General features: G+C 45.0%; 1 protein-coding gene across 6 annotated transcripts; it reads right to left on the bottom strand.

Moving 5' to 3' along the window:
* Window positions 1-30,019: 30,019 nt before the first annotated feature.
* On the bottom strand, window positions 30,020-105,922 carry VRK1 (VRK serine/threonine kinase 1). Of its 6 annotated transcripts, none has more exons than XM_027066578.2 (14): window positions 105,793-105,922; window positions 71,821-71,985; window positions 66,701-66,756; window positions 59,328-59,397; window positions 58,157-58,244; window positions 54,261-54,369; window positions 54,052-54,144; window positions 51,887-52,019; window positions 50,951-51,071; window positions 50,604-50,662; window positions 46,432-46,610; window positions 35,265-35,352; window positions 33,739-33,807; window positions 30,020-30,450 (listed from the first exon to the last, which is right to left on the bottom strand). In XM_027066578.2, exons 2-14 carry the CDS (start codon window positions 71,978-71,980, stop codon window positions 30,419-30,421), a joined length of 1,257 nt encoding a protein of 418 aa, XP_026922379.1. In that variant the 5' UTR covers window positions 71,981-71,985; window positions 105,793-105,922; the 3' UTR covers window positions 30,020-30,418. The 6 variants fall into 6 exon arrangements, with proteins under 6 accessions (XP_026922379.1, XP_053080894.1, XP_026922381.1 ...); XM_053224919.1 differs by lacking the exon at window positions 105,793-105,922 and adding an exon at window positions 73,475-74,170; XM_027066580.2 differs by lacking the exon at window positions 33,739-33,807.
* Between the last annotated feature and the right edge of the window lie 38,257 nt (window positions 105,923-144,179).

Below are 144,179 nucleotides of genomic sequence, written 5' to 3'. Positions count from 1 at the left end.
ACGATATTACATGAGGAGACAGCATGCACGCTAACCTCCAGAGTGTCTGACTTCTTGGAAAGGAAAACCAAAACAGAATTGGGTTAACTCTTTCCCCTGGGCCCATCCTCAGGACGCGCCGGGTCCCGAGTTCTTGCCGCTCACCTGCCGAACGAGAACGGGGCCCCACGGGGCTGCAGCGCAGGCTCAGTCTCTGTGGTCATCCCAAGCTTTGGGGCTCGTGGCCCGTGCATGCTTACGTGCAGGGTACACAGGGGTTTGGTGCTCTGGACCCGCGGCACCAGGTGTCGCCCCCATTGAAGAGAAGGCTTGCTCTGGCCCAGGAAGCAGTCGCAAGTGGTTACAGCAGGGGTGGTGGGCTCGGCACACGGGAGAGTCTGGGGTTGGGTGCAGAGGGTCATTTTCTGAGTGACCCTAGGAAAATCACTGATCCCCAGAGAGCCCCGGTGAGCCTCAGTGCTGTCTCTGCAGAGTCAGTGTCCTCTCCCAGGGCTGTGTGCGGCTTTCCATCTCTCCTGTCCTTGTGCTTGGCCACCTCTGAAGGACAGCACTCTCTTTTTTTTTTTTTTTTTTTTTAATTTTTTAGTGTTTATTTATTTTTGAGAGAGAGAGTGTGTGCGTAAGGGGTAGGGGGGCAGAGAGAGAGGGAGACGCAGAATCAGAAGCGGGCTCCAGGCTCCGAGCTGTTAGCACAGAGCCCAGTGCAGGGTGCAAACTCATGAACCGCAAGATTATGACCTGAGCCGAAGTCGGACGCTTAACCGACTGAGCCACCCAGGCACCCTGACAGTGCACTCTTTCTACATGAGAGTCACAGCTGTTCAGAAGAAGCAGAATCGTCCAACGTGGTCACTGTTTCCGGGACTTTACAGTTTGGGTAGGAAGAAAGGCAAGAAATACCTCCTATCCTCAAGGCACCATCCCAATTCTGCCTACTCCAGGAAGCCTTCCTGGTCCTTCCACCCCACTCTGTGCCCTGGGAGCAGGTGGTGAGCAGAGTCTCTCACATCATTATCTGTGGATCTGCATGCCTCTGTCATGCCCAAGCTCCCCTCTTTGTGCCTGGAAGTCCAGAGCCTAATTTCTACTCGAGGATGCTCAGAAAATACTACTGACTTAATGGAGACACCCAGGGGTACAGACAGAGGTAACTGCAAAGTAGCATCAGTCTCTGCACCTGCAAGGGGTCTCGTGAGCATGGTATGAGCACCCCCTCAAAACACAGGTCCTGGGAGAGCTGATTTAGAGGAAGGTGAGGTGCCCTGAAGGGCCAGGTCATGGCCAAATGGTCCTTTGGAAAGCTGAATGTCATCATTTCCACCTCACAGTGACAACCCATAATTAACCAGGCGTGCTGCCATTTCCAAAGAGCTCTGGGGACGGAAAGGAAAACTATATTTGAAATGTCTAAGCCTGCAAGGGGTTAATAGCTAGACGGTGCAAGAAACTCCTAGAGATCAATAAGAAAGAGAGCCGACCTAATCATAGAAAATCGGGCAAAAGGAAAGAACAGGCAACCGACAGAGGAAGAAACCAAAAAGGACCGACACCTTTGTGAAGAGATTCTGGAACGCACTGGTCATCAGACAAATGTTATTCAAAACAGAGACAGGGCGTTACACGTATTAGATGGGCAAAAATCAGAAAGCCGAGTCGTGCCACGTGTCGGCATGTGGGCTGTGACACCACTCGGTCAGATTACATGCCCCACGACTCAACAATCCTCCTTCTGGGTCTGGAGCCCCAAGGAATTCTCCCGCTGGCCCAGGAGGACCCATGAGGGCATAGCCAGACCGCATCTCCCCGAAGCCAAGCCTCACTCCACTGTGAGAAGCACCTGTTTTCTGCATCCTTCTAAGAAAGGGAAAATCACAGCCAATTCGTCAAATGGCAAAATGCTCCCTTCTGACTTAGGATTTTTGTGCTCATTGAAAGGGCTCTTTCAGACTTGCTTAGGCACAGCTCTTTTTTCAAAATCATCTTCCACTCTTAGGCTCACGGAACAGGGGAAACATAAGTGAAACAAACTGAGTAGGGTCGTCTCAGCTCTCCTTCCTGCCCGGGCCTGGCAATTACGCACCAGCTTTGGACTTGCTGTTGATGGTGCCCACTTTCCCCAAACCACGTCGCTCCACGGCATTCACCGTGAGTGGTTCTTAAAACAACGCACGGCCATCAGCCCCCATCAGCTACAGTCGCCCTGCACGGGTTCCAGTGCCCGTGCTGCGACGTCTGTGGGGGAGGAGCACGGGGAGGGGCAGGCAGTGGCAACGTGTCACAAACGACAACAGCAGGCACAAGGAGCCAGGCAACTTCAAGATGTGAAAGTAACCAGGGGCGCCCGGGTGGCTCAGTCAGTGAAACGTCCGACTCTTGATTTCCACTCAGGCCGTGATCTCAGTTTGTGGGATCGAGCCCCGCATCGAGGTATATGCTGAGCGTGGAGCCTGCTTGGGATGCTCTCTCCCTCTCTCTTTCTCTCTGCCCCTCCTCCATTCAATGACTGTCTCTCGAAAATAAACATTTTAAGAAACCTTTCAAAAAAAATTAAAAAAACAAGATGTTACAGTAACCAAAGACGTGCAATGTTGGGATCCCTGAGGCGTCCCCATCTGGAAACGACGGGAAAAACGAGGTGCAGACACCATGGGCAGCTACATGCCTAGAAGCATCGGGCACGGTGTGCATATGTGACCGCTTCTGTAACTCAAAGCAACGATGCTCGTTAAACTTACGGGAATGGGTGTCGATGCGGAGGGAGGGACAAAGAGAGAGAGGAGTGGGGAGGAAGTGGAGCAGCAGTCGCTACGTATGTAACACGAATTAAGAGTGAAAAAGCGAGAGGGGTCTTGAAAACAGAGAGGCCACCTGTTTAGCTCATGTAATTACATGTTCAGCTCTGAGCACGCCCAGGAGGCTCTGAGAAAGCGGGATGGAGCGCGGGGTCCAGGAGAGGGAGAATCCCCATTTACTGGGTCCCTGTCATGCATCCGGTACCCACTCGACCTCATAACCACCTGCCAAGGCAGGCGTGACTGCCCTTGCTTTACAGATGCAGACGCTGAGGCTCAGAGAGGGAGCGCTCTCGCCTGGGGACACACAGCTCGGAAGGACCAGGCTGAGACTCCGGAACTTAGTCTTGCCCCAATTTGCCTATTTCCCTGGGCACCCACAAAAGGCTCAGGCCAGGAGAGGGAGGCAGAAGAAATTCCAAGGACTTGGAGCCCAAGGCTGCACATTGGCAAGGAGAGGGTAAGGGGTGCACTTGGCAGAGAAGGAGGCAAATCCCTCCTCACACCTTGCAACCCCAGGGCTGTCAGATGGCATCGATCGCCAGGGGTAGAGGGGAATGGCCGAGGAGGGCTGCAGCCACACGGGCAGGCTCGGTGGACAGACCGACACAAGTGCCTTTGCCACATTCTTCTCTGCCTGGACCTCCAGGCGAGGCTCTGAGCATCCGTGCCTGAGCCCCTGGCCGTCCTTCCTTCCAGCCACCTAGGCACACTTGTGTGCCCGGGCCGGGGGCTGGGGGGGGAGTGATGGATGCCCCAAGGGATGGTTGTGACACACTGGGGTTAGTGTTAAATTACACACAGGTTGGAAGTCAGAGAGGCTTCTCGGAAGTGACCTTTGAGCGGGTCAGGGGAAGGGCTGCGGCTCAGCAAGGCGGAGAGGAGCACTTCCGTAGTGGAGAGCACAGGGCAAAGGCGAAAGTGCTGTGCCCTCCAGCGCCTGCCTCGCACATCTCATTCCACCCCGCAGCCGGCTCTGCCTGAGCTCTCCTGATGCCAGATCCCAGTCCCGGAGACCCAGAGACTCCAACTCACTGGGTGGGCCTAAGTCTAAAACCCCCCGCCCTCGCTGCTTTGTCACAACACGCTACAGAAAGTCAAGGCCGAATTCCTGCCTGGGTAAAACGGGCTGTCCAGAAGCGAAACAGGCTGGGAGAACCTCAATCCTCCCTCTGACGAGAGCTCGGAGGGCAGAGGTGAGGCCGGGGTGGGCAGGGGTTGGGTTCAAGGCTCTGACGAGGCCCCCTGCCCATCCCACAGGAAGTGCGGCCCACCTCCTCTCCTGGCCCTCCCCCACTAGACTCTCGCAGCCAGTGAGGGGGCGAGGTCCCAACTCCCGCCACGAAACTACAGGGCGGTCAGGCAGCTTGACTCGCCCTTGGCATTTCTCTCCCTCCAACATACTGTTTGTTCTGCCCCCGGCAGACTGTAGCCTCCACGAGGGTGGGGTGTCGGCCTGCTTTATTCTCTGCTGCACCCCCAGCACCCAGAAGGACGTTTGCAGAGCACAGGCCCCAGTAAAAGCTTTGCTGAATGAGCGAAATCAAGACCCGCACCAAGGATTGAAATGGCTTCCCTCCCGAGGCGCTAGAGCGGCCCCTGGCGACTCTGAGCACGGCTGCCACGTGCTCCGACCGCAGGGGAGCACCGGGGGGCACGACGGTTAGGAGCCAAGACTCGAGCCAGGCCACCAGGGTATGGCTCCCGTCTCCGCAACAGGCTGGCTGTGTAACCCTGTGCAAGAGCCACTTACCCTCAGCCCCCTCCTGTGCAAAATGGGGTGACAATAGGGTCTCCTTCATAGGGTTTTGTCAGGAGGGAAGGAGTTCACGCATGGGGTGTCTCACAACAGTGCCCGGCATGTGCCCTTCGCAACGTCAGTGTTAGGCATGTATCAGCTAGTTTGCGCTGTGTAACAAACCCACAAAAATCAGTGACTTAGAACGACGATCATTTAGGGGCGCCCAACTGGCTCAGCCAGTTAGTTAAGCATCCGACTCTGGATAAGGTCATGATCTCACGGGAGTTCCCAGCCCCACATCGGGCTCTCTGCTGTCAGCGCAGAGCCTGCTTTGGATCTTCTGTCTCCTCTCTGCCCCTCCCCCACTCACACAGGCTCGCTCGCTCTCTCTCGCTCTCTCGAAAATAAACATTTGTTTTTTTTTTTAAAAATGGCAATCACTTATCCGATCCGTGATTCTATCATCTGGCAGTTTGGGCTGACCTCCGCCACAAGGTTCTTCTGGTCGCGGCCGGGCTCACTCTTGCACGTGCTGGCAGGCAATGACCTCACTCACGCGGCAGGTAGTTAGGAGGATGTAGCTGGGGTCACAGGCATAGCTGGGCCGCGTGTCCCCCCTCCTCCAGCAGGCCAGCGCAGACCTGTTTGCATTTGGTGGTTGCCGCAGTGACCCCCAAAAGCAGAAAGAGAAAGGAAGCCCCGGCGTGCGAGTGCTTGCCACGTTTCTGCCCCCAGCAGTTTGCTGATACCCTACTGGCCACAACCTCCCACTCTGCCAACCCAGCTTCAAGGAGCACAGAAATCGACCCCACCTCTTGATGCGAGAAGAAATTTGTACCTATTTTTGTCACCAACTGCTGCTCTTGTGTTTTCAGAGGCGCTAAAGACATCTGAAGAGAATGTAGAAAGCCTCTGCCAACGGCCAGATCTGATGGGAGACCGAAGCCCTCCTGGGTACGAGAAATGGGAAACCAGCCTGTCCCATCCCTTCATCCTACTTCCGGCCCCCTGTGATGAAAGCCAGCTATTCTCGGTGGTAAGTGAGCTAATGCCAGAAATGCCATCTCAAATGGCCCTTGAACTTTTGACGATGCGGATGAGGGCCAGGCGTAGAGCAAGCACCATTTAAGGGGTGGCCAGAGCTCTCTCCCCGAGGCACCCTTCTGGGGGTGGCGGTCCCCACCCCTTCGCCGCCAGAATCCTGGTGGGAAAAGCCTGATCGCACTTGCTGCCTTCTCAAGCAATAATTTGAAATCAACGAATTCTGCTCAGACGTACTCCTCCCCCATGACTACTGAGCTCTAGACACGGGGAAACAGACATTTCTCAACCAAGCCCTCGATCAGTGATTACCATTATTGCATAATTGGGGACATCAGAAGCAACAGAGTGCCGCGGGCCGCCAGGCCCAAGCTTCTGCTCAAATGATACTCCAAGTTCAGCTGCTGGAAGACGGGGAAATGTGGCTAATTGAGACTAAAGACTGTTCTGCACAGCTTTCTAATTTTCCACGGTTAGTTCTTTTTTATTCTGCAGTGGTATCCTTTTGGTAATTGACTTTCAAATACTCCTTGTTACATATCGCACTTAAATGGGAGTATTTCTGGCAGGGCCGAGTTGCACGTCAGATCTAGAGGTGGATTTCATTAGAGGAACCAGCTCTACAGATCTAGGGCACCCCCCACAGTGCCTGCCACACATCAGTGCTCGAGAAACACAAGCCCGTGAGATACGCTGACACGATTATCAGTGTCGAGAAATCACGGTGTCATGAATGTGTGCATATGGCCATCATACACAGGATTACAGAATCCCCACATCTTTTCTCTTCATTTGGCAAGATCCTTTGGGTTTCGAAGGGCACGTGGTGAGTGAGGAAACAGGCTCGTCAAAGTTGTGGCGAGGTCGTCCACAAAGGTTTTAGTGCACATCCACTATATGCCAAGCATTGGAAATACAGACGCAAATATGGCAACTCTTGTCTTTAAGATGTTCACGGTGTGGGGGTGGGGGTGCAGGGAGGCAAAAAGCAAACAAACTGTAATCGTGCAGCGGGAAAGTCTACATAATAGACCTTTCCATAAATGTGAAATGAGGCATTGACGGGAGTAACTGTGTGGGGATTGAGGAGGAGACGATCAAGGTGAATCTTGAAGAATGTCTAGGGGCGCCTGGGTGGCGCAGTCGGTTGGGCGTCCGACTTCAGCCAGGTCATGATCTCGCGGTCCGTGAGTTCGAGCCCCGCGTCAGGCTCTGGGCTGATGGCTCGGAGCCTGGAGCCTGTTTCCGATTCTGTGTCTCCCTCTCTCTCTGCCCCTCCCCCGTTCATGCTCTGTCTCTCTCTGTCCCAAAAATAAATAAAAAAACGTTGAAAAAAAAAATTAAAAAAAAAAAAAAAAAAGAATGTCTAGGAGCCGGCCTGGTGGACAGGGGGCTAAGGCACCCCAGTTTGAGCAGCAAACAGCGCCTGTCACAGGGAAGGAGGACACTCTCCAGGACCCCGTGCCGAGGGCAGGGCAGAGTGCAGCCTGACTGCAAGCCCCTGGCCTTGACTCAACATCCATCATTTTTGTGCTTGTGGGATACCTAACCGCTTGGCAATACCTCCCTCTCTGTGCCTGCATAGGACCTTTTATGATGTCCCCTGGGAAGCCACACACTCATTTGATTGGGACTGTCACTGCTCCAACCTCATTTGGATTCTTATTTTGGAATTGCCACCGGAGCCCGTTTGTAAGTCATAAAATGCCTTTGTTTTTATAGTCATACATTGTTTTTGGGTTTCCCAGCGCTGTGACCCCTCAGCGCAACTGCCCGTCCCATTGCTAGGTCTGCCTCCAGAGCACCGGAACCATCTCCAAACACCCAATCTAGCCTCAAGGGTTGGTGATGGTCGCTGCACTGAGCATGTTCCAAGAAACCCACTCCTGTAGATAAGGTGCACCTCGTGTGCCGCTCTCTTCACCCCTGCGGGGGGAAGGAACCTCCGTCTGACCAGCCAGCTGCCAGGACAGGGGCCTGGCTACTCTGGGCGGGGGAGCTGGGGCCCGGAGGCCAAGGACTTGAGTATCCACAGGCAGCACCTGTCTTCTGTCTTCTATTTGGGCCAGTCCGCAATCCCACCACGAACCCCGAGATCTGGAATACAGAAGCCTCCACTTGTTTTGATAGACAACATACACATTAAGACACAAACAATGCGGAATGTTTCTTTCAAAACTTCTGATGACTAATCAAAAGCCACACCTCGTAGGCAGTCAATGCTAGGGAGGGTAGCAAAGCGTTTTCCGTTAAAAATGCTGGCAAAAGCCTTTCCGAGGGAGCAGGACTCTGAATCTGACCGATGACGGGAACCAAGCGCGCATTTCCAGACCAGCCTGCTAGTCGCAAGGTTCTCCTCCTTCAGAGCTTCATGTGCCTGTCTCCATGCACAGGGGCGCCTCCCCCCAGGCTGCTGTGAACCCCCGGCCCAGATCCATCACCTCAAGGAGGACCGGCGGTCCTACGACACCCACGTAGGCTCTCGGAATTACATGCTGTGAACTATTGAAAACAAAACCCCGGGAACGCACAGGGCGTCTGACAGAAGGACTGGCATTTCTGGGCTGGGGATTACAGATCGAAGCGACCTGGTGGGGTCTGTGGTTCCTGCTCCTGAGGGCGACCGGGGCAGTTGGCTGCCCGCTTTCCACGGGAGCTGGTGAGCAATGTGACGCCGTCACTCACCGAGAAAAGTTCACTTCCCAAAATACCACACGCTGCAGGTAAACGGAAGAAAGGTCAGAATGATGTAGGTGTGCGTGTTATAAACCACCTCGTACATAAAAATTGCCTAATTACAGGGAAGATATGGAAGAGCATCCATTACTCTGAGCAGCTAACCCCCAGGGCTGTGCACGAGGGGGAGCAAACCTCAGAGCTGGGGAGACCCATCAGACCTTGGTTTCCTCCAGCTGCACGGAAAGTAGCAAAATTCTTTAAGCTCCCACCCCCGCCACATTACTACATATAAAGCAATCTCTGTACAAATAGCATGAAAACGTCACTTATATTAGAATCTTTTGTATTCCTTTCATACTTAAGTAATGTGACCAATCATTGTTTTTTTACTCTTTGTCCTTGAATTTCATTATGAAAATTCAAAAGGTATAAATTTCACCCATTAGGTTTGGAAGCATACATACATAGTATGTTATTTGAATGAATTAAATTTTGTTGACTTCTGTCTATTTCAATCAGGTTTTGAAATAAGATGGGTGAACGTCACATCTGCCACCGTGTCCTCCCACACTGCGTGGTATCCAATCTCTCTGTGCCCCAAACTCTACAAATACGGGCTCTGTATTATTTAAGGTTCAAATGCCTTTGGAAGCAATATGATTACGATTCCCCTAAAATAACTTCATAATTCATTTATCCCACTAGAAATTAACCTGTTGGGTGTCCCTGATGTTCTAGGCATTAAGGATTAAGTCAGCAGACAATTATTGTTCCAGTATTTCTGTACACTTTTAAGAAAAAAGACAATCTATAGGTATTTAATTCTAAAAATAGCTGTTTAGGGGCACCTGGGTGGCTCAGTCGGTTAAGCATCCAACTTCGGCTCAGGTCATGATCTCGCAGCCCATGAGTTCGAGCCCCGTGTTGGGCACTGTGCTGACAGCTTGGAGCCTGGAGCCTGCTTCGGATTCTGTGTCTCCCTCTCTCTCTGCCCCTCCCCAACTCATGTGCACGTGCGTGCATGCGCTCTCTCTCTCTCTCTCAAAAATAAACATTAAAAAAAAATTTTTTAATAAAAATAGCTGTTTAATAGAGCTCAAACAGGAGGGATCTTTAAGCCAGGTTGGTGGGATCAGGGAAGGCTTCCTGGAGGAAACAAAACCAGACTCTTAAAGGATTAACAGGAATCAGTTAAGGGGAAAAGAGGACAAAAGGCTTTTGGAGCAGAGGCAGTTCTGGGTGCAAAGACACGGGGCTCAACAGAGCAGCTCATCCCAAGACCTGCATGCTGTTCCTTTAAGAGTCACTGCATCCGCAGGAACCAGAGTGGCAAGCCCTTTACTTCTAATTAGTTTTTCTGCACAATAACTAGAGCACCTTCCTGACTGAATCTTCCTTCTTTTCTCCCTCAGGGGATGACCGTGAATCGGTGCCGTAAGTCTATACTTCTTTAGAAGCCAGCCAGTGGTAGAGAGGATACATAAGCCAGGGTAACCGAGATTTCTAGAGAGATGGATGGGAATAGACACCTGAGGGCAGTGAGGCTCTCGGAGGAAGTCCTGAAGAAATGCAGAGTCACGGGCCACAGGAAGCAACTCTGACCATCACAGAGGAAACGGCAGACACGAAGCCCACGTGTGCAAAAGTGGTAGCTTCTGCACTCCTATCTCCCCGTATGCACGCGCACGCGCACACACACACACACACACACACACACACACGCATACACAAAACCAGAGGTCATCTGGGATGGCTCTTGGTCATTTATTCAGGCAGAAGGTTGACCAGACCAGCAACAGTGATTGCATGGCCTGGGGAAAAACAAACCCAGCAATAAGGGCAACTCGGTCCGAAAGGAATAGTTGCACAGCAGAGACCAAGTCGTATGCAGCCCAGGAACCCCCAGCCACAGAATCAAGGGTATCCCACACGTCCACTCAGGAAAGAGAGTGTCTATGGCTACGGGGGAGGAGATGACCTTGACCTCCTGAGGTCCTCCACAAACGCTGCTTCTCTGTGATGCCCACCTACGTAACATACGACGCAAATACCTTCCAGGGCTTTCCGTTCACTCGAATTCCGTAACCTTGCAGTAACTTTTAACTGTTTTCTTAATTTCTTGACTTCCCCATCTTTTTCCAAAGGGAAATGTACAACCAGAACTCTTTCCTAAAGTCAATTCACCCAAGGGAAACTCCTTATCAAATGCATTGATCACGCCAAAGCACTATTTCTGCCACTCAATCAATCTCTTCTAATGGTGAGCGAGAGTGAGGCCGGCTGCTCCGTGGATCACAGAAAAAGCTGAGGGCTCAAGGTCCAGTGCGAGGGGCTCACAGTCCCCGGCAGGGAAACAACATTTCACATAGGAGACGACAGCACAGAACAGAACACAGCCAAGAGCCTGCAACCCGGGCTGACCGGGAGATTTAGCTGCCAGACCCTTACTGAACGTTCACTCGATCACAGGTTCCTCCATCTATCTATCGCCCAGTGTTTGCCAAGCACCTTCCAGGTGCCTAAAAACGTGGCAGAAACAGGAGTGAACCAGAAGCCAGGTGTCTCCTAACAACAAAGGGCAAGAAGAGAGTCAAACGTGACTGCCGCCCGGGCTTGGAGCTTGCGAGGGCCGCACGTACGGTGCCATGGGCTTGTGGAGGAAGAAGCACACCCAGCCTCGCCCTCAGAGCCCCCTGCACAGCCCGAACCTAGCAGCAGGCTAATGTGGGAGCAGGCTCAGCCCTTCACCTGAGTGTGGGACGGCCCTGCGGGGCAGGGCCTCCCTCTGTGATGCCTCCACCGCAGCTGACCGGCTCCCCCCAACCCCGCCGGTCACCCTCACTGCCCCCCAGGCCTGGAACCTGCGGCCACCAGCTTGCAGCAGCCTCTCCCCAACTCGGCTGTCGGGGCAGGTCAGCCCCGGTGGGAGAATTTACACCATGGATGTTGGCAAACCATAAGTCAGGACTCTTCCCCACCAGGAAACTGTTATGAAACGTTGAGCAGCGTGCTGCTGGCCCAGGCATGCTTCGGCAAACATCCTAACTCAAGATTCCTCTCCATCTCAGGGTCTGTGTCTTGGGGACCCGATTTAAGGCACTAGCTGACCTTAGGTGGGGCCCCTCCTCTGGCCGGCCCTGCCTCCACCCCTGGGACGTGAGGTATTTCATCTAATCTCACCAAGCCTTAGTTTCTGTACCTCAAGTGAGAGGCTTGGCCTACATCTGTGAGTCTGGGACTGCGTTACAGTAGGCACTCAGGGTGTGTGTGAGGTCACGGAAAAGGTATCCCATCCCAGCAAGGCCCGAGACCTCAGCCCTAGGGTCCTCATCTATAAAATGGGGACAAGTCCCAGGTTGTCAGAAGGAATACATGAGGCCAGTGGACAAAAACCGGTGCCCAGCCTGGGACAGTCTCTTTGCAAATGAGTGCAGGGCTCCCGGACCATGTCCCCACGGGAGCAGGGTTCATTACTCACCCGGAACCTGGTGGCTCAAAACTGCGTCAGGTGACTGGATGAAGCATCCGGGGCCTGCTGTTAGCACAGAGGCACACAGCACGGGAACCATCCACACGTAAGGCGTCCGCTCACGTTATTCTCCTCTGATGCTGCCCGAAACGGAACACAATGGAGAATTCTATGAGCTAAATTAAACCGCATCTTTAGACCCGCTAGGCTGCTGGTTAGCACACCTGGAAGGGTCTGCCTTGGGTTTTGATGTCACGCTCTGGCTGCATAAGAGATTCGTTCTGGGGCGCCCGGGTGGCTCAGTCAGTTAAGTGTCCGACTTTGGCTCAGGTCACGATCTCATGGTTTGTGGGTTCGAGCCCCGTGTCGGGATCTGTGCTGACAGCTCAGAGCCTGGAGCCTGCTTCGGATGCTGTGTCCCCTTATCTCTCTCTCTCTCTGCCCCTCCCCTGCTCATGATCTTTCTCTGTCTGTCAAAAATAAATAAACATTGAAAACAATGTATATCCTTTAAAAGAAAACAACAAAGATTTGCTCTGGCCCATCTACCTTCACCCCGCTTCGGGCATTTGCTACCCCAGCTCTCTCCTCATGAAGGGGCGTCAGGATTTCCAGTAACCCAAGCCACGGAACCATGCCTTCTTGGAAGCAGATGAAAGCCATTTGTCTTTTGCATTCTGTAGTGCGCCTTCCCAATTCCCTAATCACCGTTCGTGAGGGCACTGGAGACGCTGCTTCCGCGGAGCGTGTTGGCGATGTGCTTTCCTGAGCCGTCCCTTATTATTTAAAACTCAGCAGCACTTGCGTTTTGGGGCAAGGGGTTTAGCGATCAGGAACAGGACACCCGGTTACATTTGGATTTCAGATAAATAATAATTTTTTTTTTTTTTTAGGATAAGCACGTCCCAGGAAATATTTGGGCATATTTATACTACAGAATTATTTGTTGTTTGTCCGAAATTCACGTTTGAACTGTGATTTACCTAGCAACCCGAATCTTAGCAAACTTTCAGAAATTCCAAAGAGTAAGAGAAATCTGAGACTCCACTCAAAGCGGTGTCAGCCAGTGTTATTTTGTGTCACAGATGTGCATCATGGTCAGCTGTCTTCCCTAACTAATCCGATCCCCGCGCAGTCTGAATCCCTGTAGCTGCCGGACGAGGCCCGTGCGTGAGAGGAGACGGGAGTACAGCAACACTCTAAGGACTTGAAATTGAACTTCCCAGCTTTGAAACATCCTCGATTTTGGAGGACTCGCTGAGCAGTGGGGAAAAGACAGAGGAAAAAGTCCCCCCACCCTCATAGACCACATGCATTGAATGCAGCTTGGGCCACCTGGAATGTCCCCTCACTGACCTCAGTTACTGCCCCATGAGTACTTCCTGCCAGTGCCCACCTTCTCCGCACTCTTCTGAGAAGGGCGGGGACGGGCTGGGGGGGCGCGGAACCTGAGTCAAGATTCGAACCTCTGCCCTTTCACAAGTTGGTTTATTGCTGGAATGAGGTGCCTTAGTGTCCAACCAAGAGCACAGGACAATGCCATACCTGAGAAGGTGAGGTGGGGAAGGAAGGGGGAGGGAGAGAGACAGAAATCGGAAACTGAGCAGGACAAGACTTGCTGTTGGCTGTAGATGAAGAATATCTGGTTTCCTCCTGTGTTTCTGGACCGAATGGCAGAAGAAAGGGGGGGGGGGGGGGTGGGTGGGTACAGATACAAGTTTCTACATTTCCGCTCTCATGGCCTACGCTTCGGCCCCCAAGGCTTGCACCCAGGGAGCTGCTGAGTGAAAAAGTCCTCACAGCCCATTTGTAACAATAAAACTAGAAGATCGCCCTCCATAAGCTACAAGGGAAGTCTCGTTACTGAACATTCATGCCCTTTAGGTCATGGCAATAATACATTGCCATTTTTAACTTGCTGTTGTCCTACGTGAAAGCCTCTGTTGGTCACCAAGTATTTCCACTTTTTTCCAGGGCAGCCTGGGTCCTAAAACCTGGAGAAGGACAAATCGCTGTGATTTTTTGAGCCCCTGGGATTCTAGGATGGCCTATCCCACACTGACAGAAGCAGGACTGCAAACACTCAGGGGTGCAGGGCCAGGTTGCAATGGCTGAGTATCAGGTTACTCACAGAGACTGCGGCCACAGCAGATAGCAGCAAACAGCGTGGCTCTCTGGACCCGGACAAAGTTTAGCTCATATCACATTGTACGTCTCGTAACTGTGACTTTGGGCATCCCTTGACCTCTCTAAGCATCAGATTCCCGGAAGGAAAATCATAGCACCCTGGTGACAGGATCATTACGAAGACTAAATGGGATAATGCATATACATAGAGCACGACGCCTAGGATGTAGTAAACACTCAATAAAAGTGAGTTAATATTAGTATGTTCTTATATTTACAATTTCAGGGTAGAGGGTCTAATAAGAAGAATCCCCACAACAGTAGATTTAGCAGTCTTAAATGGAAGCCTCCTAGGGTTGTTGGCTCTACGTGGATCTACGTAGCTCTCAGTCACCTCTGCCTTGGGCCAGCTCCCTTTAACTTCCGCCTCTTTAGGGCTGGTTCTGCTTCTCTGGTGACTCAGCAAAGTCTTACTCTTCTTCCATAGGACAGATTTTCAAGTATTTGCAGACACAGACCTTCTCCACCACACTCCAATGACCACTTCTGTCTTCTTCTCCAGACTAAATGGTCCCGGTTTTTCCAGTGTTTCTTCACGTGATGTGGCTCCTTAACCACTGTCCATCCCTCCCACCCTCACCTGGAAGCCCCTCGATCTGTCCAGGTCCAGGCAGAGGGGGGGCACCAGGATGTGCTCTACCGCGTGCAGAGTAGTGAGTCATACGGCGGTCTCCACGCGGCCATCCCCCTTCTGCTGACCTAGCCCAGCCCTGCAACCCAAGCCCCTCGCCCTTCCCCAGGGTCTGCTCCTGGGCCTTGTCTCCTCCATCCTGTTCTTGGGTAAGTGATATTTTTTCCCTTCATATAAATGCTTGGCAAATTAATTTCACTTCCCAATTCTCCTGTCTTCTAACCATTCATTCGACAAATGCCTAGCCCACATCAACCAGGTGCCAGACGCCGGGCTTAGTATTGCGGCTACAAAGACCAACACAAGATGCTCACAGGCAGCTGAGGGAGGCTAATCAGTCATCAAAACGACTGGGCAGACTCTTCTGACTCTTGGTATCATCCAAAGTGGAAACTGCTAGTCCTAGTACATTATTTCGTCTGTAAACATGATAAGCAGATTTTCGTCTTTACATAAAACAAGTAACATGTGGAGGGAAGGACTGAGAACATAGCAGGGCAGTGGGGGCTCCTCTAGGTGAGCTCCGTCAGCCAGCTACAACTCTGACAAAAGAGCGTCTATAGTTCCGTGCTTTTTCTAGCACCCTCCCTCTTCCTTGCTAAAATAAAGTTTTGTATTTTTTATTCCTCCTAAATGCTAGCAAAGTAAATACAGAAGGAAGAGAGGGAAGGAGGGACAAAAGGCAAAGAAAACTCTAAAACAAGAAAAGACAAAGACTACGTTAGCATCATCAATTTGAATGGCTAAATCCAGAATACGGTAGGACATTGACATTTGGAGATCTGCCCATCCCAGGTCTCCGACGTTTTTCACTTTCTCCATTACTCAAAAGATCACCAACAGTTTCTGCCACCGAACATCATGTACATTCTAACTGCTCGCTGCGGGGGCAACAGGTCAGTGGGCACCTGGATTCATCTGAAGGGTATTCCTTCCAGCTCCATACTTCTCTTCAGCTCAGAGCATCCCTTAAAAATTTTCCTCCACTGGGAAAACTGAAACAAATTAACACATAAATAGTTCCGCTCACCCTTTCATTGGAAAAGATATGCGGGTACCTAATAAGCAATTGTTAAGTAAGTGAACTTGAAGAGAGGATGGAGGGCGGGAACTGACCTAGGGGAGCAGAGGGCTTGACCCCGGATTCCTGGGGGGGGGGGGGGGCGGTGGAAAGAGGGGCAGGGCTAGAAGCAAGGGTGCTCATGGGGACCCTACTTTTCCGTCCCCACTCAGCACCGCCTAGCAGCTCTAAAAAATTTAAAAACATCTCTCAGCATGCTGAAGGCTAAAACAAAGGAAACTTCTCAAAAAAAAAAAAAAAAAACAGAACAAAAACTAGAAAAATAAAAGAGGCCTAAGAAAATAACTGCTAAGAGGTTCAGAAACAGAGTAATCAGAAAGGAGGAAACAAAGATACAAGGCAAGAACATTTCCCCAGAATGAGAAATAAAGTCCTCTGGTCTGAAAGGGCCACTGAGCCACGTCAAAGTCCAAGCCTCTTCACTGGCCACCTGCTCCCACGCTTGTTCCTCTCTGGCCCGTCCTCCCAGAGCAGCTGGGGTGGTCTTAAACAGGGTAAAGTGGAGCCTGTTACTTCTCTGCTTGTAACTTTCCTAGGGCTTCTCACTGCAAACAGGATGGAACCCTACCTCCCTTCCCCAGCCCTGAATGCGAAATACGGCTTCTGCGGAATTCTAGGACTTCACTGCCCCCCGCCCCCGCCACCCCCGCTTCCTCTGTCCACCTTTCTCCAGCCACACTCCACTCCCTGCTCCTCAAACCTGCTGAGCCCAGGACCTCTATGCTTGTTTATGCCTCCACCTGGAAATCTCTTCCCCTCGTGGGTTCCTCCTTGCCCTCCAGGCCTCAGCTCCAACACTGCCTCTTCACAGAGATTCTTCCCTGGGCCAGACACCCTCCAAAGTCATTTTTCTGTTGTGTATTCTTCATTGTATTTGTCATTATCTGAAATTATTGGGTTATTTTCCTATTTCTTATCTTCCCACCCCCCCCCCCCCCACACACACACACACACTGGGTTATAAGCTCCATAAAGGTGAAAATCTTGTCCATCTTATTCACTACAGAATCTCCAGGGTTTACGACAGTGCCTGGGACTAAGGAAGTGTTTGGTATTTGACAAATAATTGAGTTCCCAGTACAAGTGACAAAAAGCCTCACCAAGGTAAGGATAAAGAGAAGATCCTAAGAGCTTCAGAGAGCCAAGGTAATCAGAATGCATGAGACTTCCCCTCATCAACATTAAATGCCAGAAGACTGTGGTGCAACACTACAAAAATCTGAAGGTAAAGAATTTTCAACCTAGGTTTCTATACCTAGCCAAACTATCTATAAGGTGGGAAGGTAGACATTTTCAGGGGCACCTGGATGGCTCAGTCAGTTAAGCATCTGACTCTTGATTTCAGCTCAGGTCATGACCTCACAGCTTATGGGTTCAAGACTCATGTAGGGCTCCATGCTGGCACTGTGGTGCCTGCTTGGGATTCTCTCTCTCTGCCCCCTCCCATGATTGCTCTCTCTCTCAAAATAAATAAGCTTAAAGAAAAAAAAAAGATGACATTTTCAGAAATGCAAGGATTAAAAAGTTAATAGCCTCCCATGTATGTTTTTAAGAAAGCTTCTGGAGGATATATTAGTGGGAAGCAAGAGAAAAAATTAAGAAAAGCAGCTACAGAAATAAGAACAGGAGACAAAATACAGCAAAGTGGTAAAGAGGACCCAGTGGTATGGTGAGGGGAGCTCTGGGAGCCCAGGACTCACCGACATTCAATAGGAAGTCTCCAATTTAAAAAAGGAAAATTGATGGATTTTCTGATATGACTGAGCATAGAAAAGAAAAAAGCTAGTGATAGGTATTATAATGGATCCGATGGAATAACTATAAAGAATCAGAACTCTGTAGAAAAGTCTTAAAATAATAAAACAAAATCAGTGAGGTCCCTTTTAATTCCAGGAGAAACAAAGTTTTACAAGAAAAGGAAGTACCACAGTATATTGAAATAAACAACACCTACCTGGTCAAAATAATGTAAACACTGAATACCAATTTGTGTAAAAATATGTAGTTGTATTGAGAGGATGGAAGAGAGAAAAGAACGAGGATTTCATCTATCATAACAGGAACTCAGTACTTGAGTGTTAAAATTGATAGGGAGTTCATCAATGCCCCAAGATTCAAGATCAACACATACATTTAATTGCATTTTTTTATATTAACCATGAACACGTGGAAACCAAAATTAAAAACACAGCACCATTTACAATTGCTTCAAGAAGGAAAAATAGTTATACACTTAACAAAATAAGCAGAGGATCTGCATTCTGGAGCTTACAAAATACTGATGAAAAAAATCAAAGAAGACCTAAGTAAACGGAGAGACATACTATGTTCATAGATCAGAAGACTGGATATGCCAAAGATGGCAATTCTCCCAAGTTGATCTGTAGTTTTACTGTGATTTCTATCAAAATTCCACCAAGTTATTTTTGAGGATAGAAATGAGTTTATTCTAGAATTTATATAGAAAGGCAAAAGTTCTATAACTAAAACAGTCTTCAAAAAGAAGGACATGGAGTGCCTGGGTGGCTCAGCTGGTTAAGCGTCTGACTCTTGGTTTCTGCTCAGGTCACGATCTCAGTGTGTGGGCTCAAGCCCCGCACTGGGCTATATGCTGACAGCACAGAGCTTCCTTGGGATTCTCTCTCTCTCTCTCTCTCTCTCTCTCTCTCTGCCCTCCCCGACTCGCTCTCTTTCTCAAAATTATAAAACTTTTTAAAGGCCAAGGTGGGAAGAATCACTCTAACTAACATGAAGGCATACACACAGCTGCAAGAAATCAACAGCATGCTTCTGCAAAAGGATGGACGTACAGATCAACTGAACAGAAGATCCAGAAACGGATGCACCTATAAATACGTCCAACTAATCTTTGACAAAAGTGCAAAAGCAACTCAATGGAAAAAAGGTAGCCATTTTACAAACTTGTCCTGGAACAACTGGACGTCTCTAGGGAAAAAAAAGAAAAGAAAAAAAAATTGAACCTTGACTTAAAAGTCAGGCCTTATAATCGCTTAGCTGTTTGGCTAAGATCAAGTGTAAAAGTCAGGCCTTATACAAAAATTAACAAAATGGATGACAGATGAACACACAAAACACAAAACCATAAAACTCTTAGGAAAAATAGACCATCTTTTCGATCTAGGGCCTAGTTCTTAGGCTTAACACCAACAGCACAATCCATACAAGGCAAAAATCAATACATCAGAAAGGTGTTAAGGATGGAGTATTTGTGTCCCCCCATATCCATGTGGAACCCTACCTGGTATACAAATCTTGCAGGAGCTTCTAATTAACCCAGTGAAATGCATCGCACAACACCCAACGTGATGGTGCTAGGAGGTGGGGCTCGTGGGAGGAAATCAGGACTAAATGAAGTCAAGGGTGGGCCCTCATGAACTGGATTAGCGGAAGAGTCAGGAGAGAGCTTATTAACCACCCCACCCCCACCCTGCTCTCCACTATGTGAGTATACAAGAAGCCAGCAGTCGACAACCCAGAAGAGGGTCCTCAACAGAACCTGACTGCGCTAGCACTCTGATCTTGGACTTCCAGCCTCCAGAACTATGAGAAGTAAATTTCTATTGTTCATAGGCCACTCAAGTCTACTGCGTTTTTGTGACAGCAGCCTGAGACAGGACAATCGGGCTCTCTTCACAATTCAACCCTCTGGGCAAGGGACAGGGCGCATCTTCTCTAGGGAAACTGACCAGTCCGAGAGGAAAGACTAAAATAATGACACAGCAGCGTGTGGGGTTACCTCTTGGGCGTCACTTCACACCCACTCGTTCCAGCCCAAGCTGCAGTGACAGACTCTGCACAGGCTTCCACCAGCTCCGAGTGTAACCTGACAGACCCCCTTATTTCCATCTCTGGGATTTGCGTGGAATGTCTGCCAGGAACAGTGGGCATTCCACATATGCAACTCAGAACTGTGGGAAAGTGAGGACCCACGGAAAGGCTGTGAGATGCATTTCACTGGTTACTCAGAAGGTCCTGCAAGATTTAGGTGCCAGTCGCCCTTAGTTCGCAGCCAACTTGATGATGCATCCCTGTAAATGTGCTCCCTCCTTTCCCACTCCTCTCCCCAGGACATTTACAAATAAACCACCTGCACGCAAGCCTTTATCTCCGGCTCAGCTTTCGGAAGATCCCAGGTTAAGAGATGGGATTCTTTTAAAAACGTCCCATGCTACAGGGAAGCCAAAAAATGGCTGCTCCAAACCTCTCCCCATCACACAGACCCAGAACTCCCAATCACCTTTTAGTGGCTTATGTATGAACAGCTAACCAAGAAACACCGGACATTTAGGAAAAACATCTCAAATGAAAGACAAAGACCAAAACAGACAGACAGGAGTGGGAATGTAACTTGGAGAAAGAGAGACTATGTAGGGACAAGAAAGCTTCCAAATATTTTAATTAAAATCCTCAGACACAGAAGATCCCACATCCACGAACTAAGACCAGGATGACACTTCGAATAAAAGACATGAGGAGAACAAAGAGCTCCTGGAAATTAAAAACATGATAGCAGAAAAATTTAAAAACCAGAAGCATAGAAGAAAATACTGAAGAAATCTCCCAGGAAGTAGAGGGGAAAAAAGACAAAACAGACAAAGTGGGGGGGGGGGGGGGGCACGGGAGAAGGAAAAAGGACTGAGATCAGCCCGTGAGTCCCAACATCTGAATAAAAGAAGTTCCAGAAACAGAGGGCAGATAAGTGTGCTCAACAGCAATCTTGGAACCTAGAAGTCATCAGAGTGATGCCTTCAACGTATCGAAAGAAAATTATTTCCAGGCTGTAATTCTGTATGAGTCAAACTATGCGAGAGGAAGGGTAGAACAAAGACATTTATTTCAAAACAATTACCTCCCACACATCATCTTTCTCAAGCAACTAATGGAGGATGTACTCCTCCACCAGCAAGCAAGAGGATTACACTGGACCAAGAAAGGGGTGACCCCACACAGGAGATGCAGAGGAAGCCCCAGGGTGGGGGAGAAGGGGACCAGGAAGGCCATCGTGTGTACAGATGGGGCTGTGCAGACCTGTGCCCGAGGACCATGCTGGGCTCCAGAGCCAGAGCTACACGTCTCCAGCGTGAACAAGCAAAGCCGGTCACTTCTGTTGATGGATCATTGAGAGATCTTCAAAAGTAACGATGTAAAACTGAGACTGAATGAGACGAGAGATCCCCTCACATCACGAGTAGTTACGTTAAAATCTGGCATTGCGGGCGCCTGGGTGACTGAGTGGGTTATGTTTGTCTGACTCTGGATTTCTCAGGTCATGATCTCATGGTTTGTGAGTTTGAACTCTACATCACGGCCGATGCTACAAGCAAGATTCTTGGGATTTTCTCTCCCCCTCTCTCTGCCCCTCCCTGCTTCAAGCTGGCGCTCTCGAAACAAATAAAAAAAAATTTTTTTTGAATCTGGCATTTGGCCCCATACTTTGACTAGAGGTTTTATCCAATGAACTGCAACGCAGAAAATGTAAGAACTTTCCATCTCCCCAACCTCACCTCTCTCGACGCCCCCTCCCCGCCAAACACACACAGATATGCAGACTGTGGCTTTGGAAAGCTATCCAAACCCATAACAGCTATTATTTCTGGGGAAGGGAAACTGGCACTAGGGGGAAAGAAAGGGTCTTAATTTTTCTGTTATAGAGGGTTAATTTTTTTTAATTTGAGAGAGCAGATGTGCATGTGCACACGCACGAGTGGGGGAGCAGCAGAGAGGGAGAGAGAATCTCAAGCAGGCTCCACTGTGGAGACCAAAGCAGGGCTGGCTCTCACGACTGTGACATCATGACCTAGCCGAAATCAAGAGTCAGACACTTAACAGAGCCACCCAGACAACCCTCTTTCACAGCTTCACAGCTTTTAATGCAACAAATAAAACAGAATTCTTTTCTTTAAAAATTTTTTTAATGTTCATTTTTGAGAGACAGAGGGTGAACAGGGGAGGGGCAGAGAGAGAGGGAGACACAGAATCCGAAGCAGGCTCCAGGCTCCCAGCTGTCAGCACAGAGCCCGACGTGGGGCTCGAACTCACAGAACGATCACCACCTGAGCGGAAGTCGGATGCTTAACCAACCGAGCGCCCCAGGGGCCCCAAACGGGATTATTTTCTATCTAGATCCCCTGGAGGCCCGTGATCATCAATTTAAGACTTCACCTTTTTACTTTATCCCTATTGGTTTCTGTATCATGTGCCACGTACATGCATTACCTGTTCAAAAAGTGAGTATTTGCTAACAATTAGCTTAAAATGATGTTCGGGCGGGTGAGGTCTAACATACACTGCAGACATTCACTTAAAGCCCACAGAGTTCACCCATCAATAGCGAGAGGGCTCCCTGAAAAGCCACGGGAGAGCTGGCCCTGCCTTCAGTCTTCTATGGAAGAGGCCAGCAGACTCTGACCTTTTGGAGAGTTGGTGACCTCATCTGCAAAGCCAGTTCCATTTTTAGTAAAGGCCAATGAGTTCCATGTACATTTTTAACAGTATGCTAACTTCCTATAATTGAACGCTGGATAAAATGGCCTCTCTTGCCCTCTTCCATCAAAGTTTCTGGGAGAGAACAAAATCACCAGAGAGGGCCTCCCAGCATTTCTGGTCCTTTGCTAAGACAAGTGAAGCTTTTCACCTCTTTGTCAATGAGGGCACTTTCACTGATGGTGCCTCAGCCACAGAGCCAAAGGCTGAAAAAGCAAATCAGGACAAAAGGCCTTAAGCGAGCGTGGGCTACCAGACACATTTCAAACGGAAACGCAAGTCTAAGGAGCGGCTGGGCTTCACTAGAATCAGTCTGCCAGGTGGCCTTCGGTAGGGACGACAGCGCCATCAGAGCTGAAGGTTGACAGCAGTTCTGAGGGTGTTGGAGAAAGCCAATGAGAGTGGCCAGATGCGGGGAAATGACAAGTATTCCAACCCACTCACTGCTTTAAAGTTCTAAGGTTAAACCGCAATTCCCAACATCTTCTGAATAGGGAAACAGAGCCACTCTTTGGGGTTTTGTTTTTTTTAACACATGCTTTTGAAGCAGAAAAACTACCTGTTCATTTCAAAACAGGACAGTGGCCGCACAGGCGGCGTGGGGGCGGGGAAGCGTTTCCTCCGCACTTGGCTGAGTCAAGGTGACAGCCTCATCGGCCTGCTGGTTTCTCCCCACATCTTCCGGATTCAGAGATGAAATGTCAACTGGACACGCCCTGTACCAGTCTAATTTCTTTTGACAGCCTGCTTCACAAATTATACAGATTTCTGAAATTAAGTATCTTTGAACATGGAAAATAGACCCACTGCCCCAATCTGGAAGGAGGAAGAATCAATGGAGAAACGAAAATCCTGGTAAACTAATTTGCAAAGGGCGGGGGTGTTAGTGTTAGAAATGGTCTTCCGAACTTAAAAATAGTAACAATGGGGACTGTCAATTAGGCACCGGGCGCCGGGAGCCTATGTGCTGGCTCGGCTACATTTTTTCTTTTTTTTTTTTTTTTTTTTAATGCCTGGCAGAATGTTTTACAAACTAAACCCAGCAAGACTACAATTCTACCAGAAGGTGCCTCAGATGGTTTTGCTAATAATTTTGATCAGCTGAAATGGAGAAAAACATCACTTCAATTATTCGCTTTCAAAAACCGTCAATTTTAAGTTGGAATACACTAGATGCCCCTTTCTTCCCCCCTCTCTGCCGCTACCAACCAAATAAATCCCAACCCCAGAAGAACCCTCAGAAAAGGGAACCGGGTGTAAGCAGTGACATTTCTGAATACGTTAATGTAACAAAAATCTTGTCAGCGTTAATTTCTCAGTCACCTGGAAGTTCGGTCCAGCTTGCGTGTAACTTCGCTCAAGGAGAGTGAGTTCCTTTGGAGAACTCGGGGGAGGCTGGCGTTGCCGGGGCCACAAAGACGGGAGTGCGAACCGCCATACATTGGCTTCTGTTTTAATAGCCTTTTAACCAACTTTGTTAATGGACTGAATGCAATTTAGATATGGAACTTGGCTAAAACGTAGCTTCAATTGGCTATTAAAATTTAAGAGCCAACTAAGATAGCTAATTACAAAAAAAGCTCCAGTGATAATGCTAAGCAGAATTAGTAATAGCAAATGACAGTCTGTCTAGTCTTATTCCCATAGGGAAAGAAACTCTTAACTGAGAAGTCAACCAGACAATGTGCAGCAAACCTAATTGCATTACTGGTATTATGGCACACAAATCTGGCAGCTCACTGGGACAGAACACGGAGTAAAGTCTGTCAAACTCGAGTCAGAAAGCAACTGACCCTCTTTTACGGCCCCGTTACAGCAGATCCCGGGAAATTTTATTTTTATTCACAGTTGATGGGCAAGTGCTATTGCGCCGAGGAACGCTCCTGTCTACAACCGAGCAGGCACGGAGGCCAGGGGACGGAGAGGGAAAGAGGCCCTCCCAAAAAGCACGGCTCGAAAGGAAAAGATCCTTCACCTACACAGAAGGAGACGCAGACGTAGGTCTGAAAAAGACAACAATAAATATCTGACCGCTAAAAAGTTGAGCTGAGGGGAAAAAAATGTCCTACTTCTTTGCTTCATTACAGATACCCTCATTATGACATCAGTTGAAGTGCAGACTGGCTCTCCTGTGAAGATTTATCATGTGTGGTGGCCACTTTGAATCGGAGGTACTGGAGTCTTTAACATTCCCTAGTCAAGTGTCTCCCTGCTGTGCCTGTAAATGTCAGTCCAGTTTTTTCACGGCTGTACGCACAGATTAGAAACAGCGGGAGAGCTTGGGAGTATGACTACAATACCAGTAAGGACACTTGTCTTCGTGGCACTGCTCAAGTGATTCTTGGAATGTAGGACCCTGCTGTTTTCTAATATTTACACACAACTGGAGTCATCAAGAGCAGTAAATGCAGTCTAAAGGCAGCCTGCTTCTTTTGTTAGGGACTTTACATTCAAATAGGGATATCAACAATAACACCAAAATAAAAAAAATAAAAAAAAAATAAACCACCGTTTTTAGAAGTTTCATATTTCCCCCCAATTCTGCTGCTAAAAGACCAACCAGGTATTATCACGAGTGTTCACTTAGCTCGACCCTCGCTTCCAGACGTTTCTACGTGCATCATACAGTTCACTGGGAACAGCAGGTGTTTTGGATTCTTGACCTGGAATTGTGTTTTGGCAGGCCGTGGTTTCTCTGACCTCTAGAGGAACAGGCAGGGCCTTGGAAACCATTTTCCTGTAATTTCAGCCACCTTTGCTTTCCGAACACTTTGCATGGCCTGTTAAAGACCGATTGGGGGCTACGGCACCTGGAATATACAGACGACTTCTTTCCGAAACCTGGTTAGGAATCTGAAAAAACGGAAAACGCAAATCACTGCGACTACACGTGCATCTTAAGAAATGTCGAAATGATCCTTCCTTAAATTACAAAGCGTAGGGCAAATTACAGATCTTTGCCGTAAGCTTTGAAATCTCTGCCAAGGATTTCCGGGCTAGAAACCCGAAGGGCTGGGGTGGGTGGGTGGCTACTGCACAGGGACCAGACCACATACCTTTGCAACCACAGTGTTACATCAGGATATGCACAATACTTCTCCAGTCCAATGGACTCAAGCATTAGCACCAGAATGTTCTGGAAGAGTTCATGAAATAAATGAAGACAAAAGAACACAGCTTTTCTCCCCCCCACTTCGGGGATGAGGGTGAGGTCTTCTTAAGGATCTTGAAGCACATTTCTCTCTCTAGAAAAGTTCAAGAACTGTTACTCCCTTCTCTCCTCACCAGGCAACCCCAACAGAAACTTTCCCTGGGATGTACCGCCCTGGAACTTTCCAGTGTTTAGATGGCAGATGCGTCAGCTGCTTTACTCTGACATTTAAGTACTAGCACATACTGGACCCTTAGGAAGAAAGTTCGGGAAAGCGTGTAGGGGCATCACTCCCATCTGAGAAGTATACCAAAAAGGATCAGCATGAATGTCTATACTAAGATTTTTGTGTCAAGGTCAGAAAGAACACCGGATGCGGCAGTTTTTTTTCAGTTTTTAAACAAACAGTGGCCTCGCTGTTACCAGGTTTTTGTTTGTATAACTGTGATCACTTTTCACTCGCTTCGAAAAGATATCAGAAGCAGAAAAGACAACCTAGAGAAAAGCAAGAACAGGTTCGGACTACCGACCCCGCTCTTCCCCCTCCAAACTCTGGACTCGCATTTAGGACTCCTTCCCGCCTCCGCAGACCAGGCACAAAAGTTATCCTATAGATCATCTCCATTCATCCTTTTGATACTTCAGATTTCTAATGAGTGCTGCACTTTAAGTGAAAAAGAGGTCAAGAGTTTTTCAAAGATCATTTATGGTGGCTTCCAAATAAGACCGTAATTTGCTCAGTGCAGAAATTCTACAGGTTGATCTTGAGCCAAAACTACAAAAACTCAGGAATACGACTCACAAATCGCAAAACCCTACTGCCGTAATACAAGAACACTCACCACTCTATGAATAACACCTGCTTATTAATACAGTGGAAATGGTATGCATTTTATTTGCAAAATAACACCCAAGGAACAGAGTTGCCTAAACCACCTGGTCAGCGGTATCCTGCACAGGATCACCGATACGGTGTGTGAGGCGGTATTCATCCAAAGACCCTTTTCCAGGACCGATTCTTCAGCGTGCCTGGTCTTCCTTATACCATTGGAGCCTAACAAATGACGAACACAACACCTGTGGGACTTCAAAAGAAACCCAAACCCACAAAACCTTAGCTATGCCACCGTTATAATTATGAAAAATTATGTAGGCATGATAACAGCACTTAAAAAATAATGTAGTCAAAGAACAAGAGTTTGATGTTTGTAGTGTGAATTTTTTCCTTCACTCTGATTTCAGTTGATGTGGTTTGGGCAACAAATAACAATTAAGAAGTAAAACTGCATTAATTAAATCAGTGTGGTGCCGGCCTAAGGACAGACGGACAGATCAATGAAATCCAACAGTCCAGAAACAGACCCTGGTGTAATAACGTAATATATAATAAAACAGGCATCACGAACCAGGGCATGAGAGGCTGGGGAAGAGAGTTTATCTGACGAAGGTGCTGGAGCTACTGGTTAGCTATTTGGAAAGAAATTACATTGTGATCCTTAGCTCCTGGCATACAAACACCAAAATTAATTCCAATAGGTTGAAAAATATAGAAGCATTAAAACAAAAAGCCTAGAAAAATCCATGATAAATATTTCTGATTCAGGATGGGAAATATTTTAAAACAGTGGCAGAAATTACAATGAAAAGGATCAAAAGAGCAAAGCCATAAATGTTAAATTTCATAAAAATAAAAAATGCCACCCAACAAAAACAAACGGGAAAAAGTCAGCAACAAATATAACGAAGGGCTTAAGATTGTCGCTATACAAACAGTACGAACAAATACACCAGGGAGAAAACGGAGTGATCAGTTTACAAAAGCAAAATTTCTCAGGCTCACCAGCAATTAAAAAAAAAAAAAAAAAATTCACCTCATCAAAATATAAAAATTAGTAATACTGAAGGAGGACAAATCTAAGTCGTGCGCCCTGATTTAGTGGGCAAAGCACGGGCTGGTGGATTTTTGCAAAGCAACTTGGTAACATGCGTCGGTGACCTTCCATTTTCATGGTCTTCGACTCAGTGGTGCCCTTCCAAAAGTCGAAGGAAATATTCGGGATGTGGACAAAGGTTTCTGCCCAATTTGGTCAAGAATATTACTTAAATATCTCAATACTAAAAACAACTTAAATGTCCAATATTAGGGAAATGATCAGGAAAGTGTCATAAATCCACAAGAAAAAATATTATAGAAACATAAAAATTATATTCATGAAGTATCTGAAATGACATGGCAAGTATTTAATTCGAGCTTTAAAAAGCAATATGTGAAGTTTTATATAAAGCACAATACTTATTGAAGATAAAAATGCATAGAAAAGACTAGAAGAAAATGTGTCCAGACATTCACAGTGGTTGCCTGTGGGTGGGAGTCGTACGGCTAGTTTGTCGTTTAATATTTGTCCGTGTGTTCTAAATTTTCTACAGTGACCAGGTATCATTAATAAATTTTCATAATCACAAGAATAGTGCCAACAAAACGGAATTTTAAGGGATAATCAAGCACATACCGCTCAACTACATATAAACACACACACATAAAAAACATAATTTATTTATATTTCTACCACTGATTTATTGCTTCGCAACACAGGCCTTTATATGCACATTTAATTTAGTAATTCAAAAAAATAGTTGGGATTTATAGCTCTGGCCTATTAGCTTTTTATTTGTCTTAAGAGATCACTACTGGGGCGCCTGGGTGGCTCCGTCGGTTAAGCGTCCGACTTCGGCTCAGGTCACGATCTCACAGTCCGTGAGCTCGAACCCCGCGTCGGGCTCTGTGCTGACAGCTCAGAGCCTGGAGCCTGCTTCCGATTCTGTGTCTCCCTCTCTCTCTGACCTTCCCCCGTTCATGCTCTGTCTCTGTCTCAAAAATAAATAAACATTAAAAAAAATTTAAAAAAAAAAAAAAAGAGATCACTACTGAAGAAGACCTAGAAGCTATTTTACGTCAGGACTTAGTTGGTTATCGAAGATTTATCGGTTGCTTTCTAGAACACGCAGCACACACACTACCTCCACTGTGTGAGGGACAAGAGCTTGGCACAGGTGTGGAACTCTCAGCTCACTAACAACCTAGGAAAATGGCAGAAAAGGCAGGGCCACGAGGTGCTGGGAACACCTTTCGCAACACGGACGCTGGGTTATGAAGGAACCAAGGCTGGTGAAGTCCACCAAAACACGTGTTGGAAAGGAAAGAAAAATGAGACAAGATAAAAAGGGTAAATACAGAATTGAGAGAGGCAAGAAGAAAAAAAAAAAGGAAAACTCGGAACAACAAGGTTATTCAATCTTTTTTTTTTTCTTCCAAATAAAGGGAGCATAAGAAAAACCAAAGTCAGGCAGGAAAGAAGAAAGCAGAATAAGGAGATGCGGCCGATGGGTCCAACTGGCTACTATGGCTACTAGTTTTTAATTCCTGAAGCCCTGCCAACAGAGTAACATTCGAGAAAATGCCAGCACTTGCTAAAAACAATATGTGAAGAAATATTTGTTTTCTTAATATTTAACCAACAGGTTTTGCTATGTTTTTGTGTTCTGGAAAAGAAAAAAAAGGCTAAGGCATATACACAAAAACACACCACACACATTTGATCCTATTTTAAGCGTCAATGTGTTTGAAACAGAACTTGAGAGTTGATTTAGGTGTTACAAATAAACTTGGGACCGTAACACTGATGAGCACTAAAATCTGACATTCCACAGCAAACAGGAGGAGGCTCTGCCCAAAATCGAGCTCTCTATTCTGCAAAGACACACAGCTCGGGAACTTCAGGAGGTATTTAAAAGATTAGCTTGCAAGGGAAAGTCTGCAGATCTGTTCTGCGTTTCTCAACATCTGACCACTACAGTCATAAACGCTTCTCGCCACAACTGAACACCCACATCAGGGAGCCAAAGTTTTCAAATCTCAGTGCTGGTTCAGAGCTGCTCAGGGCTGTCTGACAATTTGGATCTGTCTGCGTTCCACCTGTACTATTATTTATTTAGTATTTTCTTCAAATCAACTCACTTTTTTAAAAACAAAAATACCTACTTTAGGCTGGTTTGTCCTAAGCAATAGAGAAATCACCAGTTTAATGTGCTATACTTACGTTCTGAATACACAGTAAAATAAATGTTTAATGCTTAAATATTTAAATAAAAGTTATGTGTATACAGCATCTAAAAATACTGGATGCACCATTAAGTGGTGAGGTGTACCACTCTTTAGAAAATACCGTCTAATTCCAAGTTCTGCAACAAAGCAAACTTTGAAATTGTTCATAAATGTTTAAGTCCCAAGCTTTTATTGCCAAGGCAACTACAAAAGGTCCAAATCTTAAAATTTCTGATCACCGCAACTCTCAACGCTTGGTTTACTGCACAGACATTATTTGCCACAAAAAAGACACTTACAAGAAAGATGGTCTCCTGTGAATGAATAAGCTTGCTTTGTCTGTTTGTCTGTTTGTTTCACAGGATTTCCTTAAAAGAAGCCAGGCGATAAATCTGATCATGCCCCCAACCTGCCAATTTGTCACCTGTTTTCTTCTCGTGCACCTTGCGTGCTGACTTGGTTGTCATGGAATCTAACTTTCAAATGTTTGTGTTTTATCTCACAGGCCTACTTACTACCCCACCTTTGCTTTCATAACCCTTTCCCTTCTTTGGTCCTCTTGTTTCATACAGCAGGTGCTCAATAAATGCCCGCGGAACTGAACAAAATCAATACAATCCAAATCTTACGGCCACGACAAATGGTGTATTTGTTATCACGCAAAGAGACTTTTATTTTAAGGCTGTTACTTCCTTCAAGGTAAGGACTTTGTCTAAGCACACTTACACACTCTGGGCAACGTACAATGATTTGAAAAGTACACAGCATGGTAGTTTTTGTCCTCTCTACTCCAGAACCTCAAACACACACAGCCTGGGATAGCTCCAAGAGTATAACCTAAAGATTTTAAATTTTATAAATTGGCCTTTAATAAATTGTACAAAGTATTTAATAAAAAAGTTCATATTTTTCAAAGACATAGGTACTTCATGGTTAGCCCTACCCTAAAAGACTCCCATGAAAATGAGACGTTGAAAATAGAAAAAGAGGAGAAAGCCAAACGAAAGGAAGAAAAGAAAAATCAGCTGACAGCATTTGATTTACTTCTGGACTCTCTTCCTGGCTTTCGAACCTTGAAGACAAAAAACAAAGAAATTCAAATCATTAACTTAACCAAACCTAAACATCAGAAATACATGCATTTTTATATACTTTTCCATATTTAAAAATCTAATTGACTATGATGATTTGTGGAGATGAAAGTCATACACAAAGGTACGGGTTAGTAGCCTGAAAATCTTAGGAAATTGTGTCCATTTTTTAATACTTGAAAAGATACGCCGACATCTTCCAGTACATTAGAACTCTCCCACTGGTAAAACATATCCAATCTACAAGGGCACTGAAATATTTCTCCCCCAAATTTTTATTGTGCAATTTAAAATACAGTAACTGCTAATGTAAGCTATAAGCAACAAGACAGGCATTCATTTCTTGGCAACGATGAACTAATGCATATTGTGAAAAGCAAAGAGTAAAACGATAAAATGTGTTGCCCTGTAAAGCCTGCTACCTACATACTCTGTGGGCAGGAGAGGCCTGGGCCATTCCAAAACCCGAAGGCTTTTCCACCAGGAATGAAATCGATCCCGACTGAGCAGCCTTCTAAAGAAGCCTCAGGCCTGACACCGGTCTAAGTACCTCATGACAGTTCCTACCCATCTACTCCTGAGCTGGGATAAATCGGTGATTCTTTACCGGAGGCAGAATTCTTTGCGGCAATCCACCTCACCGAGGAGACTCGGTTCCCACCTAGCACCCCCACTCCAGCTCCAAGGAGAGCACAGCAGTGGGAAGGATGCGTCTAAACCTGATCCCGGCTGCCTAGTGCCCGGCAAACCAAGTGCCTTCCCACTGGCTCGCGCCTCCCTCTGCCAGGAAACGAGCAGCGGCACCGGCTGAGGGGCGGCGGGTCGCCCATAATTAATCAATGAATGCAGTCAGCAACAGATCAATAACTTCTTTTCTGAAACGTACAAAACACCCTTTGAATCGAGGACAAGGTATTTACCACACGTCTTCTATTAAACAATTTCTAAAGGTTTTTTGTTCAGTTACTTATGCGGAAGATCCGTTTAAAGATCAGTGTTCTTTCACTTTTCCAAGTGCCAGTTTTTATTTAATCGCCATACACTTCAATTAGAGCAAACTTCAAATTTACGTGAGTATCTTTTTTTTTCCTGCCACTGTTAATACTTAGACTATATGGCTGGCTTGAACTTGTAAGCTTTTTCTTCAACTTTTCTGGTATATAAAAACTATCCCACGGTAGATTTTTCATTTTTTATTCAAGAATTTTGAGATTAATTTTGCACAGAAACGAAGACTGTTGTGACAGGGAGACGCTGGCATAATGGGACATCACAAAGGCAAGGTCAATAACCAGTACTGTAGTACATCTACTTTTCAATAAATTTTGGAATCTATCGTCATGTTACAGAGGACACTTAACAATAGTTATTACGATGTTCAAGGAGTATTATTCTCATTAACATCCTAATTTGTCACCTGACTCTTAAACACCACTGCTGCTGATTCCTTCAATGTAGATTTAAAATTTTCCACTGCAACTAGAAACACTACCACCACCTGGAATTTGTTACATAATCAGGATTCTGCAACATGGCGTCTTTGCTGCATGTATCAATTCAGTATTTTCCCTAACAATCAATTATGATTGTGGCAGAAACAGTATTTTTCCTCTCCTCATCTCTTTTAAAAATATACCCATTTTCATAATATATTCCCACTGGTAAAAGGTCCAGCTGTAAGACTAATGCATAAAATTTAATATGTGGAAAATGAAAAAATACAAGTTTGGGTACTCTTCTATGATTTTATTAATGCAGAAGTAAGAAACAAGTGGGGGGCTTCTTTGCCTTAAAATATCCCCCCTTTTTTTTTTTAACTCTATCACAGATACTCGAGAGGTAAACATAAATCCTGCTTGCCTCGGCTTCGTCAAGAATGGACTAAAACTCGAGGCACTTCACAAATACTACTAACAAGAGAAGAGACTGTGGAGTACTGTCCTTTCATGAACGGGAGGGACAAAGCACAGCAGCCATAAATATCATGGCTACATTAACTAATTTTTAGTACAATTCTGAAATACTGGCATGGTTTTGAAATGCCAGAATATGCATGGCTTTTTAAGGCTTATCATTTTGTGGGGGGAAAAATTACTTGCAGCAAATAACCAAATTTTCTCAATTGGTAAAAATTATGCCTTGCATAAAAATAAAAGGATTAGAGGCCTCTGTTCTTCTTGAAAACCACCCCATCAGCCCCTCTCTTTCTTTGAGAAAACCCACACAATACACATTTTGAAAGCTTTCAGAATGTGTTCTTACACAATAGACCCCCAACTAGTCAAAATGAGTTTAGGTGTATCAAGAAAATTATACACGTTTTTAAAACGGTCTAAATAGATATTAAAGGAAAGTTGCTCCCACTCTGCCAGGCACAGCATCCTGAAAGATCGCACAGTGAGAGAAATCTCTTACCATATTGTAAACCATAAATTGTGTTTGAAAATAAAATTGTTAATGAAGAAACTGACATTTCTAAAGCTGCTGTTTGAGGTAACCATTCTTGAAACACATTTATGACACAAAATCTTAAAAGCTCTAAAACACAAAAGTCACCGAATTGCATTACATATTTATTTAAAACAAAATCCAAACATAATAATGTGCCTCCTTCTTCAAGTTACTTTAAAATGATGAAATATAAATATATATTTTCATGAACGCTTGGCTTTTTTTTTTTTTTTTTTTTTGCCAGAAGCAATAACATTTTACCATCTCAGGTAATATTTCTCTCATTTGTGAATATTTAGACAGTAAAATACCTTACCTACCCCTATACTTTCGGGGAAAAGATGAATTGCAATGAGAAGCGAAAGAGCATTTAAGCATTAAGCTTAAGCATTAAGCAATGCAGAGTTTATAGGAATAAAGGAGAATCTGATTATTCTTTATCTCTTTTTTTTTAAATCAAAACAAAAAATCTGGATTGTTCTCCTTAAATTTGCAATGGGGTCCACACTCCTCTAAGGACTTTAAATCAAAAATTTTAGGTATAAAAAACATTGTTCCCGGGTACAGGCGAATTTAAAATCACTTCTGTATCTCATTAAGCCACGTTCAGGTCACGAACAACCCGCAGGCAGTCAAGAGGGGCCCGAGGTCTTCTCCACGCACAACTGAGTCCGCTTTGGTCTAAACGGGCACCAACCTTACTGTGACAGCGTAGGCCCTTTGCTCAGCTCATATTGCCCGTTTTGAAACTTAAGGGATTTTTGTATAAGAATATTGTTCTATCTTTATAAATGCTCCTCAATCTCCCCCCCACTCACTGTCATGGCTGCTGCTAGTCTCTGGCTGAGACAGGCTTCCACGCACGGCTCCTCGGGGCTCCTCACCTCCTAATAAAACACGGACAAGGGGCGCCTGGGTGGCTCAGTCGGTTAAGCGTCCGACTTCGGCTCGGGTCATGATCTCGTGGTCCGTGAGTTCAAGCCCCGCGTCGGGCTCTGTGCTGACAGCTCAGAGCCTGGAGCCTGTTTCGGATTCTGTGTCTCCCTCTCTCTCTGCCCCTCCCCTATTCACACTCTGTCTCTCTCTGTCTCAAAAATAAATAAACATTAAAAAAAAAAAAATTAAAAAAAAAAAAAAAACACGGACAAGACGGGAGGTGGGGAGGGTGGAAATGAGGAAATGGAAGTGGCTGCAGAAAAGAGAGAGGAACTTCTTCAAAACCTTTAGCCTCCAGGGTGAGGTTCTGTCCTCCCTCTCTGGATGCCCCCAGTATTCTCTGGGGTAAATTCAGATAAACCTAAGGACGTGTGCTCAATAAATACTACATAATAAAGACTATGTTAACAGAATCGGAGCAAAAAGGATTCTCTTTGAAAGTCGACTGTTTGCCGTCCACGAACATACACAGGTGACACTCTCAAAGGGAAGGTAGGACACATCCCTGGCTGGACTCAATAGGCCACTTGTGCTTTAACACAACTTTCACCAAAAAAAAAAAAAAAAAAAAAAAAAAAAAAGCCTTTATTAGAAATCCAGAAACGTTGTTTCAGGACCAACAAAAGGCAGAGAGATAGAAGTCTGGAAAAAGAAAAAAATGGTACCACTCCAGCACTGAATTTCTTCACCGAGTCCAACAAATCCCCTCTTGTGAAACCTGGACCAGGTGCCCCTTTTCCTGAGCCACCCACAGGTGCGCCGTTTTCGAAGCCGACCACACCGCAGCCCGCCCTCGCTGTGCCCTTTGCAGGCGCCACCTTCCTAACGCCAGCGCTGGCACCGCCCCGCACTGTGGGAGCCTTCGGCACCAGCCTACAAGCCACCTCGGAAATGATTGTAGACTTTGCTTTTTGCTTCAAGAGCTTTGAAAGGTGACGACCCGAGGCTCTAACTCCTTGCGTCCCAACTTGTCCAGAGAAACGAGGAGTTGGCACACTTTGCTGGGAGCACTCGGGTGGCTCAGGCAAGTGGGGCTTGGCAGCTGCAGTAAGCCCAGGAACTCCTCGCCCGGTCCGGACAGTCCGCTCACCCCGTTCCGCAGATCCATGTGCGGAAATGGAAGAGAGAGTTCTGGCTCCGGCACTTGAATGCTCCGTGTCGTGGGCTCCCTAGATGCAAAATGAGAGCACCTCCCGCCCCAACTTCATGATCACGATGGACAGCAAATAATACGGTGTATGTACAGAGGACACTGTGACCACACTCTACAAACACGAGCTCTTCTTGCACAGTATTTTATTAGACAACCAAAATGTTACGACCGTAAGTGAACCTCTTATTGAGTGGAAGGAAATGAAATCTGTGTTTACATAAGGAGAAAGCTAACAGGCAAGACTGTTCAACTTACGGGTTTGTGTGGCCTCTTCTGTCTGTGTATCTGAGCATTCCATATCTTCAACACTGGATTCTGTGCTCTCGATTCCTTTCTTTCGCTTCTTACGTGTAAAGATTTTTTAAGAGAGAGAGAGAGAAAGAGAGATGTGGTCTGATGGTCAAAGAAGTAAACACACGAACCTACCATAAAACCACCATATATGCAAATCTATCCAGGTGTGGGTGTATCAAAACAAGCAGAAGACCGTTCACAATGTCAGGGTGATGGCCGCCCCTAAGGGAAGGGGCTGGGGATGGCAGCCAGTGGGATGAAGAGAATCTTCAAGGATACACTTAGTCTAAATGTGAGCTGATCTGTTACCGCCACCTCTAATTTTTTATGCTTCTTCAGAATCATTTACCACTGAAAGCCTCACCATCGGGATCGATTATACAGAAACTCTCTCCTAAAGCAAAGCGTTTAACAAAACGGGTATCACCACTCGGGCCAACGATACTTATTCTCCCCGTTTCACAGTGTGTGTTGTGTCTGCGGTGGGGGAGCAGGGGGTAATCTCTCTACCTGATCAGTGGGAAAATCCACACCTTGTCCATATAGTATGGATCACTGGTTATATCCTACAAATCGGTGGTAAAAGTCTACTTTAATGACAAACTTCCAGTAAATGTATTCTTTTGGCACACTTTTTATTAAAAGGGTAGGAGGGCATAAACCTACCTGTAAAGGAGGAGTCTGAAGAGGAAGTACACGGCTCTCCTAAAACCTCAAAAGCAGGCTGGCTTTTCTACCCTTCCCTCGGGCCTTTCCAACTTTCTATTTATTTTTCTAGTTGAGGGTTACTTAAAAGTTAAGGCTCGTATTCTGCCACCGGCCCGTCTTCCCAAGTGTTCATTCAATTTCTTTTTATTATTTTCGATCACTTTTCTAACTAGTTCAGTCCTGTGTGAAGTTTTTAAATTACTCAACACGTCTACAAATGGAAGACCTTAGTAATAACTTTACAACTTTGTATTTCTCGTGTACCTTTATCCCAATTTAAATGTGTTAAAATCCAAATGACTACTCAAAGCTTCCCTCGGTTGCCTGGATTTCATTTAGGAAATCCTCTCATTTGTCCCTGATTTCAGATTCACAACGCGTCGGAACGTCCTGGCTTGTCTTTTGTAACAATGCACGTGAAGTTAAACTTCACCTGAGCATTTCCCTTGCCGCAGGCCATTCTGCACTCTGCTCTCTCGCCTGATGGCAACCGCGGGTTCCGTTCCACAGAGAACGACACGGGAAAAGCTCGACTCGACTCAAACTACATTATCTTAAAACCCCCGAATGGTCAGAACTGTTATTACGCACATATTACGAACAATCCCACTGTTTCAAAATATTCTTAAGGTGGCCGTGGAAAGATCGGGACTCACATATACCCACCACGTTCCTAAAGCAAACGCTTCACGTGCACAAAAAGAACTTGACGGCACCTTAAGAAACTTGAAAAGGCGTTCATTTAGCAGATCTGTATAGGGAGGTATTGCCTCTCAAAAATAGCTGTGAGAGTGGCTGTAACTTCATATAACTGATGAGAGAAGGGGAGAGTGCCTTACATCTTTCTTTTCCAAAGTGTTGCTTCATGATTACCATCTAAACCCTGCTGGGCTGAACAGATTGGTTCGATAATTACATACAATAACTGCAGTGGGCAGGTAACCCTCAGCTGGCACAGGGCAGCTCCCCTGTGAGAACTTCCATATGCAAACTGCACTGATGGAGTGCATTAGGTACATCTTTCCTGCCGGTGCACAGGCCTGATTAACGCCAGCCAAGACTCCAAGGTTAGCATGTCAGCAGATTTGTGATGCATTAGGCAGGAATAAACACAGACACTTTTGTTCGTTCGGACCAAAATTAAGGAGGAATATTTCACTACTATATTGCTTTCCATATGGGAAAGAATGCATTTTCCGATCTTGAGGGGGCAGTTTTTTAAATGCTCATTACAAAGGGGGCTATCCAATACATTCTAAAGAACCTAGTGTGTTCATCTTGTTTTCAAGCTTATTTAATAAAAAAAAAAAAAAAAAAAAAGAGCTTCCTTAATCTCCATGCAGGTAAATGACACAGGAATGAAAATCAGCCAGTATTCAAGCAAAAACAAACCACCCGTGTTGTAAGCATCATGCAGTAGGTAGAACACTGAATCTCCGGTGCGTATCTCCAGCCCAACTTTTCTGAGAACGTATTTAGTTTTGACAGAAAGGGCCAATGGTCTACAGGAAAAGACCAATTTAAAAAAACAAAACACAAACAAACAAACAAAAACCCTTCCAGTTTAATCGCATGTAAGTTAGTGTGTTATTTCTACAAGACAACGAGTAAAATTCCAAACAATTCGCTGGCAGCTTCTTTCTCCCGACTGTCTCCAAATGCTACATTTCATTATTTGTCAACATCCTGGGCTTCAGATAGTGTGTATTTTGGTTCTCTTTGAACAGAAAACGGCTTCACAAAGGCACCACACTAATCTCTGATTCTGTCATATTCCACACCAGGTCCCACAAAGTGCCTTTGCATTTATAAACGAAATCAAAATATTGTACGACACACAAGAATAACTTATAAACTCAGAACAGAGTTTTCTTTTAATTCAGCACAGCTAAAATATCTGCAGAAAATTAGGTTTATTTCAAAGGGCATTAGCGTATGTGTTACACATTGTATTTTTGAAGTGTTCAGATATGCTAGGCTAAAATTTAGTTAATTAGCAGCTTCTCACTTCCAGCTTAGAAACAGGGAGACAAATCAGCTAGATGCATTTGGACCGATAATTTACTAATAGTCTAAACACTGACTAGAGACCAGTCAGAGACTTAAAGCTGTTTTAACGGGGCAAAGAATTAAAATCTTCTGAGGCAAAAACCAAAGACCTGTTCATTCTCTGCTTCCCAGGTCAGAGACCAAAAGATCACCTCTAGACCCTTTCAACAGCCTCTGGGAAAAGCCAATCAGATGTCTGGCTATGGCAAAGGAGAGGAGGTGCCAGGCCTGTGGCTGGTTTTTCCTCCTCATTACAAAAATCACACATGTTTATTATAGAGACTTAGCATATACAGCCTTTGGAACCGTGCATGTGTCAATGAACAAAGAATTCTAAATACAAACAGGTGACTGTACTAATCAGTCCATCTTACTTTGTTCATTTGGTTAAGGCCACCTAAAGTCACCATGCGGATAGACACAGTTTATAAATTACTCCTCCATACGTTAACAGCAACCAGAAAAACAGGCTGTTACTCAACAGTAACTAAAAAAGATCGAATGGATCTTCTGTGAAGGTGAAGCAGACGCGACTGGGGGCTTCAGTTAAAATTCACGATGCAGACAAAACACTGAGGCTGGGGAGGGCACAAGGCCAAGGGAACTGTGGGGTGTTTCCCAGCTGGGTGTGGGGAAAGACCAGAACTCGGAGCTCTTTGTTTTTACAGGGTTTCCATCTCGGAGCTGTGCCGCCCCGCTCACCCTGGGCAGGAGGCGGCAACTCCCGGTTGCTTTGCCTCCACACTGACGTGTCCCTTCCTAAAGGGGTCAAGCCCACGGAGCGGTGCGCCTGGCGAAGCCCAGCGCTCTTCACCTGCGCGCTCTCGGTGAGCCCCGCGTGGCAATGTACGTGGACAGATGTGCGGGTCTGCACCTGTCCGGCAACCATCCACCTAGCGCTGTGACGATAAAGAGCTGACTTCCTATCGTACTCCAAACCCTTTGCAAACTGTGTCACGTTGTAGTGGACACCAAGCAAGTACAGATGTATTTTGAGGAAAAGCAGGAAAAGGTCAGACGTAATTGGAAAAAGAAGAAATGAAAAGAAAAGAAGTGGGTCGGGAAGCGAGTAAGGGACTTAAAAAGAGGGGCAGATTCATTTGAAGAATAATCTAAAGCTATTCTGCTAGAATGCATTAAAGTGATTTATTGTTTTAAAAAGAGTTCCAGTGATGAAGGCTGTCACAAGAATCGCGAACGTCACCATTTCCTTCTGCAGTAACTCCGGCCTCCGTGTTACTGGGGGCGGAGAACCCACCACACATCGACTGAGCACCTACTGTGTGCCCGCAACTGTTAACAGGCTTCGCTCTCAGGTTGAAAAAGACATGCTAACAAACAGATGAAAGCAAAAGACTAATTTCGGCTTTTAGAAAACCATTAAGCACACGCAAGTGAAATTTCTAAAACCGTACGTATGGAAGACCTATCAAATCACTGTAGGTCTATAAGTTGTCTCAAGTCCAACGTGACCCCCCGCGCACGGAATGCCATTCTATGAAGGAGCAATCCATACATATATGGGACACGTGCACTGCAGCAGGATCCTCACACAGAGAGTCGTGACACCGCGGCGATGCTTTCCAGGAAGCAACTTTACTTGTGCTGGCCCCGCTCGGGTGGGTTCGTACCTGAAGAACTGAGCCCCGAGCGCCACGAGGTGTAGATTTTCACACACTTTCACTTTTTTGTCTCTCACACACAGCAACACACAAACATGCAGTCTGATGGGGCGGTCTCACGTTACAAGGTCGTGAGGGATGTTGTCACGTACGCGTATAGCCAGGATGCCTTGAGGTTTTTGTTTTCAGGGTTTTTTTTCCCCCTCTCCTTAGGGAGGGGGCCCTACCACAACATGACTTCATTTTATTCGTTGTTGTTATTTGCTTCCATTTACGTGTCCCGTCTCCATGTTTAGTTATCTACTCTGGACGCAGGAAGAGGAAGTACAACTCCAGCAAATTTTGCCGATTTTAACAGGTCTGGGGGACTGGGTTTAACAAAAGAAAATGTTTCAATATAGGATTTCCCATGAGGAATGAAGGATTCCCTGTTATCAGCTGAAAATGAACTAATGGCACACAGTGTACAGAAACAAACAAAAAACCAAAAACTAAAATCTCCTGTGACCATAACATGGGAGACGGTCTGTAAGGAGCTGAGAGCGAAACACGCTTGGTTTACTCTTGTGGGGGGAGGACACAGATTCGGGTTATCTTGAAACGTTCACACACACACACACACACACACACACACACACACACACACGTTAAAAATATATGTTTTAAACACATAAGTGTTTAAAAATAAGGGGGGGAGGGATATTTGACGGACAATATTTCAACCTCCTTCCACCCAAACTCTAAAGAAATGAACACAAAGGACAGTTAAGAACTATTTCAGCAGCGGACAGTGACAGTGCCTCACACCATAACCTTTGGGAAGTGGTGGCCAAGAACAGTCAGACACTTCTAGAAAGCAACATGAGGCTCCTACCCAACGCTGAACCACACTGGAGAAAGATCATGAGAGAACACCATTCAGGAATCTTTTGACACTGACGTCCAATTTACAAAATATAAATAGGAAGCCTGGAAAGGAAGACTCGAACAGCCCCCGAAAGAGACCTTCCCTACTCCCACAGTGCCTCATCAAAAGCTGGACACGCAAGTCTGTTTCTCCCCTGGCTGAGAAGAAGCCTGGAGAAAGAGGGCAGAACAAGCACAGTCATTCAGGACTGTATTATTTTCAACAATAAACATGATTTACCAAAATAGATGACTAAAGAGAAAACAAGTAAATGAGAGCAAAAGCCATGGAGAAGAACCCCCAATGAGGCTTCTCTCACTGTGAATTTAGATTTTACCAAATGTTTGCCTCTTCTGGCTAGGAAGAGAATGGAACAACTACTGAGGACAGATGATTTGGCCCACTGTACCAGCTAAGCTCGGCTCTCCAGGTCCCCCCCAAGTATGAGCTGCAGGCAGAGAAAGTCCCTTTACAATACAGGGTATACCATATTCATGGAACAGAAAGGAATATTGTGAAGATGTCAATTGTTCCCAAAGTGATATGGTCAACGCATTCTCAATCAAAATCCCAGAAGCATTTTTGTAGAAATTACTAAACGGATTATAAAATTTATGTAAAGCGAAGGCACCAAGAATAGCTAAGACAAAGAGAAGAACAAAGTTGCAGGGCTTACACCACCAGATACCATTACGAAGCCAGTAGTTCAAACAGTGTGGCCAGGCAAAGATAAGTAGGCCAATGGTATAGAACAGGATCAAAACACAGATGTGCAGACCCAAACACATATGGTTTGAAAGCCTGCTACATGCTGTGGGGACATTATAGTCTTCAATAAATGGTCCAAATCAACGAATAATCCACAGGAGGTAAATAAACACGGACTCATACCACGCACAAAATCAGCTGCTGGTAAATCGTAGACCTAAATGCAAAAGATAAAATTTCTTGACAATGACTGAGTATCTTCATGATCTTGGTAGACAAAATGTTCCCAAAACAGAATACAAAAAGTACTAACCATAAACAAAAAGACTGATAAATTAGGCTTCATTAAAATGAAGGACTTCAGCCATCAAGAGATACCATAGTGACAGAATGAAAAGATAAACTACCAATTGTAAAAAACAAACAAACGAACAAACAAAAAATGTGTAATACACAGACTGCATATATACGAAGTAGGCAGGTCTGGCAAATCAAAAGAAAGCTGACAATCACCTCCCCTCCCCCCCCCCCACTTTTTCATGGACAAAAGATTTGAAATGCACTTCACAACAAAAGGACAATGGAGACTGACGGGCATAGGAAAAGGTGTTCCAAATCAATACTCTCAAGGAGACTAAATTAAAACCACAGAGAAATACCAGCACACATCTACCAAAATAGATAAAATTAAATACAAGGCAACAAATAGTGTTGGTGAGTGCTGGTGGGCAGCCTCTCACAGGCTGCTGGTGGGGAGCATCAAGTGGACAGCTGCTGTGGGAAACTGCCTGGCATCAGCACTGAAGCTACACGTTAAGTAAGCCCTCTACCCCGTAACTCCACTATGTATATACCCCGCTGGAAATCAATGTATTGCCTTTCCAAAAGAAGCTAAAAGAATGTTCTTAACCGGCATTCTTGCAAGTGCCAAAAACCGGAAACAGTGCACGCGTCCATCACTAGAAGGGATAAGTGAATTATGATGCAGTCATATAATGCAGCGCTCAGTACACAGTAACGAAAAATAAACGACTCCGGTTGCATGCGACAGCATGGAAATTCAGACATACAATGATATGATCGACACAAAAGGGTACATGTCGTATGGTGCCGTTACTGCGAATTTTCCTTAAAGGGCAAAAGCAATGTATGGTGTTGTAAGTCAAAATACTGGTTACTTTTTTTTTTTAATTTGTTAATCTGTATTTATTTTTGAGAGAGAGACAGAGTGCGAGTGGGGGAGGAACAGAGAGAGGGGGAGACACAGAATCCAAAACAGGCTCCAGGCTCCGAGCTGTCAGCACAGACAGAGCCTGACGCGGGGCTCGAACTCATGAACTGTGAGATCGTGACCTGAGCTGAAGTCGGCCGCTCAACCGAATGAGCCACCCAGGTGCCCCCTGGTTACTCTTAATGAAGGAATAATGGCTGAGAGGAAGGCATGAGAGAGGTTTCTGGGGTTCAAGTAATGATCCAGACCTCGATCTGGGGGATGTTTAAAGGTATATGTTCACTTTGTAAAGTTCAAATTCCACACTTATTTGTGCCATTTTTCTGTACATACATCACGATCTCACTTAAAAATATAGAACCCAAACAAAACCCAGACAAGTAAGACAAGATTAAACTACAGAGCTCAAGCAGCTAAGGAAAAGAATCATTAGTCAACACCGAATCCGCTGACCTAGAGAACTGTGGCTAAACCACCAAGTGAAACACAAAGAAATGTATCAACTTCAACAACCTAAATTTATGTAAAGAAAATACACTTTCTACTACGTAGCATGCTCAACCAGCTAGACAGACGTTCACCAAATTCAGAGGGTTTATCTGGGGCGATCTGACTGAAACTACGGGCTACGTGGTATAAATTTAATACTACGTGGGGGGCAGTCACCTCAAGAGACAGGAAGGTGGCCACCAGAGCGGAAAGCCTTTATTTACCCTTACTCAACTCTTTGCACCATGTTCCAGGCTGAGTGCCAGCAGGGATTCATTTCACCATGGTTAATGGTTTTTCAGAGAAACTCTAGAAAGGCCAACTAGCATAATATAACTTAAAAAAAAAAACTAGAATATATGGGAGTGGAAAGAAAGCTACGTACACGTCATTCACAGGAAACAAGAGTATATACTGTCTGCAAATTGCAGGGCCACATGCTAGGCCTACTCACTGAATCTCCAGGGATGAGACTCAAGAAATTCTGACGAGCAGCCCTGTTGTTGGCGTGGGCAAGCAACATAATCAAGGCCGTGCAAGAAAACAGCTAGTGAAGGCATTACCTTCCTTTTAACTTGCTGAGTTCCTTCCAGTAAATTAAGCTGTTCTGAACCCAGATGGGACAGGGAGGAATTCTTTAAGGATGGAACCACATGCTATTGGTCTTTATAGCCCCAGGGACCTAGCCTAGACCAGGCGCATAAATTAGACTTTTATATCGCTGAATGTTGGTTTAAGAGAACACAATGAATCCAGTAACTGCTGGAACTAGTGCCCGGTTCTCAAGTGTTCAGTTCTAATCAACAAGGAAAATCTTTGGCTGTGTACTTCCTAAAGGTAGAGCGGTACTTAGTTTTTTTCAGCTTCGGCTGTAGGTTATCCCCAAATCCTGTGCTTTAAATAAAACTCTCTGGCTACTCAGGCTGAAAACATTTTCAAGTGGGTAAATTCATACTTCACTCTAGTTTCCAAATGTGCTGCACCACAACCAAGCACGATTATAAAAAAAAAGGATAGAGACCTTGCTTCATTCTGCTGCAGATCAATTCTCGTAGGTTTCTGCCATAATGGACAACTCTTGGGAACAGAGAAATATACACTGAATTGATTAAACCTTTCCCTTTCCAAAAGAGAGTTGAGTGTCAAAAATACAAAGAACATATACTTTAAAAAAAGTTTTAAGAGATTATGACAAAGGGAAAGGAAAAAAATATATACTAATTACAAGGTTAAACATAATTTCTATGATTGAGCATCATAATTAGCTCTGAGCTTCCTAGTAGCCGGAGCAAAATAATGACATCTTGATTATATACCCTTTGCTAAAAAAGAGATGGACCATTAATTTGTCAAAGGAAAACTTGCCAGTCAGTGCAGCTCTGCCCTTATCTGCTCTAGATGTGGGCTATTTACAATTTATTTGAAGAAAACGTTCTCAGGCTTAAAAAAAAACAGTCTGGACCAACTCTTCTGCGTTACAAAAGGCCAACAAAGTTAACAACTCACCTACAGTAACATGGCTATCAAAGTGTTTCATGATCTCACCTAATCTTAACTGGTAATAACTTCTTTTTAACACAAAGAATAGCCCTGTGTCAGTGAGCTATGAGGGAAGGAGGGAAAAAGCAGGAAACTAATAGAGTGGGAAATCTAGTAACTCACTTGATACTCATTTTTGCCCTCTAAACGAAGCTTTCTTTCTGCAGACAGGGGTTGGCCCAGAGGGAAATCTCCGGCCTTCTGAACTACCCAAGGACACATGAGGACTGTGACGTCACAGACCCTGGTTCTGCGGAGCTATGAAGTCAGCCAAGCTGCAGAAACCACATTTTCTCCAGCACGGAAGTCCCAGCAATGGCGCCCTGCAGAGTAAGGGGCTGTGGCACTGGACTAGGTCTCACCACAATCGATCTTTAAGTTCCCAATCGGCAAAAATTTAGAAGAAAACACCACAGACGCTGGCTACGAATATTGCCGCACAGAAAGTCTGGCCTTGGCAGGCACGTGCAGAGTCCAAATCTGCTGCCTTACTGAACAATTCCACTCGGGCCGCCATTTTATCCCCTGCACTGCAAAGCCGGACGTGGCTTTCCGCACACTGGCCGACCACAAAAATGGGGAGATGCCATTAAGACAAAACTTCCAAAAGGAAAAAACATGTGTACGTAGATGCGGCGCATAATTTCGGATCCTGTGCTGAGACTACAAAGAGACCTAATGTTTGCCAAAAGCGTCAATTTCATGAGACAATTTCAAAATTCTTATCTCCTTTAGAAGTTAAAAAGAATTACAAAAATCTTCTAAGATGGTGTTCCTTATTTAAACCCTTTTTCTCACAGTTTGGAATAAGAAAGGAATGTACTGGAATTTACAGTCAACGACAGTAAAAACAGGCAACGCTACAAAAAAATATTTTTCTGCTAAAAGTACTTTCCCTTTTGTATTTAAAAGCAGCTAACGCATTTTACTCAATAATTTCAGACTGTAAGGGAAATCACTAAATTAGTCGATAATTTAATTATTAAAAATAACCCAGAAGTTGACGTATACCTGTCAAATCTAAAATTTTAAAGTGATACCAGGAGTGATTTACAGGCCAGCGCAAAAGTTCACCCATCAAGCCCATTGTTAATATCGCTCTCCGAAAAATTAAACCTCCTTATATGAAGATACATCGCTTTACATGACGACATTTCTGTAAACAACAAAATAACGTTCAAATGGTGGGGGCGCCTGGGTGGCTCAGTCAGTTAAGCGGCCGACTTTGGCTCAGGTCATGATCTCACGGTTCACGAGTTCGAGCCCCGCATCGGGCTCGGCACTGACAGCTCGGGGCCTGGAGCCTGCTTCGGATTCTGTGTCTCCCTCTCTCTCCGCCCCTCCCCTGCTCTCTCTCTCTCTCTTTCAAAAATAAACATGAAAAAATTATTTAAAAAAAACACAAAAAACAAAACAAATGGTGAACACTCCCCATCAGCAAACCAGGAAACTTTCAAACACTACTTTTCAAATAGTAATTTTCGAACCCCGACTTTCAAATGGTGCGCTGTGACCACACCAACAAACGAGGAAGAGCTAAGAGCCCAGAGCAACCCTGCCAGGTGGCCTGGGAGGTCAAAACCCCCCAAACCACGGGCTGAGTGGCCCATTCAAATCCCCCTGCCAGACATCAGTATCCCAAATCAGAATCTTGCTAGGAATTTACGAACTTGCCACGGGATAAAGAAACATCCGTTCATTTTTCTACAACCCTCTACATATTTTTCTGTCTTATATCACCTTATATGATGGTGATAAATACTTAATTGCCGAGCAGTCTGTTACAATTTTCTTTACTCATTTACTTTCCGAAAATTAGTATTTGCTGCAATTATCATCACAGGAAGCCAAAGGATCACTTATAACAAAATTCACCTTTGATACTGTTTTTGCTCTCAGGCCTCCGTTCTCCACAAGGCTGAGGTCCAGCTTGCCATCGTCCTTGCTGCCTATGGCTCTCAGTCCTTGCAGAAGAGTGTCTCGCAAGTTCTGATAAAGAGGTTTCTCGGCGTAGTCCAGTAATTTCACTGTTTCCATGTATTTAGCAATTTCATCTAAAAGAATGACAAGATTATTCTGTAATCTTTCAATCAAAATACGACGTACTTAGCTCTCACTTCTAAGAAAATAACTCACGGTTACAGTAAAATTAGACCACATATCGGTATCTGGTTAAAATACGTTTTTTACAATCATTTCTTCAATGGAAAGTACGCTTTCGAAGTCAGGAATCGTCAGGCGAGTCAAATAAAAAACTTATTTTGGGATGTAATGTGAAACACATTTTTGTCATCGTAAGGGACGAAAGATAAAAGACATACTAAAATCTAAACATGCACGGAAACAACCACCGTCGTCTTAAAGCTACAAAAACAGAACAGGAAAGGGCCTTGAACAGATCATGAAGTAACATGTACCTAAAGATCAGGAATATCACGGCCAATATCTTTTGCCGTGGAAGCCATCAGTCCCACAGAAGATAGCTGCATGCTTTGTCTGCGTACGTGAGAAATCAAACGTACCAAGAACAAGCTGAAGAAAGGAGAGGGAAGCAAGGCCTAGTTTCCCATAAAAGAGAAAAATCAGCTTCTGAACGACGAAAGGCTTCCTGTACACTGAGGCAGAAGTGCACTCCCAGAAAGAAATCTTACTAGTCAGGATCAACACTGCTCGGCACCAGAAATCATCCTGAGGCGATGGACTCGACGCTCCCCAACCTCTCCCTTCCAGCGCCCTCCAGGAAGCTTGTGCGCCCGCTGCCTCACACGCTGGCTCTTAGACCCCTACCTGCCCTCTCCAATCCCAACAGATCCAAACCCAAACTCCTGATCTGCCGCTAAGCCTGCTCTGCCGCCGTCCCCCACCCCCCCACCCCCGTTACTGAGAATGCCATCCTTCCAGCTCCTCAGGACAAAAACCTCTCCCCACACCCCACACCCAGAAAACCAAGAGATCTTGACAGTGCTACACACACATACACACACACACCTTCATTCATCCGAGTATTGACTGGCATTCACTATGGGGCAGGCACAATTCTAGATACTCGGGATACGTGAGGAAAACCGAAGTGAAAATCCCTCCCTTCAACTTTCTTAATCTGACAAAGGGGGTCTCTGGCAAACCTACGGCAAACCTCACTGGGCATGGTCACACAGGGAAATCTTTCCTTCCGAGAGGGGAAAATGTGAAGCATGTTCACGACTCCTGTTCAGTATAATAGCCATGTATGCTTTCAGTCAGGACACGAAGGCAAGAAAAGAAACAGGCATAAAGAGTGGAATGGTTTATTCACAAACACAACAGCATATGCAGAAAATCCTAAGGAATCTATAAAAAAAAAAAAAAAAACCTAGTGGGACTAATAGGTAAATTTATCAGGGTCACAGGATACAAGGTAAATATAAAAAAAATCGATTTCTATACACTAGCAACAAACAATTGGAAAAATAAGATTTTTAAAAAACTGATCACTTACAACGGCATCAAAAGCTGTCAAATACCTAGCAACATATACAGTGAAGGTGGGTGAGATTTTTGCAGAGAAAATTATAAAACAGTGAGATAAATTAAGTCGGACGAAATTAAGTGGAGGATACACCACATCTGTGGACCGGAAGATCCAATAGTAAAAAGATGTCAGTTAATCTGTAGAGTCAATGCCATACCACTCAAAATTCCAGCAAACTGGAAAGGGAGAGGATGTGTGTGGAATTGACAAGGTGATTCTAAAATGTACACAAAAGGTCAAGGATAGCAAAACACCAGAGTCAAATTTAAAGAACAGTAGTGCTGGAGGACTTAAACCACCAGATAATCAAGACTCAAGATAAGGTCAGATAGAGTAATTATGACAGTATGGCCCAAGAATAGACCAAAGACTAATAAAAAGAAAGGAGTCCAGAAACATCCACAGATCCACAGCTGATTTAAGACAAAGGCAGCACCATAGGGTAAGAGTGGTTTTATCAAGAAAAGCTACTGGGTCAACTGTTTACAAACACAGGGTGGGGAAGAAACCTGGCCTCTCCTCATATAATGCACAATAATCAATTACAGATGGAATATATAACTTTATGTGTAACTGGCAATCTCTAACTGCCAAAAAACTGGAAATAATCCAACATTAGAACAGATAAATGGTGGCATATAAATACAACAATTCTGTTAGAGATGAGAATGAATACATCACTGTTTCCCGTGCGACAACGGGGCCCCGGGAGGATCTAATGCACAGCACGGTGACTGTAGTTAACAACTGATACCATAGGGGCGCCTGTGTGGCTCAGTCGGTTGAGTGTCTGACTTCGGCTCAGGTCACGATCTCACGGTTCATGAGTCTGAGCCCTGCATCGGGCTCTGTGCTGACGGCTCAGAGCCTGGAGCCTGCTTCAGAGTCTGTGTCTCCCTCTCTCTCTGTCCCTCCCCTGATCATGCTCTGTCTCCCTCCCTCTCTCATTCTCTCTCTCTCTCTCTCTCTCAAAAAATAAAATAAAATAAAATAAAAAACACTTAAAAAAAATAAGAATTGGTACCATAGACTGGAAAGTGGCTGAGTGTAGATTTTGAGCAGTCTCACCACATACACAGACACACACACAGACACACACACAGTTAACTGAGGTGATGGAAGTGTTAATTATCTTTGATCTTGTTAATCATTCTACAATATAAATGTATATCAAATCACCACACTGTACACTTTAAATGTATACAATTATATTTGTCAATAAAGTTAAAAAGTAAGTAAGTAAAAACATTAAAAGAAAAAAAACCCGTGCAACAATGGGAGCGGATTTCACAAATACAATACTGAGTCAAAGAAACGACTCTACCAGAGATACAAGTTAATTTCATGAGGGCAGGGATTTTTACCTATGCTGTTCGCTCTATGACTCCATTTTTATACAGCTCGAAAATAAATCTTTGGGGTTGGAAGTTAGGCTAGTTATTTATTAGGCCAGAGAGGGGCTCGCGACTGGTAGGAGACACAAGGAGGGACTCCGAGAAGCCTACAACATTCCATTTCTTGTGTGGCTGGTAAGACTGCAATTTTAAATAGCCTGAGGTCAGGGTAGACTTCCCTGGAAAGGAGACAACTGAGTGAAGACTTGAAAAGACATCTAAAGACATCTAAGTATATGCAAAGTGACTGCCTCTCTCCCACTGCCTCTCTCCCAATCCCTGCTTGGATTCCTGTGGCAATCACCCAGCCTCAGCCTGCTCCAGCCGAGCCCTGCCTTGCCCCCTTAGCTGTCTATGCTCAGAACAGGAGCTAGACAGATTTCCCGTAAAGACAGACACTGATGTCATTCTTCTACTCTAAACCCTACACTCTTGCTCACAGTGAAAGGCAAAGCCCTTCTGATGGCCTAAAAGAATGCATTCCTCAAGTACAGCAGGTACTTCTGTTCCTTCTGCCTACAACCCTTCCCTGGGCTTCCTCTAGCAACCTCCCCATCTCAGACTGCTCAGATGTCACCTGCTTCGTAAGGCCACTCTGACCACTACATTTAAAATTTCAACCCTCCTCCCCAACTCGATTCCCCACCCTGTCCCCACACCTACCAATTCTATTCCCTGCTTTCTCTCTTCCCCCATAGTACTAACCATATGATCTACTGTAAAATACACTCTTGTGTTTACTGTCTCTCTCTCCCAACTACAGCATTAGCTTCATGAAGACAGGAATTTTTAGTTATTTTGTTCACTGGTATATCCCTAGTGCTTAGAATGGTCCCCGGCATACACTAAGGCCTCAATTAAAAAAAACAAAACAAAACAAAACAAAAACCAACCAGTTGAATTCATCAATGAAATTTGGCTCCTTTCCTGAAAGCACTGAATAATAATGTAAGCAAGCTCAGGTACCCACTCAGCCCACCTTTGGAAAGGGGACTGCCGTGTCCGGGATGACAAGAGGCCCCAGCACAATGGCTACACTCAGAAACGCCTAAGCTTTTACATCACAGCATCTTCCGTGGACATCACGGCTCTTCCTCCCAGAAAACAAAACCCCCATGAACATTTAAGAAGTCTTTTCCTACCTGGCTTATTTTTCTCAGGAAAACATTTGTCCATCAAACCTGCAATATTTTCTCGGTATCTGTTAAAAATTAAAGAATGAGTCATTGTTGGAAGCTGTATGCCATGGAAACTTATTAATATTTAATAACAGTAAATAGCACATTAAGCAGCACTGTGTTACATCCTAAATATGCTTACAGACATTCTTCTAAAACAAACTGAACAAAACACCAAATACACTTAATATTTAGCAAGTACTTTCTTATTTCCATACTAGTATCAGTTAAAACTATAGTTTCCATTGAGAAATCCTGACTTAAATACATCTACCTTATCATGATTTTACCCAAAATAAGTTTTCCTTTACCTAATTTTGGAATCTCTAACATAGTTAGGATCTTTCAAATTATCCTCCCAAGGAAGATGGCCACTAAGCCACTGGATCATGCAATAACCCAGTATTTCCAAATCACCACGTCTTGATGGGGCTACGAATACAAAAGAAGCAGCAGGTTAAGTATACCAAAATAACTTTAATGTATGATTTCAAATATATATAAAGCAGTAAGGTAAAACAGTCAATTGTACAGTCTTGTTTTTCATCAAAACTTATCACTGCATTTAATAAAATACTAAATAACTATCGGGCAGTATGAGAGAAATAATTTACCTCCAGCTAGCAATTTACTTTGAAATCCAAACCGGCAAACTCTAGAATTTCAAACTGAGACTGCTAGTCTAGGAAATAAATTATAAAGCGGTGACACATCTAATACTGCCCTTGGAAAACTTGAAGATCTTAAAACTGCTGTATATGAAGGGGCCCAGAGAACCGGGGGGGGGGGGGGGGGTTTCAGCTCCTCCCCAGTGCTGGGCGCGGAAAGAAGAAATGCCCGCTGTAGAAATAGGCCAACTTCGTAAGTGACAAAGTAAAGCTTGCCTGCTACAAAGTTGTGGCTGCACGAGGAACTTACAGATGTTTAGGCAGCGGGGGGCGGGGGGGAACACCCCACATTCGACTAAGCTAAATAAAACCAAAAAGAAACCGTCACCAAGCTGACGGAACCACCTTCACTGCTAAAGCTGAGGTGTTTTTGAAGGACAGAAGGAAAACGGGGGAAGACACGGGTGGCCCAGTTACACAACTGCAGGAGACCAGCCTCCTCCTGGGTCTTCCCCCACCCCACCTTGCCCCTTGGGGTCTTATTTATTTTATCTACTTATTTATGCAAAATTAAGAACCATGCAGGAGTTCAACCAAAATGCTGGCGGTGTATTTCTTGGTCAAGCGCTGCCGACATACCCACGCCGTTGTGCGCATCGATGCTGGTGAATTCGATCGTGCCATCGTGACATCTTTTGGGGTCTTCTTTGTATTCTTTGTGAATTCCTTCTGGGCAATACCGGTAAGCAAGGCCATAATCTACCAAGTACACCTATAAACGTCCGAGCACCAAGAAAAGTCAAAGCCAAAATGATTGCACACACACTCCTTTGTGGCCCAGAGACAAAATTCTGTCACTGGATTCATCCACAAGGCCACACCACTGCGCCCCAAACAAGCACGAGCCAATAGGCTAACATCAGCAAATACTTAATTCTGAGGGACTTTTTACTTCAAGAAAAACGTGAAATGACCGTGTCATTATAGTCCAGAGAACAGGAGCCCACGTTATACACACTTTTGGATAAGTATGTTATCCTTGTAATTAATCCTGTCTCCTCGACATGAGCAAAGCTTATATATTTTACACCTTTTCTTACACTTGGTCTAACACAGAACTGAGCACAGAGGAAACCATCGAACCTTTTGCTGCAATACAACTGCCCCACACCAGGTCTAAGACTGACTTAGATGACACTCGGTGCGGTAACGATCTTCTATATCTCTGCTCCTTCACTTACAAAATAATCAAATATCAATTCATTTCATAAAAACATTTCAGAGTACAATAATGACCTGAAGAACTTTTAGATGAGGCTCTTATCTGCATTTAAATATTACATATTAAAGTCAAGTTTCACAATTAAAACCGAATTTTAATACTACAGTGCACCTCTCTGTGGGCACGTACACGTGGGTCTGATGAGCATACAAAGCCAGTACATTCGGCTCTCTGCTACTCCACAGCCACATATCATATCTCTAATTGTGGGTAAGTGGCTCCCAAACGTAGGCATTTGATCACAAGAGGAAACTGAAGTAAAAATATGGGGACGGATCTAGCACATACATCTAACACCAGAAAAAGAATCCCATCCAAAGCATATGCCCGAAGGATAACAGAAGTGCAAAAATATTTTCCTATAAACAAAAGGCAGCATATTTTAGTTAACTGCAAACTGAAATAAGCTGCACTTTTATTTATTACACTGTACAAATCCAGTTCACTTCAATTAATGGAACCCTTATGGTTCAGGTTCTCAGCGATGTTTTGTTTGCTCGCTTGCTTTTAACCTTTTTAAAACATCTAACACAAGACGTCTGGGAATCCTGTGATCGCCCAGAAGAGTTCCCCAACAGCATGCTACGGCGTGGCGACTTCCCTCTGTTATACGTGTAGAGATCCCTGACCGCCACCGTCACGGAGACGGGGGACGGGATCAAATACCTGAGACGGTAGAAAATAAAGGGAAGGCCAAGGAAAACGGAAAAATTAAGCAAGGGGAAGTTAAAGACAGGTCCGAGAAAAAGAATACAGTGGAGTATCAACATACACACACGGAAAATATCCAGTCCTTGCTCACACGCTATCGGGAAGACGCGAGAACACACACGGGACAGATGATGTGCAGTGGCCCAACGATGTCGTGCCAACTAAACCTCACTTTAACCGAAATCGTGGCAACGGCTTCGGGAAAACCACGTAAAGCCCTCTACTGCAGCCAAACTGATCCAAATAAAGGTACAATAACATTAGCTTTTCTCTTTTCCTTAAAAAGTAAAACTTACAAAGTGAATTGTAAGAAACTAAAAAAATGCACATTTGAATTCCAAACACTAAGGGCATACAAATTTAGACAGCTAAGATATTTCTGTAAACCAATTGATTTGAATAATCAACATGTTAAAGACCAAATTTTCCAAGTAACAGAACACTTACATTTGATGGATTTCTTGAACAAAGGAAATAAAAAAAATGACAAAGCAGACAGGCAAACATAATTCATTGGTGCACTATATAATTTTAAGCTTCCACCCCCAAATAGCTATTTGAAATTCATTTTGTATCACAAGTGCTTCTTCTGAATACTATTTAGGACAAAATAGCCAACTTGATAAAGTGCCAACAAATCGCATCAAAAATGTAGAATGTTAACTAGATAAAAGTGTCAAGAAGAAATATTATTATTACCATATCTACTTCAAAAAGTAAAACTTCTGCACAGGTTCAAAAGTTCAAAGCAACCGTATCTGTTTTCAAACAACAGCTTTTAAATAGTAGAAATTAAAGTTAATAAAGCTACCTGGTCAGGATTCTTGTAGCTCAGAAGAAGGTTTGAGGCCTTGATGTCTCCGTGTACATACTCGTGCTCGTGAATGTACTCCAGAATATCCAGCTAAGAAAGCACCATATAGAATAAGTTAGTGCAGTACCCAACACCGACCAGCAGAGGACCGAGCTTCAACACAACTAGCCTTTACGGGATTAAAACAAGGAGTGTAGCTCACATACAATTCTTAAGCTCAGCTGCAAGACAGTTTTCCGAGAAAACCTTTTGGCATTTGCTTCGTATATTTTCTGAAGGTCACTCCCAAAGCGATCCATTATCATAAACCTGTAACTAAAGACAAACAGGGAAAGTCAATGAACGAAACGGAACTCCAGAAAACCTATCTTACAAGGACTCCCCTCCTTTCAGAGTAATTTCTTCAAGGCAATGTTCGGTAAGGAAGCAGAATGAAGAGGGAAGAGAGGAAAAAGAAGGAAAGAAAGAAAAACATTTGAAACAATTTCTTCCAACTAGAAATCTCCGGAGTGGGGAGTGCTTCGCCGTCTGCCTTTCACCTTGAAGGCCTCCTCCTGTCTCAGCCAGTAAGCTTCCCAAAGACACTATTCCCTGCAATAGTGTCTATAGCCCACAGACAGAGTCCAGCAGACTCATTCACAGTGAAGATAAAACAATCTGAGTAAGACTCAGTAAGATCACTGATTTTTCTCCTACTAAAGTTACCTTATACTTCTAGATAACAGCTTCTTGCCTGTGACTATCGTGTTTTTCTCTATTTTCAGGGCACATTTTAGCAACTAACTTCCTACTAAAATCAAGACTATCAGGAGACACCATAACAACGGCTAAATTCAATAAAACGGCATAAATGGCGTTAAAGGGCTGTACGTTAAATATCCAAAGGACGAGACTCAGGGAAGAACCACCGCCCGGGGGAAATGAGAAGATTTCTGGCTTTGCCACAAACCCCACCGTGTCACCCTGGCCAGGCCACACGACCTCTCCAAGCCCCGATTCCCACGGCGTCAAACGAGAGTGGGGCCTCAGGCTTCCCAAGGTCTTTTCTGGCACTCGAATTCTAACATTCAACAGCCTCCAGTGACACTTCGTGTGTGCCCACTGTGGGTGCAACACCCTGCTCCAGTAACACAGTGCACCTTGTGCTCTAAGGGTCAGCTTTTACCTTCATGAAGTCTCCCGATTCTGCCTCGTCCGGTTAAATCAATACAAACCAAGACCACACTCACAACGTACCTTCCAATGGGAATAAGATGAACGATGACCATGCCAACGACGGCCGGCGCTCATGGAAGCCTGGTCTGAGCAAGGCACTATTCTAAGTACTTCAGATGGACCAGTGCGTGCCAACCTAACTGATGCCTGGTAATCTGTCCTCCAGGAAAGGGGGGAGCCACGCTTTGACCTCTACGTGAAACATATCCAAATAAATAAATGTCAGTGGTACCCAAAAATCCCACTTATTTTTAGCTGAGAAGCCTATGACATATACCACATGTCCAGTTCAACAGAGAAGGAAAGCTAACATTAAAAGACAACAGGCCAAAATTACAAAAAAAAAAAAAAAAAAAATCGGGATTCTATCCACTTTTGAAGGGGAAGAGAATTGGAGATCATCTTGTCTAAGCATCTTTTGATAAATACATTAACGTCTACAGAGGTAAAGTGATTTGTCCGAAGTCATGTGATTAGTCAGAGGCAAAATGTATTCATTCGTGCAAGATTTTCCATGACAATGTGACCTCTAACTTAGTAAAGAAGGAACAGTAATGGGACTTCCTGGTTTCCTCTGTCCACGGGTTCGGAAAGTTGAGGAATGGGACCGGGACACACACACATTCATTTTTACGGTAAGTGATGTAATTAGTACAGAATTACTAATTAGTATAGCACGTGGGCAACACACCTCTGCAGACCGTCTAAACGAGGGCTAAAATACAACTTCATTCCACAGGAGACCCATGAAGACACCACTCTGAGCATATCTCTGTCTCCAGTCACAGGCCACTCCACGACCACCGTCAACAACCCCCCCTCACCGCCTCACTATTTCTAAATTACACGCGTCAACGGACATTCCCATCGCCCGTGTCATTTTATCCGAGTCCCCAGGGAAGTGCACGTTGATGGTTTCACCTTGCACAAGTTACTTAGAAACTACGCTCATGTGACTCCTCAGGGGTAGACGCAACCTTGCAGAAGGTGGCGAAGGTTCCCAGGCTGCCACGCTCCTCCTCCCTCCTCACCCGGGTTTTCATTACTGGGGTGAGGCTCTTTCTCTCTTGCGCACGCTCGCCCTGCTCCTTGTTAGACATCCATGGCCACCACGTGCCACAGAGCAGGCCGGAAACCACCCTCGACCCCATTCATGTTACTCTCCTGCTGGAGACACCAGCCTGCTCTCCGACGGTTTTCTACATCAGCAGTTCTTAACGTTTAAGGGAATGAAGACCCCTCTGAGAGTAAAAGCTAACACAGTATTTTAACATATATTCTAACTGCTTTATGTTACCCTTATTAAGTGGGTAGCTGTTATTCAATTTCACAGGGGAGGAAATGGAGGCCAGAAGGAATAACTTACCAGTCACACACATTTTAAGGAGCAAAACACAGGTTTGGAAACGCAACAGACTGGCTCCAGAATCCTTGCTCTATACGTGCTATTTCTACAGAAATTTTCACAAAAACTCTAGAGACCTGTCCCAGCAACACCGTATACAACAAAACGCTATCATTTCAGGAAGTTCGCACACTCCCTAAGAGATACGTGGATCCCAGGATAAGAACTTCCAAGTAAAACTCAGCACTGGCCGCCCACCCAACAACTACCTCTCCTCCCCATCCTTCCCAGCAGAGCACCCATTTGGTCCAGGCATTCCATCCTCTTCCACGTGGCCACGTGCTTCACCCTGCCAATCATGGCGATCACTCTGCCCTTGCCAGTGACCCGCTTAAGAATGAGCACTGATAGGGGACACCTGGGTGGCTCAGTCGGTTAAGCGCCCAACTTCAGCCCAGGTCATGATCTTGCGGTTCGTGGGTTCGAGCCCCGCGTCGGGCTCTGTGCTGACAGCTCACAGCCTGGAGCCTGCTTGGGATTCTGTGTCTCCCTCTCTCTCTGCCCCTCCCCGCCTCCCCGCCTCTCTCTCTCTCTCAAAAATAAACATTTAAAAAATCATAAAAACGTAAAAGAATGGGCACTGATATAACCCTGACCAAGAGAACATGAGAGAAAGGGAGATTTCCCCGCCATGAAAGCGAAACACACAACAAGCAATACCTCCTTCTGCTCTTGGCGGCTGTGTCTGCATGCGATGCCTAGAAATGGGGCAGCCACCCTGAGACCACACAATGGAGCATTAATACAGAACAAGTTCAAGGGCTTCCCCTTCGGGCCCAAGTGCAAGATAAAGGCAACTGGGCTCCTGATGATCACTGAAGGGAGCGGAGTCAAAGCTTCCCTTTGCGTGTAGCTGAAAGCACCATTACCAACCTACCCCCAGGTCCACAGTAAGCTGCCAGCCTTACTCTCTGAAGTTCCATTCACTCACTCAAATATTTCTGAAATGTCAATTATGCACCCAATTGGAGGTTTTCTCCAACTCAGCTGTGCTGACAACATCCTCTCCCTTCTTGGAACTCCTGAGACACGAACAAATCAGAGTCACACGGTTTAGCACACGGCTGCTATAATTGCTTCACACAAGTTTGTTTTTCTCACTGGCTAGGCTGAAATTTCATAAAGAGGAGGACGCTGCTGCGAGCAGACCGGACATCTAGTACGAAATACCGAACCGGAACCTGAAGGCTCCCTGTTGTCACATCAATGGCACGGAGTTTTTTGCTTGCTTGCTTGTTTACATGTCAGGGGAGAAAACGCACGGGGTTCATCTGCCCGGTTCCCACTCATCGGACGAGTTCCGGGCACTTGCTAGAGCTCCGCACAAACGCTCCAGACCACAGGTGACGCCGTGTTCCTCTCTGCCAAGTGTGTGCCACACGGCCCAGACGAAGGCCCAGCGGTACCTGCACGTGCTCGCTAAACAGTGAACAGCAAGTGCTTAGAACTGAGGGAAGAAAAACAGAACATGCATATGTTTACCTCTTTCCATTTTTATCATGTAGACCAGACCCCCAGTACTTAGGAACACCCAGGTACTTCAGTTTATGGGTACGAATCCACTTCTGAACTACAAGTTAGAAAAAAAAAAAAAAGCTTGTGATTTCACTTGTTTTATGTATTTTTTTAAATCATTAAAAGAACGTACTCACACATGCATTAAGATTGCACCTTTTTCCATAAAAAAAGGTGAACATTATGATCAGCAAATAACAAGTACCTTACAATCAAAGCATTTTTATTAACCCACCAAATTTTGTCATCCTGCTCTAAACATCATCTTTAAAATGAAAAATCTGGGGCACCTGGCTGGCCCAGTCGGTTAAGCACCTGACTTGATTTCGGCTCAGATCATAATCTCATGATCATAATCTCACGATCATGAGATTAACCCCCACGACGGGCTCCAGCCTGCGCGCCTGCTTAAAACCGTCTCTCTCCCTCTGCCCCTCCCCGGTCGCGCAGGCATGCACACCTGCACGCACGCTGTCTTTCACCGGGAAAAAAACTGAAAATCTGCAGGAGGCATTTAAAGAAAGAAAATCAAACCACAGCACTGCAGTTGTGGTCACCAACTCTAATTATGTAAATGTTTACTCTCTGCTCCAGAAAGACTAACATTTTACCCAATCTAGAAGTTGTTCACCTCATTCTAAAAGTCTTCAACCGGGATACCAAGCTGGAGGGGAGGAGAGGGGAGGGGAGGGGAGGGGAGGGGAGGGGAGGGGAGGGGAGGCTTGAAGAGGTCCCCCTCTCTTCCTTAACAGTCTCTTCAAGTTCAACAATTATAGCATCCTGCCTCCCTCCCAGGTTATGTTGTCTGCAGTTTAGAAAAAATACTCAAAAAGATTGGGAGATCCTTGAGTGATATACGTGAATTAGGATTATATCTCAATTTTTAACAATATTTCCTAAATCATATCATTTATTAACTTTATTCTACATATCAATTTAGGTGAAATCTTATCATAACAAACCCAGGAAGAAATCAGAATTCTCTCCTACAAATCTCATTAAAATGAAATTGATTCATGAAGTAAAAAATAAAAATTACAAGGCATCAAAATATAAGATCCAGTGCCCTGGTTTTGACCTAAAACAACAACCAGGGGTCATTTTAAGAGTGTAAGTAGATGTGTGCTGTACTCCTTACTTTGCTCTGGTTTGGCAGCTCGCTGGTAGAACTTCAGTTCAGTAAAGAGGGGTCCGTTGTCACTGGGCTCCTTAAAACAGAACGGGTAATTGACGCTAACAGTTGTTAACATCAGGGAGTTATTTTCAAAGAAACTTCAAAAAGGACTAAGTCGTTAGCATCAATGAAACTTCAAAAAGGACTAACACCAATTTTTCTTTCCAACGTAATTGTGAACTTAAGGTTGTAATAACTACGTTTAAGTCAAACTCCTTCGAAATGTTCTAGATATTCTAAGAGGCCATGAGTCTTCTATTTCTCTCAAGCTACACTTTTGACAGTGATAAAACGCTCAAAATCAGATACACAGCTCAGTCTTTGCAGAAGTTTATGAAAAATCTTTAAACTCATTTTCATCTTTATTAAGCTTTCTCTTAAAGCAATGATCAGCAACCATGTGAACTGTTTCACCAAGGGGCTACCAGATGCCTCTGAGATCTAATAAAATTTCAATACCCGACTTAACCAATCGGGCAAAATCCTACTCTTTTCCCTGTTTCTCACACAGTTGTATCTAGTTGTGACCTTGTCACAATGAGAATCTTCTGGAACTCCAGAGCGAGCAAGCACAGGCCGTTTAGCTGCATCCCTTCCTTTCTGACACCGATTCCCGTGTTTTTCAAACTAAGGAGCCCTACAATTTACTTCCCCTGTGATAATTCAAAGTCAAGAGGAAAACGGGGCTCAGTAAATCGTGTTCCACCAACTACACTGGACTACATTCATTTTACATTTTAAGGAATATTAACCGTGAAAATTATTTGTAAAGGGGTATACACACACACAAGTATGGACAAACAAGAAATATCAGCCTGTTGAGAGTTTTGCCTTGTGAAACAGCTTTAGAAGGGTAAAAACGGTCTTACAATTTTGTGGACTTTTTAAATAGTAAATTATGTCTGAACCAAAACTGGTTAGTATTTCACGTTTCATCATTTCTGTTGGGATTATCTTGTTTATCGAGAATCTGAGAACAATTTTTTAAAGCAGTGAAAATGTCACAGGAGGAAGCTAACTTTTCCAAATTAATTTTAGGGTCGCTTTTCTTTTAGGAAATATGGGAAAAAACTTATTTTGGACAGAACACCCGTATAGCTGGAGTTCAAGGGTCAGCAGAACATTAGAAGAAACGACGATGAGGCCCAAGCCTTTCAGGAATCCCCAGTTCAAGCCCCTATAGGAAGACTAGCCAACGTGCAGAGAGGCCAGGCCCAGTTAAGAATGAGCGAGCGCTCAACAGCAAACAGGCAGCATATAACTAACACCTGGCTCAGACACCGAAAATAAACTTGCCTTGTTCCAGGTAAGTAGACTCTTCGGGCCAGCCTTGGAACAGAGTGGTGCACAAGGATGTGGCATCTCGCCACCTTTTACGAAGGGGAAACTAACCAACATACAAGGTACGAGTCCAGATCCCGAACTTTTGGACTCAGTACCTCAAGTTTCGCCATGACCTGTGGCTCGTGTCTCGGCCTCAGCGCTTGCTGGACAGACGCCTGTGCACGCATATAGCCTACGGCCAAGAACGGGCCTTCAGCAGGAGCAGCAAACTCAGTGCAAGAAACGAAGGGAGAAATGGAAATTCGAGAGAAGAAATTCTGGTAAAGTTCCTCTCCAAAGGCTAACTTGTAGAACAGCTTATTAATATAATTCAGGTTTGAAAGGGGTTTTCCTAAGACAAATCCTGGCTTATTACCATCAGTATAAAATTCTGAGTTATTCAGTTTCAACCTATGGCATATCAAGTTTAATTTTCAAGCTTCCCTTCAGGCAATAATTTATTAAACTTATAATAATAAGAATCAACCCATATAAATCAGACTATTATAAGGAAAGCCCCACTACAACGAAGGCTCTTTGAGCTCATTTCATACTTTTTCTAATCCAATAAGAGTCCATTATAACAAAATAAAGGAGCTACTTTCTTGGCATTGCACTCTGCAGCCAAAGCTAGCTATTTCTGTTGAAGAAAATACCTTACTTAACTCATAACTAAAATTTTATTAACATATTTCAAATCTAAAATACTTTGCCAACTCTGTAATAGCCAAGATTTAGAAAAGAAATTGGGACTGACATTTTAACTAGAATATCACTGAACGTTTCTTTAAGACTTCTAAGTGTCAAAATGAAGAAGACAACAGAAAAAAACTTAAAATGTGATATATTTCAATGGCACCATCTAAAAGCAACTGGCTGCCATTTAAAAATGAAGCTGTATAAAGTTTCCCCTTCCTACCAAAAAATTATGGTATAGGAACTGAAAATTCAGGTCACTTCTCATACAGTCGGTGAGGGAAACGAAACATCAGTCTGTAAACTTCTTGCCAGGGAACTTCGAAAATACAGCTTTTATGTCAGTTCACCCTGGAAAGTGACTATGCTATAAAGAACTGTTAGGATACAAGACCCAAAAGTCCGGCCTCCCACTCAGTTCTGCCATCAGCTCCTGGACGCGACGGGAAGGGGGTGTGGAAAAGAAAACGAATTCATTATTAAAGTCTGTTAATAAGAAAACACAAAAGAGAACTCTTCCTCCTTGCTACCCACCGTCTTACCAGTTTACCATTCATCGCTGCACATCGTCTTTCCTGAGATAAAATACAGTGTCTCTCAGTTATCTAGAGGCAGAGGATACAAGTTCACCGTCGCTGGTGACCTGGCACCCCAACTCCAAGGCTGCGCCCGTAAGTCAGTAAGGAATTAGGCCCTAAACAGAACCAGAACGGCCATTGAGTAGGAGAGGGAATATATTTAAAATGTACCTGAACACCTATCTTGAATATGTGTGTCTTAACTGCATTTCAAGACCATGTGTAATTAAGACATCTGTGGGTTAACCATTTGACGCTCTTTCACACAGCAGACCCACGTATTAGCAGGGACCACATTTTCTGACAAGTCCTCCGCTCGGAGGCAGAGGCCCTCCCAGAAGCGCAGGATACCTGCCGCCTCTCCTGCATAAACGGATCCACAAAGGTCAACGGGGGTATGCACACAGGATGCCACTGAATATAATTAAGGTGTGCTGTGTGCCAGACTCTACCGGCGGTTCTCAACCTTAACGCGCAAAAGAATCCCCAGGGGAGCTTTGCTAAAAATACCAATAACAGGCCCTGCACCCAGAGGTTCTGAGTACACCGTACAACCAGAGCGAGAACCACTGTTTGACTTGATATGCCATTACGTTATGACGTCTAATTTCACATTAAAAATCAATTTGCCTTCGATTATTTCTTAAATAACAATTTGCTGAGGGTTGTTTCCCCCAAAGGTAACATATGTGCTTATTTTAGAAAATGTGGAAATACTTTGATATATTTTCTTCGCATATATATGACCATTTTATAAAACTGCCTCCACACTACACGTAGTATTGTATCTTTTTTTTTTAATACTTAATTATGAAATTTCCCCCAAAGAGTAGTACTTGTTCTTTGAAAACATGATTTTTAACAGCCCCTAATGTTTTAAGTGGCGAATGTTCATCAACAGGTGATTTTCATACTGGAAAGATCTGGTACTTATTTTATATGCTTCTGTTTGATGAACCATCTCAATTTTTAATGTTATACAGCTCTGAGAACAAAAGAGTTGCAGAACAGTAGTGGACAGAGCTACGGCCCACCACGTCACCAGGCGAAGGCAAATCGTGAAGAGGCCTGCTCAGAAAGAAACAGACGAGGGATGGGTGGCATCTAGAAATTAAAAGGTGGTTGGAAGTTACAGCTACAAAGTTTTCAAAAGAATAAAACAGGCATTTAAAAACGACACCAAGAAAACAAGTTTGCAACGAGGTCCTTATCATCAGACAACTTAAAATCCAGCCAGAGAGAGAAACCTACAAAAGTGAAAACCAACTGGCGGCATGAGAAGGATGTGAGCTTATGAAACCGCAAACTACAGGGAAACAGAATGAGTGCCTCTAGAGTTTGAAGGAGCTCAGAGAAGATGAGTATCCAGGAGGAAACCAGCAAGCCCTCTCTCTCCCTGAGAGAGGAAAGGGGAAGTCACTAATACCGTTTTGTTTGTGGCGTTCTTCCAGGATCACAGCCAAACTACCACACCGAACATGTTACGGAGATATTACATGCAAAAGAGAAATCAGCTGAATATTTATCACTGTCCTAATTACAAAGAGAAGGAGTAATACGGGCTAATGGGAACAGAACTAAATTAGGAGATAGGAGATGCAGAACGCTGAACTAGGTTTGATAACAAAAGGCTTTAAACTTAGAAATAAAGAGCAATTTACCACCTTATTAAGCAGCTAGGAAATGTTGCTCCTACCCATTTTTGCCATAACTCTGTGAGTAAAACACGTGGCGAAAGTGAAGTTACACTGAATACCAACTAAAAGTGCTTGGAATTGCCCGTAAGAAAGCAGAACAGCCTAATTCTAAAATAAACCGCAGCCTAAGGGCTGTCGGGCTACACGGAAGAGAGACCTGTCTACACACCCATCCCACCCCCAGGACGCGGCCCAGACAGCCGCCCTCCACGAGGTGGGGAGCACTGTGCGCACGTTGGCCCACGGCAGAGTGGTCACAGGGAACCACAGCACTGGAACCTCAAGATCAGGAGAAGTCCTAAGTGGACTTGCCCTCTTCGCACAATGTTAACTCTGTAAAGATCCTAAGAAGAAACTAGTCTTCCCCACAGATTTTAATTTTAACCTGTCGTGTCGGAGACAAATGCAGATAATATTCTGCACCTCCACACAAACAACCCGATTTAAAAATAAGAACATTCGCTCCCCTGCTACAGCAGCACACTGAGTATTTCAAAAGGAACGTGAGTGCACGAAAGCAGGAGAAAAATCCAAAATGAAAGGGCTTGCAGAAAAGGGAAATGACGGGACACACACCTGAAGCTGTCGACCTTACCTGCACTCCGGGCAGGACCGAGTAACCGGGACCCAGTTAGCTGCCCCCGGTCAACAAGTATCACTAACACACTGGACAGAAGAGGGAGTTACTATTTTCAGACATTAGGCAGAACGGGTAGTACCTCTGAAAGATGGGAAACAAACAGAACGAGCCCCAGGCAGCCCCAGCTTTCCTCACGGAGGCACCAGAGTAAAAAGGGGGCAACTCGGGGTTCTGAGGGGCCAGGAGGCCGATGACCCCGCCGCCAAAACCAAACCAGGAGATTGGACGTTTTTAAAATCTAGAAATATTAGAACAAAATTAAAGACCAACATCCCTCATGGACACAGACATAAAAACCCTTCACAAAATATCAGCAAATCGATTCCAGCATTATGTAAAAAGCGTGACATGTCATAACTAAGTGGAGTGTATGTTAAGAATAATAGTCCTACGCTCAAACGACCAATCGGTATCACTGCCACATTAACAGAACGAGGGAGAAAAAGCCTGGGATCCATCTCAGCCGATGCAGAGAAAGCATTCACAAAATAAACAGGCAAACCACAACCCGGGAGAAAATATTTACAACACATACATCTGGAAGGAGACTTGTGCCCAGAACAACTCTCTTACTGCTCAATCACAAAACGCAAAACAACCTAGATGTTAAAAAAAAAAAAAAAAAAAAAAAAAAAAGAAAGACCGAAGAGGCACTCCGAATGCCCAGGAAACACCATTACTTAGCAAAAGTGATCAAAATCTGCCACCTAGTAAAACTCGAAGACACGTATCACGGCTGCAAACCCGCCAACCCGACAAGCACACACACGGAGGAGGACGTGGGAGCGACCGGAACTCTCACTCGTGGCTGGTGGACATGTCAGATGGCAGAACCACTTTGGAAAATCCGTCTTATAAATGTGAACATGCACCTTCCCTGTAAACCACCGATTCTCCTTCTAGGTATTTATCCAAGAGAAATGAAAAACCTTGTACAAAAATCCTCAGAGAAGCTTTATTCATAATGGCCTAAAACTGGAAACAATCCAAATGTCTACCAACAGGAAATGGAAAGGAAAAAAAAAAGCTGTAATATGTGCACATAATGTAATATTCTGAGCAGTAAGACTGAACAAGGAACTACCAACAACATGAATAAGCAATATTAAACATTATGCTGAGCATAATAAGTCAGAAACAAAACAGTATATAGAGTACAGTATCATTTCTGTGACCTTTCAGACAATAATAACTTATCCACAGCAAAAGTAAAAAAAAAAAAACAAAAAAAACAAAAAAACCCCCCCCCCCACACAACCAAAATCTCAGATAAGTGGTTACCTCAAAGGGTACAGGAAGTAGGGGTTTGACCAGAAAAGGACACGAGAAATCTTTTTGGGGTGATGGAAATACTGTATTATTTTGAGAGGGGTGAGAGTTACACAGGTATATGCACTTGTCAAAAGTATTCAAATTATTTAGTATCTATGGCTTTCCTTGTAAAACTACGCCTGAATAAAAAAGTGTTAAAAACAATCACTAAAACAATTCAGGTCCAAAAGAGTTAATTCACAAGAGATCAAATCTACTCTTCACTGAAAAGAAAGTAAAATAAAACACACCAAACACAAATCTTCAGGATAATTCTGAGTTCTATAGCCTCTAGAAAAAAAGTAGGGGTGGGGAACTTATGTGGGTGATTTGCCTAAATAACAGACCCTGTTATCTCTTCCATTATTTAACAAAGACATGTTCTTCACACGGATTAAAAAACTCTAAGAGGAGTTACAACTGTAACTTTTACGCAGAAAGATGCATAATATATTCCTAATAACAAACAGTAGCTAAAATGCTCTTTAGCGCACCAATATATAAGTGGACCTGGCCACGCAAAGTATGCTTATACCAGATAAGATGCCGTCAACCTCTCCTCGTTACAAACTAATTTCAACACCAGTTTGGCAAAAACAAAGTCCCAAGTGATCACAATTATATAAATAATATAATTTACAAAAATGGAAGGGGAAGGGGAGAAACCTGGGAAAAGCAAAAACTGACCAAGTGGAAGCTGACAAGCAAATGCAAGATAAAATACGGTAAAATTTCATTAAACTAGTACAGTCTTATATGATATAAATAAAGCATCTCAACTATTGCAAACATAGCTAAAATAAACAGAATGAGCTGCGTATTTTTATTCCATGTCTGTATACCTCCATGCTTCCATTCATTTTCCACCAAATACCAGTATCACTCTAATTCCAAAGAGAGGAAACAGACGTTTGAATGCAAATTATTGCAAATTATAAAGCTACTTTTGTGTCTTATTAAATATTTATTAAGCACTGTTAAAAATATAGTACCTTACGGTTCAATTAATTCTAGTTATCAAAAAGGATGTTTTACAAAGTAAATACTATACCCATTCAACAAAGAAGAAAAGCAGCTAAAATCTTTTCTTACCACTTTTACAACACAGGGTGCATCACTGCCCACAGATTTCGAAGAATTCAGATCAGCTGTTTGAAAAAGTGACATATGTAATATCAGAACAAGAAGTAGCATCATTTTAATTAGCCTGTTAACTAACCCTTTGTTAATATTTAGGTCTGGATATCTAAAACCCCTTGATAGAATAAATTTCAGTTCCCAAATATGTGTCTCAGGATTATCATTACAGTACATCTCATCAATTTGAAGACTTTTTTTTCATGAGTTAACATGTCTGAAATTGAAATGCCTCTTATAATTGCTGGTATCTTCAAAATGATCATCAATTAAGTATGGAAAACTCTGAGTTAAAGATTTCTTTAATTCGAAAGTACTCATGGCCTTTGATATGCTAATGTAGGCTGTGAATTCCCAAGAGGACGGTAACTGATAAAATTTCTTAAATATACAAACCAGGGAATCCTTTTAAGAAGGGGCATTAAAAAAGAAAAAAAAAGGAAGAAAAGAGAGGAGCTAAAATCCCAAAAACCACTAGTTTTGGGGGAAAAAAAAAACAAAACTCCTCTAAACCAACAGCCAGGATGTTGGCACTAGAACTCTGAGCTGCCATCCGTAATAATCTTAATGTGGCTGCCATTTCATTTCCTGCAAATAGAGCAGCACAGGTGCCCTGGAATACTGCATCAGGAGTGTTAGGCTGCCCACATTCATTAAACAGATATTTCTGCCAAGGACCTCCTATATGCCAGTGTCTAGGAAAGCGATTCGGTAATGAACAGAAGGAAGTAATCGCTCTTCTCGTGAGGCTGACGTTTCAGTGGTAGGACACCAACAACTATTAAAATACCAAGTACGCTTGATGGTGTAAGTGCTACAGAGGGAAAATGAGGCAGGAACGGAAGGCAGACAAATGTTGCAAGGTACCGGGAGAAACCTCCCTGACAGGGTGTCACTGGAGCAGTGGTCTGAGGCAGTGAGGGAATAAGCCACGCAAATATCTGGGGAAGAACATTCCAGGCAAACCAGCACAAAGGCCCTGACGTGGAAAGTCTCCGACGAGTCTGAGGAAAGCAAGGAGGCCAAAGTAGCTGGAAAAAATTAAGTGAGGTGGAAAGGAACAGGGGACCGATCAGAAACGCAGCAGGGAACAAACACCAGCATGACGGGTGACATAAAGCTGTCACTGCGATTGAGCTGGAGAGCCGCTGGAAGGTGCCGGGAAGAGGATGGCAAGATCAGACTTTGATCCCTTAAGAATTCTTCAGGCTGCCTGGCGGACAACGGCGTGCACAGGGCAAGGGCAGAGGCAGGGAGGTCGGCCGGGCTGTTACGACGCTCCAGGCGAGAGACGGCAGAGGCCTGAGCCAGGGTGGCAGCCGACCAAGCGCCGCGAAGTGGTCTGACTGTGGGCGTTTTCAGAGAAGAGCCGACCGGATCTGTTGGTGAACTGGATAGAGAGGACAAGGGCGGGAAAGGAGGTAAGGAGGCCTCCAAGTTTTGAGCCTGAGTAACTGCAAAGACGAAGTTGCTCCTTACTAAGACAGAGAAAACCACAGGAAGAGCTGGTGCTCCAGGCTGCCTGAAGTCTCAGATGCTCACGAGGCATCCAAGTTCAATTGTTAAATAGGCAGTTGATCTACAAGTCTTGAGTTCACAAGAAAGGTCCAAGTTCGAGAAATGAATTTGGGAGTCGTCAACATGGAAATACCACTCACTTAAAACCAGGAGCCCAGAAGACCCCTAGGGAATGAGTGAGGACAGAAAAAGGAGACCCCAGGACTGAGCCCTAAGGCATTCTCACGTTAGAAGGTGATGAGATGAAGGAGGGAAGGAAAAGGAAATCAAGAAACTGCCAATCAGCTGGGAAACGGCAGTATTTTGAAGAAGCTGCAGCTAAGGTGCTTCACACTGAAGAAGGAACACTGAGTCACAAGAACGGCTAACGTGGGCGGACAGAAAGTGGGAGCTCCAAGATACATCACTCAGATACTGAGTTAGTGATAGAAATCAGGTTGTTGTTTTTTTCTTAAATAAGCATGCAGTATACAAAATATTAAAATAAGGATAGTATCCCAGTCATACTTCACAATTCAAGTGAGGAAAGGTGGAAAAGGCAGCTCAACAACTCATGTGAACATCACGTGCTACAAAATATGCCACGCACAAAGAGTACGGTAAGAAGAGATCTCCCATTGCCGAGAAAGAAAAATGGTTTCAACACAGCATGGAAAGCAGTAAGAAAGGGTTGGGGCGCCTGGGTGGCTCTGTCAGTGAAGCATCCGACTCGATTTCAGCTCAGGTCATGATCTCACAGTTCGTGGTTCGAACCCCATGTCGGGCTCCGTGCTGATAGTGCAGAGCCTGCTTGGGATTCTCTGTCTCCCTCTCTCTCTGCCCCTCCCGGCTCTCTCTCTCAAAAACAAAAAATTAAAATGGAAAAAGAAAAAAGGTTAACGCAAAGCAAATATACACAGACGGTACCTGCTCTAAACCCAGCTTTGGAAAAATGAAGAAAAAGAAGCATCACGTACAGAGATCAAGGGGCAAAGGGCAGCATGATGGCCAAGGCACAGTCTGGCCAAGGCCAGACTATAGGAAGGATCTTGTATGCCATTCTCAAAAATCTGGCACTTTGTCCCCAGGGCCAGGGCGAGCCATTACAGAATTTAACTAGTTTACATCGTTCAAGCCACGATGTGAACAATGGGATGCAGGGGGCAAGACTGGACAGAGAAAAGTCACTGCCGTGGCAAGAATCCAAACAAGACCTGAAAATGACCTGCACTAAGGCAGGGTCGGCAAACATGGAGAGAGAAAGCCCCACAGGTAAAGCAACAGGACTAGACGAAGTACCAGGGACAGTGGTGAAGGAACACTTGAGAAGGCCTTCCCAGTGCCTGGCATGAGCTAATCCTCTCCTAGTCACGAGAGAGCCTGTGCGACATCCAAGGAGAGAGCCCTGAAGGCCACCGGCTGTGGGCCTGCACTTGGGGGAATCGAGTCCTAGGCTCCAGACAAAAGATGTGGACATTGACAGTGAAAAGACAGTAACGGCAGCCGTGAAATGGAAGAGGTCACTCAGAGAGAACACACAGAATGGCAAGTGAGCCAAGAAAGGAAAGCTGGGGAGCACAGAAGTCTTCCAAGAACGACCAAGCACCTCCAAGGAGGCAGCAAGGACACCACGAGGGAAGCGTCACCGTGAAACACAACGGAAACCATCTCTGTGAGAAGGAAAGGCAGACACGAGCAAATGCCACAGAAAATACCCAAGAAAATCCAAAAGCAATCTTTTGAATTCATTAGCAGAAATTGCTGCGGATCCTGAACACGGCTGCTTCTGTGTATCAGTGGGCCCAGAGAGAGACACTGGAGGCAGCGATATTAAAGCAAATCCACATTGATCAGCTCAGCTTTACAAAAGCAGTTTTATTGCAGAAATCACTGGCTATTAAAACTACTCACTATCAGATGGCACTTTCCAACGATAAATACAAATACAAATAAAACAGCACAAACGCAACCCAAGCTGCAAATGTGCCAAAGGTTACAAAGCAAGTTAACTAAGGCAGAACGAAGAGCCTCCTTGCTTCCAGCTGCCACTCCTCACGTGAGCTGTCCTGGGTGCCCGCGGTCTGCGGTATAGACGGCTCGTACCATGAGCCACCTCTACACCACAAGGTCAAAACCTACATACCTGGCCAGCATGGCTACTAACCTTGCACGGTTTATGAGGGTTCTCACCTGAACAGACAGCCTAGTTTACCGGGACGGCTCTGGCTCTGAACAAAACGAAAGAATCGGCACCTGTCTGAGGCGCCGCTGACCTAGAGGAATCGTATTTACACGCACGGTAGAGCACTGGGTTTCAAGCTGTGTCACGAACACACCTCTAAGAGGCGGCAGCTAACCCGACACCTCCACTGGTCCTGGAGGAGTCAGAGTCGGACCCTCCTGAGTAAGAGCTCTTGATCCCTGCCAAGGGGCTCTCAAATGTCAGCATGCATCTGAATCCCCCGGGGCACTTGTTCAGTCGCACCGCTGGGCCCTCTCCCTACAGTGTCTGATTCGGATTCCTAGGCCAGGGGTGGGACCTGAGAATCTCAGTGCCAACAAGTTTCCATGACTAACACGAACCTAGTATCTAATATTAGTATCTTGAGTAAGATGCTGCTTGAAAGAAAAAAGGGTTCCGCTACTGAAAATAAAATGTTATAAACCTCGTGGCAGAAACTATATAATTAAGTAAATAGTTAACTAAATGGAGAGTAGAGGTGGAGTGAGAACATATCACGGAAAAGTTAGAAAGAAGTACCAAAAGAAACATGAACTCTAACTGTATCACTACTAATATTCTAGGTGAAGCAGTCAGCTCTAGAAGCAATCAGGTAAAATATTTTTTTATATCAACAATTTAGTTCACCTGTAGAATCTCAGGGTTCCACATGGGTCTCCCCAAATTTCAGAGTAAGTTTGCTCATTAATAACACATTCTCCCAATTCCATTAGGATGCCTACTAGAGTTGCATAGAAAGAAAAACCAAATCCACACCTGTTAAAGATCTAAAAATCTCCAAATTAAGCCAAAATAAAGGGAATCGATGCTAACTGAATGGAGGTACAGAAAGGAAGGTGGCCAGGGCTTTCTCCAGGTATCGGAAGAGATTGAGACTATAGAAAATATCTTAAAAAGCTAAAGCACAATATTACAGATACGCTACCCTCTTTTTCTACTGTGATTAAATCAACTTTCCTTTCCACTCCTGTGTCAGAGATGCAGTTGCCTAACCATACCGTCTTAAGTTGAATCTAGAAATCGTTAGGAACAACCTGTGAAAAGCTCCTAACTTAGAAACTCCTTCAATAAGAAAGCATGTAAATCTTTGGACAGGCAATTAGAAGTAGTCCTACACCGGGGCGCCTGGGGGGGCTCGGTCGGCTGAGCGTCCGACTTCGGCTCAGGCCATGACCTTGTGGTTCGTGAGTTCGAGCCCCACGTCGGGCCCGCGGCTGTCAGCGCAGAGCTGGCTTCACATCCTCGGTCCCTCTCTCTCTGCCCCTCTCTCCCCTCCCCCCCCCCACTTGCACTCCGTCTCTCAAAAATAAACATTCAGCAGCAGTCGTACACTCACCAAGATATATACAACCGAAACCGCCCTGGCCGATGGGGGATCCTAGTTTCCACTCCTTCTTGGTCATGTCAGTGATGATCTCCCCAGCTGCAAAGTGTTCGGCAAGTTGTCTCTTTGTGGGGCCCTGTCTTCCAGCCTGAGCCACTTTTACTCGAGGCATCTTCACTATAATATAAAAGAAAGCGACGTTCAGAGTTATAATCCTAGAAGTGCTGAAACATTTTCCACGAAGGAAAGCTCTGGGCTCCACAGGTGCTTTTCAAATGAGGAAGCGCATTTACGACACGACAGGCGACGCTTTACACATGGGCCCCCAGCCAGCCTCACTCACAACGCTGTGAGCCTTACATTCTCGTCCCCATTTCACAGACGAGGAAACGAAAGCTCGGCCAAGTGTGGCAGCGCATCCAAGGCTGGAGACCTAGGAAGCGGGAGAGCAGCAGAAATCTGCCCTGAGGACCGACGGGGCCCCAAAGCCTCAGCAGCACAGCCCCCAAGTACAAAACCAGCAGTGAAGGAGTGACAAGGGGACTGGGGCTGTTTGGTGACAGCCAGCATTGCATGCTTCCCTTGTCACCACTGTCCCTTCTGGCGGTGACCCTCGATTCACCCTTCTCACTCACGGACACGCTGAACGTAACACTCAGGGAAAGCGGTGTGTTACTGTGAAAACGGCCCAGGGCTGGGATCAAAAGGCCCAGATTCCAGTGTAGCTATGACACCAGCGGGATGGGTGACCGTGATCAAGTCACCTCTCTCTGGGCTTTAAGTGCCCTCATATGCAGCTTACCTCACTGAGAGAAAGAACCCAGGTGGGGAAGGGGCGGGGGGCGGGGGGCCAAATTCTCAGCTCTACAAGTACGAATTGAAAAAGACGTAAAACGAATACTCTTTAGGAGGCTATAGTTCCTTGAAACTATCAGAGACCACAAAGAGGGCAGTAAGAGTTTATGGGGTGGTCTGCAGCACCTGAAACGGCTGTTCACGTGAACGAAGTCTGTTAAGAGAGGACAATTCGCAAAAGGTGGCTCGGTCTGGAGCCCAGGCAGTCCAAATCCATACACACGACATCAGACGGGGATATTTTAGCAAATATCCACCCACTATCCCTCCACAGGCATAAACTCCATAGATGCAAATACTCTTTATGAACTTATGGGGGATTTTTAAAATTCTTCCTATAGAACACCAACCCTTCTTCATCGTCTGAATCTTCTCTAAGTTAACAAAATATCTTCAGAATAAATGAAGGTGGCAATTATGTCTTCCTCTCAAGCAGTTCTCTTGATGCATATTTTTAATCATTGTAAAATCTCCCTGAATGAGTTTCAGTGTAAACCCTGACAGCCAGACTCAATACACAAGGTGACTTTTACAGCTATGGTTGTAGCTGAGTACAAGGAACAACCACACGACAGACAGTTCTAGCAAACACTACGAGGGATGCCTTCGAAATTTACCCAACTGTATCAAATCATCAGCATAATCTCCTATTTGACGATGTCCTTAGAGGAGTCAAGACAGTTGAAAATGAGTTAAAAAAAAAATCTTTTCCTCTTTCTGGAACTCAAGACAGTAACTAGACTATCTTTTGTGTCTTTCTGGAATTCCTTTCCAAAAGTGACCATATTTCAAATGAAATATTCTAGCTCACCTTCTACTCAACAGAAACGGTGGTCAACAAAAAGCGTTTTTCCTCCAAAGTATGTGGTTAGCTTTTACTCTCAGTTTTATTCCCACAGCCTAAATGTGATCATTAGCACAGTCTAGACTGACTTTTCCTTCCTCCCGAAAAGCCGTCGCGCAGAGCAGAGGCCGTCACGGCCGGCCTCTTGACGTCTGTACAAACCGCCACGTCCAAAGGTTCACTGCTACTGAAGGGGGTGGGACCGCCAGCTCACCGGTCTCATCTCCCGAAATTTCCCCAGAAAACCCAACCAGGACAACTGGAGAGCAAGCCTCAAACCCCAGGGACAGCATCTCCAACAAGAGCGGGTGACAACATCCCCCACCGCCACAAACCCCGAATGGGAGTGGGTGAAGAGGCCGCAGACAGCGGGACGGCCCACGTGCCACCAGCAGCTGGCAGGGAAGCGGCAGAGTGCGGCGGTGTGTCTGAGGAATCTGAGAATCCCCAGGTTACCAGCAGGTACTTCTCAGAAGCACGGACAACGCGGGAACAGCAGCCACGGCCAGGAAGGGCTGTGCACACTCCAGCAGCTGGCGAGCGGTGGGGGGCTCCCCGGGAGGGCTGGGGCGGGCCGGCCTCCACGGCTCGAAGGACCAACCAGCCAGAACTCTCCCTCAGGTGGAGGAAAAACTGGTAGCAATGGAATCCAAAGTGAGCATCGCGAAGATAATACAGAGAAAGGGGAAAGAAGGTTCAAATCAAAGTAGATGTGTAAGTTCGCCTCCATGGTTCAGAACGTGACACCAAAAAAAAAAAAAAAAAAACCGAAACAAAATGAAAAACAAAAAAGAAAAGGAGGCTGTAAAGGATAACAGGAAGTCGACCCGATTTACACCATCTAGAACTAATTGCACATAAAAGAAAAATTGCTTATGAAACTCAGCAACCAAAAAGAGGATCAAGGCCCAGTCCCATGCAAACTCAAAAATTAAAAAAAAAAAAAAAAAAAAAAAAAATCCCTTCAGAAAAATACAGAAAGCGTGCCTGCCAAAAACTTGAGAGCTACGAACCAATATTTCAAAAGAAGCTTAAACATTTATATATATATAAAGACTAAGATCAGAACTAGAAAAACTCAGAAACCAAGAGATAGAAGGAAACTAAAAAGTCACCATCATTTCCAAAATGAAAACTAAACTAGAAGGAACATCAAACTGAATGCAATTTAAACACAGTGACTTAACAGAAATAGGCCAGTGAAAAGGAACAAACTTTAAAAATCGCAAAGGGTGGGGGCACCTGGGTGGTTCAGCCGGTTAAGTCCCCAACTCCTGACACCTGCTCAGGACGTCATCTCGTGGCCGTGGGATCCAGCCCGGTGTCAGGATCCACACTGAGCGTGGGACCTGCTTGGGACTCCCTCCCTGACTTTCTACCCCTCCCCACGTGCACGTGTGCTCGCTTGCTGTCTCTGTCTCTCTCTCTCTCTCTCTCTCTCTCTCTCTCTCTCAAAATGAACTTTAAAAAAAATAAAAAATAAATAAAAATAAAAAAGCGTGAAAAAGAGAAACATTTCAGGAGAAAATCATAAATTCACAACACAGAAAAAGACAACGAACATACCACAAAGAGAATCAAAGCAAAGGAATAGAATACTAAAGACACTTAAGAAGAGTTCGCTGAACTTAAAAAAAAAAAAATGTGAATCTACAAAAAAAAAAAAAAAAAGGTTTCAGCACACATGGTCCACAGGAGAAATCAGCTCAGCATGACCCACGCCCAGACAGAGCCTAGTAAAAAATTACCAAACTCCGTGGTGAGAGCAAATATTCCTTGAGCATCCAGGCCGAAAACAGATCTTTTGTAAGGAAAATAAATCAGGCTGTCCTCACTTTGACAGCAACACTTGTGCCAGGGAAAAAAGAGAAAGTAACAAACTTAAGACAAAGACAACACAAACGGAAGATTTTATGCTCAGTTAAATTTCAAGTACAAAGACCAAAGTGTTCTCCACATGGAAAAAGGGAGTCAGAACCCACGGCAGAACAAGCCTTAGATTTCCAAAATGCATGAAGAAACATGGCGAGCGGGAAGTGGGTATTTATTTATGTATTTACATATATTTATTTGTAGAACCGAGTCACCAAGGGCAATCAGGACAGCACAGAGTATATAATGGGCACGTGTCCTGACAAAGTAGGTAGGGCACAACTGTAAAAAAAAAAAAAATGGGAGAACATACGCAAAAAAGAAAACAACTTTCCAGAAACCATTACGCAAGTGCTACTTGGTTTTGTTAACTAAGGTTACTGTATACAGCTGTGGCATAATGTAAATGAGTAATTACGTGATATTTTAATGGTCATCCCCTTGTATCCTTAAAAATCAAGATTCAAATTGAAAGAAAGGGGATGCAGATGAAAGAAGAGGTAAGGCTTAAAATGCTTTACTGGGAAATATTTGTAATTCAGAGGTTATTTTATCTTCTGCAAAACACACACACACACACACACACACACACACACACACACACACCCTTTCGTGTTTGCTAGCCTTATTCGCAAAAAAAGCTTCGAAAAAAATAACCAAACCAGTAGTAGTGATTATCTCTAGTGCATAAATTGTATTCTTGAAATACTGTTCCATCTAAAAGAAACCAGGTCCCTTGAGGAAATGGCTGGTTCCGGGTCTGAAGCTACAAGTGTACAAGGCGCACTTGGGACACCTTGTCATTTGTAGGTGTCAAGGAATCTCTCAAAGATGACTGGGGTTATGTCAGATATGTCTAAGGAGCCAACTGAGATGCTCCCACTGACTAAAGATGGGCCAGTTTGAGTCAATAAAGATAATAACCGCTATGGATTAAAACAAATAAAATGGGTAAATCCAAGAGTTTATAATAGTAAGAAGACCTAAGTGGTCACCTCTAGAGAATAATAGGAAACCACATAATTTTGAAAGGTGGTTCCAAAAATTTAAAAAAAAAAAAAGAAAGGAATGAATGAATGAAAAGAATCAAGTATTTATCTTTTCTTACTTACATGAATTGTACCATAGGGTAACCAAATATTAAATGAAGAGAAATTTCTCCTTATGGAAAATTTTCAGCTAATAAATGAATAAGAATGGTTTTAGGTTAGCACCCTTTCCACCTTCTAATGAATTAATGGATCCAGACACTGAGCCCTGATAGCTACTAACATCAAAATATGAGAGATGTCCAGACATATTATACTCCTCCTGATAAAAGAACATGCTCATACCCATGAAGTAATCTTGCCAAAAAAGAAAAAGAAAAAATAGACCCTGAATCTGATCAAGCCTACCAATTCACAGGATATGAAAAGAACAGAAGAACATGATAAGCTATAGCACAGGATTGCAATCAGCAAAATCCCAAGGGTGGGAAACCCTAAGGTCCATATAATCCCATTTCTGCAACTGGTAAGGGTAGAAAAAGGAGAGATGGGGGAGAGGAGAACCGGATGTAAAGAGACGTAAAACAACATAGTACCTGAAACAAAACAAAATCAGGCCAATCTAAACTGCAGTGTTTAGGGATGCACATGTGCGTGATAAAACTATAAAGAAAAGGAAACGATCGCCACAAAAGACAGAAGTTACTTTTGGAAGCATAAGAAAGTTGTGGTGAGGATGGGGCCGGGGGTTCTAATTTATGATGTCGGGGGTGGTTCTAACAGTACCTTAGAATTCATGGAGTCTGTATCTGTCTGCTTAATAAGGTCTTCCGTATTGTGAACTATTTTGTTTTTAAGCACTAAAAAAATTACTGTTCCTGTAGTTAACAATCACCAAGAGACTGAAACTGACAATCTCTTCACACTCTCTGAGCTTGTCCCATCAGAGACACACACACACCCATGCACTCCTAAGTCAAATCTGCACCTGGTTTCCTGTGAGCTATCAGTTGCCTTTTGCTTTTTTATTTACAGGCACTTGTTATACATTCTCTAGTAGAGAAATAAACTCTTGAAACTGCAAATAATCTTCCCCATCTGCCCTTTGATATTGTGTATTTTTAGCTTTTGGACTTGATGGAACCCTTGGAAAGACCCCTTCCAGTGACTCTTGTCAAACATCTCCCAGGCCTTCTTTTAGTTATTTTACGGCTTCGTCATTTGCTGATACAACTTTGCTTTGTCTACACTTACACTGGTATAAGATACAATCAGAGGTTAAGAATTCTGGAAGTTTCCAAATGGTTATCCAGCTTCTTCTCCTCGGTCCCTCATGCACATTACGGAGATCCGCGGGGTTCGAGGAACGTAAACCCACCACACAGCCGGGGTCAATGAAGGACAACAAAAGTTCACATGAAGTTGTTCTTCTGTTCCACACGAAGTTGCTGTCGTCACCCATTCCTGTTCCCCCAAACAAAGGCTTACCGGCTGTGGCCCCACTCTGGAGAACACTACTCTGCCGGTGTGGTCTAAGATCTGTGTCTCGGCTCCCGGAGTGTCCCCTTTCCACGTCCCAGCACAGCCGTTTGATCTTGACGGCATCTGGCCGCCCCCCTTACTTTCTGGGTCAGGGTTACAGAAGTCTCCTGGTTTCAGACAGTAGGAGATGGGCGTTGGTCAATCTCCTTGTTCCTTTTTAAGTGATTTCTCAAAAGAAGAGAGGAGAACTATTGAAAACCAGAAGCCCCTGCTCAAACACGAAGTGTTACACCCATAAACATTTGCCTCGGTAACTCAGTGACTTTTCCTAAAGAACTTAAAACACTAATTTCAGTTCAACAATCGCTTTAATACATTATAGGTTTCTTCCAATAACGAAACCAATACCTACATCAGGTTTCTATTAAAGAATACACTGGAAGGCGCGAACTTCCACCAAATTAAGCCTTCCTACGTCGCTTCTGCCCACCAGGAGCACGGCGAATCCACTACTATGGTAGCTTATGGGGAAGAGGCAAAGAAAAGGAAAACTTTGTCATCATATAACCCGTTACATAATCTGAACATCTCCTTCCCCAGTGATAGTAAATGCGATACAGATGCGAGTGGAAAAGCACATCAAGATGCAAATCAGCACTGCCCTTTGCTGAAATCACTCACTGCCACAGTCCGTATTAGCATATTCACCAAAATTTAATTGTAAACAGAGTAATTATGGTACTAAAGTTATTAAATACACAAAGCAAGCTTGGAACTATACATATTCAAATAGAATTTCAGTGGCAGATCAACTTTTATATCTGAAACAATACCCTAATTAATAGTCAGCTCTGATAAGAAAATGGTCCTGTTTCTCAGATAACATTCCCAAAAAAGTTCTGCTGTGAATATTAAAACAAAGTTTTGCGAAGAGATTTTTTTAATTTCAACAGCTATATTTATCACAATATGGTACTGTATTTAGACCACTGATACTTTTCAAGTCCTGGATTCAAATTTGGAATCGTTTTTTTCCAGTCTCCTGCTGAAGACAGAAAAAAGCTTGAATGGATCGAGAGACACCACTTATACTCAATGAGCTCTACAAATTCATCATACCCAAACTGGGAAATTACAGTGCAGTAATAAACCCTGTTATATACTGGACGGCTAGTCATAAATTTTCCCTAAAATAGACGTTATGCATGTAAGTTCCTCTGAGGGGGGGGTCACATATTTTTAGGAAATTGTCTTTAAATCCTGCGCTTCTCTGGTATGTTTAAAAAACATTTTTTTTTTTAACGTTTATTCATTTTGAGAGACAGAGAGAGAGCATGAGCGGGGAAGGGGCAGAGAGAGGGAGACACAGAATCCGAAGCAGGCTCCAGGCTCCCAGCTGTCAGCACAGAGCCCGATGCAGGACTCAAACTCACAGACTGCGAGATCAGGACCTGAGCCAGAGTCGGACGCTCAACCGACTGAGCCACCCAGGCGCCCCTTCCCTGGCGTGTTTTTAAACGGCATGGAGGCACAGTGACTCACAGTGAATTCTGAGCAAACTGGACTGTTCACCATCCCATTAACATGGTACCTGAGGATTCTTATCTCCGCTCTTTGCCATGTACAGCTTTTTCAAGCCCTCCCCCGTGGACAAGCACTGAAATCTTTCTCGAACCCAAAGATCTCTCCCTTCTTCAGTCAGATCTGGTCTCTGAGGTTTCAGGACTGTCCTCACCTCTTATTTTATGTAATAAATGTTCCGTACGTTGATAAGCTCCCTGGGTGCAAGAACTGTCTTACAACATACCACTTAGGTAGGAATTCAAGGAATGTGTACATATAAACATCAAAAAGGGTTTCTTCCCCCCTCGAGTATCTGATGTCTAACTTTGTCTTAATACACATCACTCAAATGCAGTGGACACTGCCCTCCTTCTAAAAGCCCGGCAACTCGAGTCTCTTCCCCGTCTCCACAATGACAAGGTCGAACCCTCTTTATACTCCCGGGAACCGTAATTCCCCTTCTTAACGCGCGTACGTCTCCACAGATGACCTCCGCCCCTAGTCCAGAGAGGAAACTGAAGCTTCCAGTGGGAATTCTCTTATCCTTCTAAGACCCAAACCTAGGAACCGCCCGCAGGGACGTCACGCCCACCTCTGCATCCATCCAGCCTTCCCATCCCTCCATCCCTCCTATCACAAGTCAGGGAAGCTCTCCTCCCCTACCCAACAGTGGGTCCTTCGGCCCGGCCTGGGGCCCATCCCCTCCAGCCTTCTTAGGACTTTCACTATGAATTAGTCCCCTTCCACCATTAATCTAACTTTCTTCTTCCTTTCACGCAAATGTCTCAATATGTCTCAGTGACCGTGTGCGCGTACTGACCTCTCCTTTCTCCTCGCTGGCGCCACACCTGCTTCCCGCCCCGTCCACACGCCACCTTCAGGAGCCACCTCCCACCACTCTTGCTAAGGGCACTGAGTCCAGATGACGCGCACCCTCTCCTCGGCCCGCTCGGGAGAGCGCGACACTGGTGTTCATTCCTTCCTTCTGGAAACATTCTCTTCCTTTGCTGCCGCAATGCAACACCATCCTGATGTTCCTGCCACAGTTTAGGCCGTTCGCTCTCTAGATAATTTGGGAAATGTACCCGTGAGGAGTCACGGCTTGTTTTCTCAAGGAGTCTGTTCTGCTTTTTGACGTACAGTTTTCCAGGAGTGAACCATGTTAAAAAAGGGGCCCGCCTACACTTCCCCAGCTTACGCCAAAATACAAATTTTACAAAGTGCGAGTAAATTACATAAAATAAAAACATGCTGCTAAATAAAATTAAGATCTTAGAAATAAAATTAAGAGCTCTGAAATTAAGTTGGAGGCGTACACAAAACCAGAACTGATTGCTATGCTTTTCCCGTCGGCCTACGGATCTCAAGAGAAGAGTGTGCAGTCTCAGACAGACAGTCGCACGCCAGGTTCACGGCAACACTGTGGACAACAGTCAAGAGGCGGAAGCAACCCAAGGGTCCCTGGGCAGAGGAGTGGATGAACAAGAGGTGGCGTGTAGAGACAATGCAGTAGGACTCAGCCTTACAAGGAGAGGAAACTCTGGGACGCTGGGGGGCTCCGCCGGCTAAGCGTCTGACTCTTGGTTTTGGCTCAGGTCACAGTCTCGAGGTTTGTGAGTTCGAGCCCCACGTCGGGCTCTGCGCTGACAGCTGCGGAGCCTGCTTGGGATTCTCTGTCTCCCTCTCTCTCTCTGCCCCTCCCTTGCTGTCTCTCTATCTCTCTCTCTTAAAAATAAACAAACATTTTTAATTTATAAAAAAAAAGAGAAAGAGAATTCTGACACGCTACAGTATGGATGAATCTTGAAGACATGCTGAGTGAAATAAGCTAGTCACAGAAAGACAAATGTTGTATGTATCCACAAATATGTATCCGCTACATGAGGTATCTACAGCAGTCAAATTCACAGAAACAGAAAACAGAATGGTTGCCAGGGCTGAGGGGAGCTGCTGTCTAACGGGTATAGTTTCAAACCTGCAAGATAAAAAGAGTTCTGGAGACTGGTTACACCACAACGCAAATACCTAAGGCTAATGAACTGCATACTAAAAAATGGCTGGGGTGGTATATTTTGTCATTTTATGTTGTTACTCCCCCCCACACACACACGATTAAAAAAAGAATGAAGAGAGTGTATGGACCCAACAGGTAAAACACACAGTATAATACTAACATACTCTTGGTGATTATGGACACACACACACACACACACACACACACACACACACACAACTGGAAAAGCATTACAAGTGGGATTATTGCAAAGGTCCTCTTATAGATGCTAATTACAGGCCCATCTCCTTCTGTTGTGCGTTGCTTTATTGCGCTTCACAGATACTGTGTTGTTTTACCAAACTCAAGGTTTGTGGCAAGTTTCTGCAGCACAAATCTGCCGGTGCCATTTTTCCAACGGCATTTGCTCACTTTGTGTCTCTATAGTTTTTGGAGATTTTCACACTGTTTCAAGCTTTTTCCATCATTATTAGATCTATTATGGTTATCTGTGATCAGTGGTTACGACTCACTGAAAGCTCAGACGATTGTTAGCGTTTTTAGCAATAAAAAAATTTTTAACTAAGGTATACAGACTGTTCTCTCAGATGTAACGCTATATTGCACGTTGAACAGACTACAGAAGAGCGTAAACATAACTTTTATATTTGCACTAGGAAACCAAAACATTCGCTTGACTTCCTTTATCGTAATATTCACTTGGTTGCAGAGGTCTAGAGCTGAACCTGCCCTACAGGGAGGGCGGCTGGCCAGGCAGTCATCTCGAGGAAGAGCACCCCACCCTGAGGGGGCAGCAAGTGCAAAGGCCCTAGGGCCAAGAATATGTCCAGCTTGCTCTCAGAGCAGCGAGGAGGTGGGGGCAGCTGGAGAAGAATCAGCTGGGGGAGAGCACTAGCTGATGTCAGAGACGTGAAAGGGCCTGGGGTGGTGATCGCACCCAACACACAGGCCACTGTCAGGACACCTACTTTAACTCTCAGTGAGATGGGAAATTCTGGGAATGTTCCGCGCAGAGAAGTGGCATGCTCTGACTTACGTCTTCAAAGGATCACTCTGGTTAATGCATGAGACAGACTGCAGCGGGGGAGGCAGAACTACCGCGTATTGCAATGGTGTTATGGGAAGAACCGAGGACTGCATTACTCCTTACTCAGTAATACGAATGTCCATCTGTTAAACCCCACACTGACTTTCAGCCACCAAACACAGGGGTGCAGAATGACCTAGGATCCTTTTTAGACTTTTTTTCAACTTTACACAAGCCACCCTCCCCCCCCACCCCCCCAAAACAAGTCTTCAGTGCCAAGCAGAAACAATCGATATGAGTGACAGATGGTCTAGGAAACATGCTAATCATCTCTTACTCTAGATTTTTCTAAGCTCTATCTTTACAACAATTTAGTTCACCAGAATATTAAATATTTGAGCTCCTTTATTCCACAGGCATTTATAAAACACCTCCAAGACTTGTGCCAGCAACAGTGCTCGGGGCTGGAAATGCACATGGATTAAATGGCAACCTCGGGCCTCAAGCGGCTGCACTTTGCTTCACAGAGAAGCACCATCGGACACTCAGGATTTTTATATCATCAGCTTCAAACGAGGATCAATAAAAAATCCTCCAGGTAAAGGCTGTTTCTGAATCCCCTGATAAAACTATTTATCACAGACAGTGAGCAGTTGTAGACATCTACAGAATCAAACTCAGTAGCTGGGTAAGGAAAAAGCGCCTCTTCCGGAGGTAGTTTTAAAGACATTTAAGAGTCTGAAATTCCTGTTTTCTCTTCTCTTCGAGGAGCACTGCAGTTCAGAGCGAAATTACAAACTCAACTGCGTAAGCACCCATCGTCAGAGGTGGTCGTTCTCAGTCCTGGCTACACGTGGTTATTACCAGCGGAACTCTGAAACCAGAAAGGCCCTCCTCCACAAGAGCCCCGGCGTCTGCATGTAGAAAGGTCGCACAGAGCAGAGGATGCCCAGACTGGACCACCGATCCAGATGTGCTGGCACAACCTCCCCTTCTTCACTAAGTCATTCATTTCCAACAGACTGGCTCTGTTACATACAACTCTATTGTTTTAGAGGATTTCAATAAAAGCTCCCGCTCATTCGTTTCAGAAGTTGGGTAAAAATATAAACTAGTGAGGGGCGCCTGGGTGGCTCAGTCGGTTGAGCGTCCGACTTCGGCTCAGGTCATGATCTCACGGTTTGTGGGTTCAAGCCCCACGTCAGGCTCTGTGCTGACAGCTCAGAGCCTGGAGCCTGCTTCGGATTCTGTCTCCTGCTCCCTGTACCCCTCCCCCGCTCACACTCTGTCTCTCTCTCTCTCTCTTTCAAAAACAAATAAACATTTAAAAATTTTTAATATGAATTAGTGAATGAATGATTCAAGAAGAGTCCCCCTCCCGAAAAAACATCCTTTTCCCATCCCATTGTATCCCAGATGAAAATCTCTCATTTACATTTCAAACTTATTTGGGATTAAAAAGTAATTACATGTTTTGGTGTAAATGGCTTCCTGCCAAACTACAGTAAGTCAAAGAATAAAATCAAACAAGAGATAATCGGTCAACAAAGAACTTCATCACCTCTTTTGCTAAATTACATCAGGAACAATCTGAAAGCAATATATTTAAAGGCAATTCTCTTACAAATGAGCCAGCTAATCACAAGTTGATTAATGCATTTGATTACTGCTAAGAGATCATCTGAAAAATAAAATACAGCATGTTGAATTTATAGAGCCTCTTCCCGATAATACCAAGGGTCTTCATATACGTACTTCTTCCGTCCCCGCAAATCCTATTGTTAGACTGAACTGTAAGGATATCTGCAGAATAAAAATATACTTACTACCAATACCATTTAATGTAAAAACCTGTGACACAGGAAGCTTAACTGTGAGTTCCTATTAGGGACACCCAATCAATTAGTCCCCTGGTCTCACTCTGAGAACCAGGCATATGAATAAAAGTAGGGAAAACGTTCACAGCTGTATGGTATCTGTAGTGACATCGACAAAACAAGTCAAGGATAGCACAACAATCCATGAGCATATACGAAGTAAACTCCCAGAGATAATGACCCTATAAAATCACAGGATTGTTCCTGAAGAACATTAAGCTAAACTCAGCTGCGACACAATCTCTGGAAGCAATTGTCACGCTAGTCAGGTTTTCACACCTACGCTGGAAAGAACTAGGTGAAGACTCATGCTTCCAAGTCTGAAAAAGAAAGTGGGTATCTTCAGAGAAGAAAACAATTTCTTCCAGGTCAGAATGTTTTTTACTTGTACTGGGAAACTGATTAATGTTCCACTGTGACATTTTTTGGTAGAGTGAATAAAGTGTTTAAAATACAGTATCAAGTGCACTTCCTCGATTTTTATCTCCTTTAAAGGATTTCTAAAAGTTCTAAAGGAGAAGCACTGACTGCGGAATTAATGTTTCAACTGAGAATACACAGTATGGTCCGATCTCAAACATAAAACCAGGACGCCTCACCGCAACCACTTCCCCACAAAGAGGAAAGATCCTGTGAGGTCTCGCGGGGCACCTCTCTTTCTGACTTTAGTTGTGATGGCTAGAAGATCCATCCCTGGAGTCCTAACAGGTCTCCAGGAACCAACCGTGAAGACATTACAGTAACATTCATTCGTCCTACAGACAGCACACACTGGAAACTTCCTGCTCTGCAGGTACAGCATCTAAGAGGGGAAAAGCCTGGAGATGCTAACTTCAAAGGGAGGTCACCCTCCGAAAGGAGCCAAAAGGAATGCTTCTCTATGTAAAGCACACACTAAAACTGTTCTAAAATTGGGAATGTTGAACTATACTGTTAATATGTTTATACAACATTTAGCATATTTTGGCAATTTTGGATAGATTTCCCAATAATTCTACTGGGGGGCAAAATTAACTACCAGGCTTTGTTTACAGTTAATTGCCTGCGTGTTCAGGTTTAAATCTACACAGGCTAGCAACTGAACAACATTCTTCCTTATGTATTCTTGCGGAAGGGCTCAAGGGGAGAAAAATCTCTAAATACACCGAAAGGAATTTAGGATGACCGAAGTATAGCAGAAGTGTACTACAGTCATTAAAAAAATTCTTCATGGAAACATAAGAGAAAAATTCTTTTTAAAGCTCGGAGACCAGGTTTTCCTAGACAACAAAAGAAAAGTCAAGCCATAAAGAAAACTGATACATCTGACAAAATTTAAAACTCTCCACAGGTTAAAGAGTACATAAACAAACCCAAAAGACAAATGAAAACCATCTACAAAACATGACAAGAGGCTAATTTTCTTAGTATTTAAAGATTCCTTTCTAACAAAAAAAAAAAAAAAAAAAAAAACCACGAAAGCCCAACAGAAAAATGGACACATTGCGAATTTCTGGAGACAGAAATTCACAGAAAAGAAAGACAAAAGGCTTTCAGAAACACTCTTCTTATATTAGGGAAATTTCCAGATATGTACAAAGTAGAAAAGTGGTATAATGAACTCCCACGTCCATGTCACTCTGTTCAACAATTATCAACACACAGCCAACCTGCTTCTTCTGTATCCCCCATCCACTCGCCCCTCTAGACGGTTTTAAAGCAAACCCCACACATCAGATCATTTCATGTGCAAATTTTTCTAACAGGTACTTTTAAAAATACAGTCACTTAAATACCATCATCACATCTAACAAAATTAATAACCATCCCTTAATATCTTCTAGTAAGAACTGTTCAAAACTCCCCAATTGTCTTGAGAAATATCTCCTTATGGGGTGCCTGGGTGGCTCAGTCAGTTAAGCGCCTGACTCGGTTTCTGCTCAGGTCATGATCTTGGGGTTTGTGAGTTAAAGCCTCACAAAAAGAGAGTTGGGATTCTCTCTTTCCCTCTCTCTCTCTCTCTGCCCCTCCCCTGCTCACACTCTCTCTCAAAATAAACAAACATTAAAAAAAAAAAAAAGAAATATCACCTTACAGCTGATTTTTTAGCTGCTGCCTCTGGCTGGTGTGTCTTTGAATCTTTTAAAGGACAAATGCCACCTCTCTCTTTTACTTCCCTAGTCGTTTGTCTTGTAAAATTTCCCATTTTGTGAATTTTGCTGATTGGGGCCCTTTAGTATCACTGAATGTGTTTCCTGTATTTTTTGTTACTGTTGTTGCACAAATTGTTCTACCATCTGGTGTCAGTGCCCCTCAGTGAAAGAACCCCAGAAACACATCTACAGTTAAACCAGCCAGGAGAGCACATTCCACACAGAGCACTAGGGTGTCTCTAAGAATGTTAAAAACAATCTACTATGGGATTTCGGCTTTGATTGGGTAATTTGGGGGAGGGTCTCAGGAAGCAGGAGTTTCCCTAAATTGGATGTCATTCTATGCATGGGTATTTCAATAAATCTTATCTCAGGGAGGGGAGACTTAGAATGAAGATGAGGCTGTAACTGGTGAATAAGCGGCCATCACTCCTTCTGGTTAGTATTTTGTGGATGGCACAGAGACCTTGGCTTTGTGCTTGGTTCCGTTTTATCATAACCTGCATGAAACCCCGTCTGAGGTATTCTGTAAAACTGCTCACGTTTAACTGGAGAACAACATGGCCTGTGAACGTCAGGCCAGCTTCTGAAGCCGGGGCCTGTGCTAAACCCCGTGCTAAACCCTGGAAGCCCTTCGAGTTGTGTGCCCTTCTGAAACAACCCCAACAGTCTGGGATATTTTCCCTGCTTTCTAACACAAGATGCTCCGGGGTCCTCATGCACATTTTCTTGCCCCAAACCTAAAATCAATCACTTCTGCAGAGAGCCTGTCTCCTTTTAGTGGGAATGGATCAGGAACCAAAATCTGAGCTCTAGAATATTGACTGGCCCCTGGTTGTCATTATTTCCAGGTCCTCTGAGTGAACAAAGCTAGAATTCTTTTGAGAGAGAAAACGCATCACAGGTTTATACTGATATTTCCTGTCCAAATTTGGGAATTACATGGTTTTTTGCTTAACTTCTTTGACTTTGTCTCTATTCTCGTGTGTTAAAATTCTTAGTTCCAGACACTAACCTGAGTGTTTAACTGACACACATTTCTTCTCTTCTGAGTGTTCACGGTTTTGTAAAACATCCGCACCCCAAAACCAAACCACACGGGGCGTGCTCAGAAGTCTACCTTCCATCTCTGCCCCTTCCACGCCTTTCCCTCTGTGTGGTTGCTTTTGCTAGTTTTTAGTTTTCCCCTCCTTTTTTCTCTTGTAAACAAATAAAATACATTTATCTACATCACTGGCTTCTGAGGTTAATAGGTAAAAGATTATATACCCTGTTCTTCGCCATGATTTCTTTCACTGACACTACATCCTGCAGATCACAGCATATAGGCCCAACTTCATTTATCAACAAAATACAAAGTAAAATTACAGTGACACTTTATGTATAATGAAAATCGCATTTTTAAGCTATCAGATTATCCAAACTCAAAGAGTTAGAAAATGCACTGGGTTGGTAAGAATACGGAAAAAAAAAAGGCCCATCAGTTTAGCATTAGCTACCAAAATTGTAAAGGCACACGCCCTACGGCTGAGTAAGTCCACTTCTAGCAATTTGTCCTACAGGTATACTCACATCCTGTCAAATGTAGGTGACAATCAACCGAGAGAAAACCTCACTAAAGTGGAGTAGGGGGACAGAAGGAGGAGCCATACCACCCAACATCAATCACAGGAACAGGTGTCAATGACAGACCCAGCAGAAGAACGGCCAACAGAAAAGGATCATCAATTACAGGCCACAAGAGGGAAAGAAATACACTGCATCTCCCACAAGAAATAGATCACCCCTGCAGCTCAGTCGGTGAGGAACCTCATCACCCTCAACTCTTGCTTCCCTCCAACGGACTTTCTCAAACAATCTCTCCCAACTTCCTCTTTCTTCGTAAAATAACGTTCCTCTCCTATGTTTGTTGGACTAGCCTCTGGTTTTGCCACAGTTCGCTTGTCCCAAATTACAATGCCGTAATTCCTGAATGAATCCATTTTTGCTAGTAGAATAACTTGTTTTAAGGTTAACTTGTACATGGATATTCACTGCCACAAAATACAATAACAAAAGACTAGAGACATGCCTAATTTACATTAGAAGGGAACTTATCAGAAGGGATGTAATGACAGCATATCCATAGAATGAAGTCATCTGCAATTTAAAAAAAAGAGATAAACCCATATACATCACTATGGAACAGTCTCCAAAATATAGTTAAGTGAAGAACGTATGCTACATATGCTTGAATAAATATGATTAGCACCCCTGGGGAGTTGTGCAACAAAGTACCATGTGTGTATATAGCATATCACTGGTACAGTATATAATCAATTAGTAGCAAAAGTTACCTTTGTGATAGGAGGTTCAGTTTCCATCCTTTATCCTCTTATGTTGTCTAGATTTCTTATTGTGTGCATGTTATTTTTCAGTTAAAACATTTTTAAAGAATTCTTCATGAATAATAAAAGAGCTTGTATTAGATAAAATACCAAGTAGCTCTTTCCAGTGTTGTTACTTTGGAATCCACCTGCGCTCCTTTCCTTTAACAGGAGGGTCCACCCAAGCAATCGCCTCATGTTAAAAACACAGTAGTGGACTATGAAGAAAAGGAACTCTGAATGCCCACCTCTGCAGACAAGACCGTACCTTTACGTTTTGCTGTAAAGACTGGGTCAGTCTTTAAAGAGCAATACAGTCTGAAAGACTATTAAATGAAAGCAAATATTGACATGAACTTCTTAACATGAATGTAATCACTTATTTTTGCCCAAATAATCCTAAATGAGTACAAATGTATGCGACTGAATCCATACCAGGAAGAATAAATCAAGCATTAGTAACAGCTCTTACACATGAATGAACTAACATATAACAACAGCTACCCTCACTATTAAGCACCTATATGGCAGGCTCTATGTTGGCTAATTTAAACACATTATCTCTAACTCTAAGAATAACCATAAAACCTAGGTGGCATCATATTGACTTCATATAACACAACCAGGAATAAGAGAAGTTGAACCATTTGTCCATGGCTTTCGTAACCAGTTAAGTTAGCAGGACCAAGATTCAAAAGACATGTATGGAAAATACAGTTTCTGCAAAAATAAATGCCTTTTTGTTATTTACTACAAGCATTAAAAGAGAGCACATACTGCATAACCAATCATTTGTGAAACAAGAAGTCTTAAGGTGGTAAAATATTTGCTTTAATACTGCAATATAATACTATCACAAATGCCATTAAAACAGTATTAAAGGGACACCTGGGTGTCTCAGTTGGTTACGCATCTGACTCTTGATTTCGACTCAGGTCCCCATGTCAGGCTCTACACTGATACTCACGGAGCCTGTGTGGGATTCTCTGTCTCCCTCTCTCTCTGTCCCTCCATCACTCGCGTGAACACACGCGCTCACACAAGCTCTGTCTCTCAAAATAAATAAACATTTTTAAAAAACAGCATTAAAGATAAAACAGAAATATATTCACGTTACTATAAATACACAGCCTAACTGTCGAATAAAAAGAATGACTTCCAAAGACCAAAAGGACAAAAAAAGAAATAAGTCACTGATGTAAAGATCTCCATAAAGAAGGTTTTAGCTGTCTTTTCTAGTGTAAAATATTGATACAAATTTAGGGGAAAATGATACAATAAGCCACTGCAGGATATTTGAAAAAATAGTTAATAATTACATATAAAAACCGTGTACTTGATGAGACTATCTTCAGGTGCCGTATAAAACCCCAAACATTCTGAAGTTAGTTTCTTCTGCAATCTCAGCATGTGAATGACGGCAGTGTTACCATTCCTTACTAAATGGTCTAGACAAAATCAACTACTCAGAAATCTAATTTTGCCTACAATGCAAAGGAAAGTCAAGTGAAAATTTCAACACTGAGTGGTGTTAACAGCACTAGACTCTACAACTTTGCCCACATTTCACAGCACTGTGACACTATATTACCATTAATTGCATATATGTCACTCTCTTTTGACATATTTTGTGAGAATCTGGAACTTAGCAACCCTGTCTAACCCTGGTATCCCAGGTCTAACATGAATCTGTCACTTGATGAGAAACCAACAGATTTTTCTTAGAATGGGCTGATTTAAAGCCATGAACCAGGTCTACCTGCTGTGAACGTGGACATGCTCCAACTTATCCAGGTCTTTTTTCCTCACCTGTAAAATGACTGGGATTAAAATCTCAGGCAGGTGTTTTACCTACTGATTTCTAGGGAAAGAAGCCTGCCTCATTTTAGAACCAGTATGAACTATAAAGGATCTATTCCGATGATCAGGAGATGTGCATTTTCCAGCCTAAGGTATTCCATACGTAGGTTGCCAAGGGAAGCTGTTGCCAAGAGAACGCAAAAGGCCTGAAAACCCTCTTAACCCCTTCGCCTAACTACAAGAAAGGATGAATGGTCCCCAAACAAAAATGAAAGAAAAACAAAGGAGAGAAGACCAGGGCCAAAAATGTTTCTGCTTGAAAATAAATGAAACTGAACGTTAAGAGGCTAATGAACTCTAAATAATAAAAAGACAACCCAATTTAAAAATGGGCAAAGGATTTAGGAAGACCTTTCACCAAAACCGATGGAGAAATGGCCAACAGCACAAGAAAGTGCTTGACCTCATTAGTCATTAGGGAAATAAAAATCAAAAGTACAATGCGACACCACTTCACAGTCCCTAAGGGACAAACAAACAAACAAAAAAAAAACAACAGCGAGTACTGGTGAGGATCTGGAGACTGTGAACTCTCATCCAACGCTAGTGAAAATGTAAAATGGCGCATCCAACTCTGGAAAATAATTGGGCAGTTCTTCAAAACGTTAAACGTCGAGTTACCTTACGACACAGCAATTCTACTCATAGGTACATACTTAAGAGCAATAAAAGCATACGTTCACACAAAAACTCGTACATAAATGTTCACAGCAGTATTGTTCACAATAGTCAAAAAATGGAAACAACTCCGATGTCCTTCGACAGATGAATGGATACACAAATGTGGGCTATCCATACAACAGGATATCATTCAGCAACAGGAAGAAAGAAAACACCGATGCCTGCTACAACATGGATGGACCTCGAACACACCGTACCAGGTGAAAGAAGCCTGTTACAAAAGAGCCCATATTTTACAATCCCCATTATGTAAGATTTCCAGAATACGTCAATTTATAGAGACAAAAGCAGACTAGAGGTTTCTTAGGGCTGTGGGGGGTGAAGAGAGAAAAGACAGCGACTGCTCATGGGCGGGAGGTTTGCTTTAAGGCCGATGAAAACATTGTACAGTCAGATTATGGTGACAGCTGCAATCCTGTGGAGATGCTAAAAACCACTGAACAATGCTCCTGAAATGAGTGAATCCGATATTTGAACCAGATCTCAATAAAGGCGTCTTAAAAAGTTAACCACAAGGGGGAGGTTAAGCGTCCGACTCTTGATTTCGGCTCAGGTCATGATCTCACGGTTCGTGAGTTCGAGCCCAGCATCGGGCTCTGCACTGGCGGCAGAGACTGCTTGGGATTCTCTCCCCCTCTCTCTGCTCCTCCCCTGAGAGCATGCATGTGCACGCACGCTCTCTGTCTCTCTCGAAATAAATAAACTCAAAAAAAAAAGTTAATAAAAAAAAATGTCAATGAGAAGAAAAATGTGGGATCAAGGATAATAAAGGAAGGAACAATAGCTATACGAGAGTTACAGTGTTCCGTGGAAACAAAACTATACCTTCTGAAAGAAGGCTAGAGGTCACCCTAAAGCAGGCCTCTAAGAACACAAAGGAACCAGCAAATGACAGATTTCCTGTTATGTCATCTGGGTGGTTCCTGACGACTCTACTTAGGGGACAATTATAGGTGTGTAAACCTGATATTCAAAGGTATACCACTTTCCTGGAGCACATCTGCAAGATGGGAGGAGACTCTGTCGAGATTAGAACTCACTGGTCATGAACGACTTCTGCTGATTCATGAAACTCTACATTGTATCTGTGACTCAGAAGTTCAAGTAGGCAACCGCAGTAAGGGACAAACGCAAGGAATAATATATGCAAATGGCTTTCAAAAATGGAACTGGTGTCCTGAACCATGGCTTACTAAAACAATAATGAGTTCCTGGCAGGGGACAAAGCATACCAAGAAGATCAGAAGACCAAGTTGGGGCAGTGACTTGCCAATGTGATAAAAAAAAAAAAAAAAAAAAAAATCTACCTTTCATCAGTAGCTTAGATGAAGATCTAAATAGCATGCTCATCATAACTGGTGAGAGCATAAAGCTGAGACATATAATGACTACTTTAGAATCCAGATCTAAGAAGAGTCTAACAAGCCTAAATAAAACTGTAACACTAGATAGAATGATCTAACAAACCACAGTCAGACTGAAAATCAAAACACAGTTCATTCAAGTCCTTCCTTTTACAGATGAAGCTGAGGCCAGAGGGTTTAATAACAAGCCCAAGTTCAGAAGGTTCATGAAAAATAGGTTAAGGCTGGATATACAGGAACCCTAACTCCCAGCTTGTGTTCACCTCACCCAATGCTATCCTCTACTACTTGTATGGATAACCATATATGGGGTGGATATGGATAACCATATCCCGTATTCCGTATGGATAACCATATACAGAAGCAGAATCTTGACCTCTCTACCTCACAGCACACAAAAATCAATTCCTGGAGACTCAGACCTAAATATGAAAGGTAAAATAATAAAGCCAGTAGAAGACAACATAAAAAACAATCTTCATGACCGTGGAGTAGCAAAAGCTTCTTAAACAGGTCACAAAAGACACTAATCATAAATGAAAATATTGGTAAGATGTAATTAAAATTTAGAATTTCAGTTCATCAAAAGACGCATTACAAGAGTGAAACGGCAAGTCACAGGACAAGAAGAGATTTTTACAATTCATATACTGCACACAGGATTCATATCCAGAATATATACAGACTCCAATATTCCAATAAGAAGAAAACAACCCAATTTGTCAAAAATGGGCAAAAGACTTGAACAGGCACTCTGCTACATGGGATAATCAAATAACTAACAAGTGTATGAAAAGATGTTTAAATCATTTATCAAGGAAATGCCAATTAAAATCACACTGATAACTTGTACACAACCACAGAATGGTTAAAGAAAATTCCAAATGGTTTTTTCTTTTAATTTTTTTTTTAATGGTCATTTACGTTTGAGAAAGAGAGACAGCGTGCAAGCAGGGGAGGGGCAAAGAGAGGGAGACACAGAATATAAAGCAGACTCCAGGCTCTAAGCCGTCAGCACAGAGCCCGATGCAGGGCTCACACTCATGAGCCGTGAGATCATGACCTGAGCCAAAGTTGGACACTCAACCAACTAAGCCATCCAGGTGCCCCCTCAAAATTCTAAATGTTTAACTGACAGTCCAAGTAGAGGCAAGACTGCAGAACAACTAGATCTCACATACCTTGTTAGCTGAGGGTATAAAATGGTACAACCACTTTGGAAAACTGGCACCATCTATCTATCAAAGCTGCCGACACACACACTCTGACCAACAATTCTGCTCTCATATGTATACTCAACTAAAATGAATATATATGTGAACCAAAAGATATGAACAAGAATGATTACAACATTAGTCGTAACTGCTCCCAAGTAGACACTACTCAAATCCATTTACAATAAAATTGTGGTATACAATTTGTGATGGTTTTTAGAAATGGTCACAAATTTTGACACCTCTCCAGAAAGACGTGAGGTCAATGTTCCCTACTCTTGAATTCAGGCAGGCTCGTATCTATTTCAACCAACAGTATAGCAGAAGTGACATTATGTGACTTTCAAGGATAAGTCATTCTCTGGAAGCATCTTCTGGGAACCCAGCCAACATGCTGTGAAAACCCAAGACCTAGTGGAGAATCCTACACTTAGGTCCCCTGCTGTGGTCCATAATCCCAGATGATTGTCTTTAAGACATCCCAGTCGAGGCACCATATATGTGAGTGAAGGATCCTCTAAATGATTCTAAACCCCAGCCACTGTAGAACAGGGACAAGCTATGCCCACCAAATTCCTAACCCACAAAATCCATGAGTCAATAAAATGGTTGCTGTTTTACCCCACTAAGGCTGGAGTAGTATGTTATACAGTAATTAATAACCAAAACTAATGTGTTACGCAGTAACAGATAAGCAGAACAACAGACCTATTAAAAAAACAAACTATATGCAACAATCTTGATGAACCTCAGACACAATGCTAAATTTAGAAAGCTTGGTAAAAAGGACTAATGTATAAGGCATAATATATAGGGTATAATTTCATTTAACAGGCAAAACTAAGCTATAGTTATAGAAGTCAGAATAGTGGTTACCCTGGGTGGGAGTAATTACTGGAAAGGGGCACAAGAGGGGCATCTAGAACGCTGGAAGAGCGACTGTCTTGCTCTTGGTGATGGTAATTTTAGTGTGTTCACTTTGTTAAAAAAAAAAAAAAATCAATGAGCTAGATCCTTAATATTTGTGCTCTTTTTCAGTATGTGTATTATACTTCAGGAAAAAAAACTTTATTTTTTTTAATTAGTAGAAGTTGGTAACTCAAATAGACACAAAAATGTGAAGGACACATGAAAGATGACACCGTTTTTCAGGCATAAGTGACCAGGTAGTCCCATTAACTGAACAGTAAAATGATGGGGCAAACACACATGAGCAGGGAAAGCAGACCGTGTCCTACTCAGTTCACGTCCAAGGATCTACCTCAGTACTTCTCACAGTCACTCCAGCTTCTAAGACTCTCCTCTCATTTCCATCCTGCCTTCTGCCCACCCCTCCTTTGGTCTCCTTTTTTCCTTCCCATCTCCCAGATGCCTCTTAATGTTGGGGTTCCCCGGGCTTCCATCTTCAATCCTCTTTTCAATCTGCATTTGCACACATGCACACACACATGCACACACACAGCCATTTCTCCTGTATCTTCAATCTCAGTTGATGGCATCATCACCTACTTGTTCTAACAGAAAGTTCAGAGTCAACCACAAATTAAGATTGCAGTTAGCTAAATCCCATAAAAAGAAATTTAACAGGATAAGCCCAAGCTCCCATGTTGGACCGCAAAACTAATGCCTGAGTTTGAAAAAGATAAAACTTAGACACAACAAGCTTAGATACAGCAGTGTATGATGTAATCAGCAAAGCTATTAGAGCTGATAATAAGAATACAGTATGTAGAAGAAGAAAGGCACTATTCTTCCCTATACTTATGGAAGAAAAATGCTATATCCAAAGCACTACAATCCTAATTCAATCCTAAACACTACAGCTTGAAAATGGAATTATATCAAAGGAAAGCCACCAATGTGGTAAAAGGACATGAAATCATGCCTTATAAGGAATAGCTAATGAAGTCAAGAAGACTGATGACCATCTTTGAGTATTCCAGAGGACATTATATAGAAGAGAGATTCAGCTTGTTCTAAGTGTCTCCAAAAGACAGAAAATGGGGTAGGAGAAATAATAAAGACGACTTCCATTCAATATAAGAAAAAACTTGCTAACAGTCAAAACTTTATTAAAAACAGGATAGGCTGTCTCTAGAGCAGTGATTCTCAACCTGGGATGATTTTTGTCCTCATAGCCAGGGATGCTGCTGAACATCCTACAATTCAGAGAACCCCCTCTCCCAACCAAGAATGACCCCTCTAAAATGTCACTAGTCCCACATGCTCAGGCGGTAGTGAGTTCCCAGTCACTGGAAGCATTCTATTATAGACCAGACAATATGCTAATATCCAATACATGACTTTCTTTCTTTTTTTGTTTTAACGTTTATTTTATTTTTGAGACAGAGAGAGACAGAGCATGAACGGGGGAGGGTCAGAGAGAGAGGGAGACACAGAATCTGAAACAGGCTCCAGGCTCTGAGCTGTCAGCACAGAGTCCAACGGGGGGGCTCGAACTCACAGACTGTGAGATCATGACCTGAGCTGAAGTCAGACGCTTAACCGACTGAGCCACCCAGGCGCCCCCCAATACATGACTTTCAAAAGTGGTGGGAGATGAGCTGAAAAAAGATGTCCTGTTTCCAATAATTCTCCAGAGAAAAATACCCTCAAGCATATTAAAGCAACAATGATGGCAGTGATGATGATAAATGTTTACTGAGCACTTACTGTGGGCCAGACACTATACTGAGTAATTCAGATCCACATCTCACAGTTCATTCTCACAGCCACCCTGAGATAGGTATTATTTAACTTGATGTGATGGCAAAATTAGGCTGCCCTAATGTCACACAGCGGTTCATATTTGAACTCAGATCTCTCTACCTGACTTCTATTACATACATCGTGGTCCAAAGTACAAACATTAAACGGCTTTCAAAGCTTTTGTACTCCACAAAACAAATGGATAAGCACATATTCTAGAATTGGGACAATATCTGATCAGGTCTGTACTCACTGCAAACCTAGCTGCCTAGAAGAAAGAGGAAAGGATTATCTGAAGTAGGCCTGTGATGAAGGAGAGAACAATTATCCTGATTGTCCCCAATTGCCTACTTCTGTAAGAGCCAAGAAGCTCTTATATACCCATGGAATCTCAGTCAGAAGCTGAAATTAATGATGACATCCCTTTATCCATAGGCGTGAAAGCTCAGGATGGACAGACGTTTGAACATCCCCGACTGGGAATCCTGCCCTTAACAAATACACTAGATGCAGATACATGGTTTCTTGGCTGCCTACACTCACGCCCATCTGGCAGGATGGCAGTGTGCCTGCTCACATGTTGGTCAAACTGTCACTAGGGCATAGGTGCCAAGCAATGATAGTTTTAAATGGGCAGCTTGCATAGCACTGTAAGAGCCTGTCTTCTGCTCTTCTGCAGAAGAAGAAGGAAAAAAAAAAAAAAAAACCTCCGTAATGATACTGAAGGGTTGCAATCACAAATGAAACATTCTTGGTCAATCTCAACATTTCAGTGGGAAAAAGATCTAGACTAGTGGAAAAGAATCTGACCAAAGAAATTCAATCAAACAGGAAAGGTACTTTGAAGACAAATAAACAGTTGGGCTAAAGCTTCTCACGCTGCCAATCTTTGATTAACACACGTCATGGTGATCTCTTAGGCAGAAAATCCTTGCTCAAGAAGTCCTCCTTGTTTTAAAAAATGGAATGGCATGCTTTTGCCATGTTCTAAGTAAGAAAGCAGAAATACACTGATATTTAGCAGTCTGTCTGACATGAAAGAAGTTCTATTTGTTGGGTGATTATATTTTAAATGACATAAGTCTAATCGGTAGCCACGATAATCTTTTAAATATACAAAAGAAAGCAGAAACCAAGAGATTCCCACAGATGGGGGGGAGGGGGGAGTATGAATTTGTTAAGAGAAAGAAATCAAGAAATGAAGTGGGCGCTAAGAAAACAAAAACTGAGTAATTTAGGTCACAAGTTAATAAATTATGACGCATGGCCCGTCCCTGGCACTTCCCCTGACTAAAGCAAGATGTTCCCAAAGTACATGCAGGTTCCTATTCCGTCCTTACAGATCGTTTGGATCACTTGCATGAAGCATCTAATGCTCTTCTTGTCTGGAAGTTCTTCCAGATTCTGGCCCAAGCCTAACCCCTAATGCTGCAATGGGAATCACTGTTCCTCATTGGTGCTCAGTAATTTTCAAGAGCTGGCCCTCCTTCTCTGCACAGTTCTTCACATACAAGCATCAGGACAACTGACTGAAAAACCCGAGTCTCTCCTGTGCCACAATAAAGTCAATGCCATTAACTTGCCTCATTGGACCAATTTATTAACTCCTTATGCATTCACATTTCAGTTGCTCATGTCTTGGACCGTTAAGCTTGATAAGAAACATCAACAATGAGTCAACAGAAACTACTCCTCTTGGGGCGCCTCGGTCGCTCGGTCAGTTACATATCTGACTCTTGATTTCCGCTCACGTCATGATCTCACGGTCTGTGGGTTCGAGCACCGCTTTGGGCCCTATGCTGACAATGCAGAGCCTGCTTGGGATTCTCTCTCTCCCTCTCTCTGTGCCTTCCCCCCTCCACTCTCTCTCTCAAAATAAATAAACAAACATTAAAAAAAGAAAAGAAAGGAAAAGAAACTACTCTTCTTCCCACATGTAAAGTGTACTAAAAGTAGCATTAAGAGTTTGGAAGTCCGGCAGAGTTCTCTGTGTCCATCACTGAAGACAGCGGCAAAAGTCTGAAATCTACCATGATTCTTCTAGGAAATACTAGGGACTTAATATTCTGACATTTCACCATTTTTTGAGCTTTCCAGTAGGCATCTGTAACACGAAGCGCTGAGTTTAGGGCCATGGTTATACCCTGTTCATCCTGCAAACCTTGTCACTGCTACATAGGGCCTACAACAACCTCTCCAAATGCCATTTCTATCATATAATTTTCCTGCTCAAGAACCTGCAGCAGCAAATGAAACTGTTTATGAACTCTATAATCTAGCCAAGAGCTTTCCACACTCCTGAAGCAACTAGCCTTACTTTATCCTCCTCCTCCCCTTCACACGCCTGCTCCCTAAAACAGCCAGTTCTTAATTTTCTAGGACTTGCCTTTGCTTATGCCATTCTCTAAAACATGTGCCCACTTCCTCTCAGATCTATACATACTTTTTTTTTTAATTTTTTAATGTTTTGTTTTTGTTCTTTTTTGAGACAGAGAGAGACAGAGCACAAGCAGGGGAGGGGCAGAGAGAGAGGGAGACGCAGAATCCGAAGCAGGCTCCAGGCTCTGAGCTGTCAGCACAGAGCCCGACGTGGGGCTCGAGCCCACAAACCATGAGATCATGACCTGAGCCGAAGTCAGACACTTAACCGACTGAGCCACCCAGGAGCCCCATACATACTTTTTTCAAGACTCAAACCATATCATACTTTCCTAAACCTGTATTAATTTTCACACTTCACTGCTCACTCACTTCCTACCTTCATTTTGATATGCAACTTACAGTGTGGCCAATTGATTTTTTTATGAAGTTAAAATATGATTCAACTGAGCAAGGGTAGTCTTTTCAACAAACGGTTTTGGAAAAGTTGGAAATCCACAGGCAAAAGGAAAAGAAAAAGATACAAGACCTAAACTTCATATCCTATGCCGAAATTAACCCAAAATGGATCACAGATCTAAACGTAAGGCATAAAATTATAAGTATCCTTCTGACCTAGGATTAGACAGAGTTCTGACGCATGCATGACACCAAAAACACAATCCATATGTCAGTAAGTTGGACTTCTTCAAATTAAAGACCTTGGGGCCACAAAGACACTAGTGTCACAGACAGAAAGACAAGCCACAGGCTGAGAGAATATGTTTACGAATCATGTATCTGGCAAAGCACTTGTATCCAGAATATACAAAGGACGCTCTGAACTCAACAAGAAGGAAATACACAATCCAGCCACAAAATGGGCAAAAGGTAGGAACAGACGAGTCACCAAAGAAGATAGAAGAATGTTCACCACTCGCCACCAGGGAGCTGCAAACTGAAGCCATGACGAGATACCTCCTGCACACCTACTGTCACGGCTAACATAAGAACTACTGCCAACGCCAAACGCCGGCGGGAAGGTGGCGTAGCCACACCTCCCACAGTGATGACAGCGATGGAAAACGGGCCCTTGGCAGTTTCTTCAGGGAAACATACACTTACCCCATAACCCAACGTTCACACTCCTGGGCACTTATCCTAGAAGAACAGAAACTCCTATTCACACTAAAACCTGTACGTGAATACAGGCTTCCGGCCACGGAAAGAGTAAGTCACAGGAATAAATGGCACAGGGTCAGGAATACAGTCAATAATGTAACAGAGATGTATCCGCAGATGGGAGCTACACACCTTGATACACCTGAAACGAAAGTGTGTCAACTATGCTCAAATCAAGGAAAAGAAGAAAACCTGAACAGGCACGTTCCTAGCAGCTTTGTGTGTCAAAGACAAACACTAGAAACAATCCACGTGTCCTTCACTGGGTTAATGGTTACATGAAATGTGGTCCAGCCCATACGGTAGACAAGCAGAGTACTATATCAAAACTAGGAAATTTACCATGTTAATGCCATATTATTGGTTTACCATCAATACCATGTTAGTAATCAAGCTACTTATTCAAATTTCAGTTTTTACAGCCTTTTTACGCATGTATGCACAGTCCTAGAACATCTTATCATTCGTAAAGATTTGTGCAACCATCAGGAAACAGAATTGTCACTACATAGAAACTCCTCTGTCCTACCCCTTTGTAGTTACACCACCCCCGCCCCCGCCCTAACCCCACAGACACTGATCTGGTCCCCATTTCTACAATTTTATCATTTCAAGAATGCTATATAAACAACTTCACACCCTCACACAGACCTTTGAGATTGGCTTTCTTCACTCAGTACCAGGCCCATAAGCCCCACCCAAATTGTTACATGTAGATAATCTTGTTCCTCCTTATTATGAGTGGTGTTCCATTATATGGCTAGACCACATTTTATTTACCCACTGAAGATGGATGGGGTTGTTTTCGGGCTGGGGCTATTACAAACAAGGCTGTTACAAACATTCATGTACAGGTCTTTGTATGAATACGTTTTCATATATACCCAAGAGTACAACTGTTAAGCATCCATTTAGCTCTTTAAGAAACTGCCGAAACAGGAGTACCTGGGTGGCTCAGTCAGTTGAGCAGTTTAGCTCAGGTTATGATCCCTGGGTTGTGGGATTAAGCCCCACCTCAGGCTCCGTGCTGAGCATCTCTCTCCCCTTACCCCTCTCCACTGCTCGTGCTCCTAAGATAAAAATAACAGGGGCATGTGGGTGGCTCAGTCTGTTGGGCATCTGACTTCGGCTCAGGTCATGACCTCACAGTTCTCGAGTTCGAGCCCAGCATCAGGCTTCACGCTACCAATGCCGCAGAGCCTGCTTGGGAGTCTCTCTCTCTCTCTGCCCGTCCCCAACTCACTCATGTGCATTCTCTCTCTCTCTCTCTCTCTCTCTCTCTCTCTTTCTCTCAAAAGAAACAAACTGTAAAAAATTAAAACAAAAGTTTTCTGAAGGCCTGAAAAACCAGTAAGATTAAGCCTCTTAAATGTTATAACCTGAGCTTAGTTTTTAAGAAACTAGTTTTTAAAACGTTTATCTGGATTCCCAAAGACTTTTTCTTATTATCTCTAATAAAGAATTTATACATAGATATGATCTCTTTGTTGATATCTGTTGCCTTATTATATAGTAAACTGCAATAAGAAGTGAAAAGATGCAATAATGCCAACAATAAAAGTCTCTGTTTCTATGGATTCCAGACATAGCTTATAGAAACTAAAGGTTTAACAGCACTTTCCAGCTCTCAGTATTGTGATATGTGATCACAGTGCATTTATACATAGTATCATCAAACAATGGCATTTGTTCAGCTGTTACTTGGCAAAACTGGAGAAAGCAATTAATCTGAAATAAAGCTGTAGTTATCTTGGCTAGAAGATTTCTAACTTCCTGATTTTTAAAAATTTTAAGTATAACTGACAATTAAATGGATAATGGGAGTCTCTTTTGGGTTCTTGAAACAAGGAGTTAGCTGTGGACCAGGCATCCACATGCAAACAGCAGCACGACAGCCGGTCTGCAAAGACATGAAATAAATGCACAGAAAGAACCAGAACACCCCCAAGAGTGGGGAACAGGGGTGCTGCCCTTGTTCCTAATGACTTTCCAGTTCCTCAGTCCCTCGTGGGACCAACTGGATAGTGAGGTCCATAAGGAAATGTGTCCTTCCAATAAAGTATGCTATTTGTTTAAAAAGTGTATGACAGAGCACTCCTAAATCTCCAGCTAATAACCGTGCAATTATACGACTCCACCTACTACAACATCCCTCTTAATGTATATGAGTTTATTGACAATAGCATCTTCCTGTATGTACATGTTTAATGTTCATCCTAAGTATCGGTCAGTTTGTACTGGATCCAAGTTTTCAAATCCTAGAGTACTGGTTCCCATCCAATGGGCCAGAAACCCATAGAGAGACAGCAGTTATTGCAAAGAATCATCAAAATTCAGGTATTTACATGAAGACTAAAGAAACAATATGACTCACACTGTGTTTTTCCAAGTTAACCAAGATGCTGTGGCTAATAAAATTCTTAGTAAATCTACTGGAGAATGCCACTATAAGGTAGTTTCTTGCCATTAGTATTTATTGATGAGTATTAAAAATCGAAGTCTTAGTAGGAGGCAAGGGCACACCTAAGCCCTCTCTGGGCTCTCCAGAGAGCATTCCTTTCTGAAAGGGCTGCCCATAGGTCACCCAGGACAAGAGTAGCAGACTGCCTGGTTTGAGGGCAGAGATGTGAGACAACACCGGGAGAGGCGGGGCAGGAGCAATTAGGAAAGTGCATGAAATGACTCCAAAACAGCAACTTCCAAATGCCAGGTAGTTAAGGGTATTCAGGAGCCAAAGTGGGGAAAGATTAAAGAGCACAGCCCTCTTCGCTTACAAGGCCAAGCAGGAACATATTCTCAGGAATTTCAGTCAAAGGGGCCAAACGCATCCTAGACTACAAACATATCCTACCTACTCTGTCTGGTGCTCTGTCAGGATTCTATCACCTTTCTAAATTAATCTTGTGCCCTTATTAAAAATTCCATCTTTTCTAAATTTTATCTACAAACACTACAACTGCAAGAACACACTGTACCTAGCACACTTCCTGACATCTACAAGTCAGGCACGGTATCCTGTGAATAAAGGAGTCCGTTTCTGTTCACCCTGAAAAATAACCTTGGCAAACACAGAAAATAGCCTACCAGCCCGAAAAACATCCTCCAGTCCTATTCAGTTACCAACCCATTCTCATAACCCATCAAGACCAATGTTCATGAAAGCCTCACCTACACACACAGAGGCAGCACTTAATTTCCCTTAGGTTGGCTGCCTGATCCATGGAGATACCAGCATTTGCACATCTGCATAAATTCAGGACTCATCCTTCATTTGGTAGAAGGTAAATGTTAAAGCTTTGCTTCATTTCCAGGAAGTTTTCTTTTTCAAATCAAAAATCCTTTCAAAATTTTATCTTGCAAATCAAAATTCTATTCGTTGTACACTGTATCTTATTTGGGAGAACGTCAAGGCAAAAATATATAGTTGTCAAAATAAGAATCTTATTTTTTTCTTTTCCAGACATGTAAGACATTCACTTACATATTTACCATTATCTCACATTAGTTCTCAACTACAAAAAAAAAAAAAAAAAAAGGGACGTATTTAACAAATTTTAGGGTCTGTCAACATTTTGAATGCACTGCTCTTCTTATATATACACTTGCATCCTGGAACAAAACTTAGCCTAAGCTTTCCATAGAACCACTTCCTGGGCACTTACTAGCTTACTATATGCCAGATTCTATGTTTGACACACTACTCCATTACCGCATTTGTTTAACATACACCCTCTCATAATTTTTGCAGTACTAAACATAAGAAGAAGCCATTACGCTATAAACCTAACATCTGTACTCGATATTAGTACTAAATTTACAGTGATACCTAATACCAGTTTTTTTTGTTATTAAATTCAAGTTGCTTTACTGTTTAAAAACACAATCAGGGGGCGCCTGGGTGGCTCAGTCGGTTGAGCGTCCGACTTCGGCTCAGGTCACGATCTCGCGGTCCGTGAGTTCGAGCCCCGCGTCGGGCTCTGGGCTGATGGCTCGGAGCCTGGAGCCTGCTTCTGATTCTGTGTCTCCCTCTCTCTCTGCCCCTCCCCCGTTCGTGCTCTGTCTCAAAAACAAATAAATGTTAAAAAAAAAAATTTAAACAATAAAAACACAATGAGATCAGCAATGTTGAGGTAGGTGCACAGTGAATACCATCTGGGATCGTTTCAGCAGAGAAAGCTATTATTAAATGACTACTTAAGTTACATTCCTTCTATGGGTAAATGAACATAACCTTATCTACCTAGAAATTTAATTCTAATTACTACATATCATTTTCAACAGCATAATCTAAAATGATTGTGTAAAGAACCCTTGCTTCCCTCTGAAATGGCTTCAAAATTGTAGGCTACATTCTCCCCAAAGACCTGCTCAGCGTGTCATTAAAAGGTGTCTCGATTCTGATCTCCGAAAAATAAATGGTGACATTTTCCCCCCTCTTGTGAATTCGGACTCAACAGATAGGCAATTCCAGTTAGAAAGAAAGAGACAGAGAAGGAAGCAGGGAAGGAGGGAGAGGAAGAAGGGAGGGAGGGAGAGGAAAGAAAAAGCATTAATGAGGCTCTTAAACAGTTCCCAAAAACTGCCACCTCTACTGGGGTGGTATTTCCAAATTGTTCCAAGAAAGGGAGGTGGGGGAGGGAAAGGAAGAGTCGATACGCAGAAAAACAATAACGAGTGACTCGACAGAAAAGAAGTTAGAAACATGGATGGTCTCAACAGGAATCGAGAGTCCCCCTCTCTCGGGCTCCCAACCCAATGACTCTGCAGCTGTTCGTCGAATCACCTACATCACCGAAGAGTTTAGAGACCAGAGCCACAAACTTTCGGCGCTGGGAAAAACTATTCGCTGCCTCGAATAAAGTTGCATCAGTAAAGGGTGTCACTGTGGCGTCCAGGGACAGAGAACAGAGAAGGAACTGTCAGAGGAATACGAAGATCCCTTACAAAACGACCCAGGGAGTCCACCGCCTTGCACCATGCCCTCCAGGGCAAGCTTTTACCGGGCCTCACCCGGACACGGACAGATTAGTAAGGGGAGAGCCCCACACCCTAAGGTTCCCGGGCCTGGAGTGCTATCCGGGGGGGGGGGGGGGGGGGGGGGGGTGGCAGTCTCCTTCTCCACTCTCAGTTCCTAAGTCAAACGTCACCTCCTCTGGATGCTCTCCTTCACCCCCATCACTCTGGCCTACTACAATCGCCTGTCCTCGTTTCAAGGGAACTTTTCAGGGTCTGCAAACTGTAGTGTCTGCTTTTTATTCGGTGTTTCCTCTCCAGAATGTGAACTTCACGATGCCAGAAAGACCTCGTCGGTCCTTGCTAGCACGCGACCCCCGGCCCTGACACCTGGCCCGGAGCGCCCAGGACGCGAGGCACGTCCGGCCGCGCGAGAACGTGCAGCTAGGCCTGGGGGGCCGGCTTGGCAGGTGCAGGAAACCCCGGCGGCGGCTGGGCCTGAGGGAGGCAGGCAGGAAGGGACGCCCGCGCGACGCCGCCCGAGGTCACGGCTGTCCGGCCGCCCCGCACCGGCCCGGCCCCCGACCGCCCCTCCGCGGCCCCCCACTCGGCGCCGGCGCTCGCGGCCCGCGGCCTCCCTACCCCGAGCCGTAGACGCGTTGCCTTCTGCACTGTACGAACTTCCCGCCGCTTTCGCCGACTTGCAACTCCTCTGCGGCGCCGGCCCCGTCACACCCTGCAGTATGGAGCCTTCCCATTGGCTCGGGGCGAGCAGCAGAGGCGGGGCAGCCGCCGAGCAGGGCGGAGCCCTCGGTGGCCCGCACCGCCTCCCCAGGCATGCCGGGAGCTGTGGGCCGGCCCTCCCGCTGCATGCTGGGAAATGAAGTCTTTCCCAGGCACTGTGCGATCCGGGTCCTTCTGCCCTCCTGGGCTTCCGGGAAGGGTGGTTTCCTGCGTTCCAGTCGGTCCTGATCGGATGATGTGCTCTTCCGTGTTGTTGAAACCGAAATAAATATTGTTCGCACTGTTCGCAGTAACTTGTTTATTAAATAAGTGTGTTGACAAAGGGTTGGATGTAAACGAAGCCCTGTAGTCCCGTTAGCTGTGGGTCTCCTCTGCCTCCTGGCGCTTGCCTTCTGCCACCTTCTGAGCCACCACCCAGGAAGACTGGTGCCCTGGCAGCGTGGTTCAGTGTACTCTGGCCTGGGTCTGAGAGCAAACAGCCCGGAGTGCAAACCCTAGCTCTTTCACTTTGTAGATTTGTGACCTAAGGCAAGTTATAACCCCTGTGAGTCTTGCGAGCTGTTTGTCGGGATTAAATAAAATAATCCATAGACAGTGCTTTTCACACAGTAGGTGCTCAGTAAATAGTAGATAGTATTAATATTATTCTGCCCACTGATTGTCATACATCTAAATCCTATCTTTCAAAGCCTACTTCAATGTCTACCCAACCTCTGTAGCGTCTCCTCTATAATTCTCTTAGGCCATGGTTTCCTTTGTATTCACAGTAAATTGTCTAAGCCTCCATCACCCCTGGGGCTGTAAGCTTACTGCGACTGAAACAATGTTCTAGCTCAAAATCACCAAAGCCATAGGCAGACGGGTATTGGTGAGGAGGGTCATTGGTGAAGATAGGTATTCCACTGGATTCTTCTTGGCAAGGTCACCTCCAGTAAACTGGGTCCCTCAGCTGAAGGTCACTGCTCTCTGGCCCTCCCCTCCAACTTGCAAAGATAGCTCCTTCCCTTTGTGCCTCAGATCTGCAAATAATCACACCACGATGAACATTTGTCAGCAAAGAGGTCTCATGATTCACACGTCTCATGGGTGTGGAATTCGCCAGCAAGACAACGTGTCCAGAATCCATTGAGAAAAAGACACTCTGCACACACACAGGCACGCACACGCACATGTGCACAAAGAGGACTTGGAACAGGATTTAACTGTCACATGGTGACTGTGTTTCCCCAACCTTACTATATGTGTATGGAAGAACTGTCCCTACTGGGTTGACAATCAGCTGGCCTTAAAGCACAATTAAGTCAGCAGCAGTGCATGGAGGATTCCAAGGTGAGAATGGAATATATTTATTCTTGAGCTCATGGTTACATCACCCTCAGTTGGGTGGCTTACTGTTAAATGCTACTTAAATGTAGCTGTGTTCCAAGGCAGTTGCCAAGCCTCCCACACCGTCCACACATGCTGAGATGTCCTACCAATGGAGAGCATGGCAGGAGACCAGTCCAAGCTGCCGTCACAGAGACAGCATGTCTCTGTGAAATGTTGTAGATGGGAATACACCCCTGGGACATAGGAGACTCTCAACGAATTTGATGAGTTGATAGCTTGGTATTAAGATCAGGGGTGCCTGGGTGGCTCAGCCAATTAAACATCGGACTTGGGTTCAGGTGATGATCTCGTGGTTCGTGAGTTCAAGCCCCGCGTCAGGCTCTGTGCTGACAGCTCGGAGCCTGGAGCCTGCTTCAGTTTCTGTCTCCGTCTCTCTGTCCCTCCCCTGCTTGTGCTCTCTCTCTCTCTCTCTCTCTCTCTCTCTCTCTCTCAAATATAAAATAAAACATAAAAATTAAAAAAAAAAAGATCAGGGATTGTGTAGAAAGTTGACCAGTGAGAAATTGCTATGGCCAGGTTTTAAAACTTAAGAACTGAAGCAGAGAGGGGGCACCTGGGTGGCTCAGTCTGTTGAGCATCCGACTTCAGCTCAGGTCATGTTTTCACAGTTCATGAGTTCGAGCCCTACATCGGGCTTGCTACTGTCCACCTGTCAGCACAGGTCCCACTCCAGATCTTCTATCCCCCTCTGTCTGCTCCTCCTCCCCCACTTATGCTCTCCCCAAAACATAAATAAATATTTTTAAAAAGATTTTAAAAAGAATTGAACTAGACAGGAAAGGTCCATGAATATAGCCCTGCCATATATGCAAAAACACCTACAGTTCAAACAAATGTTTACTGAGCACTTACTCTGAGTCAGGGAATAAATAAGCTAACCTCTGGGAACTCTGGGGATTCTGGTTTAATTAATGCTTAAGGAGCCTCTATCACGTATTAGGCACTGTGCTTTTTCACGTACATTATTTCAATTCTTAAGGAGGAAAAAAATATCTCAAAGAGTTTAACTTATTCCAGGCCCCCTGAATCTACTAAGTACTGTTTTAACTGCCCCTTTATGCATAGGCCCAGAACATTAGGAAACTTCTAATAAAGAAATATTTTCAGTTCAGGAGTAGAGTACAAGAGGCTATCATAGTCAGCTAATGGGATTCCTGGCTAGCAGAACATCACAGATAAAGCAGGGTGACCCATGAGCGGGTTCAGCTCAATGAATAAAAATTTTCCAACTTTCTAGCAAGGGCAGACCAGCCAAAAATCTATGCATTGGATCAGTATTGATTTGCCAGATAGTCAGGTCCCAGATTGCCCTTTTTACTTCCAGGAGCCCCCCCCCCCCAGCTCTGGTAACCCTAGCACAAAGGCACAGTAACAATAGAATAGGGCACTTGGAGGAATACAGAGAATGTTGGTATTGGCTACACCATGGTGGAAAAGGTCTGTGAAGTTCAAACAAATATAATAATCACCAAGAGGCAACATTGCCCTGGCAGGCTGCCCAGCACTCGCTGGTTCTGCTCATCAGTCAGTTCATGAGTCCTAGTCCTTGTTGTTTTCATCCACAGAATGGGAATAATCACCCTGGACCAACCAGTTCTCTGCCTTCTTAGGCTGTTGGGAAGGAGACAAGGTAATGTCTAAGAGGGCTTTGATCTAGCTAGAACAAAGCTGCTAGGGTGTCATTACTCAATGTAGGCAACCTAACAACAATCCAAGGAAATATTACCTCCTGGGAGGAAGAAAGAGGGAGAGTAGGGAAGAGTAGAATGTGTACAACAGTCTTCTGACTACCTTGCCCCTGGTTTTGATGCCTTATTTCATCCCAGGTGCCCAGAGCCATTGTTTCCATTTTAGCAAGGACTTTTGAGCATCTACCATGTGCCAGGCAGTGTCCTTACTAAATTTATAATCTAATGGGGAACCCAGACATGTCTACAAATTCTAGTAGCTATGATCTTTATGAGCACTTACTATGTGCTGGGAAAACTACCCCCACTAACCCTGAGAGGTAAATAATATGATCCACAGTGTCCAGGTGAGGAGACAAAGCCCCAGAGAAATGAAGTGATTTGTTCAAGGTCACTGCTGGTGACTAATAGAACTCTTTGATTCCATACTCAGCCTGCTATCAATTACAGCTGCTCATAGTGGACGATGTAACAATGTAAGGGCTGACTGATGGCACAGGGGTACTCTGTGCAGTGAGAATACAGAAAGAAGAGCAAGTTGCTCTGCCAGGCTTCATAGACAAGGGGACAGACATTGATCTAGTTACCCTACTGAACTAATCTGGTGAGTCCCAAAATAGTAGAGACAGGTCCTTTTAGATGTAATGACAGAGTGATTGATGATTATAGATTATTCTGAGGTCAGAAGTGGATGGAATTTTAAAGGCCTAGGAAAATGTCTCCTCCTTCCTCTTTTCTTCATCTTGAAAATGATGACATTGATGATAATGATGATAAAGATGAAGATGATGGTGATGATGATGAAGATGATGGTGATGATGATGATGATGGTGATGATGATGATAGTGATGGTGATGAAGATGAAGATGATGGTGATGATGAAGATGATGCAGATGATGGTGATGATGATGGTGAAGATGATGATGGTGATGCTGATTATGATGATGATGAAGATGATGAAGAAGATGGTGAGGATGATGATGAAGATGATGAAGAAGATGGTGAGGATGATGATGAAGATGATGAAGATGATGGTGATGATGATGAAGATGATGGTGATGATGATGATAGTGATGGTGATGAAGATGAAGATGATGGTGATGATGAAGATGATGCAGATGATGGTGATGATGATGGTGAAGATGATGATGGTGATGCTGATTATGATGATGATGAAGATGATGAAGAAGATGGTGAGGATGATGATGAAGATGATGAAGAAGATGGTGAGGATGATGATGAAGATGATGAAGATGATGGTGATGATGATGAAGATGATGGTGATGATGATGATGAAGATGATGATGAAGATGATGGTGATGATGATGAAGATGGTGATGGTGGTGGTGATGATGATGATGATGAAGATGATGATGATAGTGATGATGATGAAGATGTTGAAGAAGATGGTGATGATGATGAAGAAGAAGATGATGGTGGTGATAATGATGAAGGTGATGATGATGATGATGGTGGTGGTGATAATGATGAAGATGATGAAGAAGATGATGATGGTGATGATGATGAAGAAGATGCTGGTGGTGGTGATAATGATGAAGATGATGATGATGAAGATGATGGTGATGCCGATGGTGGTGGTGGTGATGATGGAGGTGGTGGCAACAACTTCCCTTCATTGTTTTAAGCATTTTCCAGGAATTGTGCTAATCCTTTACAAACAAAACTTCAAGAAATCTTCACAATCTTTTAGGTTAGTATTATACACCCTTTCCCCCACTGCAGAGACAAGGAAACTAAAGCTCACAGAAGGCAAGGAACTGGCTCAAAGTCACACAGCTAGTAAGTGATGCAGCTGGACTGTAAGCCAAGGTTTCAACCAACTCAGAAGATGGAATGTTTAACCACTCCCCATGCAGTGCACCAACCGTTCATCATTTCATGTGTTTCTATCCCCTGAGCTGGTTTTCAAGATGCCATTGCTGTTTGTCTTCCCCGAGTTTTGAGAGATTAATGGTACAATAAAATTTAATGTGTGCACCTCCAAGAATGACTGCATTGTTTTGCAGCGTGCTGGTGAAATGCTCTCAGCCGGAGATGCTGGTGGATAGGTTGCTCTCTGCCTACTTGAGATGAGTGGCAGATATTATCTACTGACACTCAGCTCACTTTTCTACCATCTTCCACTCCCCCTTCCTACTGCAGAGGCTGCAAATGTAAAACCTGCATTTCCCAAACACCCTGAGGACTCTACATGTAAATGAGGCTCCACCAGTGAGATTCCTCAAGGAATTTGGAGAGCAGAAGTGAGGCATCAACACAGTCATGGAGTCTTAGGATCTTTTGCCACAGTGTTCCAATGCCATGTGCCTTATTTCATAACTGTCAGAAGGCAGCCGATTTGGTGGCAGAAGCAGCTTCCTGATCCCTGGGTGGCAGGTACAGTTGTGAGTTTGTGTAGTAGAGAATCTAACCTTGCCCATAAAGAATTAGGGCCTTCACCTGGGTTTGGGGGAGCTGATTTCTAAGATCTTGAAATGTCATGCTTGATTGGAGTGCCTCTATTTGCCTGGGAGCCTTGGGTCACCAGATGGTCCAACAATAAGATTTAGGGTGGGGATTGGCCATGCCAGAAGAACCAACAATGCGATTTCTGGTGGGTGCTTTGGGTCACACTGAATCAGTCAGCCTCCAGAGGGACGAGGGACTGAGATCAGCCATGTGGGCAATCAATCACACCTTTGTGGTAGAGCCCCAATAAGAACTCTGGACACTGAGGCTTGGGTGTCTGGTTGGGAATCCTGACGGTATTGTCACATGGATACTGGAAAGTAACACTGTCCTAAACCTTACGGGAGGAGGACCACAGAAGCTCTACATTTGGAATCCTCCTGGGCTCTGCTTGTTCCCTTGGCAATTTTAATCTGTATCCTTTCTCTGCAATAACCCCTACCCATGAGTATACCATCAATTGGCTAGAACTGTCACAGCATTATCTTAACTCACAAGTCCTAGTTGGCAGCCTCCTCATCCTTCCCCTTTTCTGACTGTGGCAGAGCAAACAGCTTCTCTGGCAAGGCAGTTCTGCAGAGTTCCAGCTAGAACTGCTAGTCCCGCCCTTCAGCGAGTTTATAATGCACTAACTCCCTGTATTAAATCCCTTTGTGCTTAAAATACCTGGAATGGTTATTGTGTCCTGTGTTAAACTTTAATCCAGGGCAGGAGCTGGCTCTGATAAGTGACATCTTGTATTGATTCTGACATGCAAGCTTTTCACACTTTAATGTCGCTAAAACCAGGGTATGTCTTGCCATCAATGCCAATTGTGATTGGCAGTGATTTCATTCTTTCTTTATCAGTAGCACAGAAAATAATGGGGTACGTTACGATTGGTGGATTTCAATAAATTCCGGGGTACCTGGTACTTGCTTCATTAGAACTTCTCTCCAGATGATCTCTCCTAGTCACTGCACTTCCCACATGGCACACTGGATCTGACACTCCCACGCTCCCAGGGGCATGAGCATTCCTCCTTTGTCCTACTCCACACTTCTTGGAAGTGGAGACAAATGTCCTTAGAGAAAGAGAGAACGGTGTAGTAATATGATAGCAGCATGGGTTTTGTGAATGAGACAGACCCGAGTTTGGGACCTCCCTCTGCCACTTAATTGCTGTGTGTAGAAATTATTAACCTCACTGAGCCTCTTCCCTCACCTGTAACTGCTAGTAGTTGTTAAGTGAGACAGTGTGTACAAAATTCTTGCCCCCTTGACCACTCAGTAAAAGTTGGTTTCCTCCTTCTGTTCATCCCTCTCTTACTTCCTTCCCTCTAAACATCATGACGCCCACTTCTCACATCGCTCCACCCCCAGGAGCCCAGCTGCAAGCAGCTGCAATCATTGATTGCCAGTGGCTAGCCATAGACTCAGGTCAAATACATATACATGTTCACATCCCGTTGCCAGGCTGCAGACTAGGAAAGGAAGGAGGGGTCTTCCAAAACAAAAGCAAACTGTTGGTTTTCTTTTCAACCCTCCAACTCATATTGTGTTTACTATGTCCAAGATTCCGGGACGAAAAGCATTATATGTGAGCATTGTTATGAGACTCAAAGGGGCTCTGAGCAAAACAAAACCATTCTATCACAAGAGAATGGGAGAGACTTGTTGCCCAATATAATCACAGCGTGGAGAAGGCATTTTTCCCATTTTTCCACACATCATCGCCATCACCACCACCTTGCTTTAACCAAACCCATAGCCTGTCAATTAATCTATAGGCAAACATTTTTCAATAATAATAACTGAAATATCTTAGCAGTTACTGGGTGTCAGACATGGTCCTAAGTACATTATATCTACATGTCATTTGGTCTTCCCAGGACTACCTTCTGTGAGGTAGGTGCCATTATTAGCCTACTTTACAGGCAAGGAAATTGAGTCTTGGAAAACTTGGGCAACTTGCCCAAAATCACACAGCCAGTAAGTGGTGGAGGCAGATTTGAATTCAGCTGTACAATGTCTATGATTATACTCTTCCTGTATGTCAAAGGGAATGTGGGATTTCACAGTGTAGACTGGCAGATAGCCCCTGACTGTCAGAAATCTGGGATCTGGTCATCGAGATAAGTGTCAAGGTCAGCTGCAGGAGAACTCTGAGTGGGCCAGGGCTCCTTGAGAAGACAGAGTGCAGTGGGCTACATTTTGTTATATGAATTCCTTTACCCTCCTCTCCTCCCATCAATTTCTCTATACCCTGTTGTTTCTCCCCAGCTCGGGCAATAAGGACACTCCAGTCCTGTGCCTCAGAGAAAGAAAGCCACAAGGAAGAGAGCCCGGAGAACAGAGATGGCAATTCTCAGCTTTTAATTTAATTTTTAAAATTCATTTTAATGTTTGTTACCCACAGCATGAGTGGGGCAGGGGCAGAGAGAGAGGGAGACACAGAATCTGAAGCAGGCTCCAGGCTCTGAGCTGCCAGCACAGAGCCCGATGCGGGGCTCGAACACACAAACCGTGAGATCGTGACCTGAGCTGAAGTTGGATACTTAACTGACTGAGCCACCCAGGCGCCTTCTCAGCTTTATAATTTTAAAATATACTTTTGAAATTCCTGGAAGAAGCGATATAATTCAGAGAAGATTTGTGAGTTTCAAAAGGTTGGGCTTAAGTGTCCAAGGTCAAGGCCTTGGAGGTAAGGCCAGAGCACAGGGAAGTTTCAGCAGAGCAGCACTAAGGGCGGAGGAAGGGGAGAAGGAAGAGGGAGGCGAAAGGCTGAGGTGCCAAGGTGTCCCTGAGAAGCGCACTGTGTATGTCCTGTCTCTTCCAAGACCAATCCCAGACAGAACCCCACGCGGGCTAGAACCCCACGGGGGACACATCTGTTGTGCCCCAGGGCAGAGGGTCTTGCCTTGTCTCCCAGACTCTGGGCTGCTACCTGGGCCTTGGCCACTGCTTCCACGGTGCTACGGGCAGACTGGTGTCTCCCCAAAGTTCATATGTGCAAGTCTTAACCCCTGTGTCTCAGAATATGTCTCTGTATTTTAGAATATGCCTCTGTATTTTAGAATATGCCTCTGTATCACAAACATTAAAGATAGGTCTTTAAAGAGGTGATTAAGTTAAAATGAGGTCATATGGGTGGGCCCTGACCCAATATGACTGGTGTCCTTATAAGAAGAGGAGATCAGGAGGCAGACAAGCACAGAGGGACAACCACGTGAGGTCATGGGGAGAACGGGTCACCTCCAAGCCCAGGAGACAGGCCTCAGAAGAAAGCAGTCTTGCCACCACTTTGCCTTTGGGCTTTGCGAGAAAATACACATCTTCTGTTGCAGCCGGTCTGCGGTGTTCTGTTAGGGCCCCTCAGGCATATGTGACCAAAGCCTGGAGCTTCAGACCTGCGCGGCTGTGCACGTGGGGCCATCCCACCCCGCTGGTCCGCTCCCCCTGCCCGCTCCCGAGGGCCATCTCCACCAGGCACCCGCAGGTGCAGCCACCCAGCTGTGCACCAGGCCAGGCGCCCTTTCTTCGTCTGTCACCCTGTTTGGAGGGAAACTTCTGCGAGGCCAAAAGTGTGGACTGATGGAGAGAAGCTGCCAGATGTGCGCTTTCGAGGCAACTAGATGCTAGATTGCCACGATGCCAGGAACACAGCAGAAGGGGACATACGCTGCATGTGTGTTAGGGGAGGCTTCAAGAGGGTATTGACCTATTTAATCCTTTTAACCAACTGGAAGGGCAGGTCCGATTACATTCCCCAGCCGGTGAGAAACAGAACCTTGGACAGCGGTTGTGGCTAGTTAGTAACAGAATGGGGCTTCCTGCTCAGGACGGTCCGACCCCAGAGCTATGATAGCCCCACACTGCCCACTAAAACTATATAAGTGGACGTCCTTCCTTCTCTATTTCTGCATAAATGGCTCCGGCTAATGCCGTGAGACAGAATGAATAACCAGCAAGCTGATGGATTACACTCCCTTCAAGCAAACGAGCCAATTGCTGTGTTGCCTCTGTGGATGTGGTAAAAGGAACTCGGGCTGCAATTCACCAGTATGTTTGAATGTCCCCAGGATTTGCATTTCACACCGGGGAGCTGAGCTCAGCCAGGATTTTCACAGGCTAACACCTGCAATAGAGGCAGAAGGCATGATTTAACTCAGGCAGCATTTAGCTTTGGGAATTAAAATACGCGCCAAAGGATAATTTGCGAACTTGATCCTTCTTTCCCCCGACAGTCATTGGTCTTAGGTGGGCAGAGCAACAGGCCTCAGGTGTTTTAAAACTTTGTCAAGCAGCTTTAAGAGGATTTGAGACACATTGCATCCACTTGCAATGGATGTTTTGAGAAACCTACCTCTTTAACCCGCACGTTATACGTGTACCGTTGTACAAAGGTTTACTGAGCACCTACGATGCCCCAGGCGCAGTGCTTGTTCTCAGGATGGGGGGGGGGTGGGGAGACGAGACAACATTGCTGTCTCTAAGAGGCCACGCTCTGCTGGGGCAGATGGACACAAAGCGACAGTCACAGGACAGTGATGGCTACATTATGAGAGGGGATTGCTGTTCCCCCCCTCAAGTTCTCGCGAGGAAAATTCCATCCTGCGACCCAGGGAAAGCAGCATTAGAAAGGAATTTCATCCCTCTCCACTCCCCCCAAATAAGAAGTGACTTGTCAGATGGGTAGCCTGTGAGAGGGAACTAAGGCACGGCACGGAGGGCCTTCCTCTCCGATCTGCCTGCTCCTGCCTCCAAGAGGTAAGAAAGCTCGAGTCCCTACGGGTTCTGTCTTCCTGACTTGAGTCTGGAAGCACACGCCTCTCTGTGGAGGCTCACAGGCATGGGGCAGAGAATATCATTGCATCTGGCTGCTTATGGCTCGACTTGGGGTGGGGGGAGGGGTGCTCTAAGGTTTAGATTAGGGGCCAGAGTCTCAAGGAAGTCCACAAGTCCACAGGTGAAGCCACATTCTCCGGTGAAGCTTTACCACTTGTAGAGATGGCATTCTGATACTCGTCGGATTCTATGTCTACATTTCAATTTATTTCAGAGGAAAGGAGATGGGGGTTAGTTCATTGGAGTCCTGAACTCCAATAGCTGTGACCAGAGGTAAGCAAGAGGAGATAAAGGAGAATAAAAATGAATGAATGAATGAGCGAAGGCATGAATGAATGAATAAATGAGGAGCGATATCTACTCTAGCAGGGGGAGTGGACTGGTAGGTGAGGCTGGGCCCTTGAGTGAAGTTCCGAAGGAAGCGTGGATGTGAATTAAACAGACAGGGATGGGAAGGGCATTCCTGGCAGAGGGAAAGGCGTAGGCAAAGGCCCGGAAGAATGAAAGAGGCTTGGTGCTTTTAGAAACTGCAAAAAGGTACTTGTCTTGTGACACTCCATGGACTACACCTTCCTTGGCCGTGGCCCTCTCTCTGCATCTATGTCTTTGTTCCTTCAGCTCCTGCCTGGCCCTCTCTCGGATCCCCTCCAGCCTCCTTCATGCTACCAAAAGCATTGTCACGATGGTCACCAATGAACACATTAATAATTACAATGACCATTGCCCAGGGCCTCCTTACAGTAATACACACTCTCACCACTCTCATCTTTTTTTTAATTTATTTATTTTGAGAGTGGGAAGGGGCAGAGAGAGAGAGAGAGAGAGAGAGAGAGAGAATCCCAAGCAGGCTCCACCTTGTCGGTGCAGAGCCCCACGCAGGGCTTTGATCTCACAAACCAGGAGATCACGACCCAAGCCAAAGTGGGACACTTAACCAACTGAGCCACCCAGGTGCCCCCCCCCCGCCCCCCGCCATCATTTCTCATCTTCTTAAGGCACTTTCTCCTCTTGGAGCTTGCAACACACCTCTGCCATAGTTTCTGTTTCCTTTTCTGAAAACTTTTTTTTTCCCTGTGCTTTTGTTAGCACTTCTCTGGCTCCAACTTCTGAATCTTCAATGCCTTTTTCTCTCTGTCTCTGTCCAAATCCACACAGATTTCAGAGGGTGCAGATAATCCCTTGGGGGGGTCATCAGCACATAGTTGGCTTGTTAGAAATGAGGAGGGGCTATATATGAGAATGGAGGAACTAACCGAAGGAGCGAGTGTAGACTGAAAAAAGGAATCCGACCGTTCCGCTGGTAATGGTGGAATTGTTTATAGCGCGCTAACCTCCCGTGGGATGGCGGCCGAAAGGGGGTGGAAACCGAAGGGGATTCGATCCTTGAAAGAAGAGGAAGATCAATGTTTACCACCCCCCCACCCCGGTGAAATCTTTGGCTCTTTAATGAACTGCGCCCCCATGAGCAAGACTCCAAGAAGCCCAAGGGAGGAATGTTCGGAAGGCTGAAAGAGCAGACAGAAATTTCAGCTGCTGCCCACCTCAAGGGAGGCTGAGTCAGGAGCTCGAGCCCTACCAAGTTGGAGGAGCTTGACGAACGTATCAGGCTATGTCTGCCGAAACCCACCAAAGACCCTGACTTAAGAGGAAAAACTAGGTCCAAGGACCTGGGAGCTAAGAATCGGAGGCCCCACCATGTCAGTAGCTTGTGTAGGCAGGGCTGGGATTCAAACCCGAGGGCCCAGCCGTAGCACTCAAGCCCTCAACCTCAACCACATGCTCAACCCTCAACCCAGGCACCCCACATCCTTCCTCTAAAGCACTCATCACCAAATTCAACACCCGATGGCATTGCACACGGAGCTATTCATCTCTGGCACTAGACTGAAGGTCCATAAGGGCAGAGGGCTTGCACGATGACTGACAACAGTCCAATAAATATCTATTAAATGAATAAATGAGTAGTTGGGGATGGCCGAGTCACCAAAGCTTGTGTGTGTGTAATGTCTTAATATATTTTTTATTAGTGAAGACATATGATTAAAAATGCCTTCCTGTCATATAATTTCACACACCCCCTTATGATCCTGGAGTGAACTAAATCACCAATAATCACTCTGGTTGGTAGCCAGGTTTATTTGTACATATCTGTTGCTGACTGTTTTTAAGCATGATCAGGAATTTCTAAGCTTAATATGAATGACTCAGTATTTTGATTAATCAGCTCAGTAGGGAAAATCTCCATGGGTAATCAGACTGAACATAAAGATTGGGCATGCTGAGACTGGGGGGAGACTGAGATTGGAGGCAGACTGAGATTGGGGGGAGGGGGGTGGGGGAAAGAGGAAGACAGAGATAAGAAAATTTTTTTGTAGTCAGAAAGGCAGTTTGAGCCAACGCTACAGAACTTATATAAAGTTCCTGTTTTATCATGAACAGATTGGGAGCTGTTTTAGTTTCCTGTGGCTGCGACAGTGACCACAAACTTGGCGACTTAAGAGACATTTATTCTCACACAGCCTTAATAGCCAGAAGTCCAAAGTCAAAGTGTCAGCAGGGTCATGCTCCCTCCAGAGGCTTCAGAGGAGAATCCTTCCCTGCCTCTCTCTACAAGCTCCTGGTGCCCCAGACATGTCTTGGCTTGTGGGCTGCATAACCCCAGTCTCTGCCTCTGTCTTCACGACCACCTTCTCTGTGTGTATAAAATCTCGCTCTCCCTTCTGTTTTGAGGACACCAGTCATTGGACCAAGGGCCACCCTAAATCCAGGATGATCTCGAAATCTCTAACTTGATTACATTTGCAAAGACCCCATTTTCAAATAAGGTCATACTCACAGGTACAGGGCTTGAGACGTGGACACATCTTTGGGGAGGATGCTACTGAACCCACCGTGACAGCTATGGCCAATGTAACTGCCATCGTGCCCTTTCAGGAAATCAAGAGAAGAGACTGTGCTGACAGTTTCCCACTGACCCCAGGTGCTGCTGGGCATGTCTCCTGCTCCTACGTATCCTCCCCAGGTTGGAGCTGCTCTGGCCCAAGTTTCACCACTCTACAAGGTCCCTGCTCTCCAGAGAGGAACAGAGGCCAAAAAAAGGGTTAAATCGGCGGCTCAAGCTCACACACATGGAGGCGTCAAGGTTTGATCTTAGCTGCGTCTTCTCCAAAGCCAGCGATGTGGCCATCCCACTCTCCCAGAAACACTCCCATTATTAGAGAGTCGCTGTATTCTTTAAACACCTTTGTTAAAATGCGAACACTTCTTGAGAGAGGTTACCCAAGCCTTCATGGAAACCCAGGTTGTAGCAGACTGTATTAGACCACCCTCTTCTAGAACACAAGAGATCCCATGGGTACACATGTGGGGAGAGAGGCAGTAAGGAGGAGGGTAAGTTCGCAAATTGAGAAACTGAGGCCCAGAGACGTCAGGTGACTTGACCCAGAGTACACAGCAAAGAGGCAGCACAACCAGAAATCACAGCCGGGAGTGCTGGTTCTGCACAAGGAGACTCAGAAGGCGTCAGCTACTTCGAAATACCCTTTGCTGCCTATGCCAAAGGGTTGCTGTCGGCAGAATGGAATTGAAATAGCGAAGGCCTCGATGGACTCTGCCAAGAGGCTCCGTTGGGTGAACCCTTCCCACGAGGCCCCCCTCCCTGCATAGTTCAGACAGGAGAAGTAACAAGCAGGGAGCTGAGGGTTAGAGACCCGAGTTCTGGTGGTAGACCTGTTGCTAAAAACTCAAGTGACCTTGGGCAAGTCACTTCTTCCCCTCAAGCCCCAGTCTCCTCAACTTAAAGCAAAAAGATTGAATTGGATCATCTCCTCGTTGCCTCTAGTGCTACGTACTTGTGCATCAGCTTCTAGAGCTTGTACAAGCCTCCGGGGTAACCGGATCCAATTCACACCCCCCAATGCGTGTCCGGTGTCTGCTTTCTCTGGTGTCCTTTCCCCCTCCCACTGAGAGCGGCCTCTCTCTGTTCCAAGGGGGAACCACCCTCTGGAACGTTTACTTCATAGTTGGGAGGGGCTGACCCCATTCCCACTTCTGCCCTGGAATGGGCCTGTGACCCAGTCAGGGCAGTGCCAGTCAGGGCAGTGAGCACCCTGAAAATGGTGACTAGTTCGGGGATAGACGCATGGTTCCATCTGAGCCAGTGAGAACCAATCCTGGGGCTTTTATTGGAGATATTGGGAGAGGGGCACCTGGGTGGTTCGGTCGGTTAAGCGTCCAGCTTCGGCTCAGGTCAGGATCTCTCACAGTTCATCGGGCTCTCTGCTGTCAGCACGGAGCCCACTTTGGATCCTCTGTCTCCCTCTCTCTCTGCCCTTCCCTCCCCACACTCTCTGTCTCAAAAATAAATAAGCGTTAAGAAAGAAAGAGAGAAAGAGAGAAAGAAAGAAAGAAAGAAGAAAGGAGGGAAGGAAGGAAGGGAAAGAAAGAAGGAAGGAAGGAAGGAAGGAAGGAAAAGAAAGAAAGAAGAAAGAAAGAGAAAGAAAGAAAGAAAAGAAGAAAGGAAAGAAGAAAGAAAGAAAGAAGAGAAAGAAAGAAAGAAAGAAAAGAAGAAAGAAAGAAAGAGAAAAGAAAGAGACAGAAAGAAAAGGAGAAAGAAAGAAAGAAGAAAGAAAGAAAGAAAGGAAGGAAGAAGGAAGGAAGAAAGAGAAAGAAAGAAAGAAAGAAAGAAAGAAAGAAAGAAAGAAAGAAAGAAAGAAAGAAAGAAAGAAAATATTGGGAGAGAGAAGTTCTCCCTATGCTGGTGTTGCCTGCTGGGAGGATGTGACCCTGGGGTGACTGGGGAGGGCGGGGTGGGGGGACAGCACACAAGGTCAGTCTGAGGAGCTGAGACAGGGAAAGCAAGTCCAGATAACCCTCGCACGCTTGCCTGAACCGGAAACACTTCTGAAGTTTGTAGTTAAAAGAATACCTAGGCCCCACTGTTTGTCCTAAGCCACTTTAAGTCACCACTGCAACTACACTTCTTGTTACAAAAGCCTTCCTTTTAAGGACAAGGAAATGGAAACTGAGAGTGAAAAAGTGGCTTTTCCATGTGATCAGACAGGAGGAAGCACCTCAGAGCCCATCAAGCCCAATTCCCACTGTTTACAGACCAAGAAACTGGTATGCGGACTGAGACGTGTCTTATTATGTGTATACAACACACACACACGCACACACACGCGCACGCACACACACACGGCTGTGTGAGTCGTCTTATTACAATGCTGAGAAACTCTGTTTATCATCAAACATTTCATACATCCTATTACACGTGAGAGAATTATTATCTAGCCCGGTGCCGTGAAATGCTTTTTCCCATAATGGAATTTCACTCTGGAAGTGTATTTTGGTATTAAAAGGCTCCACTTTATAATGCCGATGGTTCAATCTGTGATCTAAAAGGCACTTAAACGCTTTGAACAAGAGGCATAAAGAGCTTTTACTGCAAAAGCCTTGCTGGATCCACCCATTTTGCCATTGATCCTTTTGCCCCCAGAAGACTGCTCTGGAAGCAAATCCCATGGCGAGGCCGGACACCAGCTAACGAGTGAGACCCGCTTGCCGTGCGCCCATTTGCAGACGCTGAAGGCATTCTGCACCACCTCCTCAGGCGAAAACATCCGGCCACACAGAATGCCCATGGAGCTTAAGTCCCCGTCCCCTTAACCCCCAGTGTGTCCGTTGGGTCACTTCATCTACAAAAGATGCTCAGGAATACCAGCTCCCAGTGTTCTTGTGACGAGTTACTATAGGTGATCACATATAGGTGATCTGTGACTGCGGGGTCCCTGTCCCTGGTGGATGCAATTCTGCAGTAACTGGGGAATTGGGGTCCTACTGAGAGCACTGGTGTAGTGGAAAGAACCCCCCACTCAGAGCCCAGAGCCCACCGATCTCTTGGCTTTACCCTGGAGAGGCCATTCACTTCTCTAAGCCTCTACTGCCTTTTTTGTTTTCATTGTTAGAACTAATAATTTATTTTTTGAGTTAATCAATTTTTTTTTAATTTTATTTAAATTCAAGTTAGGTAACATATCGTGTAATAGTGATTTCAGGAGTAGAATTCAGTGCGTCATCACTCACATACAACACCCAATGCTTGTCCAGCAAGCGTCCTTCTTAATGCCCATCCCCCATCTGGCCCACCCCCCACCACCACCTCCAGCAACCCTCAGTTTGTTCTCTGTATTTAAGAGTCTCTTATGGTTTGTCTCCCTCTCTGTTTTTACCTTATTTTTCCTTCCCTTCCCCTACATTCATCTGTTTTGTTTCTTAAATTCCACATATGAGTGAAATCATATGATATTTGTCTGTCTCCGACTGACTCATTTCTCTAATCCTCCACTGCCTCATTGTAAAGGGGCATTTGAATATGTCACAGTGTGGAGGTGCCTCAAAAAATTAAAAATAGATCTACCCTATGACCCAGGAATAGCACTGCTAGGAATCTACCCAAAGGATCGAGGAGTGCTGATGCAGAGGGGCACTTGTACCCCAGTGTTTATAGCGGCGCTTTCAACAATAGCCAAATGACGGAAAGAGCCTAAATGTCCATCAACTGACGAATGGATAAAGAAGATGTGGTTTATATATACAATGGAATACTACTTGGCAATGAGCAAGCATGAAATCCCACCATTTGCAGCAACGTAGATGGAACTGGAGGGTATTATGCTGAGTGAAATAAGTCAGGCAGAGAAAGACAGATACCATATGTTTTCACTCAAATGTGGACCTTGAGAAACGTAACAGAAGATCATGGGGGAGGGAAACGAGAAAAAAAGTTACAGAGAGGGAGGGAGGCAAACCATAAGAGACTCTCAAAAACTGAGAATAAACTGAGGGTGGATGGGGGGTGGGAGGGAGGGGAAAGTGGGTGACGGGCATGGAGGAGAGCACTTGTTGGGAAGAGCACTGGGTGTTGTATGGAAACCAATTTGACAATAAATTATATTTAATACAAAAAAATGAATATGTCACAGAACTGTTATGATCACTCATGTTGTGCATGGACTCATATGGTTACTTGCAACCCCGATTTTGTGAGACCCGTCATCTCGGGCACCTACCACGGAAAAGAGGATTACGATCGGCACCTCTTGGTCATTGATCCACCCTTTTGCCAATAGCTGAGCACCAGGGACGTGTGTGGTTCACTCCCTGGCCATCAGCAGCTAAAGGCAGGAGTATCCCCTGAAAGGGGTTGAGGGCAGAGCAGCAATGGAACATTTCCCAGAGAATGCAGCACAGTCCAGTGGCCCCACCAGACCTCCAGGGTGACGGAAACCTGGGAAACACGGCATTCTATACTTCCTGTGAGGTTTGCACGCCCATAAGCATATTGAACTTCCAAGGTCAAAGGGGGGGGGATGCTTTTGTTTAACTTGGGGCTCTCCAAATTCCACCACAGAACATCTCTCACTGGTCCACAGCGTTCACAGAGGGCAGAGTATGCTTGAGGAGCCAGGCTCCGAGATTCCAGGAGCTGAAACGGAATTTTCCAGCTATTTCGTAGCTGTGATCTTCCCTCCAACACTTCATATGCTTTCATTCAGGTATTCCAGTAAGAAGCCATCCCTTGGGCCACGCCATCTGCCTATTCCCAGGGCATTCATTCGTGCGTGTGTCCCCTATTCTCGGGGTGTGTGCTCTGCTTCCCAAGCCCTCTCCTAGGCAAAGCCACCCCCCTCAAAAAATACAGCTCCTGGCTGCAAGGATCTCATTGTCTAAAATGGAAGACAGACACCTGAACAGATAATTACATGCAAAGCGACAAGGCCCTTAAGACAAATGTGCTCCTTGTGGGGTGGGAGGGGGTGGGGCGGGTGTCAGCAAAGGCTTGTTTGAAAGATGAGTTGCCGCCCGAGGAAACAGTCGAAGGAGGCAGGAATGCTGCAAAGGCCCAGAAGGAAGATAAAGAGATTTCGGGAATTACAAGTAATAAAATTAGGATGGAGAATAGGGGGCGAGGGGAGAGGAATAGAAAAGTAAGGAGGGGGCCGGCCAGGGAGAATTTACTGAGCTGTGCGGGCCAGGGAGCCACGGAACCCTTCCGAGGAACCAAAGGGCGGCAGGTTTCTGAGCGTGTGTGCGCATGCGCGCATGCGTGCGCAAGCGTGCGCATGCGCCTACGTGAGGGCTGAGGGCAGGGGAACAACGTGGTTAGCTCTGCAGTTAGGAACGATAGTTCTGAGACCCGGTGGAGAAGCACTTGGAGAGACACCTGCAGCATCGGATGACGGCCGGCAGGGTGTGCTTTGAAGCTTAAAGACGGGGGGGGGGGGGGGGGGGGGGGGGGGGGGCAATTCTTGATCAAGCCTCTGACCCAGAGATGGAGTGTATTCCCCCCTCCTCCTGAATCAGGACTGTCCGTAGTGACTTGCTGGCCAACAGAATGTGGAAGAAGGGCCAGTGTGTGAATTCTAAGTCCAGGTCGTTAGAAGCCTTGGTATTTCCACTCAGCCGTGTTGGAACACGCACACTGGCGAGAGATGGGCTGTCCAGTTCCCCTGGGACCACCACCCCGTAAGGAGGCCCAAGGTAGCCACATGGAGAGCTGGGTATTGAGAGCACGATGCCCGGCCACCCCAGCTGTTCCAGTCGCCCCAGCCCAGTCATCAGACACGCGGGTACAGATGCCCCCTTGGATAATACAGCCCAAGCAAACACAACGTGAAGAATCAAAGGAACCCAGCCAACAGCCAGGACCAAGGCTGAGCACCGCAGCCCCAGTCCAGCGGCCCAGCAGCCTCCAGTTTCTCAAGCCGCCTGAGCTGTGGCCAAGCCTCTGGAGGAGCAGAGCCTGGCTGTCCTGCGGGCCTCTGTGCCCCAATTCCTAACACATCTGTGCATAGGATTAAATGGCTCTTGTCTTATGCCCCTACATTTTGGGGTGCTTTGAGCGCAGCCGCAGATAAACAGAACTCTGGACAAGCTCAAAGCATCAAATCTAGTACAAAACATCCTGGGGACAGACAGGAAGTAGCGTGTGCGTGCACGCACACACGCACGCCTACACTCTCACGCTTCTCAGACACACCTGTTTCATAATGCATTCCCACTCTGACCTCTACTCCGCCTGAGTCACTTCGTGGCCACAATTCTGAAGGTGGAAGGACAGTGGCCCATTTGACAAACAGCACGACGTAAATATGGCGGGCATTATCAGCAGGTGGGTTTTGTTGATAAGAATTGAGTGCAATTCCGGGAGCGAAGCAAGAACACCGTGTCAGTCGGCATTTCATTCCCACGGCAAGATCACCTCTGCAGCAATTTGTTATGTCTCTGGGTCGAATCCAAGACCTCAGTGCAAAGCCAGCAAAAACCTCCCTTCAAGGAAGGCATTTGGGGGAATTTCAGGCCATTCATCTCCTCCCAAGGCTCAAAGTCTGCCTAGCATAGCCAAAGGCAAAACTCAGCTTCCCCTTTGTTTTCTGGGCTGGAAGCGCTGAGGGAGGCCTTGGGGAGGGAGGCCGCTCTGCAGGAGGGAGAAACATGGTCCGGGAGGACCCTGCAGAGAGCATCCTCACCAGACCATTCCTAGGGAGGCCCTGGCCCTGCTCTGCCGTTAAGAGACCTGTGCTCTGATTCTGGTTCTGCATCCAGGAGTCTCTGTCATGTAACAGCTGTTTATCTGTTTTGGGGAGTATTGTGGGGACACAGTGAGGAGGCAAACTTGTAACCTGTCTGTTACGTCCCGGAGAAGGAGCCTTGAGACCAGCTTTCTAAAGGGTTGTTACGGGTTGAATGCATCTTCCCAAAATTTGTATATTAAAGTCCTAACTCCCAGTACCTAGAAAGGTGATCTTTTTCGGAAACAGGGTTGTTGTAGAGGTAATTGGTTATGTTAAGATCGGGTCATACTGGAGCAGGGTGGGCCCCTGATCCATTGTGACTGGCGTCCTTACAGAAGGGGGAAATGTGGACACACAGACACATACGGAGAGTGCCATGTAAAGAGTGGAGTTAAGCTGCCAGAAGCCAAGAAGCTACTAGAAGCCAGGAGAGAGACGTGGAACACACCTTTCTGTAGTGCCTTCAGAGGGAACATGACCCTGAAGGCACCCTGACCTCGGATTCCCAGCCTCCAGAAGTGTGAAAACAAGTTTCTGTTGTTTGCCGCTCAGTGCATGGTACTTGGTTATGGCAGCCATAGGAAACAAATACGAGGGATCATTTGTTTAACAAAGTTGCGTTCATCCAGCTTTTTCTATGGCCTCATAGACCGAGATGGCCAAGACACGACCCTTCCCTGCACTCAGGGGCCTTCCGAAGAGAAAAACTCACCCCAGAGCCATGTGCTAAGTTCAAAACAATGGCGGTGCAAAAGTGCAGAGAAGATGTACCTACCCCGGCCCAGAGAGTTGGGGAAGGCTCTGAGAGGAAGGGACATCTAAGATTTCAGGCTGGGGGAACAGGTACCCTTTTGATGAGTGCCACTGTCATGGTTCACCTGGAGGATTCTGGCCCTTCTCTCAGGCTTTTCTATCTAAAGATAAAACCCCCAATGGCCAGGTGTGGCCAAGACAAGCATCCTTTCTCCATGTAGGGGTTCTTGTTAGCAGAGAGGCAGCTGGAGACATGGGGAAGGGCAGTGAGTGACTTCACAATTCCCTATGAGCTCCATGGGACAGGGAAGATTTGTATTGCATGGACTCTAAACCCGACAGGATCCAGATCAGAGCCCAGTTCCTGGTAGGTTCTCTGAAGGTGTTCATTGAACTGAAATGAGAGCAGAACTGAACTCCAGCCCAACCTATTCCTGGGGTCATCAGGCTTCAAGGGGCCTTGGAGTGTTTGCACAGCTCATGTAGACCACTGTGACCACCTGCTCCTTCCATCTGGCAATGGACCCACTCAACGAGTTTACCCATCTGTGACCAATGCAATGGGTCAGAGGTGGGGGCGGGCATCATATGGAATGGCAGCCATTTGGGCATCTGACCCACCCAATAAGCACCTTTTCCAAGGATTTTGAATTGAAGAGATGGGAAAAAGAGACAACAAAAGAGACAGATGGACACCAAGAGAGCCTGAGACAGAAATGAAGACCTAGAGAAAGAGAGAGAGAGAGAGATGGAAAGAGAATGTGAATGGTCTTTGTCCCTGGTTCTAGCCCCTTCCTGAGGCTGTCAAAGCTTGCCTGATAGAGACAAGAGCTAAGGGGTCCTTTTCTCCCTGCCTCCAATCCCATCGGCCCTTCTGAGGAAGAATACCGAGGACGCCTACTGCCAGGTGCCTCGGTGGGTTATGGAATGGAAAACAAGAGAAATCTTGGCAAACTTTAAAGAAAATACAGTTAATTGCCACTGACATTCTCCCTTTGGTTACACAAGCAAGCCCTGACTTTAATCACACGCATTATTGTAATCAGCCTGCCAATCACATTTTGAAATATTTCATTTTTGACATAATTACAGTCGAATACCCACAACCCATCAATAACATGGATAAGGCAAGATTGATATTGTGTTTCCAAATGGGGCCTGACAAAGCCGTCACGGCTTTTGTTCGGGGGAAGAAAGGTAGGGCGGATAGCATCTCCCTCTCACGTTATGACTGGGTTTAGCGAGACTGTCTCACACATCACTCACGCGAGGCTGGAAAACCCCACTCGTCGCAACTGTAATTGGGAATTTTCAATTATTCAAGCCTCGTCCGTGTTATTCTTATTGAGTAACAAATTCAAAATGAATGCTCTAACCTGGGGCCTTTGTGAGTAGACATTATTGTGAAATGGAGGCCTATTATGAATCGCGCTTTTATGTTAATCTGCCTCATTTTCCTTATTAGTCCCTTGCTGTATATCAGTTTGTGCGTGTATAACACAAAAGTACAACACGTGTCTGAGAAAACTGTGACATTTTGACTTCTGACTTTTCCAGGTGGGCTGGCTGTGACCGCCCTCTCCCTCACCCACACCTAGCTGTTCACGTCAAGACAGGGCTTTGTCTTTGTCCCCAACGGTGAGTATTAGAAGCTCCAGGCAAATCCTCAAACAATGGTTCCAAGAGTGACTTTGTTTTTCCACGCAGAGTTCTGTTCTTGCAGAAGAACCCCCTTTATCCAGCTACTTGAAGAGCTGAGGTTAACAAGGAAAGGAGGAAGCTCAGATCTGAAGAGAATGTGTCCTTACTCAAACCTTTTCTCTAGAAGCATCTTTATCAAAAACATAACATTCGGTGCGTTTGATCAACAGAAGGGGGCAAAAAGTCGCTCCAAGGTAAATCCCCGGGGGTCCAGGACAGAGGCTCAAATGGGTCAGCAGTGTGACTGAGGCGACAGCTTTGCACAGCATTGAACGCCCACCCTGGAAAGCCCCCTGTCAGCAAGGCCAGGGCAGCCCAGGCCTCCCTGGTGATGACACCTTAATCTTGGACTCCTGCCCTGCAGAGCTGGGAAGCCATCATTTCTGTGGCTTAAGCCGCCAGCGTGGGGTACTTTGTTATGGTAGCCATACCAGATGGGTACACCCAGGAAGGCCAGTCACTGAATTGACCAGGACCTTCATTCCCCACTGCCCCTCCATTCCTGGTTGGTCAAGGCCGGCCTGCTTTGAAGTTGGAGGATGTTGTCTTGTACCATTCAATGCAGGCACCTAAAGGTGCCTTCTGCGGCCTCCCTCCCTGAGCTCTGATCATTTTAATAGCAACCTGGGGTCTAGCATGGTGTCTCAATGTAATGTGACCTGGGAAAAAGGAGGGTGGGAAGAAGAGATGGGAAGGAGAAGGAAGGAAGGAAGGGAAGAAAGGAAGGAATAAGGAAGGAAGGAAGAAGTTAGCTTTGTAGGTCAGATGTCACACATGGTGTGGCTGGGCTCTTTGCTCAGGGTCTCACGTGTCTGAAATGAAGGTGTTGGCCTGCTGGCTTCTCTGGAGCTCAGGTCCTCTTTCAAGCTGTTCCCGTTATTGGCAGAATCCAGTTCCTTGTGATCATAAGTCCAAGGCCCCCTTTCCTTATTGTCTATGGACTGGGGGTAACACCAACTCATTTCTGCTGCTCTCTGGTCCTTGCCTGGAGTTAGACCCCACCCTGATAACCTCCCTTTGTCATATAAGATAACATAGTCATGGGAGTGATAGCTTACCATATTGGGTTTAATCCACATTCCAGAGGGAGCATGCAGGGCATGGGTCTTCAGTTGTCATAATTAGACTTCTACCTTGTAGAACATCCACATGCGTATAAATGCCCAGAAGAGACTCTGCAGGGATACACCTCAAATCCATAGCAGTTCTTATCTTATGCAGGGGAATATCCATTCTAGTTGATTCTAGGACTATATGCTAAAATATACGTGCTGATAATTAAAGGGTAACAACTAATGAATATGAATGAGACATGTAACTTCCAAATCCTTAGAAAAGAGAAAGCAATGGAGCAAAGAAAACTCAATTTTTTTTTCAGTAAAAGTCTGAAAAGAGGGGGAGGGGAGCATGGTAATTCGAAAACATAAAATCCTATCAGTGGAAAAAAATGTAAATGCATTAAATTCTTACATTAAAAGTCAGAAGCTCAGGGTGAGTTCCTTTTTTCAAGGTTTTTTTTCTTTATATTTGAGAGAGAGAGAGAGAGCACGAGCAGGGGAGGGGCGGAGAGATGGAGACAGAATCTGAAGCAGGCTCCAGGCTCCAAGCTGTTAGCACAGAGCCCGATGCAGGGTTTGAACTCATGAGCAGTGAGATCATGACCTGAGCTAAAGTCAGATGCCCAACCGACTGAGCCACCCAAGCACACCATCAGAGTGAGTTGCTTTGATGCAAATACCTATCAGTAATAGGAGGCACAACTGGGGCACCTGGGTGGCTCAGTCGGTTGAGCATCCGACTTCAGCTCAGGTCATGATCTTGCAGTCTATGAGTTCGAGCCCCACGTCAGGCTCTGTGCTGACAGCTCAGAGCCTGGAGCCTGTTTCGGATTCTGTGTCTCCCTCTCTCTCTGCCTCTCCCCTGCTCATGTTCTGTCTCTCTCTCTCTCTGTCAAAAATAAATAAACATTAAAAAAAATTAAGATTCTCTCTTTAAAAAAATAGGAGGCACAACTAAAAAATGACACACAAAGACATAAAATAAAGACATGAGCTAAGTAGCAAGTCAAAAAAAGAAGGCCATGTGGTAACATTAATGTAAGACTGCACTGAATACAAGCCAAAAATAATATTTCATATTAATAAAAAGTATAATTTACAAGAAAATATAATAGTTATGACATTTTAGTTCCTGACAACATTATTTTAAAATCTTAGTTTAAAAATCAGAAACAGGGGTGCCTGGGTGGCTCAGTCGGTTAAGCATCCAACTTCAGCTCAGGTCATGATCTTGCAGTTTGTGAGTTCAAGCCCCATGTCGGTCTCTGTGCTGACAGCTCAGAGCCTGGAGCCTGCTTGGGATTCTCTGTCTCCCTCTCTTTCTGCCCCCACTCATGCTCTCTCTCTCTCTCTCTCTCTCTCTCTCAAAAATAAATAAGCATAAAAGAAGAGACTGAAACAGAGCAGGAAATTTACTCCTATAAAATCGTATTGTCTTTAACATACATTTCTCAAAAATGAAGGGATCAAACAAAGAAAGAAACATGTAGAAGAATTAAATAACACAATTAACAAGCTTGATATAAGAGAAACAGAATTTTGAATCCAACAGGCAGAGAATCCATATTCTCTTCAAGGAATGCTCATAAAACCTGATCATACAGTAGGCCATATAGAAAGTCTTTTTTTTTTAAAAGAGGAGAAATGACTCAAACACATTTCTGACCACAATTCAATAATATTAGAAATTAATGACAGCAACAAAGGCAGCTAAATAGAGTCAACCTGTGTCAAAATGTTAAAATGCCATTTTTAATAACTCTTGAGTGAAAGAGAAAAGCAAACCAAAATTAACAACTGTTCAAACATGAGCAATAATGAGAGCAATCCATGTGAAAACCCATGGATTGCAGCCAACTTAATGCTCAGAGGAAAACTTATAGCCCCAAATTTCTATCTGAAAAGCAGAAAGATTGAAAATAAATGAACTAAACATTTAACTCAGGAAATGGAAGAGGTAAGAAGAACAAGAAAATCAACCTAAAGATGATAGAAGGAAGAAATTCATAAACACAAAAGCAGAAATAAATTAAAAAGGAAACCGGTGGGGGGAAAAAAAAACAGCCCGTAAAAACAAAAACATGCTCTTGGAGAGACGGATGAAACAGACATTCTTTTGGCATGTAGGTTTCATCAGCAACTCACTGAAAATTTTCAGAGCAGGTATGACAGGCCAGGTGCTGTTCTAGACCCTAGAAAAGGGAGTGGACAGAGCAAAGGTCCCTGCCATTGTGGAGCTGCACTCTGGTTGACGTGAGGAGACAATAAATTAATAAACAAGTGAATCTAAAAACGTCTGATGAGGAGGAGTGTTCTAGAGAGGAAAAAAGCATGGAAGAGAGATACAGAGCCTGAGATTGGGTAGGTTTGCTGTTATAAAGACGATGGTCGGACCTCACTGAGAAGGCATGTTTGGGAGAAGATCAAGGGGATGCAGATACCTGGAGAAGAGTATTGTGGCAGAGGGAAGGGTGAGTGCAATTACCCTGAGGCAGGAGCATGCCTGGTAAGTTTGCAAAGGAGGCAAGAAAGGTGCTGGTGGAGAGTGGAGGGAAGAGAACAGATACACAATAAAGAGGCGTAAGTATAGATAGATGAGTTGTTTAAAAAAAATAAGTTATTGAAAATGTAGCCTATATTAATTAGATGTGGGATCAGTGGTTGTAGCAAAATAATAATAATAATAATAATCCTCAAAATAAGTAGCTTAAAAAGAGAAGTCAACTTTCTCATAGCATGAAGGTATCGACTCAAGCTCCTTCTGCTTTATTGATGTCAGCCTGTTGTCACTGGACTCACCTCTAGGCGTCTCTTCCAGACATCACATTGAAGGAGGAAGGGGAGCTCTCCCACATATAAAGGCATGTGCCAGGGGTTACACACAAGCATCACTTCCTTTACAACCTGAATTCTGAAATCTTGCATAACCTGAACTTTGGTACCTGGTCACATCCAGGCACAAGAGAAGCTAGGGAAAGGTGTCTCATTCCAGGCATTTATACCCAGCTAAAAACTGAAAAATGAGAGAACAGATATTGTGGACAGCCAGCAGTCTGTGCTAAGTAGCTGTAGATCTATCTCTAAAAACGAAAACAAAAACAAAAAACCCACCATGCCGGGTGGTTTTAAGAACAAATTATCCCAAATCTTCAAGAAATAGAGAGTTTCAGATTACATCCTCTGTTATTGAGCATGGGAAAGGACAGAAAATTTCCTTGTTCATCCTTTCCAGTTGGAATGGTCCCGATACTAAAAACAAGAATAGTGCACACATAAACGCTATAGGTCAATATCATTTATAAATATGGGAGCAAATCCTAATAAAACATGCCCAGTGGTCTGTTAAGAGAGTGATGCAACTCGATTGAGTAGATTCAAATGCCAGAAATATAAATGTGGTTCAACATTAGGAAGTTTACCACACTAACAGATTAAAGGAGAAAATCATATGGTCACCTCAAAAGTTACTGAAAAATAATCTGGTGAAACCAAGTATCTAAGCCTAGATTTAAAAATAAAACAGGGGCGCCTGGGTGGCTCAGTCAGTTGAGCTTCCAACTTTGGCTCAGGTCATGATCTCACGCAGGGTCTGTGAGTTTGAGCCCTGCGTCGGGCTCTGTGCTGATGGCTCAGAGCCTGGAGCCTGCTTGGGCTTCTGTGTCTCCCTCTCTCTCCGACCCTCCCCTGTTCATGCTCTGTCTCTCTCTGTCTCAAAAATAAAATAAAACATTTAAAAATAATAATAAAAATAAAACAAACCCCTCGTTAGGTAGAAATAGAAGGGGATTTATTTAAGTAGATAAAAGAGTATGGTGGCAAAGATTGTGCTAGTCCCCCATCATCCATTCTCTCCCCTCCCCCCCCCCCCCCCCCCGCGTTGTACCCAACCCCCAGTTTTGGCAGGGCAATATGGCCCCTGAGCCAGAGACTACATTTCCCAGCATTCCTTGCAGTTGGGTGTGATCAGGTGATAAAGTTTGAGCCAATGGGATGTGAGTGGAAATGATACCTACAATTGCTAAAAAGAGAACAGTTTTCCTTTGACTTTCCTTTCCCCTTCCAGCTGGATGGAAAATGGCAGTGACTGGCAAAACCAGCCCTGGACTATCGCTGTGAACTCTTATGTGAGAGAGAAATTAGCTTCTATCTCACTTAAGCCACAGCATTCTAGACTCTCTTTGTTGTACCATTTATCCAATGCCCTAACTAGTATGTGAATGCATAAATCGTGACAAACATAATTTCCAATCATGAATCATAAAAGCATTCCCCATCAAAATCAGAAACAAGGAAAGGATACCTGCAGTCTTCTTTATTGTTCAACATTTTGCTGGATGTCCTAGCAATTAGGTGAAAATAAAATAATAAATATTAGAGGGCCGCCTGGGTGGCCCAATTGGTTGAGCATCTGACTCTCGATTTTGGCTCCGGTCATGGATCCCAGGGTCTTGGGATTGGGCCCTCCAACAGGGTCTATGCACAGTGTGGAACCTGCTTAAGATCCTCTCTCTCCTCCTGCCCCTACCCCCCAACGTGTGCGTGCGCGCTCTCTCAAAAATAAAATAAAAATAAATATTAGAAAGGAAAATTAAAATTTCCATCATGTGTAGGCAATATTACCTGCTTTCCTGCTAAAAATTACTAGAAATGGTATGAGATTTCAATAAAGTGGCTAAAATACAAAAGATTTGGAGACTCAGTTCCTTGTTTACAAAATGATCAGTTCATTAGCTGTTGTTATTTCCTGGAGATTCTTCTGAGGGGAATTCTTCCGTTTGGTCATTTTGGATAGTCCCTGGAGTGGTGAGGACCTGCAGCCTTGTTTACAAAATGAAAATAACACTCCTTCATAGGATTGTCATGAAGATTAAATGAGAAAATGATTGGAAAATGCCTAACTCCATACTTGGTATATAGTAGGCATTCAGTAAATACTATTCCTTCCCTTCTTTCTCATTCATCTGTAATTGGGAACCTCACACATCTATCTATTACAAGAGACAAAAGATTTCTTTTCTAAAGTTCTGAAAGTAAAATCAGTCTCCACTGCATTTCTGTGCTGAGACAAAACCCTACAGGAGTATAACGAAATCAGGGGCTCTCCGGTTGGAAAAAATCCAACAGATTAGTTTGTCTGACAACCTATCTAGTTCCTGAAGGCTCTCTACAGCCTGTGCCTGAATGCTCTCAAAGCCAAAGAAAATATTATCTTCTAGGAGGATCTGTGCCTTCAATCCATCCACCCACCCATTCATCCATCCACACCCCCATCCGTCCATTCCACAAACACTCATTGAGCATGTGTTATGTGCCACAGTGGTAGGCATTGGGGCTTTCAAATTGAACATATCTTGGTCGAGACACTCCTGTGTGTAAACATATAACAATAACACACTGTGACAAGTGCTGTAAGAGAGTCCCCTTCAAATTGCTGTGGGAGAAGGGAAGTAATAAGTGCGGGGAGTGCAAGAGAGAGTTCCCAGCAGGGATGACATTTTAGCCAGGAGCTGCAGAATGTCTATGAGATAGTCCCCAAGCAGGGAAGAGAAGATGGACATTCCACATAGAAGCAATAGGACGCTGAATACAGAAACGAACGTACGCAAGGTGTCTGGAACACCGTAAGCAGTAGGGCAGGGGTGGGGGTGCGTGGGAGCAGGAGGAGGGGTGGCAGACCGGGGGTCTGCAAAGGTGACAGGAGGCAAAACTCTGCAAGACTTGGCAAGCCCTGCTTCAGTTAAAGTTTTGGTGAGTGGAACAATCATGCTCTAGAAATCTCCTTAAGAAAATATGCAAAGAATCCCCATGATGTTCTTACATTAATCTGTGCTGCCGGCGTGGGCTTAGATGCAGCTTTGCAGAATATATTTTTTAAAGTTTCATTATGCCACTGTACATCAAAATAGGCCAATATAAATTATAATATGGTCATGCCGATAGGACTTGCAAACACAATATTTTAAGTTTATATTGCTTTCCAAGACCCATAAAAATTATTCCGAATGGCTGTTTGCTTTTTGAAGCCAAATGAAAAGGTATTTGCAATTTGATTATTAACAAATCAAATCACTGATATGATATTGGATTCGGTACATCTCAAACTGACTGAGAGCGAAAAAATCCTCAGTGGTCAATTATGTAGCCTGGCTGGTTTATAGTTTCTTGTGTGTCATTAAGAATAAGCATCACAGCCAACTCCGATTTTATTTTGATTTATTTTCACTGTTTCTCTGCTCTAAGAATTTCTCTCTAGGTCTCTATCAGGCATTGGACCTTTTCTCTGACTCAGGCTGGTATGGATGGGTATGACCAGGTACACAGTTAGCTACGTGAAAAGGTCAGTGGGTGGATGGCTAGGTGAATGAATAAGTGAACGGATGAATGAATGATACTATGTCAGTGCCACACTAGATCTTAAGAACTGAATTGCTTTCGCAATAGAAAAAGTGTTGGTTTTCTTACTTCCAGCATTGAGTCTTTTTTATTTTTTATATTGCTTTGTGTTTTTGCCCTGTGCCTTTGACTAATGGAAAAGTCCCTTTTCTTTAGATACGTTCGGGGCCTCTTGATAGCAATGGCCAAAGAGAAAATTACATATATGCCCTCAAGTAAAATGGATCATCCCGGATTGGGGCCTCCTGTGCCGTGTCCCTGGTGCCTCTGCAGATTCAGGGAAAACCTGAACTCCTCCTTCCAGTAAATGGTGCTTCACCTCACCCCTACTTCAAGCTGGGATCTCAATTTCAGGAAATCCTTAGATCACCCAGGCTCGGCTAGGGCATGGAAATGCAGGACCCAATTAATGCGGGGGAAAGGACTCCTACAGAGCAGCGTGTCTGGGGACACAACCTTCTGCCTACTGATCTGGAAATAGGATTTGGGTTTCGGAGAGCCACGTCTTGTCCTGCTTTATTCAGCCTTTAAGGTATCCCTACGTTGCCACGAGCGCTGATGATCGCCTCTTCCAGATGGCTTCCGCGGACAGCTCTCACAGTCTCCCCACCTTGTGGTTCTCAACCCTGAGCCTCACGATGGGTTGGGCAGGACAGGGGTTATTTCCTGAATTTTGCTAAAACCAGAAGGAAACAAAGATTTAGGGAAGTTATGTTATCTCACACAAGGTGACCGGAAATGAGCGTCTATTTTGTGCCTCTCCAGGGTCCGTTTCCCCAACCCCTTTGGTAATAGACCCCTTAAAGACCCCACGCGGAAGCCATTGTTTGGCTCGGACTGATACCTAGCCCTGCTTCTAGGAGTGGAGAACGCTCCTTCTGCACCCTTAACGTGAAGGAAGATCACGTGACTAGGCTAATGGAACGTATTTCGAGAATTTTGTGTACCTACTGAGACGGAGCAGGTGTGTTCCTTGTCTTGCTGGTAGCAGGGGTGATACAAGTCTGGAAGTTCTGGGGAATATCAGTGGAGAGAGGTGGTTTAGGAAGAAGCCAGTACAGAAGACAACAAAACATGAAAAAGAGAGAAAAACAAGATCCGGCAATATTATTTGAGCTTCTGGATCCAGCCACACCTCTAGACCTCCTTGGACTTTTGCATCATATACGTGTTCTGGTCATCTATTGCTGTATATAGCAAACCATCTCAAAATTGAGTGGCTTCAGACAGTAATGTATCACTGTTGTCATGGTTCCGTGGGTTCATGGAGTCAGCTAGGTGGTTCCGACTTGGGGTTGTTCACGTTGTGGTACTCAGATGTCAAACAATGTGCAAAGTGGCATCTTCCCTAACGCGTCTGGTTGACTAGGTTAGTGTAGGTGGACCACCTGGGGGCTGGCCAGGCATCTCTCTCTATGCTGCCTCTCCACATGGCTCGTTTGGACTTCCTCACAGCCTGGAGGTCTCAGCAGAGTTGAACTTCATACGATGTCTGGCTTCCCTTGGGATGAGTCGTGCCAAGAGAAGGTGGAGTCTATGACACTTCTGTCTCAGAAGCCTGGAAGCATCATTTCTGCCACTTCAGGTTACAAGCAAGCTTCTGGGTCAACTCAGATTCAAGGGGGAGGCGCCTATACAAGGCATGTGTACCGAGAGGCTTGATTCGCTAAGAAGCGCATTTTTAGAGATAGGCTACCACGATATGCTAGCCAGTATATTCCTTTTGACGCCCTCAGAGTTAGGCTTCCACTGTTTGCAACCAAAAGCAAGTGTGAGCAGAGCCTAGAGAATACAGGCCTGCTCTGCCCTGTCCTCTGCTGAAATCCTACCTGCCAAAACCAAATCAGAAAAGCTTCCTGGTACACCCCCTTCCTCGGTTCCTCCTCCCCAGTCATAGGAATTATATCTTTCTTGGTTCCGTTGCACTGTTGGAAATCCGTTGGAAGAACTGGTCAGAGCCGGAGACGTGGTGAGGCTCAACACCCTACTTTCACAGCTCAGGAAACTGAGGCCCAGAGAGACAAGGAGAAATGACCAAAGTCACCCCATAGTTTAGGAGGCTCGTGAGGGAGGCATTCTGGCTGGGAGGATGGATATTATGTTCGTGTCTTATTCTCTCTACCGGACCGTAAACTCCTTAGAAGGCGGGATGGTACCCACTCCATCTCCAGACTCCCAGGGCTCCTTGAACAGGTCTTGGACAGGGAAGACCTTTGATGCTTCATTAAATAAGTGTTTTAAAGTTGCAGAGGTAAACTTTGCATCAGGAATTTCCCCAACCTGCTTGGCTCTAAGCGGCTCTCTCTGGCCCCTGCCGGGGAGGGGTGGGGGGAGGGCTGCCACTCTTCCCATGGCAAGGGGAAAAAGGAGACGAAGGACTCAGGCCTGGGCTCATGGCCAGGTGGACCTTCACTTCCTCATCTGGAAAGTGAGGTGTGAGAACCACAGCCCCTCCCAGCGGGACTGTTGGAGGCAATGATGTCTGCAAAGGGGCTTTAAGAACCCTAACAAATACGCAAAAGTAGGGGGTTGGCATCATTAGTAGACTGGGATGTGGGGACTCCAGTGTGCCCGGGGGGGGGGAGGGGAGGGGAGGAGAGGAGCCCGAGCATCCTCGGAAGAGCTGCCCCCCTCCCCCTCCCCTGCCCCGGAAACCCTCCCAGGCCCAGAGGACAGGCACTCCCACCAAAGCTGCCCATCAGAGCCCAGGGCTAAGGGAGAGACGGAGCCCCATCGGATTTTCTCCCTCCCCCACCTCAGATTCCCCACCCATTATTAGCCCCGAGTGGGGGGAGAGACGTGACTAATGTGCCCACAGTTGCCTCCTGGCATGGACAATTAGCCACCTGCATCTAATTCTGAAGGACCCAGAGGCTAATTGCATCTGCCAGACCCCGTGGGCTGTGTGTGTGCGTGTGCGTGTGTGTGTGTGTGTGTGTGTGTGTGTGTGTGCATATGTGTGTCCTCGAGCTACCAGTGGGCACCAACACAGACGCCGCTACAATAATCGGGTATTATTGCATTTCACATCCACCGAGAGCCTGCTGGCCCCTGAGCACAAAGGGACCAGACCATGACACGGTCCTACCCAAGGAAGAGGGACAGAGGCAGCCGTCACCGGTAAATCAGTGGAGCACAGTTTTGCAGCTGGAGAGCGCCCTCTGAGTCATTCTGGAGGCGAGGGAGGGGTCCACGTCAGGGCTGTGATCAGAACCACCTTGCCTCGGGGTTCTGGACAGACGTCGCCTAGAGACTCCTCCACTCCCATCACCGCCCTCTGTCCGCACACTGGCGATGGCTCGGAGGCCGGGGCCGGGAGTGTTAGAGGCTCCCCCTGGCTGAATGAATGAATGAATGAGTGAATGAATGAATGAATGAATGACAACTGCTGCCTCCGGAAGGGCTTGTCGCTAGTTCAATCCTGTGTTAGGACTCCCCCGCACACCTTCTCACCACACAGCCGCCCTCACCTAGCAGCAAGCGGGTCCTGCCACGGGGTTGGCTCCCATACTGAGCCCCGACACCTTCTCATGGTCCCGCTGTGCACCTAACCCAAGCTGCGCTACTAACCAGGCCAGCCCTCCCTCTGGTCCCCGTTCTTCAGTCCCACAGACTTGGCCTCGCGGGCCTCGGTTGTCTGTAGGGGACCCTGCCCTGGCAACCGTTAGAAGTTATAAACTCCCAGATCTCTGTGGCTTCCCACACGATGCAGCCCCACACAGGTTCACGGGGAACTTGGCTCTGTGCATTCATTGACACTCCCAGGCCCTTCTGTGTGGGCTCAGAGCCCCCCACTATCCCATCTGCGGCTGGCGGGCACGTCAGGGAAAGGAGCGAGCAGGCAGGGTTGCGTGGCCGATTTCCATGGCCAGGTCCAGAAGTGGCACAGGTTGCTTCCCTTTTCCCCCCGGCCAGAATTCACACGGTCACCTAACCGCAGGGGAGCCTGGGACATGTGGTTCGCTGTGTGCCCAGGAGGACACGAGATTCAGCTGGTGAGCAACCAGCCAGGCTCTGCCCTTCCACCAAGGGTCTTGCATATAAAGCCACGAAAACGTACAGTTAGGCATTCATTTCCTCTGCATGCTCCTGATAAGAGGGAAACACCGTCATCCGACATCTGAAGCCCTGCCTAGTCACTTGCCCTTTCCCTGGCCCCCCTTCCACATCCTGTGCTCCAGCCATGGCAAGCCAGTCAGGACACCCCCCCCCGGGGGCCCCCAAAGGCTCTTTCGCACTTCTGTGGTTTGGTTATTCCTCTCCTGCCATGGCCTCTCTCCCCTCCCCCAAACTCCATCCGGTCTTCAAGCCCCACCTCAAGGGCTTCTCCCCGCAGAGCTCGCCCCAGCCCCCACCCCCAGGAGAGCGGACAGTATCTCCACCACCTCCCTGCTTTGCTCTCCTTGGCCCACCTGGCAATCCACCTGTACTGGGTTGGATTGTGCTCCCTCGAGAAGGTACGTTCAACTCCTAACCCCTGGGACCTGGGAGTGTGACCGTATTTGGGAACAGGGTCTTTGCAGATGCAATTACATTCCCGACGTCAAGATGAGGTCCTCCTGGATTTAGGAATGGCGTCCTTAGAACAGAACGGAGAGGCGAACTTGACACAGGGATCCCGGAAGACACAGGGAGAAGGCCCTGTGAAGATGTAGGCAGAGATGGGAGGACGCAGCCATGAGCCAAGGCACACGAAGGATGACTGGCCGCCCCCGGAAGCTGGGAGACAGGCAGGGAACACAGTCTCACTCAGGGCCCTTAAAGAAACCAGCCCTGCTGGCATCCTTGATTCCAAACCTCTGGCGTCCAGAACGGTGAGAAAAGAAGTTTCTGTTGTTCTAGCCACCGAACGTGCAGTAATTGGTCCAGCAGCCGCAGGGACCCAGCGCGGCACCCACGCCGCGTGGCCGCCGAAAGCAAGCTGCAGCTGCTTCCCCAACAGCTGCCACCCGTGTGCCAGGCAGGTGATCTGATGACACGGGAGACCAACGTGAGTGCCTGGCCCGTGCTCAGCGTGAGAACACGTGCTTCTCTGAAGACCATTCGAATTTCTCCTTGAAAAGAAAACGAAACGAAGCGCTATGTCAGCAAAACAAAGCCCATCTGTGCTGGGATCGGGAGCCCCACCCCACCTCTAATCGTGCCCCCACATCGATAGATTCGATTATTGTTCCACCCAATGCACTCCCTCCCCACCTCCCCTGCCCCCCCACCTCTGAGGAAGGAGTATTTCCCTCTGTCCAACAGATGTAGGGCTTGGCCATTATGACTTGCTCTGGCCTCGCGGTGCACAAGGGCAGAGAACACTTCCCTGCTGCGGAATCTGGCCCGAGCCATGTGACTTGCTGTGGCTGCTGGGATGTTAGCCGACGTGACTGAGCTGAGGGTCGAACAGCCCTTGCACAACTGGGATTGCCTCTTGCACCCCGTGCATCGCATGACTGCTCCCCCCGGCTAGTTGCTGCCCCTTCAGCCTGGGCCCTGACACGAACACTCCTGGAGTAGACCTGAATCCAATCCTCAGAGAAAAGCCAAGCCCAGCGTAGATCAGCAGAACCCCAGCCAATCTGCAGAAACAAGTGCACATTCTCGTACATCTTTGTGGGGTTTTGTGACTGTTTGTTGCACGGCAAAAGCTGACTTGTACACCCTCAAACCACCATTGGATCCCAGTATGGTCGTGCTCACTCTCGGTGCCCTGGGTTCCAACTCTAACCTCCTCACCCCAACCCCAGTTAGCACCTCAAGCCTCCACACGCAGCTGGAGACTCTGCTGACCTCCCCTTCCTGCCTCTGGGGTGGCCTCCCCATGTCAGATGCGGAAAACTATAGCACTCCCTTTGTTGTTTTATAATTAACCGATTACATGTCTACACACCTTGTAGACCAGTGCTGTCAGATAGAAATAGAATGTGAGCACATTTGTAATCTAAAATGTTTCCAGTAGCTGCACTGAAAAAGTACAAAAAAAAAAAAAAAGGCAGGTGAAATTAATTCTAACAGTGAATGTTTTTTAACCTGATAGATCCAAAATACTATCATTTCAACATGTGACCAATATTAATTATTTAAATCGTAGTATTAAATAGTCTAATACATAATAAATACTATGTAAAATATGTATTGCTTTAAAAACATTTTGTGTTCTCTCTCATGCTAAGTCTTCGAAGTTTGACATGGCCAGCAAATCGCAGTTCAGACTAGCCACGTTTCAAGTGCTCAGTAGCCACATGTGGCTTATGGCTACCATATTGGACAGCCCAGATCTGGAACGTGGAAGACAGAACTCAACACCGCCAATGCGTAGCATAGAACCTGGCACATACGAGGGACTCAGGAAATAATTGTTAAATAGATGAATGAAGAAATGATAAGCACAGGCATTGTTTTAAGGTGGTGTTTCTGTAGAGGCACCTGGGTGGCTCAGTTGGTTAAGCATCCGACTTGCTTTCGGCTCAGGTCGTGATCTCACAGTTTCTTGAGTTTGAGCCCCACATCGGGCTCTGCTCTGGCAGCATGGAGCCTGCTGGGGATTCTCTCTCCCTCTCTCTCTCTCTCTCTGCCCACCCCCCATCTGTGCTGTCTCTGTCTCTCTCAAAATGAATAAATAAGCTTACGGAAAAAAAAAAAAGGCGGTAGAACTATTGTCCCTGGTAAAAATACCAGAGGCTTATATAAGATCCAATTTTCATTATAAAGAGCGGTGATGGTTTGAAGGGCCAAGTTGTCTAGAGCTGTACCTGAGTCTACATAGCAACCTTGCTCCAAGACTTCGATGCGCAACTAAAGTATGACCTCGGGCAGCATTTCCCAAAGCCGTTTGACCACGAATAGCATTTAACTCGCAGTGCTTTGTCAGGACGCCGACAGAAGCTCATGCGGTATCATTGACATTAAAGGAGACAGCAGAAAAATGGTCTCGCGGATGAATTAATTCTGGTAAGAAATGATCAAAATGTGATCCATACGCTTAATATAAAGTAAACAGGGGTAAGTGCACCGATAAATGTCGAAATTATGAGATAGAATGCACGACAAAGGCCAGCCATTGTCAAAAAGAAAACACACAGCTTGGCAGTGGGAGAGGCAACGGCGCAAACTGCTGGGAAACAGCGCGCTCCCCCCCCCCCCCCCCCCCCGGCCATCTGTCACGTGACCTCGCAGCGCTTTCAGGTGGCCGGGGAGACCCCTTCTCAAAGGCAGATGATCACTTAGAAAGGAAAGCCACCACAGGTCCCAGGGTCACCGCGTGGCGGGCACGGGTCTACCTCTCCGATGCAGGTCCTCGCGTCCGTGCCATTTTGCAGATGAAGAAACCGAGTCGCAAAGAGGTCGAGGCGTTTCTCAGGTCAGGTTGTGCCTGAAGATGCTGGGCCCGGAGCCCGCACTTCGGGCTGTTATGCATCCAGCCTCTCTCTAATTATTAGCACAGCTCTAGCGGTAAGCTTAGCCTTTTTCTAACATTTTACTTTGAAATACACCGAACAGGAAAAATGTCACCGGCTGTGATGATGCTCCCTCCTCTGGAACCTCCGTATGCCACGGAACAGGGTTTGGGAAATGGTGTTCGGGAAACATACAGGCTCCGTGTTATGCTGCCAGAAGGTGTATTGCACCATTTATCATTGACAGACTTGATCCCTGGGCTTCCTCTCCACCTCCATTTCCCAAAGGCAGCTTACAATAAAAATAGAATACCATTAGATCGAGAGAGGGGTACAGTGGCCCAGGTAACACTCCAGAAATGAAGCCCCAAACTGCCCTCTCAGCTCCGCAGCACGTGGAGTCCAGAGGGAAGGACCACAGGCCAAGGGGTTCTTCCCGTCTAGAGGTAAGATCTGCGTGTCAGGAGGACCAATTTCTCTTGGCCCGGTGCCCTAGGATGCATTTGTCACAGGGACATTTGCATAAGTGGCATTGAGCAGCGTAATGAATGATGTCCCCAATAGTCATTTTACAAAAAAATGCAGTGATGTTCCTTGGGTGGCTTTTCTTAGAGCATCACGTAATCTTTGCTGAGGGCAAAATATTAAGGTGTTGTTGCACAGACGCAATTCTAAAGGGGAACTGAAGTAATTTTCGGGTGCCTTGATTCTAGACAAAGGAATTTTAGTTAAGCTGCCTTCGGATCTGTCCCCTCCTCCTTATCCAGGTTGCCATGGCCCCTGGCCACGTCTTAGGAGTCTCCTCAAGGTCTCCCAGCTTCTAACTGCACCACCTCCAACCCCTCCTCCCAACTGTCGCCACGGTGACTGTCCTAACACTCAGATCTGAGCACATCTCCAGGGCTCAAAACACGGCCACTAACCCAGCAACTGCCTTGGCTGTTTTTGTTTGTTTGTTCGTTTGTTTTTGTTTTTTCATCTTGAAATCCCCAGGGTCCGGCACATAATAGGTGCTCAACAAATGTTCATCGCTGCATAAAGGAATCAT

Source organism: Acinonyx jubatus, chromosome B3 (genome assembly GCF_027475565.1).
Source record: "Acinonyx jubatus isolate Ajub_Pintada_27869175 chromosome B3, VMU_Ajub_asm_v1.0, whole genome shotgun sequence".
Classification (NCBI taxonomy): Eukaryota; Metazoa; Chordata; class Mammalia; order Carnivora; family Felidae; genus Acinonyx; species Acinonyx jubatus.
The sequence above is the reverse complement of the archived record's forward strand: the minus strand, read 5'-3'. Positions and strand labels throughout refer to the sequence as shown.

Bases quoted from the DNA above. Each gene is read 5' to 3' on its own strand.
- VRK1 (XM_027066578.2), bottom strand. From the start codon at position 71,980: ATGCCTCGAGTAAAAGTGGCTCAGGCTGGAAGACAGGGCCCCACAAAG. The intron at 52,020-54,051 runs GTAGCTTTATTA...GGACGTTTATAG, and splicing joins GCTACAAGAATCCTGACCAG to GTGTACTTGGTAGATTATGG. The intron at 33,808-35,264 runs GTAAGTTGAACA...GTGTTTTATTAG, and splicing joins AGAAGAGGCCACACAAACCC to GAGGTGAGGAGCCCCGAGGA.